At 31.4% G+C, this 124,627-nt stretch overlaps 10 protein-coding genes and 2 pseudogenes across 16 annotated transcripts; 7 read left to right on the top strand and 5 right to left on the bottom strand.

Moving 5' to 3' along the window:
• Positions 1-9,561: 9,561 nt before the first annotated feature.
• LOC126852940 (cytochrome P450 4C1-like) lies at positions 9,562-13,152 on the top strand (annotated as a pseudogene).
• Positions 13,153-14,768: 1,616 nt separating this feature from the next.
• On the top strand, positions 14,769-21,421 carry LOC126852675 (cytochrome P450 4C1-like). The gene is made up of 12 exons (XM_050597705.1): positions 14,769-14,924; positions 15,038-15,147; positions 16,220-16,310; positions 16,931-17,116; positions 17,380-17,470; positions 17,982-18,084; positions 18,297-18,396; positions 18,647-18,753; positions 19,098-19,166; positions 19,660-19,828; positions 20,069-20,248; positions 20,314-21,421. The coding sequence occupies exons 1-12, from the start codon at positions 14,771-14,773 to the stop codon at positions 20,478-20,480; spliced, it is 1,527 nt and encodes a 508-aa protein (XP_050453662.1). The 5' UTR covers positions 14,769-14,770; the 3' UTR covers positions 20,481-21,421.
• Positions 21,422-22,564: 1,143 nt separating this feature from the next.
• LOC126852674 (cytochrome P450 4C1-like) lies at positions 22,565-32,630 on the top strand. 5 transcript variants are annotated; one of them, XM_050597702.1, is made up of 13 exons: positions 22,565-22,761; positions 26,197-26,472; positions 26,763-26,872; positions 27,618-27,708; positions 28,286-28,471; positions 28,854-28,944; positions 29,509-29,611; positions 29,824-29,929; positions 30,147-30,253; positions 30,343-30,411; positions 30,618-30,786; positions 32,002-32,181; positions 32,247-32,630. In XM_050597702.1, the coding sequence occupies exons 2-13, from the start codon at positions 26,322-26,324 to the stop codon at positions 32,411-32,413; spliced, it is 1,530 nt and encodes a 509-aa protein (XP_050453659.1). In that variant the 5' UTR covers positions 22,565-22,761; positions 26,197-26,321; the 3' UTR covers positions 32,414-32,630. The 5 variants fall into 5 exon arrangements, with proteins under 5 accessions (XP_050453659.1, XP_050453657.1, XP_050453658.1 ...); XM_050597700.1 differs by having other exon boundaries at positions 22,570-22,690; XM_050597701.1 differs by having other exon boundaries at positions 22,576-22,703.
• A 1,407-nt stretch (positions 32,631-34,037) lies between these two features.
• On the top strand, positions 34,038-36,782 carry LOC126852679 (pleiotropic regulator 1). Its single transcript, XM_050597709.1, has 6 exons — positions 34,038-34,150; positions 34,827-34,933; positions 35,077-35,201; positions 35,298-35,575; positions 35,677-36,474; positions 36,596-36,782. Exons 1-6 carry the CDS (start codon positions 34,148-34,150, stop codon positions 36,653-36,655), a joined length of 1,371 nt encoding a protein of 456 aa, XP_050453666.1. The 5' UTR covers positions 34,038-34,147; the 3' UTR covers positions 36,656-36,782.
• LOC126852685 (tubulin-folding cofactor B-like) lies at positions 36,650-38,227 on the bottom strand. The gene is made up of 6 exons (XM_050597720.1): positions 37,805-38,227; positions 37,585-37,728; positions 37,406-37,493; positions 37,138-37,326; positions 36,980-37,052; positions 36,650-36,895 (listed from the first exon to the last, which is right to left on the bottom strand). Exons 1-6 carry the CDS (start codon positions 37,922-37,924, stop codon positions 36,778-36,780), a joined length of 732 nt encoding a protein of 243 aa, XP_050453677.1. The 5' UTR covers positions 37,925-38,227; the 3' UTR covers positions 36,650-36,777.
• A 718-nt stretch (positions 38,228-38,945) lies between these two features.
• On the bottom strand, positions 38,946-42,580 carry LOC126852671 (sentrin-specific protease 1-like). 2 transcript variants are annotated; one of them, XM_050597695.1, is made up of 4 exons: positions 42,386-42,580; positions 42,136-42,226; positions 41,909-42,051; positions 38,946-41,439 (listed from the first exon to the last, which is right to left on the bottom strand). In XM_050597695.1, exon 4 carries the CDS (start codon positions 41,360-41,362, stop codon positions 39,605-39,607), a length of 1,758 nt encoding a protein of 585 aa, XP_050453652.1. In that variant the 5' UTR covers positions 41,363-41,439; positions 41,909-42,051; positions 42,136-42,226; positions 42,386-42,580; the 3' UTR covers positions 38,946-39,604. The 2 variants fall into 2 exon arrangements, with proteins under 2 accessions (XP_050453652.1, XP_050453651.1); XM_050597694.1 differs by lacking the exon at positions 41,909-42,051.
• A 357-nt stretch (positions 42,581-42,937) lies between these two features.
• Positions 42,938-47,074, top strand: LOC126852683 (threonine aspartase 1-like). Its single transcript, XM_050597717.1, has 10 exons — positions 42,938-43,162; positions 43,447-43,562; positions 43,643-43,710; positions 44,186-44,457; positions 44,566-44,645; positions 44,843-44,910; positions 44,996-45,112; positions 45,279-45,462; positions 45,541-45,692; positions 46,738-47,074. Exons 2-10 carry the CDS (start codon positions 43,523-43,525, stop codon positions 46,831-46,833), a joined length of 1,077 nt encoding a protein of 358 aa, XP_050453674.1. The 5' UTR covers positions 42,938-43,162; positions 43,447-43,522; the 3' UTR covers positions 46,834-47,074.
• On the bottom strand, positions 46,967-51,174 carry LOC126852668 (exostosin-2). Its single transcript, XM_050597691.1, has 10 exons — positions 50,263-51,174; positions 49,976-50,182; positions 49,713-49,896; positions 49,500-49,639; positions 49,182-49,407; positions 48,919-49,099; positions 48,656-48,822; positions 48,414-48,557; positions 47,992-48,120; positions 46,967-47,923 (listed from the first exon to the last, which is right to left on the bottom strand). Exons 1-10 carry the CDS (start codon positions 50,787-50,789, stop codon positions 47,702-47,704), a joined length of 2,127 nt encoding a protein of 708 aa, XP_050453648.1. The 5' UTR covers positions 50,790-51,174; the 3' UTR covers positions 46,967-47,701.
• A 1,395-nt stretch (positions 51,175-52,569) lies between these two features.
• Positions 52,570-56,516, top strand: LOC126852688 (ras-related protein Rab-35). Its single transcript, XM_050597726.1, has 3 exons — positions 52,570-52,987; positions 53,712-54,136; positions 54,406-56,516. Exons 1-3 carry the CDS (start codon positions 52,936-52,938, stop codon positions 54,532-54,534), a joined length of 606 nt encoding a protein of 201 aa, XP_050453683.1. The 5' UTR covers positions 52,570-52,935; the 3' UTR covers positions 54,535-56,516.
• A 2,751-nt stretch (positions 56,517-59,267) lies between these two features.
• LOC126852676 (F-box/LRR-repeat protein 14) lies at positions 59,268-116,074 on the top strand. 2 transcript variants are annotated; one of them, XR_007687864.1, is made up of 3 exons: positions 59,268-59,607; positions 59,757-62,545; positions 114,514-116,074. XR_007687864.1 is itself a non-coding variant. In XM_050597706.1 (2 exons), exon 2 carries the CDS (start codon positions 60,896-60,898, stop codon positions 62,411-62,413), a length of 1,518 nt encoding a protein of 505 aa, XP_050453663.1. In that variant the 5' UTR covers positions 59,268-59,607; positions 59,757-60,895; the 3' UTR covers positions 62,414-63,255. The 2 variants fall into 2 exon arrangements, 1 of the variants encoding a protein (XP_050453663.1); XM_050597706.1 differs by lacking the exon at positions 114,514-116,074 and having other exon boundaries at positions 59,757-63,255.
• Positions 86,039-87,116, bottom strand: LOC126852939 (histone-lysine N-methyltransferase SETMAR-like). Its single transcript, XM_050598238.1, has 2 exons — positions 87,055-87,116; positions 86,039-86,939 (listed from the first exon to the last, which is right to left on the bottom strand). Exons 1-2 carry the CDS (start codon positions 87,114-87,116, stop codon positions 86,039-86,041), a joined length of 963 nt encoding a protein of 320 aa, XP_050454195.1.
• Positions 107,122-108,461, bottom strand: LOC126852689 (uncharacterized; annotated as a pseudogene).
• Positions 116,075-124,627: the final 8,553 nt, after the last annotated feature.

The following is a 124,627-nucleotide window of genomic DNA, read 5'->3' as shown; positions in this document are numbered from 1 at the left end:
TCTTTTTGGTAAATATGCATAAAAGATTACACTTCACCGATGCCTTCAACCTTGACATATGTTGTTAAGGACATGAGTAACTTTTTCTCATAACTAAAGGAAAGGTAAGTTAAACAATTATTTTGTACAACAGTATTATTTTGTTAAAATAACATTGTTTTAAATAGAGTTAAAGTAACAATTTTGTAGAGCAGCATTTTACAGTAATTTAAAAATAAAACACACTTTTTGCATAACTTTTTTTACATGGCGGGTCCACTTGGCATGATTTTTTTACTTTTTTTTATAAAGACAAGTTTTTAGGAATATCATTCTTTTCAGTATATTATTTTTTATAGTATATGTATATTAGTATATTTAAATAAAAAAAACTTGCTATTACACCCATCATATTTCACAAAATATATAACGCGTGTATCAAATACACATATAAAAATATGACATAAATATATATTTTGCAATTATTTTTTACATATCTATGTAAAGACTTATATTAAGACTTCTTGTTGATTTATATAATATAAACATAATATTCTTAGTTCTTTATTAATAATAATATCTAATAGTTTATCTAACATGCGTCTCACATATCTTAATGCCATGCGTATAAACATATGTATTTAAATATAAACTAAAGAAATGCAAATATATATATATATATATAAATTTATCACAATATGAAATATTTCTAAATAGTAAATTCTTTTTCTAAATAGTAAATTTTTTAATATTTCTAAATATTTCTAAATTTGATATGCTATTATATGCATTTCTTAATTACATTTCTTATCTAACCTGATCAAATCTAATTTCTGATGATACAATTCAGAAAAGAATTTTATAGGTTCTTTATAAATATTGATGTATACATGATCGTTTAATAAAACAAAGTGAATATTAATCAGCTCACTCTTATAACATATTTGAAGATCAAGATCATTGGCGAGGTGTTCGTTAAAGTAAATAATTATAAAAAATTATTGTAATTTACAAATAAGTAGTGAATGAGAGAAACAATATAAATATACTTTTTGTTATGTGAATAAAATTATATTATACTGCATCAACAACACCTTATAAAGATTTTGAAGTTGCGTAGCGCATTTATTTATTTCTTGCAATGATAATGAATCATTCTATTAACATTAAATTTTATTTTGTTAAAGAAATTTGTCCTTGTTTAGATAATTTCATTTTTAATGCATAAAAACATATATTATTGCCATATAATTACAATGAGTCATCGTTTTTTATTAACTTTGGACATTTCGTCAAAAAAATCTTGTTCTATTTTTTAATGCATAATAACATATTATTATCATAATTATAATTAATTATTGTGTCTATTATCTTAAACGTCAAAGAGATCTTTCCTTGTTCAATCAGCTCTATTTTTAGTGCATAAAAATCATCGTCATTATCAAAGAGAGATCATGATAACTAATAATAGTCTGTTTATAAAATTGTTATAACTGCTAGAAAATAATGTCAAACAAAAATTGACATTTATTTTAAACGTTAATTGTCTATTTTATTGATAATACATAAAGTGGATAGAGAGAAAGCAATAACTTATAAAGTCTAATAGACATCCGTGTCTTCATTCAAAACTTACTTTTTTAAAAAAAAGTAAAAAAAAAACGTCAAGTACACGCGCCAATTATAAAAAATTACACATATGCATTTAAAATAGTGTCATAAGGAATAATCAATAAGAAATAATACAGTTATTTTAATCGAAAACAATTGTACACAATAGCTGTTTTAATTTCTTATAAAAATATTTAAAAGTTTCGCTAACAAAATAAAAATTTATGTTACATATACATATAAAATCTATTTATTTCCAATATTTAAAAAAATATATCCAATAATTCAAAACATAAAAAACAAAATAAAAAATTATTAGCAAAATTAAAACTTAAAAATTAATACAAAAATGAAAATTTTACAAAAACTATTTACCTAAATATTTATAATTTATATTTATAATATTTAACTAGTTATTATTAAATTTACAATTATTTTTATCTTGTCACTTTCATCTTTCAACATGTGTTTTCTCGACACTATAAGTGAAAACTGTTTCATCAATTTCCAAATAAGAATAAAACTTTCTTCATTTTGCAATTGTTTAAATTGTTCATTATTCTTAATGAATTATTCTTAAATTAGTCTCTTCGACGGATCGACGCCTTCTCCTCTCCAACCCGTATGACCAGATTTGTAACGCAGCAGCAGCAGAAATGGAAAGACCATTACACACATGCGCAAACCATGTATTGCTGTTTCTTAAATCTGATCCCTCCTTCTCTCGTGTCGCCCGTAGGCAATTGTCTATGCTCTATGATGTCTAACAGGTAAAACCAACACAATTAGCTGAAAACGGCTATAAATATAGGCGCTTCAGATTTCTATCATCAGTTCGCGAAAATTGTTCACATTTGTTAGAAAAGATTTACAATTTCATTTTGACACTTAACAAACATTTGATAAGTGCTTCAATAACTGATTGTCGCATCAGGTGAATCTCTTAGGTATTTATAATTGTTTCTCAAATCTCTTGCGAGCATATCAGATGAGATATTCATATTAGAGTTTTATATTTTGAGATACAGAGGTTTAATAGTTACAATTTGATTAAAAATCAACTATGACTGTATTCAATTAAAAAATGGAACGATTACTCACGTAAAATTCGTCTTGAGATTTAAAATATTGGGTCTGTTTTTTATAGTTGAATTGGCTGCACTAGTTCAGAGTTTATCTTTTTATCTCCGCATTAGGAGAAGAAAGATAAACTCTGAACCAGTGTAACCAATTCAGCTATAAAGGACGGACTCATTGGCCGCGTTCGGCAGAGATTATTACATGTATATTATATTATTTTTATAGAAACTTTTAACAATTAAATAAACAATTAATAGACAAAGAATGTTTTTGTAACATGTGTTCCAGGATCAGTAAACCAATAAGTTAAAGAAAAACAAGTTTAATTAAACAAAATTATCAAAAATATTAAGCCAAGAAACGATATTTATTACTATAGTGTTATTATTTATTTTATTAATTAAACATTGTTATTACATACATTGGAAGAAACGGGCAACTCATTATTTTTATATCGGGCCCACTGGGCGCTCCAATTGCTGGCAATGCATTTCAATCATATGTTTCAGCAGACATATATACAATTTCTAATCTATTTACATTAATTATCAAACGATCCGTCATGTGCCCGTTCATGTGCACTTACAAACAAAAGTTAAATTCATAAACTCTTGTGCTCTGGAACTTATATCTATCAAAAGTATCTGCAAGCAGATTATATATCTTATTATACATCTTATCTATTCTCTCGACAATATTAAGGATAAAATTCTAAAAAGAGCATACTTCCGATTTCGATGAAACTTTGTGAAAAACTTCCTTTCATGTTGAAATAAAAGTTCCTAAAAGGATTTTTGGCGACTTCTATGAAAAAGTCATTTTTTAAGAGGAAATAATTATTAACTATAATAATAACTGCGATAATAATTTACTTTAGCAAATATCTCGCCGATGACCTTGACCTTCACATATGTTGTAAAGATGAGATTGCTGATTAATATTTACTTTGCTTATTTGACGGTCTTGTATAAATTTTGAAATATTTAACAAAAATAAATTGGAGTTCCAAAAAGAGCATAATTCCGATTTCGACAAAACTTTGTGAAAAGTCTTTTTGTGAAATCTCGTTTAGTGTGGAAAGTTAACCCAAGTGGAACCTCGCTTCGCATTTAAAATTATATGCGTGAAAGCAGTATGTTCCGCCTCTCTCCCCCTACAAGGGGCTCCACTATCAAAAAACTAGACACATAGGTTGAATCTCGCTTCACTCAGAAAGTTGCAAATCTATATGAAATCATTTAATTGTAAACCTCCGTTTCGCGTTTGAAGTATAAGGCGATATGGAATGGACCTCACTTCGCCCAGAAAGTTGCAAATCCATGTAAAATCATATGATTTGGTACATCTTTTTCATTAAATATCTCAAAAATTATACAAAACCGCCAAATAAAACAAAGTAAATATTAATCAGCAATCTTATCTTTACAACATATTTGAAGTTTCATTAAAATTGGAGGTAAGCCCTATTCGGAACTCCACCCAATATATAATTTACAAATCATTTATTAATTCTCTATTTTTAATGTATCTGAATCAAGATACAATAAAATAACGATAAAATTAATCCCACCAAAATTTTTGTATTGATATTTATAATATATTTTTCAGAAGAACACTGAAGCGTAGTTTGTCTGATAAATATTAACTTATTAATGGGTCTTTTAAAGGTTTTCTTCACGTATGGTTTATCTATCCGTCATTCAGATGATTTAAAGATTACAAATTTTAAATAATAAATTTAAAGGTAAGAAATTCTGTTTGTTAATGATTTGTTAACAACTTGTTAATCATCGATTACTTAACACAAAATTCCTGATTTTTTCGATGTGTTCATTATCAATTGAAATGGAAGGTCTTCCAGAACGTGGGTCATCTTCAACAGATTCTCTGCCTTTTTTGAACATTTTAAACCAATCGTAAATCCTTGCTTGTGACACAATCGTCATCATGTGACTCATCGTCAAAACAATTTCGCATCATTTCCACATTTCGGGCACATGAAAATTCGTTCCAAACACAAAATTTAATGCAAATTCTTTGCTCAATATTTGTTGTCATTTTACTAAAAATCACTAGACAAATATTTTTTCACCTATACAAACAGCGTTTATTTATGAACCGTTCAATGTAATACATGAAATTTGCCATAGATGTCAGAGACAGTCCTATCAATCTATAAACAAAAAAATTTGCCGATAAGATTAATACGGGCAGTTTAAATTAAAATTTCTCGAAACTTTTGAATACAGTAGTATATGTGTGCGTATATATATATATATATATATATATATATATATACGTATAGTGATAAATAGATATATGTATATATAGGGTGCCCCATAATTCGCGGATCACCTCTCATGTGCGTATAAAGCTGTTAAATTGGATAGGAAAGTCTTCTACCGTTTTGCGATTTTCACGACAATTAATAAGAAATTAATTAAAAAAGATAGGCCAATCCGCACTTTGCACAAGCGCACGGCGAGAAGAGACATCCTACTGTAATGTGATACTTGGCGCGCGGCGAAGCAGTGTGAGGAATGTTCTACGAAGGCTACGTTCGAGCATGTAGAACACTCCTCTCACCGCTTTTCCGCGTGCCTAGTATCGCATTACAATAGGACGTCTCTTCTCGTCACGCGCTTGTACAAGGCGCGGATTGGCCTATCTTTTTTAATTAATTTTTTATTAATTATCGTGAAAATTGCAAACAGTAGAAGACTTTCCTATCCAGTTTAACATACTTTATATAGACACAAAAGATGATCTGCGAATTATGGGACATTCTGTATATTTTGCATCCGCAGATCGAAATCGATATAAATCGAATCGCACACGACAGAACTGGCACTCGATAAATAATAACACTTATTATTTATAGCAAAAGGAACTTTAATACAACACAAAACAATATAAACTGAATAGGAGTAGAGAACAAATAATATCGCTTTAAATCGCAAATATGTTCGCGCGGATTGACATCCATCCAAGATTAAGATGGCGGCTCAAAATACAAGATGTCCGCTGTTGTTTATCAACATAACTTTCTTAGCGACGTGTTAGAGAATCTCCTAGAGATGGTACAGCAAACTGCCATAGACCCGCAGAGACAAAATATACAGGGGTGGACGTAACACTGCCCCCTTCTTCAAGTTGTCGTCCCGACAATCAAAAATAGACAAGCTTGTGGGTTGACCGTTATCCTCTTCTTCCAAAGCGTAGACTCCAGGATACCCCAATGACTTTCTGCTTTACCCTGAGCTGTCGCTGCAGGTTATATACCGAGCACCATACTTGTATAGGCCCCAATCACACACCTTCCAGGAATCCGCAAAATACTGCCGTCGAATCCTCTTCATTTTCATAAAAGAATATCGTCCAGCGTCGTCTCCAGAAAACCAAACTGGTCTCCTGCTTTACCCTGGGCTACTGCTACAGGTTATCGAGCACCAATATTCAAGTCCCAATCGGCTCCGATAAATCTTGTTACTTCAAAATTTTTCCTTTGCTTCTCGCCTGGTTTGTAGTAATATCCCATATTGTCGCTTCATAAGGGAGAAAATTTTCGGACAAGGGGGGGGGGAGGTATCTACCGTGGACCCCCGATATTCTTCTAAGAGAACTCCCCAAGCTTGCCTCAGCATTCGCTCTAAGAACCCGCCGGGAAAATCACGGCTCAAAAACCGCGGGTGAAGCAGTCTTCAAAAATAAAGTCGTAACGCGCGGATTGACATCCGTCATAAGACTAAGATGGCAGTTCGAAACACAAGATGTCCGCTGTTATTTATCAGCACAATTCCCTGAGCGTCGTGTTAGAGAATCATCTCCTAGAGACGGTACAGCAAATTGCCATAGACGACACGCAGAGACGAAATATACAGGAGCGGACGTGACTATATATATATATATATATATATATATATATATATATATATATATATATACACACACAAAGTGTTCTATTTTAAAAACGCACCTCGATAATTCTTCAACGAAGCATTTTCAGCAAAAATGTTTCAGACAAAAGTTGTATGGTTTTGAGTATAAAAAAAATGGTACAGGATTTTCCTCCTCAGTTTTGCCTGCTCTACTTGCATATGACGAGTAATGCGGTTCATGCCGGATCTAACCTTGTATATATGTATATATATATATATATATATATATATATATATATATATATTTATCACATAATATATATCCACATATCATAATATACACATAATATTTTGCCATTTATGTATGCACATATTATGGCAGATTCCTTAGAACATTTTTAGGCGAAAATCCTCATTCAAAAATGTCGAGGCTGTAATAGTTTTCAAACAGGAAGCAATTATATTTTACGAATGAGAGGGCTGAGATTTTGCGCGTTCAGGCACGACGAAATAATAAGTGAAAAAAGTGCTCTATAAATGTGATGCCTTTTTTATGATATTATGATTATCGTATAGATTTACAATAGCATTGTTATTATATGTTTTGCTCTTCTCTACGCATTTCATTAGTACATTCTTTTTACGAATAATGAATGCGAGAACTAAAAGTGCCATAAATGATTCAAGTAAAAATTTACATGTTTCAACTTCATCAAAGTGATCGATCAATATTACTATGAAGGTATCTGCTATGCGAAACAAATAAATTGTAACAGATTCAAGTTTAACATTCATTTATTTTGCATTTTGCAATATTTTAGAATATGTTTGCAATGAAATACAATCATAGAGAAATTAAAATAAATAATTAAAATAAATTAAATAAATTAAATAATTAAATAAGTATATGTAAAATCGTTTCACATGGGTTTACAACTTTTCATGCAAAGCGAGGTTTAACACAAATCTATGTATCTAATTTTAATGGTAGTGAACCCTCCTGTAGGAGGGGCGAAACACATTGTCTCCACGCGTACACTTTTCTATCGATATTTGAGATGAAAGTATTAAATAATTATCTTATTAATAATTATAACGAATATTATTTGCCTAATAGCGGTTCATTCAAATAACATTTGCTTAGGAAAATAGCATTTGCCTAAGAAAATGGCATCTCAACACATAAATAAACGGATGAAAATCATTTGACCAGGCATATAGCATTTGTCTAGTCAAAAGTTATTTTCCTAAAATAACTATTTACCTACGACAGCTATAAATATAGAAGCCTCAGATTTTTATCATTAGTTGGCGAAAATTTGTTTTATTGCCACATATCTGTTTGAAAATACTTGCAATTCAAATTGCATTTTGACACTTTACATTTTGACAAACATTTGATTAGTGCTTCAATAATTGGTCATTGCATCAGATGAATTTCTTAGATCCGTATTTATAGTTGTTTTTCAAATCTCGTTTTGACAGCATATCAGGTGAGGTATTTAGACTGGAGTTTCATATCTTGAGATACGGACGGTTGATATAAGGGGCGCAAATTAATTCGGTGCCTTTACCTACTTTAATCAATTATAATTTTGGTTTAAATTCAAATATCTTCTTGCTGTTTAGTGAGTTTTCAAGTGATAATCTTAAGTTTTAAAATGCTTTAATAGCTGACAACATAACTTCATAAAATAATCAAAGTGAATACAATGGCATCCGACTGGAGGTCGGAACGACCAAAATTATAATTGATTAAAGTAGGTAAAGGCACCGAATTTATTTTTTTATCGGTAAGACAGAAATTAGCAATCCGAAATCTTTGATACTACTTTTTACAAGTTTTATGCGTTACAACACCATCACCCAAACCAGACCAAATCATATTTGCAGCCTCGGCAGCATTTTTTTTCAGTTGAAATGCAAAAAGAATGCAGTGTCTAATATCCTGCTTGTCGAGAATCTAACAAATTCAAAACTCACTAAACAGCAAGAAGATAATTGAATTTAAACCAAGGTTATAATTGATTAAAGGTAAAGGCATCGAATTAATTTGTGCACTTAATAGTTACATTTTGATTAAAAATCAACTAAGATTGTACTATTTCAACTATTCAAGTTGAAAAACAAAACAATTATGTAAAATTTGTCTTGAGATTCAAAATACTAGATCTGTTTTTTATAGCTAAGTTGGCTGCACTAGTTCAGAGTTTATCTTTTTCATTTCACATTAAAAGAAAAAAGACAACCGTAAGAAGCGTACGCTTTTTATGATTGTATCTATCACTTAGTATTATTATATATATCACTTAGTAATATCTATCACTAGTTAAAATATGTATGTAATTTGATTGTAACAGAACATATATATGCGCACAAATTACCGTGCCGGCTTTTGATTGCCTTCTGTCTCCTTCATACGATATTTCTATTGAATCGAGATTACAAACAAAAATCAGATTGATTCTCAAGTTTCATCTATTAAATCATATCACGTTTCAAGGATTTAACTGAGTTTCTCAATAGAATCATTATAAATACAGCTCTTAATAGTCGGCAGTATTTGTATAAAATAAAAATTTTATAACATTTTATTGCAAAATCTAAAAAAAATTTAATAATATCACAATGAGTATGAACACGTTATTTTTAAACAAGTTTTCCCAATATCGCAAGTTGTTAGCCCGATTAAATTATTAAAATTTAATTACATCTATGTTATATTATTTGTATAGAAACTTTTAACAAATTAACAGATAAAACTGTTAATAATTAAATAAACAATAAAAATAAAAAAAAGTTTTTGTAACGTGTGTTCAAGGATCAGCAAAACAGAAAGAAGAACAAGCATAACTAAGCGGTCAAGAATATCACATCAAGAAATGATGTTTATCGCTATAGTGTTATTATCCATGTTTATTTTATTGTATATTATTTATTGTATATTATTATTATATATGTTATGGGCGACTCGTCAAACTTATAGCGGGACTGGGCGTTTTAATTTCTGACGATGCATTTGAATTATATGCTTCAGCAGGCAAGTATAAAATTTCTAATCTATTTAAATTAATTATCAGACAATTCGTCATTCATGCGCACATACAAGTAAAAGTTAAATTCATAAAACCTTGTGCTCTGGAACGTATATCTATCAAAAGCATCCGCAAGATTATATATCTTAACTCTGCTCTCGGCAATATTCATTTACAAATCATTTTCATAATTATTGATTCCTTAGTTTCAATGTATCTGAATTAAGATATCTTAAAATAACGATAAAATTAATCCCATCAAAATTTTTCAGAGGAACAATGAAAACTGATAAACAGCTTTTCTGATAAGTATTACCCTATTTTTAAAATATGGATTTTCTTTACATATGTTGTGTCTATCCATCATTTAGATGATCTAAAGGTAATAAAAGATATTTAATTACTTGTACAATAGATATTACAATTTAGTCAAATTTAGGAATCTTGCGATTCACAAGAATATTTTTATTTATAATAAAATGTTTCTTAAAAATATGAATAAAGAAAATATTGATATACTCGATCGAGATTAACTAGAAATTTGAGACGCGACTAATAAATTATTGGTGTATTTAAAAAATTGTTATATAATATGAATAATATAAATTAAATTTTTTCTCTTAAAATATTTTTGATAATTTTAGACGATATTAAGCAGCACCAAATCCATCGAGAAAAGTCAACTATATAGCTTGTTCCTTGGCTTTACACAGGTCTTTTCACCAGCACAGGTAATATAATGGCATTAATATACAAGCATATACATTTTACTATTCCAATTTATTTTCAGATTGTTTTCGTCACAAAAAATAAAATAAAGTAGTTAGAATATTAGACTTGAATATTATTTTTAATGATGAACTCTTATATAACTTATTTTCCTTGTAAGAAATAATAAATTTGAAAGAAATTCGCAAGTAAAATCATGTTAAGAGATGATTTCGCGGTGATATATATATTCTCCAGTGAATAAAAGTAATAAATGTTTCAAATAAAAAAGATTTGTATTTACGATTTTTAATTAAATCGGACACTATCACGTAACAAATTTTTTAATGAATTGTAGTTTATTTTTGACTGCCACTCCATAAAATTTTAATTACAAAATAATAATTAAATTCAAGTTTATATCTGCAACTCTTTCTACGGCAAAAAATTTTATGAAAAATTTTAGAAAATTATAAAAGTTTTGCGCGATATAAAAAACTTAAATTTAAAATATTAATATTATTTAAGAATTGCTCAAAAAATATGAAATTGAAAGAGAATAATCTTATATAATATTATTTGAATTTAATCGCACAATTTGTTTTATTTTTTGGTTTTGTTTTAGGCGCCAAGTGGCATACACGACGAAAGATATTAACATCTGCGTTCCATTTCAATATATTAAATCAATTTACTGATATTTTGATCAACGAGGGCGATTATATGGCAAAATCTTTAAAAGATGTCGGTGGGATAGTTGTAAAAGATTTAGTACCATTTATTAGTGAACATACGTTAAACGCCATATGCGGTAAGTTTTGTGTAAAGTTTTTATTGTCCAGATTATGTACCAGGATTCTAAATAATATTATAGATTAAGATAAAAAGATAATTTGTTCCCATATAAAGTATCGATGATGCAGAAAAGATAGATAACATCTGATCTTTTATACTTAAAGCTACTTATAAAATGTTTAGTTATATTCGACTGTCACCTCCAATCTTACACATATAATTTTATACAATAAATGCACTTGCAGAAACAGCCATGGGCATCTCTCTGCAAAATGTCAGCGAGTCTCAGCAATATCGAAATGCGGCTCACGACATAATCGAATTAATACTTTATAGGTAATTTATAGATAAAGCAAATAATTGTGTGACATATTTATAATCTTCACGATTGTGATATGTTTTCTATTTTTATATATTTTGTATCACAAATTGAACACTGAATAGTCATGTAAGGATGAACAATTGCCTTGAGACGTTGATTCGTTTAAAGCGACAATTAGAAATCAAAATTTATTGTACAACCTCCATTAAATGTTTTATTTTAAAATGAAAATTGTTTGCAATCTTTAAAATGTTAAAAATATCTTAAATGTTAGAATATTAATTATATTCTTTAATTTAATTTCTATAATATACATAATCTTGAATATATTTTTTATGTATGGTCTCTTCAATCAATGAGATTGTTTAAATATTACTATTAAATTTTATAGCGAGACTTTTATAAGACTTTTACAAAATTATATCATTATTAATTATAGTTTTATTTAATTATGATTTAGAGGATTCAGGCCCTGGTTCTATAACGATTTCTTATTCTCATTATCACCACAAGGGAGAAAACAAAAGAAAATCTTGAAAATATTGCATGGATTTACAGAAAAGGTACGTTATAAATTATATTAGTTTAAATTTTCTCATCTCTATCTTTCATATAAAATTACAATAAATCTCTTAATCATCGTACCTCAAGTTTACGTGATTTATCATAAATATTAATGATCTATTATGCTATTAATATTTATGGTATAGTATAATATGCTATTATTTAATACAAAAAATCATTTTAAAAATTTAATATTGTACTCGTGTGGTAGGTCATTGCGAAAAGAAAACTTTATCACGAACGCACCAATCATCGATATTTGAAAAACTTTGAAAATACCAAAGATATGGAGATAGATGATGTCGAAGTATTTGAAAGTACGTAAGAAATCAGAGCTAATTAAGTTTGATTACTCAATTAAATATTAAATTATACTTGTAATATTTATACTAAACACATAATTACATGTAATAATGCAACATATGTTTGTCGTAAAATTAAATGATTATTATTTTTAATAAAAAATCTGTATTTTAAACAATAACAATGTTATATAATTAAAGTGCGATATGCAAAAACAAGATTGACTCTAATGTTTTTTTTTCTTTTCTAGTTAAAAAGAAACAGCTAGCGATGTTGGATCTCTTAATAGCGCTATCTCGAGACAATTTGTTGACTGATTTGGACATCAGAGAAGAAATCGATACCTTCATGTTTGGAGTATGTATCTATATTTTTTTTTATGTTTTTACACATCATCTAAATACTTTTAAAGATATGACAATATGCTTATGCTTATAATGACGATTACAGGGTCACGATACTACAGCGGTGGCTATCACTTTTGCTTTATTATTATTAGCTGAACACACAGATGTCCAGGTACCTTGTTCTCAGTATTTTGCAATATATTATTTAAATTGCAATTTTTATTCAAATATTTCAAATTAGATATTAAGTTTTTGTTGCAATATATTTATTAATTTATTTACTTGCATATATATCTATACATATAAAAATCAGAATATTATTAAATACATTTTAATTATTATTTATGACACAGGAACGTGTGAGAGTTGAAATCGATTCTGTGATGCAAGAGAACAGAGGAAGAGTTACCATGAGATCGTTGCAAAATTTATCATATTTAGAAAGATGATTAAAGGGATCGCTACGTTTATATCCCGTCGTGTTTTTTCTATTGCGAAATGTTCAGGAAGATGTAAAATTAGGTAGTTAATCACTTTTTTGCTGTTTATATCTTTGAACATGTCACATTTTACATTATATATTATTAGAGTACATATTATTGAATGTAAAATAAATTGAATAGTTTTAACACTTTAACAATACAATATTATATTCATGTTATTTCTCAAAAGAACTCTTAAATTCGCAAATTTTTATATTTTGTAATTTTATAATGCGCTTTTCAATTTTATATGTCGTACCTGCTGGAACAATACATACATTCCCAAGTAGCAAAAATATATAAATAATACAGCATCGAGTTTATTAAAAACCGTAGAGCTTTTACAAAGACAAAAAATACAAGAATATCAATCAATTGAAAAAGAAAAAGGCGGCAAAAAATATTATACATTGTCACGACTAACAACTTAAAAAAAAAGATTCTAATCATATTTGCTAGATAATCGCCAACTTAAATTAACCTAGAAAAAAGTTAATCATTGCTCACTTCTACAATTTTCAATAATTGTTTACATACTTCCATAAGTATGCCACTATGCCAATCCTTTTACTAATTTTACGAATATTCGTCGGTCGTCTTTAAAATCGCACTTGTTGAATACTGTCCGACGTAATGCTTGTCCTTGGTTGCGCGCGACGGGCATAAGATAAATTAGCACTCTCTTTTCAACCTTTACAAAAAATACTTATGTCATTTGTATACTTGAAACTTTGATAATGTGTTGTTGCCGAACTGTGCGCATAATCTGCACAAAATTTCAGCTGGTTTAACAGGTTCGTGCATAAAAATTTAATAATTATGCGTTGCTCAATCGAAATAGTCATCTTTTATTCATTAATATTGTGCTTACTATTAAACGAACAAGTCTAGACACAAATGCGCAGTTTAAAGCATGTCTAAACACCAATAGCCCATTATAGTTACAACATCGAACGTTAAAAAATCCTGCTCCAATTCAAAAAGTCTCGTTCATATTTGATCGACCTACGTATTTACAAAAACGATCTTTTGACTGATGGAACATCATATGATTTATTCATATCGTTGCTTTGTTATTAAAATAGGTACGATGATGAAAAGATCTCGAGCAAAGATATATATAGCGATGAAAATAACATGATGGAAGATATATATATATATATAAAGAGTGAAAATTCTGCGGAAGATATGAAAGATGAGAAGATGGAAAGTATATTAAAACAAAGTGAGAATGAATTAGACTGCGTTCGAAATTCAATAATATAATTACGATCTACAAAAGTCAAAAGAAGCACAACGCAAAATCAGCATATCATAAGCCATTGCGCGCTCTCTTAAAATCGCGATTAAATGCAAGACATGCAATTCATTGAGACCTATTACCGAAAATTTATCTACTTTTATATTGTAAAAAGAGAAGTAACGAGCACATCGAGCGGCCATAACTGAATCTAACGCATTATTTTTACATAAGTTTTCTCGAATACCGCAAGTTGTTAGCTCGGTTCAATTGTTATAATCTGATTAAGTTGTATTATATTATTACGGAGACTTTTAACAATTAAATAAAGTACAAAAAAGCAATGTATATTCAAGAATCAATAAAATAATAAGGTGAAGAAAAACAAGCTTAAATAAGTGCTCAAGAATATCACGACAAGAAACGATGTTTATCACGATAGTGTTATTATTTATGTTTATTTTATTGACATATTATTATTACGTACATTATGGAAGAAACGGACGACTCATTAATCTTATACCGGGACCGCTGGGCGTTCCAATTGCTGGCAATGCATTTCAATCATATATTTCAGCAGGCAAATATAAAATGTTTAATCTATTTACAATAATTATTAAATAATCTGTCATTTATGCGGTAAAATTAATACTATCAAAATATTTGTATCAATATTTATAATATATTTTTCAGAGGAACTATGGAAACTAAAGTGTAGTGTATCTGATAAGTATTACCCTATTTTTAAAATATGGATTTTCTTCACATATGGTGTGTCTATTCGTCATCCAGATGATCTAAAGGTGATAAAAAAAAATTTAATTGTTTATAGACATTACAATTTAATTTGATTTACGAATCTTGCATTTCACAAAAATACAGGGTGTCCTAGACCACCCGTACACCTCTTTTCTTTCAAAAACTAAGCATTTTAGAAAAAAACATTTTGAACAAAAATTGTATAGTTTTGAAGGGAACATAAAATGATGTCATTGGTTTGATCTTGGATGGCATCGTTAAGGTCAAGTCAAGGACACCTTTAATTTTTTAGATAGAAACCCCCATTTTTTATTGTATATTCTTGTAGCTTATCTCGAAAGCTTTTCAAAACACTATAATAAATTATTTTTTTATTAAGAATTTTTTTGAGTTATTTTGTATCTTAATCTGACATATTTTAATATAAAATATAAAATATTTCGAAAATTATTTAGTTTTCGATAATGGTGTACAAAAAATAATTGTTTTTTAAAAAAAGTATGCAATTATTTGCAATATATATTTTATAACAATTATTTATTTTTTCTTTACACCATTTGATTCATCTTATTATTCTGTACATAAAAGTATTACAATACAATTATCAAACACTAAATAATTTTCGAGATATTTTATATTTTATACTAAAATATGTCAGATTAAGGTACAAAATAACTCAAAAAATTCTTAATTAAAAAATACTTTATTATAGTGTTTTGAAAAACTTTGGATATAAGTTATAAGAATATTCAATAAAAAATAGGGAATTCCATTTAAGAAATTAAAGGTGTCTTTGACTTGACCTTAACGATGCCATCCAAGATCAAACCAATGACACTATCTTACGTTCCCCTCAAAACCATACAATTTTTGTTCAAAACATTTTTCTCTAAAATGCTTAGTTTTTGAAAAAAAGGGTGTACGGGTGGTCTAAGACACCCTGTATATTTGCTTGTAAAAAAAGATATCTTAAAAAGATAAATAGAGAAAACATGGATATATTCGATCGAGATTAAATAATAAACGCGACTAAAATAAATTATTTGTGCATTTAAAAAATTGAGTGATATAATATAAATTAATTTTTCTCTCTTAACATATTTTCGATAATTTTAGACGATATTAAGCAGCACTAAATACACCAAGAAAAGTCAACTATATAATTTCTTTCTTCCTTGGCTCGGCACAGGTCTTTTCACTAGCACAGGTAATGTAATGCTATTAATTTAAAAGCGTACATATTTTACTATTACAATTTGTTTTTAATTTGTTTTTATCACAACAAATAAAATGTCATAGAATTAGACTTGAATATTATTTTTAACAATGAATCCTTACATAACTTATTTTCCTTGTAAAAAATAATAAATTTGAAAGAAATTCGCAAGTAAAATCATGTTAAGAGATGATTACGCTGTGATATATATATATATATATATATATATATATATATATATATTCTTCAGTAAATAAAAATAATAAATGTTTTAAATAAAAAAGATTTGTATTTATGATTTTTAATTAAATCGGACACTATCACGTAACAAATTTTTTAATAAATTATACTTTATTTTTCACTGCTCCATAAGATTTTAATTACAAAATAATAATTAAATTCAAGTTTATATCTGCAACTCTTTTTACCGCAAAAAATTTTATGAGAAAATTTAGAAAATTATAAAAGTTTTGTGCGATATAAAAAACTTAAATTTAAAATAATAATATTATTTAAGAATTGCTCAAAAATGAAATTGAAAGAGAATAATCTTATATAATATTATTTGAATTTAATCGCACAATTTGCTATATTTTTTGCGTATGTTTTAGGCGCCAAGTGGCATGCACGACGAAAAATATTAACATCTGCATTTCATTCCAATGTATTAAATCAATTTGCTAATATCTTAATCAAGGAGGGCGATTGTATGGCAAAATCTTTAAAAGATACCGGAGGGATAGTTGTAAAAGATTTAATACCATTTGTCAGTGAACACACGTTAAACGCCATATGCGGTAAGTTTTCTATAAAATTCTATAAAATTCTATAAAATTCTTAATATCCAAATCATGTATGGAGATTTCATCTAAATGATATCATACATTAATATAAGATAATAGAAGAATATAATAATTTGTTCCCATACAAGTTATCGATGCTGCAGAAAAGATAGATATCCGATTTTTTATACTAAAGCTACTTATGAAATATCTAATTATATTCGACTAATTATATCCGGTTTTACATACATTAAAACATATAATAAATGCACTTGCAGAAACAGCCATGGGCATCTCTCTGCAAAATGTCAGCGAGTCTCAGCAATATCGAAATGCGGTTCACGACATAATCGAATTAATACTTTATAGGTAATTTATAGATAAAGCAAATAATTGTGTGATATATTTATAATCCTCATGATTGTGACTTATGTTTTTTATATATATTTTGAATCACAAATTGAATACTGAATAATCATGTAAAAATGAATAATTGCCTTGAGACATTGATTCGTTTAAAGCAACAATTAGGAATCAAAATCTATTATACAAACTCCGTGAATGTTTTATTTTAAAATAAAAATTGTTTGTTATCTTTAAAATGTTAAAGATATTGTAAGATTATTAAAATATTAAGTAAAATACATTGTGCAATAAAATCTGAAGAGAAATTATTTTTTATCAAAAAAATAATGTTTTTAAAAGATTTCAAATTTTTTTTTATAACATATATAGTTTGAAATTAATTCTTTTATCTACATTATTTACTATTTATGAGATTTCTCAAAGATTATTATCAGATTTATAATAATAACTTTGATAAAATTTTTACAAAATTATATCATTGTTGAAATTATATAGTTTTATTTAATTATTTTAGAGGATTGAGACCCTGGTTCTATAACGATTTCTTATTCTCATTATCATCCCATGGGAGAAAACAAAAAAGGATCTTGAAAATATTGCATGGATTTACGGAAAAAGTATGTTATAAATTATGTTATTTTAAATCCGTTAAACTCTATTTTTTATATAAATTTACAATAAATATTGTAATCTTTATACCACAAAATTACAATTAATCATAAATATTAATAATATATTATGCTATTAATATTTATGTTATAATACAATATGTTATTATTATTTAATATAAAAAATTATTTAAAAAAATTAATATCATACTCGTGTGTAGATCATTGCTGAAAGAAAACTTTATCACGAACGCACCAATGGTCGATATTTAAAAAATCTTGAAAATGACAAAGAGACCGATGATGTCAAAGCATTTGGAAGTACGTAGAAGATCGGAGCTAATTCTTAAGTTTGATTACTCAATCGAATAATAAATTATGCCTGTAATATTTATACTAAATGCATAATTACTTGTAATAATGCAACATTTGTCTGCCGTAAAATTATATTATTATTATTTCTAAGAAAAAATCTGTATTTTAAACAAGTTATATAACACACAATGTTATATAATTAACGCGCGCCAGGCAAAAACGAGTTTAATGCGCTAATGTACTTTTTTATTTCTAGTTAAAAAAAAACGGCTAGCCATGTTGGATCTCTTAATAGCGGCATCTCGAGATCATTTTTTGACTGATTTAGACATCAAAGAAGAAGTCGATACTTTTATGTTTGGAGTATGTATTTCATAGACATAATATATCTAGACCGAGTGCTAAGGAGGAGATTGCTGGATAATGGATAAAGGATAAATTCTGTTTCGTGCGTTCTCTCTCGCTCGCATGTAGCATAGCGAAAGAGAGAGCTATGTTACATGCGAGTGAGAAAGACGCAAGGAGCACGAAACAGAGGGTATCTTTTTCTACATGACCTTTATCCTCACTCCTTAAATAAAGACAAACGTTTGCGGTCTAGATATACTATGTCTATGATGTAACTGATGTAATCTTTTTTTAAGTTTTTTTGTACACCATTTAAATACTTGTAAAGATGTATGATATGCATATGACGATGATTACAGGGTCACGATACTACAGCGATGAGTATGACATATGCTTTATTATTATTAGCTGAACACAAAGATGTCCAGGTACCTTTTTTTAGTATATTGCAATATATTATTTTAATTGCTATTGTTATTTAAATATTTTAAATTAGATATTAAGTTTTTTCTGCAATATATTTTAAATTTATTAAAAATTAATTTATTAAAAATATATTTGCATATACAGGGTGTCCCATAATTTGCGGATCACCCGTCGTGTACATATAAAGTATGTTAAAGTGAATAGGAAAGTCCTTTACCATTTTACTCCTCTCATCATTTCACCTAATATCGCATTACTGTAGGACGTCTCTTTTCGTCGCGCGCTTATATAAGGTGCGGATTGACCGATCTTTTTTAATGAATATTTCAATAATTATTAGGAAAATCATAAAATGATAAAGAATTTTTCTACTCACTTTGACATCCTTTATATGCACACGACGGTTGATCCGCGAATTATGAGACACCCTGTGTATCTATGCATATAAAAAACAAAATATTAAGAAATACACTTTAATTATTATTGATGACGCAGGAACGTGTAAGAGTTGAAGTCGATACTGTGATGCAAGAGAACGGAGAGAAACTTACCACGAGATCGTTGCAAAATTTATCATATTTAGAAAGATGTTTAAAGGAAACGCTACGTTTATATCCCGTCGTGTCTTATATATTGCGAAACATGGAAGAGGATGTAAAATTAAGTAATTAATCATTTTTTTGCTGTTTATATCTTTGAACATTTTACAATTATTTATTATTTTATCATGTTATATTTTATAATATATTATTAGAGTATATTAGAATATATATTATTAGAGTACATTAAATGTACAATAAGTTTAATTGCTTTAACACTTTAGAAATGCAATATTATATCTATGTTATTTCTCAAACAAACTCTTAATTTCACAAATTCTTATATTTTATAATACACTTTTCAGACTCATATGTTGTACCAGCTGGAACAATCTTACATCTTGATATCTTCCAAGTTCATAGGGATCCCAATTTTTGGCCAAATCCAGAAGTATTTGATCCGGATAGATTTTTGCCCGAGAATATACAAAATCGTCATCCTTATTCCTATCTACCATTCAGCGCAGGATCGAGGAATTGCATAGGTGAATTGCTCACGATTTTTCTTTCTCTTCGTGTGAATAGTTTTTGATAAGACTTCGAATTGTAGGTCAACGATTCGGTCTGCTAGAGATGAAAGCTATGATTGCTTCTTTGGTGCACAATTTTTATTTGGAGCCCATAAATTATTTAAAGGATATACAGTTGAAATACGATTTGATCATTCGTCCGTCTCATCCGGTTTATGTAAAGTTCATCCCAATCAGTCGCAAATAACCGTTTAAAACTAATCACATAAATATAAGAAATTAATGAAAACCTTTTCATTAATGAAAATTTCATCTTCAGTCCAGTAAAGAAAATTCGGTTGATATCCGCAGATAATTTTAGAACTAACACGGATATCATATCAATGTAAGAAATTAATGAAAATATTTTCATTAATGAAAATATTCATATTTTATTAATTTCTATCATTCATATAACACCCGTATTAATAGACTGAAGATGGTTCAAAGCAAGAACCGAAACATTTGGTTAATTAAAGAAGAATTTCTACAAGATTATGATTGTGCTTTATTTGTCTCTGGAAATGTAAACAAACACTTTTTCCACGCCTGCTTTACACAAATACAACGTAAACAAACTTTATTTTTCTTATTCTATAACAGAAAATGCATTAAAACTGTAAAACTTTAAAATCGCATATCTCGGAAACTATTGGTCAAAAATTCTTTTTACAATTTTCTCGTCAAAAATGCCTTCAGAAAGAACCCTTCAAATAGGGGGCCATAGTTATCGTAATCACCCTCGAAATATAGATCACCCTATATTTATGATTTAGTAAAAGTAATATATGTATTACAATGATATAAAAATATAAATGTAAGAAAAATATCACAAGGCTGTACGATGACATTAATAATTATCGATACGTAAAATTACATGAGATAGTGATATGATGAGATAAATATTTATCCTCTGATATACAGTCAAAAGCTAGTTTGATTTCATAAAAATAAGCATTTGTATTTTTATATTATTGTAATATTATCTACATGTACAAATATAAAGAGATAAAATCATCGAACGATAAATAGTTTATATTTACAATCTTTTCAAAACTCTCAAAAAATTAGCAAGTTTATGCATCATTGTACATAAAAAAGCTTTTTTTCAACAATATGTAATACTTATTTTATTTTTAATAAAAGCAATTCATCGTAAAAACTATTTGTACATATGCCATGTGTACGATAACTCCATTCTTTCTTTGTTAACCCTTAAAAAGCATTACTCATTTCGCTATGTTTTATCATATTTTATCATATTACAGTTATTTTCTTCTCAGCGATTGCAAGAGTATATGTAAATAATTATTCCGAGATATCTCGCGCACACGTCGATAAAATCACCATTTACAAAAGTCAATGACCTTGACATATGACTTTTGTAAATGGTGTGTCTGACATGTCGGTCAGTTGAGAGTACCTGAGATTTCCAAATTTCAATAACAGTTGAATCGAGTTCTTATTAGGCTTAATCAATAGCTTGAGTTTGAATTATATAAAAAAAGTATCTTTATTTTTCCTCTAAATATCTTGCAGGCACAGCTATTATATTACAAAGTTATATTAAATTTTTTTTTCTTTAAGAAACATCACTTTAGTCATTATGGATCAAAAATGTTTATCTATCGTTTCGATACAAGCTGATATCGCCTTTTCTCCATATAAATATTATCTCCGTGTTATTATTTTTATATCAAATAAAAAAAAATATATAAATATCATACTAAATAATTTACCATTTATATAAGAGTATCACAGAATAATGCAAGAAGAAAAATGATAAAGTGATTAGTGTAAAATGATCTGAAATTATTAAAGATTTTGAATCGCAAAATAATGCAAAGAAGAGAAATGATTTCTTCTAATAGATGTCATATTGAACAAAATTTAGATTATATTACTAAAACTGAGCGAATGCATGCGCTTCATGCAATGTCAATGAATACATTTATGATAAATATATTATTGGAAATGATTGTGAGGGAGCATTAAATAAATATTTGAAGATTTTGATCCTGTTTTTGATAATGGTAAGTTGGTAATTATATATACAAATATTTATGTATAATATTTATTTATAATCTATGCAAAAAAACGCACTTATCTCCACATTTTAAACAACTTTTCACTCTTGCCTTTCTCTCACGTTCTCTCTCTTTCTCATTCTTCTTTCTTCTTCTACGCAGTCTTGATCAATCTCAAGGCCTGTATTATCAATCTCGCTAGCCTTGCGATTCTGTCCAATCATAAGCACGTTCTCAGAATTTTCTCTACATCGACCTTCCCAACCTTTCCTAAAATTTTCATCATTTGGCGAGTGCCGGTCTATCGCATCAAGTGTCGCAAGTCGCTTGTCTATATAAGTCTCAGATTAATTTATGGTTCTTTTGTTGGGATCAAATGATCGATACATCGGTTTGGTTTCAAAGTCATTAATTATCACTAAAAGAAACTCAGCTGCAGTGGAACATACCTAAATTATTCGCGTGCGAAAATAGTGGTTCCTTTTTTTTTCAAAGACAAAAAACATTACGTCGTTTTCATTTAAATATTGACGATCCTTCTTATCTTTATTCTTGAGAATTTGAGGACTTGTCGACGCAATACGGGACATTTCTTTTATATATCTATCTTTTTTTCTATGTGTATTGTTAATTTGGTGAGTAAGTAGACTGTAAGATTTAACGTAATTATAAGAATAACAAACAAAATAATTAACAAATTTAAATTCTGTTTATTCTCATATATATACAGTGTGTCCGAAAATTCGCGCAACACCCTTTAATGGAAGGTAGAGGGTGTTATTCTGAACAGAAAAGTTCTGTATCATTTTTTTCTATAACGCTTAATAAAAGAATTATTATCGAGTGAAGTCTGGCCTATCATCGCTGATCTTTAGCTGGACGCACAGTCGGTGAGCCGCGCGCCTGATAGTGTGCGTGAGCACTTAGTGATTACGACGTGCGTGAAGATCGGCCATGATAGGCCAGACTTCACTCAATAATAACTCTTTTATTAAGCGTTATAGAAAAAAAATGGTACAGGCCTTTTCTGTTCAGAATAACACCCTCTATCTTTCCTTAAAGGGTGTTGCGCGAATTTTCGGACACCCTGTATATGGTAAATATGCATAAAAGGTTACACCTCACCGATAACTTTGACCTTGACATATTTGTGTCGAAGACATGACCCTGAATAACATTTCCTTACAACTTAATCGAGTGTCTCTTACAGTTTTTGGGATATTTAAATTTTTTGAGATGTTAAAGTTTCACAGTTTTTATGTATTTTCTGTTATAAAATAAGGAAAAATAAAGTTTGTTTACGTTGCATTTGCATAGATCAGATGTGGAAAAAGAGTTTATTTACATTTCCAGAGACGAAGCTCTTTGGATTTTTTTACTTTCTACGTAAAGCGAGGTTCAACGCAAACCTGTGTCTAATTTTTTGATAATGGAGTCCCCCGTAGAGGGGGGGGGGAGAAGAACCCACTGCGTCCACGCATATACTTTCCCATCCACTCAACAAGAAACGGATTTCGCTTTGCTTTGTAAAGTATATGCGTGCACACAGTGGGTTCCGCTCCCTCTACGGGGAGGCTCCAATACCGGAAGATATAATCTAACGAATTTAACCCAAACCAAATTTTAGTTTTAAATCAGAAATAGGTTTGGGTTAGGTTATATCTTTTGGAAGTAGAGCCCCCCCCCCCGTATGGGTAGGAGGGCGGAGCATACTGTCTCTAAGCATATAATTTTTAATGTGAAGTAAGATTCCATATAGGTTTATAACTTTCCACTTTATATTTACGCATTAAAAAATATATGCGTGAAAACAGTATGTTCCATATTATAGTTATATATGTGTGTGTGTGTGTGCGTGCGTGCGTGCGTGTGTGTGTATGTATATATATATATATATATATATATATATATATATATATATATATACCCGAACTTCTCCAGTTCTTTGACAGACATAATCTATATATATATATATATATATATATATATATATATATATATATATATATATATATTAGGTTGGCAACTAAGTTCCCGCCTTTTTTTAAATTTTAACATTCCGCATGTCATTAAATGTTTTTGGCATAATATTTTAAATCATTCAAAAGAGGATGTTTTGTTCTACCGGAATCTATGTTTTTGTTTTGTTCGAGTTAATTTATGTTAATTTTCAGATCATTAAAATGGAATGTCAAGTTGAGAAAAATGAGCATTTTGGATACCTCCTTCTTTTTGCTTTTAATCAAGGTTTTAAGGCCGCAAAAGCTGCTCGCGACATTTGGGCTGTGTATGGAGAGGGTGCCATAACTGAAAGAATCGCTCGTGATTGGCCAAGATTATGCCAAGTTCAAAAATGGAAATTTTGACCTCAAAGACGCACCTCGTTCTGGCCGTCCAGTTGAGTTCGATGAAGAGCAATTAAACCAACTTTTGCACGAAAATTCGCGTCAAACGACAAGGGAACTGGCATAAGGGAAAATAAACTTTTGAAAAATTTAAAAAAACGGCGGGAACTTAGTTGCCAACCCAATATATATAGAATAAATATATATATAGATTATGTCTGATAAAGAACTGAAGAAGTTCGTGTTTCGGAGGTGCAGAGTAGGACAAATTTTTCATACAAAAGAAATATGAACCGCACTTCAGTTACTTAAAAAAATGTAAATTCTATTTATTCTTATAACTACATTAAGTCTTACAATACTTATTCATCAAATTAACGAAAAGTATAAAAAAAAATAGATATATAAAAAAAATATTGTGTATTGCTATTTATCCTCAAAAATAAAGTAACAATAAGTAACGAAAACCGATTAACAAACAATTAAACAGTAATGAGTCTTTGGTTAAACAAAAGATCACAGTAATAACGTTACACAGTAATAACGAAGAACCATTGATATTCAAATGAAAACGACGCACTATTTTTTGTCCTTGAGAAAAATGGAATCATCGCACGCGAATAATTTGTGTATGTATGTTCCGATGCAGCTAATTTTTCTGATAAAAAAATAAAGAAATTTTGATATATAGGATTTCTTTATTAACAATTTACATTATGAGCAAGACACACTAAATCTATAAAAAAAAATCGATATATGTATTCATACACACAAATAATTCGATTTTATTATTTATAAAGACGATCTTTTGACTAATAAAACATCATATAATTTATTCACACTATTATTTTGTTATTAAAAGGTGAAAGAGGACAAAAGGGGGAAAGATATATAGAGTGTTCCAAAGCACTCTAGACAACGCTCCTGAATGGATAGAGCATAGTAAATTGAATAGAAAAATCCTGTACCATTTTTTTCCAATGCTTAATAAAGAAGTTATTAATGAATAAAATCTGGCTTATCAATGCCGACTTTTATCTAGACGCAGGGTCAATGAGCCATCCACCTAGTAGTGATATGCCATATATATTATATGTCATAACAGCAGAGCGCTCACGCACACTGCCAGGCGCGTGATTCACCGACGTGCGCCCAGTTAAAAGTCGACGCTAATTTTACTCAATAACAACTTTTTTATTAATCTTTATAGAAAAAAAATGGTAAAAAGTTTCCTGTTCAGTTTATTATTGTGCTCTACCGGTTCACGAGCGTTATCTAAAGTGCTTTGGGACACCCTGTATATAGCGATAAAGATAATATAATGGAAGATATAAGAAGAATGAAAGTTCTGCGGAAAATATAAAAATTGAGGAAATGAAAATGGTCCACTTGCTTTCAGGTTATAAAAAGAGAAATAACGAGCACTTTGGTGCCGTATCTGGTCTTCGAATCTGATGCGTTATTTTTACATAAGTTTCCTCAAATATTGCAATTTATTAGCTCGGTTTGATTGTTATAATTTTATTAAATGTATATTATATTATTTTTATAGAAACTTTTATCAATTAAATGAACAACAGAAACAAAATAAGGCTTTTGTATTCAAGGATCAATAAAATAATAAGCTGAAGAAGAACAAGTTTAATTAAGCAGTCAAGAATATCACTTCAAGAAACGATGTTTATCACTGTGCTATTATGTATGTTTATCTTCTTGATATATTATTACTACGTACATTATGGAAGAACAGGGCGACTCATTAATCTTATACCGGGACCACTGGGCGCTCCAATTGCTGGCAATGCATTTCAATTATATACTTCAACAAGCAAGTATAAAATTTCAAAATTATTTTTACATTAATTATCAGATGTCCGTCATCCATTCATGCACACGAAAGCAAATGTTAAATTCGTAAAACTTTGTACTCTGAAATGTATACTTATCAATCCGCAAGCAGATTACATATCTTAACTCTTCTCTCAACAATATATTCATTCGCAAATAATTACCGTAATAATTGCCTATTTTTAACGTATCTAAGAGAAGATGCAATAAAATAATGGTAAAATTAATCTCACCAAAATTTTTGTATTAATATTTATAATATATTTTTAGAGGAACAATGGAAACTAAAATGTAATTTATCTGATAAGTATTATCCTATTTTTAAAATATGGATTTTCTTCACATATGGTGTGTCTATCCGTCATCCAGATGATCTAAAGGTAATAAAAGAAATTCAATTGTTTGTAGACATTAAAATTTAATTAGATTTACAAATCTTGCATTTAAAGGCACGAACGTTCGTGCGGGTAAACTTTTTTCGATATCAAAATTTTTATTCGTGTGTACAAAACTGTGCTCCAGTCGTTCGCCATAAATCAATAAATTATTTTCAAATTATTTGCTATCACCTCCCAAGCATCGAGCTTCTTATTTCTTGGAAAATGGAAGTATTTAGCATCCCACAATAACGAAAACTTTTCATACTCGTCTATTAATTAAAGAGTCATTTTATTCGTCCCCTCCAACTTTTTTTAGCGCACGAAGATTCAGTTCCGCATATACGTTCAAATTAAGCATCGTTTTGCATATAAATTTTTTGATAAACCGATAACGATGGATCGCGTGCGTGCTCAGAAAAGAATGAAAAAATAAATAAAAAAGAAAAGACTTGATCAAGATTAAATAGAAATTTGAGACGCGACTAATAAATAAAATTAAAAGTGCATTTAAAAAATTGAGTGATATAATATAAATTAATTTATATTATAATTATTTATATTAATTTTTAATTATCTATATTTATATTAATTATTAATTATACTTATTAATTATATATTATTAATTATTATTATTAATTATTTATATTAATTATTTATATTATAATTATTAATTATATATTATAATTATTAATTTATATTATATTATTTATATTATAATTAATTTTTTCTCTTAACATGTTTTCAGACAATATTAAATAGCTCCAAGTATACCGAGAAATGTCATCTATATAACTTCTTTCGTCCTTGGCTCGGCACAGGTCTTTTTACTAGCAAAGGTAATATAAAAGCGCACATACTTTACTATTACGATTTGTTTTTATCGCAGAAATCAAATAAATTATTACAGAATTAGACTTGAATATTATTTTTAACGATAAACTTTTACATAACTTCTTTTTGTTGTAAAAAGTAATAAATTCGAAAAAAATTTACGAGTAAAGTTATGTTGAGAGATTATTTTACCATAATAGATATATTCTCCAGTAAATAGAAGTGATAAATGTTTCAAATAGAAAAAATTTGTTTTAATGATTTTCAATTAAATCGAACACCATCATGTAACAGATTTTTTAACAAATTTTAATTTGTTTTTGATTGTCAATCCAAACAGATTTAGTTACAAAATAATAATTAAATTCAAGTTTATATTTGCAACTCCTTTTACCTCAAAAATTTCATGAGAAGATTGAAAAAATTATAAAAGAAATTTTCCGCGATGTAAGAAAATTAAATTAAATTTAAGATAATAATATTATTTGAGAATTGCTCAATAAACATTAAACGAAGAGAGAAAATACTATTATATAATATTGTTTGTATTTTGAACAATTTTGCGTTATTTTTGGGTTTTAGGCGCTAAGTGGTATGCACGACGAAAGATATTAACACCTGCGTTCCATTATAATATAATGAATCAATTTGCTGATATTTTAATCAAGGAGGGCAATTCTATGACAAAATCATTAAAAGATGTCGGAGAAATAGTTGTAAAAGATTTAATACCATTTGTTAGTGAACATACGTTAAACGCTGTATGCGGTAAGTTTGCTGTAAAGTTCTTATTGTTCAGATTATATTCAAGAATTTCATTTATATCATAGATTGAGATAATTTGTTCTCATACAAATTATCGATGCTGCAAAAAGGATAAATAATATCCTAATAATTAAATATAAATTTTTAATACTCAAAGTTACTTATGAAATATTTATTAGTGAAATAATTATTTCACTGTATATCCAATCTTATATAGGGTATTCGAAAACAATTAGACTCCCCCCCCTGATCTCCAGAAGTATGCACTTTCACGGAAAATGATCCGAACAAAAGTTGTAGGGATTATGAAAGTGCGTACTTCTGAAGATCAGAGAGGGTCTAATTCTTTTCGAATACCCTGCATGTATAATACATGCACTTACAGAAACTACCATGGGCATCTCTTTGCAAAAAGAAGACGAGTCTCAGCAGTATCGAAATGCGGTTCACGACATAATCGAACTGATATTTTATAGGTAATTTTTAGATATAGTAAATAATTGTGTGATATATTTATAATCCTTATGATTGTGTTATATATTTTTTATATATATTATGAACTACAAATTGAATATTGAATAATCATGTGAAGATAAGCAATTGACTTGAAACATTTATTCATTAAAGCGGCAATTAAAAATCAAAATTGTTTGTATGGTACGTGCTCAGTTAAATGTTTTATTTCAAAGTAAAAATCAAGATTGTTTGCAACCTTTGATTGTTTGCAAAAATGTTGAAAATATCGTCAATGTTAGAATATTGAAATATTAAGTAAAATAAATTTATGCAATAAAATCTGAAGAGAAATTATCTTTAATCAAAAAATCTATATTTAAAAAGAGGAAATAATGTTTTTAGAAGATTCTAAATATCTTTTTTTCATAACATACATAGTTTTAAATTTATTTTTTTATTTATATTTTCTTTTAATCTATGAGATTTCTTAAATATTACTATCAGATTTTATAACGATTTTAATAAAACTTTTACAAAATTGCATCATTATTAAAATTATAATATTTTATTTAATTATGATTTAGAGGATTTAAACCCTGGTTCTATAACGATTTCTTATTCTCATTATCACCACAAGGGAGAAAGCAAAAGAAAATCTTGAAAATATTACATGGATTTACAGAAAAGGTACGTTATAAATTATATTAGTTTAAATTTTCTCATCTCTATCTTTCATATAAAATTACAATAAATCTCTTAATCATCGTACCTCAAGTTTACGTGATTTATCATAAATATTAATGATCTATTATGCTATTAATATTTATGTTATGGTATAATATGCTATTATTTAATACAAAAAATCATTTTAAAAATTTAATATTGTACTCGTGTGGTAGGTCATTGCGAAAAGAAAACTTTATCACGAACGCACCAATCATCGATATTTGAAAAACCTTGAAAATACCAAAGATATGGAGATAGATGATGTCGAAGTATTTGAAAGTACGTAAGAAATCAGAGCTAATTAAGTTTGATTACTCAATTAAATATTAAATTATACTTGTAATATACTTATAATAACGCAACATATGTCTACCGTAAAAATAAATTATTATTATTTCTAATAGATAATCTGTATCTTAAACAATAACAATGTTATATAATTAAAGTGCGATATGCAAAAACAAGATTGACTCTAATGTTTTTTTTTCTTTTCTAGTTAAAAAGAAACAGCTAGCGATGTTGGATCTCTTAATAGCGCTATCTCGAGACAATTTTTTGACTGATTTGGACATCAGAGAAGAAATCGATACCTTCATGGTTGGAGTATGTATCTATTTTCTTTTTTTTATGTTTTTACACATCATCTAAATACTTTTAAAGATATGACGATATGCATATGATGATGATTACAGGGTCACGATACTACAGCAATGGGTATCACTTTTGCTTTATTGTTATTAGCTGAACACAAAGATGTCCAGGTATCTTTTCCTCTTATATTGCGGTATATTATTTAAATTGCAATTTTTATTCAAATATTTCAAACTAGATATTAAGTTTTTGTTGCAATATATTTATTAATTTATTTACTTGCATATATACATATATCATCTATACATCATATACATCTATACATATAAAAAACAGAATATTATTAAATACATTTTAATTATTATTGATGACATAGGAACGTGTGAGAGTTGAAGTCGATTCTGTGATGCAAGAAAACAGAGGAAGACTTACCATGAGATCGTTGCAAACTTTATCATATTTAGAAAGATGTTTAAAGGAATCGCTACGTTTATATCCCGTCGCGCCTTTTATATTGCGAAATGTTCAGGAAGATGTAAAATTAGGTAGTTAATCATTTTTTTATTCTTTGAACATGTCACATTTTACAGTATATCAAAAGACATGATAGTATCTCGCATCAAGTCAGGGGCAGCGAGGCACTCCGAGTATCTATACACGAGTCAACTCACAATAGAGAAAATATTAGGTCCTGCGTACAATAGATATAAAATATTAGGAAAGGAAATAAAATATTAAATTTTAAGAATTTAATATTTATTTCTATTCCTAATAAAAATCTAATAGAAACAAGAAAACGAATTAATTATTCTTAATTTTAATTTTATTGTGCGTTAATACATTCCGTTCCGTTATTTGAAATAAAATTATTCCAAATTGTTTTTCTTAAAATTTAATATTTATTCCTATTTTTAATATTTTCTCTATTGTGCGCAGGATCTTAGGAATAGGAACGCGATAGTATGAAACTCGCTGCTGTCACGCCTAAAGCGTACGTCCCATGGCCTAGCCGCGCGAAACGTGTGCTCATTCGTTAATATTTTTTAATTAATATTTCAATAATTATTGCAAAAATTGCAAAATGGTAAAGGACTTTTCTGTTCAGTTTACTGTCTTCTACCCGCTCACGAGCGTTGGCACAATCTTTGCAGGGCATCCTGTATATACAGGGTGTCCGGTGTCAATCGCATCACCCGTCGTATGCAGGTAGAGCAGATAAAACAGAGGAGAAAAGTCCTGTACTATTTTTTTCTATAACGCTTAATAAGAGAGTTATTATTGAATAAAGTCTGGCCAATCATCGCCAATCTTTAGCCGGGCGCACATTAATGAGGCGCTGTGACAGCTGAGCGCTCATGCCAGGCGCGCGGCTCATTGACGTGCGTCCAGCTAAAGATCGGCGTTGAATTGCCAGACTTCACTCAATAATAACTCTTTTATTAAGCATTATCGAAAAAAATACAGTACAGGACTTTTCTGTTCAGTTTTATTTGCTCTATCAGCACACGACGGGTGATGCGATTGACGTCGGACACCCTGTATGTAATTAAAGTATGCTATGGATTACATATATATATATATATATATATATATATATATATATATATATATATATATTATTAAAGCATATACTATGGAATGTAAAGTAAGATTAATTGCTTTAACACTATAAGAAACGATATTATATTCCTGTTATTTTTCAAAAGAATTCTTAATTTCACAAATTTTTATATTTTATAATTTTATAATACGCTTTTCAGACTCATATGTTGTACCTGCTGGAACAATCTTACAACTTGATATTTTCGGAGTTCATAGAGATCCCAATTTTTGGCCAAATCCAGAAATATTCGATCCGGATAGATTTTTGCCTGAAAATATGAAGAATCATCATCCATATTCCTATCTACCGTTCAGCGCAGGACCGAGGAATTGCATAGGTAAATTGCTCACGATTGTTGTTTTTCCTCATGTCAATAGTTTTTGATAAAGCTTCGAATTATAGGTCAACGATTCGGGATGCTAATAATGAAAGTTCTGATTGCTTCTTTAGTGCATAATTTTTATTTGGAGCCCATAGATTGTTTAAAAGATATCCAGTTGAAGTTCGATATGATGATTCAGCCTTCTCAACCAGTTCATATAAAATTTATCCCAATCAGCAGCGAATAAGTGTTTAAAATTAACTACAGATATCACATGAATATAAGAAATTAATGAGAACACTTTTAATAATGAAAATGCTGCATTAATTTCTTACATTTATGTGACATCTGTGTTAGTTCTGAACGACTATTTGCGAATATCAAGTGGATATTTTTTATTAAACCGAAGATGGACTAAAGCAAGGACTGATACGTTCTTTAAATGTTAATAAAAGAAGAATATTTACAAGATTTTGTGATTGTGCTTTATTTACCGTGCTCCGATTCCCATTTGTCAAATTTCTTATTTTATTATTTTATTATGAATATGTTTTATACAATTAAATGATTTAATGTGTGATTATTGTATGTATTGTGTATATATACCTTACGTTAAATATGTTTTGTTTCTAATTAATTCTTTTATTACTTTTATGTGTCATCTTTCTCTCTCATATTTTATTAATTTTGAATTCTCTCTCTCTCTCTCTCTCTCTCTCTATTTACAATTAACATATATTTAAGATATCAAGGCAATTGCTTTTGTACTTAGATAGCAAAATATATATGCATTCTGAATTCATATTTTACTCATATTTTTTTACAAACTTAATGACAAAAATAGTCACATGTAATGTAACATTTGTTACATCAATTATATTCTATATAGAATTTGTTCATATAAAATTGCTCATAAAGTTGGTAACTAAATAAGTAACATTATTTATTTAACTTATTTATACAATCCGCAATTTAATTTTATATATAAATTTCATTTTTTACTTTAAATAGGCAGTAATTAGGATTATTTTTCTCATTTATCCGCCCAATTTCAAATAATTTATTCAATATTTTGAATCATTTATTGGAGTTATATCAAAAATTAAACTGACATAGAAGAGACCTTATATCCTCCGAAATATCCTAATGATCTGTTATTCTTTCTCCGAGATTGTATTAACTATTTTTTTTTTTACGATAAAAGTTTACCTTTGCACGGTCTTTTTGCAATTTATTGTATGGAAAATATTTAAGCGGCATATATTCAATTAAATTATAGAGATTAGTTATAAAAATGGCACCAACGAAATACTATTAAAGACCATCGCCCTAGATTTATGATCATCAAGTGGGTCCGGTGGGTCCGGAGGTAATTGAAGAATGTTGACATTATCGGCCGTTTGACTATCAAAAATAATTACTTGAATTATTTAATACGGTTATTTTAGTTTATTCAGTTATTGCTTTACTATTGAAAACATCGACAAGATATCATTCAAGACTCATAGTCTTATAGAATTTAGTATATTACTCGAAAAAAGTTTGTCACGCGCACTGTAGATAAGTAAATCTTTTCATTGTCGATAATAAAGCATTAATTTTACAATAAAATATTTATTTTGTTGTTCTTGAAGCAGTTACATAACAGATTTATATGTTTTTGATAATAATATTTGGCCTACCGCTTTTTAATGCGCTCATTAGCTCACATATTTTAATTAATAACGCAATAATTATTGCGAATTTTGCAAAATCATACAGGACTTTTCGATTCAGTTTTGCCCCATCTACCTTCACACTTCGGAATTGTCAAAAGTTTCCGGACACCCTGTATAGTTCCGCTGGCTCTAAAATGAATCCAGTTAGCGCCACTGTATCAGCTAGGAAAACGATCTATGAAAAATGGCGGCGTGGTCCCTCTCAGATTTTAGGTTTCAGGCTTTCAGAAAATAATTTATTTATTTATCTTATACTGCAAGAAATGGTAATAAGTATTTTGAATTATATTTTTTAATATTATTTTAAATTACATAAATATATGTCTGAACATTGTGTATGTAGACAAGGTAATTCAGATATACTTCAACAAACTTTGAGAGTGAGTTCTTCACATAAAAAGAAGAAAAAAATATATGAATATATGTCTGGAAATGTCTGATTTATGAGTTATAATCGAAAGATTTTAACGACAAAAACTGACAGAATATATCTTCAATAATACATGACCAATGTAATACATCTTCAGTTCAATTATTTATCTACTCACAATTTATAACATTCAAATATTCAAAGTGTTTTTCACCTGCTTTAATGCACATGGACACATTGGATCTTTTCAATGATCCTATAACAATAGCAAATGATTTCGCAGACATATACGATACGTTAGTGAAGCGTTTCTTCACTTGTAATTTCAATTGCATAAACTGGGGCTTTTAAGTGTTTCCACAGATAAATCTAATGGACTTAAATCAGGTCATGCTGAATTAATTTAATATAAATTTTCTATTATAAACCAGGCATTTTTAGATATATATTTACATTTTTTTTTTGTGTGTAGAAAACTTAATCAAAGTTTGTTGAAGTATTTCTGAGTCACCATGTATATATAATAGAGATTTGTATAAATTTCATATACGATTCATTATTTTATATTCTAGGATGTCCAAAAACATTCGGTACACACATTAGTGTTCCGTTCTTTAAAAAGAACACATGACATGTTTCTATCCAATCAAGGAACTTTACCACCAATGGATCCCATTTTGTAAGTATTTCATAGTTGTTAAATTACTCCTCAATTAAATTTCCTAATTAATCCACTCATATTGAGTATAGTTTTTCTTTTTTTCCCATTCTTTTTTTTTCTCCTAATTTCTTTTGTATATGATCATATTTATTTTTTTTCAGACAGCAATCAAAGAAAGCTATAAAAGCGAAAGACAGTTACGGTCCAGTGTTGGAACGTGTGAAGCAAAATAATATAACCAAAGTGCAGCAAGATAATAACATTGCAGATCCTCCACCACCAGGAGGTAATGTAATATAATCGAGATAAAAAATTTTTTTTTTCTTTCTTTGCTAATTTCTTTTGTATATGATTATATTTATTTTTATAAATATACTTTCAGATGAAACTTTTGAAGCTAACATGACGGCAGTTGTTCCTTACAATATAACACAAGCAAACACAGGAGTAGTTGCAACAGTAACAGGGGGAGGAGGTAACACAAGTAGCAGCGCGCTAATGGCGCCTCAGAAAAAAACGCCTTCAATGGCTAAACCCAAATGGCACGCGCCTTGGAAATTATATAGAGTTATTAGCGGTCACCTCGGATGGGTGCGATGTTGCGCTGTCGAACCTGGAAACGAATGGTTCGCCACCGGTTCAGCTGATAGAGTGATCAAAGTAGATATCCGATTTTGAAATATTTTTATCTATTGATATTTTTCTCGGAATATAGGAAATTAGCAGAGATAATAATTTACGCATAATTTTTTTGAAATTAGATATGGGATCTCTCAAGCGGAAAACTGAAAGTTTCCTTAACTGGTCACATAAGCAGCGTGCGCGGTCTTGCCTTTTCCCAAAGGCATCCTTATCTGTTTTCCTGCGGCGAGGACCGTCAAGTTAAATGCTGGGACCTTGAATATAACAAGGTAATCAGACATTATCATGGACATTTGTCGGCCGTATATTCTATGGCGTTGCATCCCACCGTGGACGTTCTCGTAACAGCGGGACGAGATTCTACGGGAAGAGTATGGGACATGCGTACGAAGGCGAATGTCCATACACTCGTCGGGCATACTAACACGGTAGCCAGTGTAATTTGCCAATCAGCTGAACCGCAAATCGTGACTGGCAGTCACGACTGCACAATTCGTTTGTGGGACTTGGCTGCTGGAAAGTCCAGAGCCACTCTAACGAATCATAAAAAGAGCGTTAGAGCCTTGAGCTTTCATCCATCCCTGTATATGTTCGCCTCGGCATCGCCAGACAATATTAAACAGTGGAAATGTCCGGAAGGAAAATTCATTCAAAACTTGTCCGGTCACAACGCCATAGTTAATTGTTTAGCTGTGAACGCCGATGGGGTTTTAGTATCCGGTGCTGACAATGGTACTATGCATCTTTGGGACTGGAGAACTGGATACAATTTTCAACGACTCCAAGCGCCTGTTCAACCTGGTTCAATGGATAGCGAAGCTGGAATATTCAGCATCACATTTGACATGTCAGGCACTCGCATGATTACAACAGAGGCTGACAAGACTATAAAATTATATAAAGAGGATGATACTGCGGTAAGTGGAGATTTTCTTTATAAATAATTATAGACTTGCAAAAAAATTTTATAATCATCCATAATGTCCATATCCACTCTTATTTCGTAACATAGCATTATCCTTTTATTTATATTTTCAGAGTGAAAAAACACATCCGATCGATTGGAGACCAGACATCATAAAGCGACGAAAATATTAAGAATCCTCATTTATGTGTTTAATTTAAAAAGGATTTCCTATTTTTTACACTACACTGCTTAATATAAATTTTATGTATTTTAAATAAATTTCAAAAATTGTAAATAGATATCCAGGGATATTTTAAAGTTCTTCGTCCAAATCGAAGTCTTCCTCGGGAAAATCTCCAACATTCACGTGCATCGGCTTGACAAATCCACCATACTTTGGTGGACATTCGAAATATCTTTTACCACCGATGCTGAAACAGTATAAAAAGCACAATGCAATAAGAAACAAAGATATTTCGGCACCGCAATAAAGAGTAGAATTGAATTATATTTACCTTCCATCATTCTTGCCAAGAGGTTCATCGTATCTAACACCGATCCACCAGCCTTCTTTAAATTCAGTTTTACCTAATAGGATAATATGACATTTAAACAGACGAAAATATATTTTTTGTAGAATAAAAACATGCGAATATTCTAAGATTCTACAGACCAACATATAAGATTATAGCCCTCCGTCTCGGTAGATTTGGGACAGATACCTCGCAGCGATCTCCGACTTTACATAAACTGGCTAAACGTTCCTCCGCCTCCTCCTCCCGTTTCTTCTCCATTTTCTTCTTCATTTCTTCCTCGTTATACTTCCCCAGCTTATTCTTCTCCAGAAACGCCTTAACAGTATCTGTGTTACACAACCCAAGGTATAGATGGAAAATTATCATTTATCAATTTAATATAGAAAATAAATGTAAGAATTTTACCTGTTTTCTTAGCGTACTCCTCTTCTGATATCTCAAACTTTTCCACACGATTTAGGTCCTCTGTAGTGCACGAGAAATTATCAATGACCTGCGATATATATATTACTCATGAGAAATGTATGAAATGGCTCTTTCGATGAGACGTAAACTTTCATGTTGCTAAATATCTGCAAGCTTACATGTATTCTCATACCATCGTCGATTGGATAAGATCCCAAGGGGCGCTGTCCCTCCTCCAATTTGCAAACAAGCTTGTCATTCTTATCGTAAACCTCGATTGTCATCGTAGCTGGATTGCCACCCGTAAGAAGTTCCAATTTACCCTGTAATTTTGCAATTTACATATGACTTTTTCTATGCACGTACATAGGGCAGATCTGCAGGAAAGAAAAGTCTCACCTTAAATTCGTCGATGGTTATACCCTTCTGAAATCGACGCTCCACGCAACAGGATTCTTGCCCGGAATTTGTGATCGATACATTCACAAAATCGGACGTAATCACGCTACACGAGCTCATTTTCGTTTACTTACGTCGACGAATGATACCGAATGATACGATTATTTTAGCATAGATTAGAATATATAGATTCCAAGTGTTTACTCGAACTCAATTCGATGATAACAAAATTATATTGAAGAATAAATGTGCGACATGATTCTATGAAATAAATTCACAGCAGTTTATATATCTCAACGTTAATTACAGGATATACATCGACAATAAATTCCAATATTTATATGATAGGCGTTCAACTCTCAAAGTGTCATGTCGTATTTGACACAATGGGTCTGTTCGTTTTAGCTGAACTGGCTGCACTAGTTCAGTTTATCTTTTTCTTTCCAATATGGAGAGAAAAAGATAAATTCTGAATTAGTGTAGTCAGTTCAGCTAAAACGAACAGACCAATAGTTATGGTGTGTGTGTATATGTATATATGTGTAGCTAATCTCTTCATGTGTTTATTAGTGTTGAATATAAGCATCCATGAAGTAAATATATATTAATATATAATATATATAAGAGAGAAATATAATATATATATATATATATATATATATATATATATATATATATGCACACCATATACACATATATTTTTATATATATTTACATAATGAACACGCCTTTAAGTTTGTTACAATGTCAATTTATACATATTTACATAAATAAAAAAAATCTAAAATATAAGTAAAAAAATAGATTCTTTTCATATATAATGATTATAAAAAAATAATTCTTAACTTCTTAATATTTTCTTATGCTTGGTATGATTAAAATAAAAAAAGCATATGTGCTCATCTTTTAAAGAGAGAAAAAAGAAGATGGAAAAAAAAGAAATGATTTATTATACAAAATATTATTAAAAAAAAAAGTAAAGAAAAAATTAAAAAGATATTACATAAATATATCTTACATTTGAAATCATAATGCAAATTATAATGTATTGTCTTAAGTAAATCATCATTAAAATTATTTATTTAAAAACAATGAATTAATATTAGTCATTGTTGTATTGATATGGTAGACAAAGTATATATTAATATAATATAATTTTATTCTATACAACTTTACTTTACGTATAAATTAATTCAGAAGCAGCTAAACAATGTACATAAGTCAAACGGAAAATGGTGTAAACATACTGTCAGACAGAAAGAGATTGCAAAATTCTGTTTTAGATCAAGAATCGTGATGTTTCATATGATTCTTGCCCTATTTTCTATTCTTAAAAAACAATGTTGCAATTTTTTCGTCCATAACAATATATATTTGCTGAAAATAATGAAACTTATGGATTACCATTCTGTCTGTACAGTGAAAAAACTTTCTCAAATCTATGTATAGTACACTATCTATGTGTATGCAAATTTGTTACAATTTATTTGAAAATTACAGAATTAATCATTATACAATGTAAACGCATCTTTTTCTTTCTCTCTTTCCGTTTCAAAATAGAAGTTTATTTAAAAAAAAAAAAATTCGATTTAAAGAAATTTCCATTTTTGTTTTCTTTAATCTGCGACAAAAGTATATTTGTGAATATAAAAAATCAATTAAGTAATTTTCACTTTCTCTCTTTTTCTTTTTATGATTAATATAATTAATTACCGATTATTTCCAGATAATTATCTATAGCATCAAATCGCTTAAGTGTTTTTACCACGCAGACGTTTCCTCTAACATTAGTCTGCTCCTTTACAAAAGTTTACCTTTCAGTATCTCATAAACCATTTTGTTCCTAAAATACGGCATATCATCCTGTGTAAATGTTATTTTCTTGTTCGCGCAGACGTACTCGGCGAACATGCAGGAGAACATTCCGCAATCACTGCCATTCATCTGTTGAGGAATATTCTTGGCAGACTGCAATATCCAGTCGCTCATATCATAGGGTAATTTCTTCTTGTCCAGACTTTCATCCTGCAGATACTGCTTTAGTGCCGCCAGACATTTTGGATTATTGCCGCCCATACTGTCATAATAAGTAATCGACTTGTCCCGGAAATCTATTATCGACATACACCAGTGAATGTCGAGGTGTACGGGCACAACAACGAGATCCTGCGCGAATATGTCTATCTTCCTGGTCCATCGTCTCAAAGATGAATGACCGCCCGAGAGCAATTTCGGATAGAAGAACGTATTCATGGCGTGTACCTTCGGATATTTATTCGAGGACGTGCCTCTGGCGATCAACAGATTCATATAGAAGTTTATCACCTCGTCGTTCAGCCAATTTAAGCCAGCCAACGTATGGATGTCCTTTCGCGTGATCCTCAGGCCGAAACCTTCCGCAAGAACCTCGTCTTGTGGACAAGGTACGAGAGCACTTCTCACTTCTCGTAACATTTCGTCGGTTAGCACCGGCAACGCCGGTTCCTCCGGTTCCTCTCTGTCATCCAGAACGGCCAGGCATAGTCTCATAGAGCGTGCCAGCTGTTCTTCCAGAGCCGCTTCACGCGCGTATCTGTTGTGCTTCGACAGGACACAGGTCATCTTTTTCAGTTCCTCGGCTTCTTTGTGCCGCTGCTCGATCCGCTCGTTGTATCTCTTGGCTACTTGCGGGATAAAATCTTGCCTCATGACTGCCTTCGCGGCCAGCTCGTCGCGTAACGAGTTAGTTGCAACGACTTTAACAGGCGGTTTCGGCGCGGGAGTAGGTCTCACTGTACTACTAACATTGGGCAAATCAATTGATATCTTGAAAGGTTGTAAATACGACGCGGTATCTTTTTTATTATAATCTAAAGTAGGAACTTTTCCTTTATCTATTCTAGTACAGCTCGACAAGTTGCCTCTTGTACATTGATGTACAGTGAGAGGAGTATTGGTGGTAACAGATCGAATCTTATCATTAGGCGATACAACAACTTCCGAGCGCTTCTCCAAATCGATCACTTCTATGGGCTTGGGCATATAAGTGTGCTCCGCACATTTATGCTTGAGTATATGTATCCTATTTGGAAGGAAATTGTGTAGCAATTCTTCGTACTGATGTCTCTCTTTCAACTGATTGGTTTTGCATAACGTAGGACATTTATGACCAGTGTCATGCATTCTGTGTTTATGATTGACATGGCTCATGGTAGATTTATGATTGTTCGATTGATGCGACATAAATGGAGAACATGTGGATTTATAGACGGAAGATGCAACTGGCACGTGACATTGATGAGATTGTGAATGATGTTTTTTGTGAGTGCCATTCAACTTGGCACACGATCTTGTCGGCGAGCATTTCTGTTCGCTCAGAAATACAACATCATCATCATCATCGCTATCATCGATATCGAAATAATCCTCCATCATACGTGCCGTATTGCAATTGGTTTTCAATCTCTTTGGCGTATGAAATCCTCCCTCAAAATTGTAATCCCCGGAAGCCTTTCGTTTCTTAGAATGCTCATCTGCCCATCCAAAGATTTTCTTCAAGAAATCAAATATCATTGTCATTGTCGAGAAAGCTATATATCCCAATGGTATTATTGTCCATTCAACACATTCACAATACTGCCTTATTCTAGCTCAACCTAAAAAAAAAATGGAGATATTACATGCATTTGAGCATCCTCAAATATTAAATACATTCTCATTCAATTGAACAATTTTATATTTATCTCAAGCTAACAATCAAAAAGTCACATTTAACGATGAGAAATATAGGATGTTTATGAAATATTTAGACAAACTTCTAAGGCCTATTCCACATATCAAAATAAAGAAAAAAAAAATTCATAGTCAAATATGAATAGTTACAAAGTTATAGTTTCTGTTAATTTTATTATTAAATAATCAAAAATAAATATTTAAATTATAATAAAAGGTTAAAATGGCTATCATTTAATTGAAGACAAGCATTGACACGGTAAAGTAAAGATTGTCGAACCATTTCAAAGGTTCGCAGATAATACCATATAGTTTCACAAGCATTAATGTATTGGCGAAGCATCTCTTCATTATCAATAGCGTTATCGGTTCAAATACAAATAAATGCCTTACATGTTCCCATAGATAGAAATCCAACGGGTTCAAGTCTGAGGAATGTGGAAGTCATATGACTGGTTCTATCTTCAAAACCACTCACATTTGATTATGAGTTTATATAAACTTTTTTCTTTTTTTTTTGACATGAAGAGTATACCCTAGAAGTTTGTCAAAGTATTTCGTATTTGAAACACCCTGTTACATAGAAAGATTCTCGTCTACATTCAAATACGGATACTTACATCATATCTGTAATTAGGCAAAAATATGCAAACACTGGTCCGTATTTTCGTTCGACTTCTGTCAAAATCGTCGAGATTGCGAGTATTTTACCTAAAAGCAATTGTCGTCACATCATCATCATCATTCGTATCGCGCGAAATTATCATCGACCAGACAGATAAATCTCGCCGAATATAATTGAAAGTATATAGGTAAAAGTATATAGGGTTACACGCGATATGCGCGGCATCCATTTCGGCCGATACTTACTCGAGCGTTGCTCCTTTAATTCGACGCGTGCGAATATGGGAACGAGCGTTGTAGCCGGTGTTCCCTCTTCTCAACCGGTTTTCCAAATAACCACAATTCGTCATCCACGACACATAATTAATTTTACAAATGTGACAAATGTCTCTCGAACATAACCAGTGACGACGAAGCTTATCGCGTTTATAACCACGTTAACACCATACATTAAGGCTGATGCGCATGAAAGAGAAAGTTTTAATCGTAATCATAAGCAAGCTGACCAATCACAATCGAATATTCTTACTACGTTTGAAAATGCCTGACTGTGATTGGTCAATTTATTTACATTCTACGGTTGCAATTAAAATTTTTGTCACGTGAAATGGCCCTTAAGCCCGTATCACACGACGCATTAAAGTTTCAGATTGAAAATTAAGGGCCAATTTCACCATCTTCGGTTAAGTTAATCGACGGTTAAAATCAGCAGGGTGGCAACAGAAAATAGATGTAAATGAAAATCAAGCATTCTTATCATTTCAGTTGCCACCCTGCCATCGGTTAATCTAACCGAAGATGGTGAAATTGGCCTAGTCCAATTCCAATCTATATTATTTAATTTTTAATGCGCAGTGTAATACGGCCTTTAGGAAGATCCAAACAGCTTTTTGAGATTTCACTTTGATCGGAATTGGAATGTTGTCTTTTTTTTTCTATCTTCGTCTTCGCTCATGTGTTTACATCAAGATACAAATGTAAGACTGAATTTGAATCTGAGAGAATCTATACGAAATTTACTATGCAAGTTCTTATAAGAATAATATAATTATAACTATATGTAACATACTATTATAATTATTATAATTATATATAATTTTTTTGGATATCTAAAAATGTTTTAGCTTTTATTGCTGCATAAACTTATAGTTGAATTTTTAATTAAATGAAGCAGAGCAAAATCTATTAAATACCAAAATTTATTATATTAAAAATGTATTTTTTTTATTGTAAAAAAATACCTGTAATAACTATTATTTATAATGACAAGTAATTTGATTGCTTTCATCATATCAGTGATATTTTAGCTGAGAATTTTGTACTCGAGTGTAAAAACAAAGCAAAAATACATATTGCTGATTAGAAGAAACAAAATCTACTTTCATGAGTAATATTAAGCAAGGATTTATTGCTGTGCATGTGGGTATGTAATTAATTCAGATATGATTTATAATTGTTTCTTATATTTACATTACTAACAATGCTGGAATTCTTTTTTGACAGGTGCTGGGCAGCATTCTGCATCCCTTAAAGAAAAATATCAAAAGTTGTGCCATGAAGCATGCAAAGTGGTAAGATTTTTAAACGACTTAATTAACTATAATATATATTTAGTTTTTTTATATATAAAATATCTCAAAATTATCTAATATCTCTTTAATAGCAGATTCTCTAGCAATTTTGGAGGTGATTTTTTTTAAATTAAAATATCCAAATATATTAATAATTTACAAATGATTAAAAAAAGGGTTTTATTTTGTGATATTAAAAGATTGATAAAGCTAGAAAGATTGAAAGCTACATTTTTCAGTTAATTTCAGTTTACTTTAAAAAAATTTTAATTTGAGACTGTTACAAAGATACATAATGGGAAAAAATTGGAAACTTAAACAAAATGATAACTTCTCTCGATATTTTTCTTTATTAAAACTGCTTCAAATTTTGATAATAAAATTTAATATTAAAAGAGTGTTCAGTGTCTTGGGATACTTTATATATAATTTTTAAATCACCCAAAAATTGTTTTTGTAATTTTGTGTTTTTAAGGGAGCTCAAAGTTTGACATCCAATGGCAATGCATTAGATGCAGTAGTGGAAACAGTAATGGTGTTAGAAGATTCACCCATGACAAATGCTGGATTTGGATCAAATCTCACTTTGAATGGAACAGTAGAATGTGATGCAAGCGTGATGGATGGCCATAGTTTGCAGTATGGTGCAATCGGTGCAGTTAGTGGAATAAAGAATCCAGTTCTATTGGCAAAGCGTTTGTGCGAACAACAATCTATTAAATTTGCATATGGCCGAATCCCACCTAGGTACACATTCAATGTTCAACACATTTTATCTTCTGAAGATTATTAATTGTATTATAATAATTATATATATATGTTTATATACTCATACATCTCCATCTCTTATATTAGCTTTTTAGTTGGAAATGGTGCACATATTTGGGCACATGAGATGGGCATACAGACATTACCACCAGAACAATTAATATCAAGTATGCATAATTTGTATAAGAAATCTTTATTAGATTTTAATAAATTTATTTCTGAGAGATTTGTAAGTTGTGTAAGTTTTGCTGTTTGTCAGTGCATCTCTTATTTATTTATTTATTTAATATGTACAATATAATATTGTACAATTTACAATTTAATTGTACAATTTAATATTACATATTTTAATATTGCATTCCAGTGAGAGCTCAAAAAATATATAAACACTATAAAAGAAAAGTGGAAGACAGTAGTGTAGAAGTTCAAAAGGTATAAAGTTATTTATACTGATTTATAAATAAAATTTATTGATTATTATTATATGAAATTATCATTAGAGATTATTATATTGCAGTGTGCTAAGAAAAGGATGGACACAGTAGGTGCAATATGTGTTGACGACGATGGGAATATTGCTGCGGCTTGCTCGAGTGGTGGTATAATTCTGAAATATCCTGGAAGAGTCGGACAGGTATAATATTAATTTATAATAGCTTGCACGGCATAATAGCTATAAGAAATTGTCCATGAAACATAACTATTATTATACCATCATCCACAGTTTTCTAAAATTCTGATACATAAATTCTTGTACATAGATTTTTATATCCATATTTTATATATTTCCTAAATATTAGGCTGGAGTATGGGGTTGTGGTGCCTGGGCTTGTAAGGATACTTCTTATTCAGTGGGCGCTAGCACATCAGGTTGCGGGGAACATCTTGTGCGCACCTCGTTAGCGCGTACAGTTGCAGAAGCTATTTCGAATACCTCTTGTCCGACTACGAGTCTCCATCGAGCGATGAACGTAGATTTTATCGGTGCATTATAGATTTAGTATAAACAATTGTGGAGCGATTAATCAAAGGAATGATAATCTTTTCATGTTTTCCCTTTAGATTCGAAATTTCTCTATGGACTCGAACAGAAACTAGGCGGTGTGATCACTATACGTTATTCGCCACAAGAAGGAGTGGGCGATTTTCTCTGGAGCCATTCTACGAATTCCATGATAATAGGTTACATGAATACATGTCGACGTACACCAGTGGTACATGTTCCATTTTTTCTTTGTGTTAAGTACAATTTACTAAAACAAAACCTTTTTAACAATATACAGAGTGTCCCAAAACTACCGGACTTTCTTTTAATCGCAATTTCTTAGAACATTTCAAGACGAAAATTCTAATAAAAAAATGTTGAGGCTATAACAGTTTTTAAACGGGAAGCAATTTCTATTTTACGAATGAGAAGGTTGAGATTTCGCGCGCTCAGACACGGCGAAATAACAAGTGAAAAAAGTGCTCTATAAATGGGATGCTTTTTATATATATGATATTATGATTAGCATATAAATTTATAATAGTATTGTGATTATATGTTTTTCCACTTCTCTACGCATTGCATTTTTTTTTTACGAATAATGGATGCGAGAACTAAAGGCATTTAAAAAATGATTCAAAAATTTGCGATGTTTCAACTTCAGCTGTCAAAGTGATCGATCAATATTACAATGAAGGTGTCTACTATGACATGTTATGAAAATGTTACAATTTGTATTTTATTAAGATTCCAAAATATTGCAAAATGCAAAATAAATAATTGTCAAATCTAATTCTATCACAATTTATTTATCTCGCATATCATGGCAAACACCTTCATGAGATGTTTTTAGTTTTCGCATTCATTATTTGTAAAGAAAATATACTATGCAATGCGTAGAGAAGCGAGAAAACATACAATTATAAATTTATACGATAATCATAATAATATAAAAAAAGTATCCCATTTATAGAGCACTATTATTTCACTGTTATTTCGCCGTGCCTGAGTGCGCGAAATCTCAGCCTTCTCATTCATAAAATATAATTGCTTCCCGTTTAAAAACTATTATAGCCTCGACATTTTTATGTTAGAATTTTCGTCTTAAAATGTTCTAAGGAATCTGCCATTAAGAGGAAGTCCGGTAGTTTTGAGACACCCTATATATTTACATATGTAGAATATTCTTATTTCTAAGCATTGCTTTTTTTCTAACATTATTATTATTAAATAAAATTAGTTGTATGTATTAAAAACCACATTTCTTTTTGTAGAGCTATATGTCGGCCTTACCATCGCACGAGGTAGGTAAGAAAGCTATTGTCGAAGGTGTCTGCTTCAAGTTAAAATCTGAAGCAAAGTCTGAGTAAAATAATGATATTATCTGTGATGTAAAAGGTTTTGTAAAAATAACTCGTAGCCTAAAATACTTTATATATGAAATTTTTATATGGATTCGCGTCAATTTGTTTCATGGGGTTCACACATAACAGTACTGCCAGATTTAATCGTTTTACAGTCACAATTTTGCGAAATACACATATATTTTCCTAAATTTTTAACTTGTAAACTTGTGCATATAAATACATGAATCCTGATAACAGTTTAAAAGTAATTTTTATTTGCATTATAAACAAATACTCCATCCACCAAGACGTAAACGATTTAATATATAATACATATGTATATAATTATAAAAGATCTTGAATGTTTGATGGGAGATATTAGGAATAAGTAAATATCTCTCAAATGGAAGATTCCTGACATTGATTTATTCCTGAGATATCACCAAGCATCCAAGATCTTTTGAGATGTATTCCACTTTTGAAATCTGTAAGATATTTCTTAAGCAGAGGAAAAATATCCTTGGATTCTTAACAGGACTCGATTCTAGGATCTCAGTTAACTGGCATTCTGCCATTGAGTCACACTGCTCCATGTCCACTGTATTCTCTACTCACTTATATATTCCTCTTGGAATTTTACAATTGTATATATATATATACATAGAATATTCAATTTCATAATCGGTTCAGATGGAGGTACCATATTACTAAAATCTTCATTTTTATCAAAACTTTCATTTTTCTTAAAAGGATAGTTAAACATATCATTGTATAGACTATTTTATCTATTATAATCTGCAACATTCTACATACTTTGATCGATAAATCTATACATTTTTCATAACTTGATTTCCCTCATTAATTTAATAAAAATTATACCTATATATCACAATTACAAACTGCCTATATCGTTGAATCGCTTTAGTTTCTCGGGAAACACGTCCTTAAAGAGTACTGGATCTGCGCGAAACTCGACTGATTCCAATGGCATAGTTCCATAAATAGAGGAGAATTTGTTTATACATTGTGTACGTTCCACCATGTGCGTCAAATCCGCGGATAACATTTCGGTGTTGGTACATTCGGGACATCGAAATTTCTTCTTTGGTGTTACCTGCACAAAGTTTTATGCAATTTTTTAGGAAAATGTCAATGTCAAGGAACCAAGAGATGTTTGCTTACCTTTATCGGAGCTTTTCCAGTAACGTTTGCTACTAGAAAATTCATCGCGATGTCCTCGCAATTCATGTGCTCGTCGACCCATTCTTTTATATCTCCAGGCATGGCTGTTGTATACAAGTAATTCCAATACTGAAAGAAATATCAGATAGTTTTGTATAATAATATAATATTTAATGCTAATAAAAATTATATAGGAATTATATAATTTACTTTGTTAAATTAATTTTTCCGTACATTCTTGATAAAAATAAGAAGGGATATCGTTTTTTTTTTTTGTTTTTTTTTTTGGCTAGGAGAAATAAAATCCAAGAATTTCTATAACAATATCTTTGCAGTCTGTAACATGTGTTAGTAAAAAATGGATAACAAAATTGGATTCATAATATTTTAAAGAGAACAACGCAGATGTTTATAATATATACCTTATGATGGAAAGCTGCTCCTGTTAAAACCATAGAGATGCTGTTTGTCCATTCGCTCTCATACTTCCAACAATTAGTACTATTATCCCACATATGTATACGAGATGGAAATCCAACAATTCTGTCTGGAAATTCTCGCCATACCTAAAAACAAGCATGATAAATTTTATTAGTACTCAAAAATTAGCTATACGATCTTATTCAAAAGATTATATAATATGAAATACTTCACATTCAAGTACCTCATAAGCAAATTCCACTTCATCAGCAGTTAACATAATAATATCATCGTCTATCGATAATACTGCTTCAGTTTCAATTTCATCATATGGGTAAAATCGATTTGACAATTTGTTTTCCTTCGTTTGAATCACTTTTAATGGCTTATTCACTTTTGGCCATCTTGTAGCTGTATGTTAAGTTATACAGAGAATGTGATAAAATGTGTAAATATAAGACATATATAAATAGATTAAAAATATGCAGTCAAGATAAAATTTCTTACAAGGCGGTGGATTTTTATGCTGATTATTCCAAATTACTAGAACTTTAGATAAACTTGGTACTTTTACAAGTTTATTAATTAACAGGAACAGTAATTCCAGTCTGTCATATGTTAATATTACAGCAGTAAAGCCGCGTGTTTTAGGAGCAGTTATTGGTAAAAAGAGAGGTGAAGGTTTACTCTGTAAAAGAAACAATTCGTTTGGCATATGAAAAATTCGACGTTTTTTTTTTTTTTTAATAATTCAATTTCATTTTATCCACCTTATAAGATGGCACATTCCAATATGTGTAATCTCGTGTCAAATGCGGAAATACGCGATCCGTGAGTACTTCTAATGTAGTTTCCGTGATCTTTTCCATTGTACTGAAATAACGATCATAGAGCCATGCATCCTGTTCTTGCATCTCCATGATGCGTTGGTGGGATATCTTTTTTAGCAGGTGTATTATTAATAAAATATCAACTTCGCGTACAAAAACAGCAGCTCTGACACACAAGATAAATAAAAATTAATTCATAAATATAACTGTATATCACACATAAAAATATTACAGATTTTAATTTATGTTATTGCTTACTTAGTCCAATCGATTACATCATGAAAAGGCATCATTAAAGAATCAGCTATAATTACAGGTATACACCCAGTTGCCATTGCATCCAGAAGTGCGCTTTGGGCAAGCCTAGCGCCGCGGATTATTAGACAAAATGTTGCCGACTGAGAAAGTATAAAAGATCTTCATCGTTTATATATCGAGAAAAAAATTGTAGTAATTATAAATATATATTACTTGCAAGACATCGGGATATTTGTATATGCCCTCTCTGACGCAACGTATTGTATTATTCATGGGATTAAAATGTAGACATGGACCTAATATCAGAATGTCCTTTGGATATGTCGTTTTTACTTCCATTAAATCTTGTTCAAAAGCAGTATTAATATTGATTTGTGAAGATATTACTAACCATGTTCTGGAATGCAAAATAATTTATATAACAAATGTATTATATACGCATGACATAAAAATCAGTATATATAGATAATAATTACCTCCCATTACTGTAATTTGTCTTGAGATTATTTATTAATGGACTATATACTGGTAAACTAATGTCAAAACCAGGCCTGTATGTCAAAGATGACATTCCAGCACCTGCAATCATTGCTCTTCCAACTGGTACATTGATGACAGTGTTATAGTCTGGCACGCTTCCAGGTACCATGTTAAAAATTAAATGATTCTCTCCTCTGTTCCAGCTACAGACACCGTAAACAAAATTCTATTAAAAGAAAGTGTAAATTATTAGAAGTTAATGAATGATTAAGATGAAACTCACAAGGGTAATGATCTTAATGCTTGAGAGACCTCTTGCAATCTTAATCTATTCTGATTGAGAGTATCGATAGAGGGAACAAAAATGCAAGCTTCATATGGATTAGGTGTATAAAATTTACTATTAATAATAGCACTCAGAATTTGATAAAACTCTCTTGTCATCTGGTTTGTTACTGGTCTACTTGCAGAGTCCAAGTATATTTTGGGTGGATAGACATATACCAGAAGTTTACTTCCCCGACTTCCGCATCGATATACATTGAAACAAGTAAAATATGTGCAGGAAGAATTGGTGGCATCGCTCATAGCCAAGTCGGCAGATAACATTTGAGTGGGTAAGGCATTTATGTCATTCAGCGTTATTGGAATATGTTCGGTATGTTTCTGCGTATTGCCAAATTTGAAAATATGATACACTGAGATCAATACAATGAACAGTGTAAATATTAACAAACATATCACAAAGATATTGTGGTAATGATACGAGATTTTATTGCTTTTATGCGAGATACGCGCTGAGAATGCCATCTTGTATGTTTTAATAAATATTGTAAAATATATATATATTAAATTATAAATATATTGTAAACATATATATATATATATATATATATATATATATATATATATTTATATTGTAAATCTCACATATATTATAAAATATTCCAATCTTCCCTGCGACATTAAACTGTAACGTCTACAAGAGATATACGCGACATTTGAAGCATTTTATCTCAAGTGTAGATATTTCAATATATACAATGTAGAAATAATTCTCATTTTGTTAAGATTTTGTCACATTCTTCCTTATTTCTCTCATAATTTATTAGTTTTAATCTTTTTTCTTTTTGTTAATCAAAGTGTCTTCAATCAGTACATTTATCCGATACAAAACCCGTTGATTATAGGTTTGTTTTTGTTCTTTGTAACTGAACTTTCTGCACCAGTGCATTTAATGACACCGATCGCCGATGGTGAGAGATTTAATTCTATAAATTTGTTTAAATTTAATTTTATAATAATAAAAAGTCACTATAACTTATTATAAATATTAAAATAATCTATTTATTATTAACATAATTAGCAAATTTTTTAAAATTAAATTATAAATACTACAATTGTACTTATAATCTGGATTTGAAAAAAACAAATGATATGGGATAAATTATATTATTAAATTTGAAGAAAATCTTGTGCCCTTGTTCATACAAACTAATTTTGTGTGTAAAAGTTTTTTATACTTTTATGTAACATAAAATTATATTTATTGTTAATAATAAATTATAACAATTATAATAATAATAATAATAATAATAATAATAATAATAATAATAATAATATTCTTTATCTTGTGGATCCAGCCTAAGTGTCAAATAAAAAAATTTTAGTCTTTAAAAGTTCTCTATTTAATAATCAATTGTGTGACATTTCTCGCTGAAAAGCTTGCTTTCAAAAAAAGTCCATTCACAGATTCAAATTTCAAATAGCCGCATCAAAAATCCATCAATCGCATAATGCAATCGATCGCAATTGAATATATTGAATTTGAGAAGCAATTAAACACCAGAGCCATTAAAAACCCGGTTTAATTATATCAAATAGAAAAATTTTAGGATCTTTAAAAATTCTCTATTTAATAATCAATTGTATATTTCTTGTTGAAAAGCTTTCTTCTAGACGTGTAAAAAATTATTTTTTTAATAGAAAAAAACAGTTAAAAAAAACATTTTTTTTTTTATTGAAAAGAAAACAAATTTTTCTTTATTATATTTCTTAAATATAATATTATTTTTTTGTTAATTTGATAAAAAAAACTACAATTTCTTATGTTTTTTAGTTTATTTTTTTCGAAAGTAATTTTAATGGATTAATGAGACTTTTCCGGCAAATTACTAATCAAACGTAATTCGGATAATTTTTTCAATTAGATGCATAGTAAAAATTTTTTTAATTAAAAATAGTGATTGTATAACTATATACCCAATTGAAATGCGAATTACATTTAAAATAATAATGGTTATAATTCAATAATTCAAATCTATCATCTAAAAAGTTAAAAATAATAAAAAATCAATTTGAGTATAATCAAAATATATTAAAAATATATTAAATATCTTTAAACAAAAAAGAAAACTGAAAAAAAAGACGAGGCTTTTTTTTCTATTTACATCTCTATCTTCTTCCAAAGGTCCGTTTATCCGTTTATTCAAATTTCAAATAACCGCACCAGAAATCCACCAATTGCATAACGCGATCGATCGCGATTGAATATCGGGCTTGAGGAACGATGAAACGCCGGGGTCGTTGAAAACGCCAACGCGAGACGAGAGATCGCGAGACGGGGAATATGGCGGCGGTGACAGGCTGGTGACAATTCGATGTGGGATGGGCGTCGCGTTGAACGAGGGAGAGCGCAGAGCCTTTTTTTCCCGTCGTGATGATAATAAATGGTGATACCGCGGCGTATAAACATGGCGATCATTTGATATCGCAGTCGTCTTCCGATCCGCGAGTCTCGCTGCTCAAGATCGTGCGGGGGTAAGGTAGGTAGGTAGGTATACACCGTTCTCGTCTCGTGGACGCCCGCCTGTGGAAAACGTCGAGAGTTTCGCATCATCGTGAGGATCTTTCTCGTCATTTTCTCCCGCGGCATCATCAAGAAGCTTGGATTAAAATGGCCCGGGAATACGATCATCTGTTCAAGCTGCTCATCATTGGAGATAGTGGTAAATATTAAATATATGCAGCATCACCGTACTGTAACGCGTGTACAGAGACGCGCAATTAAAGAAATCTCGCAGTTGCGTATTTCTCTCTCTCTCTCTCTCTCTCTCTCTCGCTCTCGGAGAGCGAGAGAGAGAAATGACGGATCGCACAGCATTTATGCGTCAAGTGTTGTGTGATACTCGTTGATAATCGCCTATCATTACCACTAGTGCCAGTTTATTAAATGATGAGTCTGATGACATGTATACATTGACTGTCCGCTGCACTGTTGGCATGGCTTAGATAGATTTCATGATGTGAAAATTGTTCTTCCTGTAGGGCACGGCTAGTGGTAGGGGATTAGGCACATTGCAATGTAAAAGGAAAGAAATCATAAGATAATAAAGTGATAAAGGGATACTATCTGCGAACTTTTTATCACTCTTATTCATTTGCCATAATCAATTATTTTTTTTATTATTGATATTAATTTATAAATATAATAAAAGATCTACATTTATATATATATATATATATTTCTTTTTATTTTAAATAATTATATAAACAATACGATATTCTATAAAAATAATTTATAAAATAATGTAGAAATATATATTTATCATGGCACTAATGTTTGTTTAAAAAAAAAGTATTTGTACATTTTTGTATATTTTTTTTGAAAATTATTTTTATAAACACTTATTTAATATATATGTAAAGAATATATTCCCTTTTGTCTTTAAGGTGTAGGTAAAAGCTCGCTACTTTTGAGATTTGCCGACAATACTTTTAACGGCAGTTATATAACTACGATAGGAGTGGACTTTAAAATACAAACTGTGGAGATAGATGGTGAGCGAGTAAAGCTGCAAATTTGGGATACCGCTGGACAAGAACGTTTCCGGACAATAACTTCAACTTACTATAGGGGAACACACGGCGTTATAGTTGTATATGATGTGACCAGCGGTGATACATTCGCGAATGTTAAACGATGGCTGCATGAAATCGAACAGAATTGTGATGTGGTTAACAGGGTACTTGTAGGAAATAAGAATGATGCACCTAATCAGAAAGTGGTGTTAACAGAGGATGCGCAAAGATTCGCCAATCAAATGGGAATACAGTTGTTTGAAACCTCCGCCAAGGACAACATTAATGTCGAGGAAGTATGTCACTCTAATTTCTTCTCTTTGTTATAATTTTAATAGGTCAAATTTTAAGCTCTATTTAATTATTGCCATTGTTATTTACAAAGTAACATACAACCAAGAGTATATTATAAACACAAGTAATTATTTGTCAAAGTTTAAAGATACTTGTAAATAAATTTGTAGATAATTCATATTTTGTTAAGAAATTTACAATAATGTGTAAGTTAAGAAATTAATAAGGTTCTCAAGTGAAAATACAAATTACAATAATGTGTTATTTGTAGATGTTCATGGCAATAACGCGGCAAGTATTGCGGACCAAAAAAGAACGCAAGGAGCGGCAAGCCATACAAACCAACGAGACAGTCAATTTGAGGAAAAGCACAAAACAGCACAGGAAAAAATGTTGTTAGCGAGCGTTGTATAAACATGCTACTCCTTATTCACAAAATATTATTTGATACGGTAATTAGGACAGAATAAAACAGAGAGCATGTGTTAATATCACTAGCAGACATGAGACGCTGGAAACCCTGATATTTTCTAACACCAACTTTTTTGTGAGTTTTGTATTCCAATTATGATACCTAAGATTGTATGCTAACTAAAAAAAAAGGCAAACTTTTGATGTTAGTAGATATTGTATTTAAATATCGAGCGGAATATCGAGCGAGCGCATAGGGCTTATTTAATGAAAACGATTGTCTATGCAACATTCCTTTTGTGCTGCGTTTAGGAACAAAGGCCTATTCATTTATAACATTTATGAAAGGGTAACTTATCACACATATATACACATGCAAATATTAAAAATTATTGTCACATAAACATGCGCGCGTTTCGTATCGCATAATCATTAAATAACGTAACTAATGAACGCTCCTTCACAAAATACATCTTTCGTTAATCTTTCCAAAGTCATTTTGGTCATTGCATAGAGTTTTGCTGCACTTTCGACCATGAGTTACCATATTTTAAATAAATTGTATTTAAAGTGAGTAGGATTAAAGTTTCTTGAACAAACGAGCAACGGATATTATTAGCTAATCCAAATAAAACGTAGGATGTTTTAGTAAAATTAAGGATCCTGTATATATATAGTTTGATGACGCTTTCAGTGCACTCTAAAAGATTCGGACATTAAGGCACAACTGAATGTATTGATTAATATACAAAAAGAGTGCATACTGTTTAAAAATTATAAAAAAAAACTTGGCCATATAAACTTCGACATATTTTCTATTGAATTCAAAAGACTGTCGTAACAAATTGAAAACCACGATTTGATTTATGAAATTTACACAGTAAGCATAATTTATAATTTTTTCTTCCGACTTTTATAATTAAATTTTTTTACACTAATATATATAATATTATATATATTATTATAATATATATTATAAATATATTACATACTATTAATATTAAAATATATATAACATATATTATAAATAATATATATGTATAATATATGTTGAAATTATAGATTTTGAGCATACAATTTGCACATATATATATATATATGACAATTACTATATTTAAAAATATTTTTTTAAAGTCTTTTTTTAAATACCTAATGAAATTATTAGATGCAATTTTCTCTGATTATTGAAAGTGATTTTCCCCAGTAAAAGATGTATATGCCCTTTATTATACTTTCAAGATATCGGAATACATAATATTTAATTGGGTGCATCAATAAAATATTAAACAGTATTACATATATATGTCACTTTTTAATTTTATATATCGTTTAATGTGTATCTATCTGCATAATAGCGGCTCTATACCAGAGAAAAGAAGTTTATATCTATGCGTCCGAATTATATATATACTTGGAGAGAGATATCGCAAAAAAGTATTTTAAATTATCCATGCATTTGCGACGAACATACACACACGCCCATATACACACACGCCCATATACACACAGTTAAATATTTATTGCAGAAGGGTAGATAGCAAGTCGATAAAATACGAATGATGATCGGTCATGTCCAGCTATGACAGAAGCTGTCTGTATTAATCTGTGATAATAGTTAAGATAATGTCGCCAGCTGCCACTGTGTAATACTGCTGCATGTACCTACTCTCTACTCCTCCCCTCCTTCCTCTCCCCATTATAATTGTAATTAATATCATTAGCCATTGTTTCTCTTTTCCTCTTTTTTTTTCTTTCCTTTAGTATCAATTACTTATCTCCCTTAGAGGCAATAAAGCGGCATCCTACAAAATGTGTACATATTATCTACTTGCCAGTTTTAGTGGCATATTATTCATGAAGTATTTCAATCGAGCATATTCATCTTGTTTACTATTGTACAGTTACGACGTTGTAATATTATTATACATACTACGATTATAAATAAATAGAAATCTACATGTATGTATTAAATGTAAGTATTGCTTTTTTCATTCCTATATCTTTATTGAGTTGGAAAATTTTTTCTCCAAATTGGATATGTTTTCTTTAAATAATCTAACTAAAATATGTGTAAAAAAACAAGAGAAAATACTACTGGTAAAATCGTTAAATAATAGCAACGGATATGCTCGAAAAAAGAGAAAGACCAAAGGGATATCTTCAAGAGAGCTTTGTATGCATGTATTGATCCCTAATGTCATATGCAAATTATTTCTAACTTATAAAAATATATATCGTATAATTTTTTTAAATGAATATATACAGGGTGTCCGGCAACTTTTGATCCGAAATGTGAAGATAGATTGGATCAAACTGAAAAGAAAAGTCCTGTACTATTTTTCTCTATAACCCTTCATAAAGAAGTTATTATTGAGTAAAGTCTGGCCAATCAGCACCGATCTTTAGCCGGACACACGTCAGTGAGCCACGCGTCTAGTAGTGGTGCGCCGCTGTAACAGCTGAACGCTCACGCACACTATCAAGCGCGCGACTCACTAACGTGCGCTTGGCTAAAGATCGACGATGATTGGCAAGACTTTACTCAATAATAACTCAATAATAAAACTCTTTTATTAAGCGTTATACAAAAAAATGATTCAGGACTTTTCTTTTCAATTTGACCCAATCTACCTTCATACTGCGAGTCAAAAGTTGCCGCACACCCAGTATATAATTTTGAAGAGGCGTTTTATTATCGATATAGAATATAATTAGACGAAAATCTTATATATGCTTTTATTCGTTAGAGGTAGACTTTATATGATAATATTCTTATTCTCGCCTTGTCTTTTATTCATCCGATTTTTTTTCAATAATTATCTTATTAATATAATTATCTTATCACAGTCGGTGAAATTATTATACACATTGTCGTGTTATTATATTTAATTGCTTGGATTGGATTATTTATATTATGCACTAGAGGAGAAAATTATCGATATATAAATTTCAACGAGATGTATATATCTATACAAATATGCATACAAAAATTTCATCTAGACACATATATGTGTTTCGGATCGATCGAAACGCTCTACTGACATCTCCAATGTGTAGCACGATTCTAAAATTTCATTAATTAGCGTGCAAATCGTTTCGCAAAATGAATCGCATTGCTTAAATATCCTATCTGTGCCAGTAAACGCGAGCAAAGATCTTTAAAGAAATCCGTACGTAATGTAATTAAAATTAATCAAATATATTACATAATTATTAAATATATTAAATATTATATATCAAATATTATACATATATAATTATTTAATATATGTCTAATTAGTACAAAAATCATATATATATACAGGGTGTCCGACGTCAATCGCATTACCTATCGTATGCAATGATTAGCCAGATTTCACTCAATAATAACTTTTTTATTAAGCGTTATAGAAAAAAAATGTAAAGGACTTTTCTTTTCGGTTTTATCTGCTCTATTTGCACACGACGAGTGACTGACGTGCGATTGACTCCGGACGTCCTCTGTGTGTATGTGAGTGTGCGTGTGCGTGCGTGTGTGTGTGTGTGTGTGTGTGTGTGTGTGTAATCTTATTGCACATCTATTTATCAAAATCTATATTGTACGAAATCCCTCTCCATTTTGTCACGGAAATTACATCGTGTCGTAAATTGCCTTATAATTAAACAAAGTTGATCTTGCATTCTTGACAAGCAAAAAATTGTTCGAGTATTCGATTATGCAAAAACAGTCACATCGCTCACAATCATTCGTTCGCACATTCTTATTAGCCTGCCTGAAAGATGTGACTCAAAGATATCATTATGCGAGTTCCCCTTCTGTATCTCAACTTGTCTCAATATATTTATCGCTCTTATCATCACCTTCTCTAAAGTCACTGATGTGCGTCTTAATAAGCGGTCAACGAGATGTTTATTTTTCCCGATATACTTATTCCTTTCGCAAGGTCTGAAAAAAAGAGAGTGTTATCATAACAGGGTATTATACGCCGGGGCATTATTTACGGAGTACGCATTGAGGATGAGAGAACCGAGTCGAGATCGAACGACGGGGACGATCGATGCACGAAATCAAAGATGTGGCGCGTAAAAAATAGGCGACGGATAAGGGGAAATTATCTCGCCGGCCCCTCATTTGAACTTTCAAAAACTCTTTCCGGCGACAAAGACCAACATTACGATACAATGTCTTGCATGCGCGCGACATGTGTTTTGTCATTTTGAGACAAAGAACGAAAAGAAAAAAAGAAAAAAAAAAAGATGGCAAAAAGGGAACACAACGAAGAGAATTCAGTATTTATTTGATATATCGTGCAACGCGAATCGGCATTCTGGAGGGGGATGGAGGACGGGGAGGGGCGAACGAGATAGTCTCTCTCACGCGCAATGTGGCCCGGTGGTGAAGGAGAAGGAGGGCAGGGGTGCGGAAGAGAAGTAAGGAGAGACAGACAGAGAGAGAAAGAGAGAAGAGAGAGAGGAGGAGGGAAGGGGTGATACACGGTATGTGCGCTGTGCGCATGGTGTCTCTCTCTCTCTCTCTCCTCTTCCCCCTCCCCCTTCTACGGGTCTCGCTCGCCCGCCCGCCGCAAACGAAAACTTAAAAATGCCGCCGCAGCGCAACCCGAATCGATATTCGCCGGTGCGGTCACGTGACGCGGCCGCGGGCCAATCGGCGGGGCTCGCTCCGCCTGTGGCCCGACGAAACCGCGGTACGACATCTACGTACGGGCGGACGGAACAACAGTCCGCGGCTAGCAGCGCACCGGTTCGTAGTTTGGTGATGCGCCGCTCTCGCGGTTATCCCGCGTACGAGTAGTAATAGTGACCCGGACGCATCGGTAAGAGGCATCGGACGACGAGGACGACGACGTTAAACGGTGACGGGGACGACGGCGAAGTTATCGCCACGACCGGGTTGGTCGGGGATATATACGGGTGAAGGAGCGAAGCGAAATCGCTCTTTGATTGTTCTTCGCGTCTACATTCTTTTCTTTTTTCGATATATACATACACGTATGTGAGTTCCGCGAGCTCTGTCTGTGCATATGTGGTGGTGCTCTATCGTCCGCCGGAAGAAGAAACGCGCGTAAGCGATCCTACGTATATATATATATATATATATATATACACACATTATATATATATATATATATATATATATATATATATATATATATATATATACACACACACACACACACATACATACACACACACCGGTATACGTCGTCGTAGTGGCCGTCGTCTCGCGTGCAAAAAGAGTCAGCCAGTCGTCGCGGCTCACGGGACAGAGCGAGAGGGTAGAGGAAGTGACTACGGTGCGCGCGACAAGGATGGAGTGCGCGGATGAGTGCAAAGAGGCGCGTTGAGGCGGGCGGGTGTGAGAGAGAGAAAGAGAGAGAGAGATATACAGTGTAAGAGAGAGAGAGAGACTCTCTCTCGGCGCGACGCGAGTGGGACTGACGAGGACGAAGAAGGAACGGAGAAGAGTTCCAGACGGTGGCTATAACGCGATATATAGGTAGTGCATTTTTTATATATACCTGTGCAAGAGAGAGAGAGTGGTGGTACTTTAATGAAAAGTAACTCTCTCGACGATAATCGAAATCGCGTGTCCGCGTTCTCCCGCGTTGTTATCTCTTCACTTTCCGACGATCTCGCGAGATAAATTTTCCTCTTCCTTCCTCCTGCCTCCCTCCCTCTTCACTCGATCACGTTGTAGATCACGCGCCCCGCGTCGCCGATCTGTGTCGATGCGGTGATATCGCGGCGACTGTCGACTGTCGCGACGATCGATAACCACGATCAATAGTGAGAAAGAGAGAGAATGTTGCGCGCGCGTGACATTCGTTGTATCGTTTAAATATATGTGTGCCTAGAGAAATTGTGCCGCGTGAAGTTCGCGCGAGATAAAGGAAAAGTCGCTTTTTTGTTACGCGACTCCGTCTACGAGTTCGACGCACATAACCTAACCTAACCTAAAAGGGACGAGGATTAGAGATTGGAGATCGGGAAGAAGTGGAGTGCGAAAAGAAGTGGGAACAGATACGAGCAAGACGAAGTAAGTTTTCAAGATAGAGGAGAATAATCATCGCGACGGGCAAGGACACGACGAGCGCTCGACGATCGCTCGCTCGTCGTCGACGATCACTGCGGCGGCGGAGTCGCCGCGCGTGAGGCCTCGGCAAGTGCCAGCGGCGGCAGCGGCGACGGGGTCGCAAGACGGTCAACACGACGACGGGGAAGACGAGGACGACGACGACGACGGTGGCGGCGGCGGGGACGGCGGTGGTGGTGGCGACGACGACGGCGTCGACGACGACGACAACGACGACGACGACGACAACGACGACGACGACGGCGACGACGGCGATATGGAGGAGAGTCAGCTGTTGATGACGGAACTTCCGATGCCGTTGACGCCGAGCGGCGGTACGACGTTGCTACATCGCCCGGGCCATTTCTATCACCTGCATCAGCCGCACCTGGCAATACCGACGCCGCAGAGCCAGGCGATCCTTCAGCACAACTCGGGTGCGGCGAGGCATTACGGCACCGACGGCAACGCCGGCTGCGGCGGCCTACGCGATCTGCCGTCCTATACGATCGGCCAGGGTGGCGGCATCTCGTCGCGACATCAGTTGCACCCGCATCAGGTGCTCCAACGCGGTAAAGTGGCGACCCACGGCCAGCCCGCCGCGAGCACTCACGTGTCCTGCCTTTATCCGGAGATCCTCGCGCTTATCTTCAGTTACCTAGACGTATGCGACAAGGGACGCGCCGCGCAGGTATGCACCGCGTGGCGCGACGCCGCTTATTATCGCTCGGTCTGGCGAGGAGTCGAGGCGCGACTGCACTTGAAGAAACAAGCGCCGGCGTTATTCGCCAGCCTGGTACGACGCGGTGTCAAGAGGGTGCAGGTACTGTCATCGCGGCGCGGCATCAGCGATGTACTCAAGGGCGTGCCGAATCTCGAGGCACTGAACCTGTCCGGTTGCTATAATATTACCGATTCTGGTCTCACAAACGCTTTCAGCCAGGAATACCCATATCTCACCGAGCTTAATCTGTCGCTCTGTAAACAAGTGTCGGACACCTCGCTCAGCAGGATAGCGCAATACTTGAAGAATCTCGAGCATCTTGAATTGGGCGGGTGTTGCAACATCACCAACACTGGTCTATTGCTGATCGCGTGGGGTCTTAAGAAGCTCAAGCGGCTGGATTTGCGAAGCTGCTGGCACATTTCCGACTTGGGTATCGCTCATTTGGCTGGGCTGAATCATGAAACCGCGGATGGCAACCTCGTCCTGGAGCATCTGAGTTTGCAGGACTGCCAACGGTTGAGCGATGACGCACTCAAGCATCTATCTGTTGGTCTCACCACCCTCAAGTCTATCAACCTGTCCTTTTGCGTGTGCATAACTGACTCTGGTGTCAAGCATCTGGCTAGAATGCAGAGTCTGCGCGAGCTCAATTTGCGCTCGTGCGACAACATCTCTGATATCGGTATGGCATATCTGGCCGAGGGCGGTAGTCGCATCACCTCGCTCGACGTGTCCTTCTGCGACAAGATCGGCGATCAAGCTCTCGTGCACATTTCTCAAGGTCTATTCAACCTCAAGACTTTATCGCTGTCCGCCTGCCAGATCAGCGACGAGGGTATCTGCAAGATTGCCAAGACCTTACACGATCTCGAGACTCTCAACATTGGTCAGTGCAGCCGACTCACTGATCGAGGCTTATACATCATCGCCGAGAGCATGAAGAACCTCAAGTATATCGATCTGTACGGTTGCACCAAGATTACCACTAGCGGCCTAGGTCGGATCATGGACCTACCGCAGCTCAGTATCTTGAATCTCGGTCTGTGGCACATGGCCACAGTGCGGTGATGGCTTTTTCCGTGGCAGAGTGCTCGGAATGAGCGCCGTCAACGTCATCGTCATCGTTACCAAGGCGACAACGACTCCTCGTGGCGACTCAAGGACAACCTCGTTTACGCGCGCACGTTTCTGCCGCAGGCGGTAAGTCTCTTGCTGTCACTCCGCACACTCCAAAGTCGTCCGAACGTCTTCGACATCTTCGGCATTATCGTCGTCGGCGGATAACGTTAGCTTGTTTCGAGACGGGAATTCCTCTTTCTCGGAGAAAGGAAAGGCAAACCGCGCTCGCTCTCAAGGGATACTATTTCCCAACAAGATGGTACGAATTCTCTCGAGGAGAGCTTCTTTTTCTCAAGAAAGCGGCCGTCTCGAGTAACATATACATATGTGAATTGACTCGACGTGATGAATGTTACCACGCCTCTTCATTCAGATGTTTCGTAAACGCGCTTCTCTCGATAATTAATCGATAGTTGCTCTTCTTTCTAGTTAATGAGTACAGCAATATGGAGTGCAATATGAAAAAGATTTTAAAAATTTTGTTGATGAAATTGTATCATCGATGCTGTTGGTTTAAGTTTGGTCATTGTCATTTATCTTGTAAAAAAAAAGAAAATGAAAATGTGTGTTTATGTAGTCCTGTGCAAGATCTTTTTTCGGATATCTTTATAGATAATGCACTGCAATTTGATAAATATTTATAGTATCAAATATATTGTGCCTGAAGAGAAAATAGACGACTATTTCAGCTTTTGGGAAAATAGACGACTATATATATGTTTAATATTTGTCTCAAATGTTTCAAATTGACATCTTTTTTTATTTTGCCTTTTTTTTCTTTTTAATCTCAAATCTATCATTTATATTCGTGTATATTGCACAAGTAGAATTAAGTAGAAAAAAATTTACAAAATTTTCTTAATGTTGCAAAATACGTTCCTGAAACATTTTTTTTTACACAGATTTTCCTTTGAGGTACAAAAAATATATACACATGTATATATTTTTATATAAATGTATATAAAAAAGTATTTCTCTTTACGAGTTACTTTATCCTACGTGTGTCGCACGTTCTCTCTTATCTAACAGTTTAATCATACGTGCGAAGGTCAATGATGCAATATAGTATTGAAAGGCTAAGATTGGAACACGTCGCATAAATCCCGCGTCAATTGCGCACAGCTTGCGATAAAAATTCGATCTGTTAAAGAAAAGTATCTTTTTCGCCCATGAAAATATTTAAAATTCTTGAATAATCAGTCTGTTTCTATCTTTGATAATGAAATAAGAACTTTACAATAGATCGAGTCGTTCTGCTTATGTCTGCATGAATCAATTGAATCTGATGAACCTGCATACTTATTTAAGTAGGATTTTATATTTTTCCTTATGGAGAGAGATGAAGTTGATTTGATCGCGTCACCGCAACGAAGAAGCGATCGTAAGACTGCTTCTTTATATGATTTGTTGTGAAACACTCAGCATGCACAGTGAATTCTCGTTTTTCTTGACTACCTTGGACGAATCTCGGGTCGTGACAATCGAGCGTAGGACGAACTCAACGAACCTACATATGTATCTCGACATATGAATATAAGCAGGGTTGCCATCTCAGAATCTCCGTTCGTCCGGAGATCGACCAAAAAAAATAAAAAATAAAAAAAGAAGAGGCAGAGAAAAAAAAGAGAGAGAGAGTGGTGGGAGGGGTGAGAGAGAGCAGAGTGATATGCCGCAGTATAACAAATTTCGTTTATTTGTGTCTATTATGAATTGCATTTTATCCTTGTTCTTATTGTACTTATTTATACTCTAAATTTTTTTTAGCATTATATTATACATTTTACATTATATATTTGCATTTTACATACTAACAAATCCTCTATTTAGAACAAAAATTTAAAATACAATATTATTAGGACTGCGACATACAAATTATTTTTACGCTTTTTAATTTTGAAACTTCTTATTATTTAATACACTCTTTAATAATTCTATTTTTTCAGAATTCGTAATGTACTTATAAAATTTTTCGCAATTCATATTATAATTCATTTTCATGTAAATTTTAGCTCCTACTAACTCCACAAGCAGTTTTGTTCGTCGTTTCACATTTATTAATGAAGAAATTTTTTTGAAGTAACTACTTTTACTAGTAGCTAATATACATTATATTATTTTCAATAACTTGTCACTCAAATTATTATTTTTATGATTTGCAAAGATTTTTCTCTATTTTTTATCCAATGTGTCATTAACATTATTTATAGAGAGTAATAGATTTTACAAAATGTATTTCATTATATAATTTATTTTCGTTAATAATTACATTAAAACAAGTTGACACATCCAAAACATTTTCATAATTAAAATTATTATTCTTTAAATTAAACAAAAAATTTTATTTTTTTATAATTATAACCTTATTCAAAATTAATTTTAAATATAATATGAAATATTTTTTTTTTTATTTCAATATTGTAGATGTCTAACATAATAATTAATTTTTCAACATAGTAAATTTTGAAAATTAAGTCATGTGGAAAAAATTCTATAAAAATATAATAAGAATATAATTTATTCATTAATCATAATTCTTTATTGCTTGGAATAACGAAAAATTATGAAATAAAGTAAAAAGTTATTTTATATTCTCTATCAAAATATATATAATTAATTAGAAAAGTTCATAAATGAGTAGGAGATGCACATATAAATATATTTGTTAATATATTTTTTTTTAAGTAGGAGAAGCATTAATAAGAAATTATTAAAATAATTAATGTATGTAAAAAAGAGTTATCGACAACTACGCAAAAATAATACAAGATATTTTCTTCCTCTTTTTTTAAGGTAGTTGTCTCGCAAATTGCAATGAACAATAAAACTTTGAAAATTTAATTATACGTTAATAAATGTGACACATTTGTACAACTTATTATTAGAAGCAATTGTCCGTCATGAACGCAAAATAATCGCTATTAAAAATTGCACTTTTTATATGTATCGCATCATAAAATCTTAAAACGTACGAAAATCTTATATTTTAAATTTTAATAAAATTTTTTAAAATATCTATTACAGCAATAATTGTGTGTTAATATTTAAACTAAACACTATATTTATATATATAATTTTTTATTTATTTATATATTTTTTTAAATTAATTTTGTGTGTGTGCGTGTTTATGTACACATATGTGCATACATGCATAGAAATAAATATACATATTAAAAAAGCATATGACTATATATGACTCTATTTTATATATATATATATATATATATATATATATATATACATATATATATATTTATATATATTTATTTAACTTATATAAAAATATTGCTAATATTCTTTTTTGCTCTCTGATTTGCCGAATATTTTTTTTTAAACAGATAATTAAAAAGTGTAATTATTTGTGCTATTTAATTTGTGCTATACAATTATTATTACATTTTTATTTTGATTATAGATATTTGCAGATTAGTTCACGAATCATGAAAGATTAGATCATACTGGTCTACATTAACTTTTTATACGGTTGTACAATAAAATTATATTTGTTTAGCATTGTTTTGTAATAAAAATTTACAGGATGAAAGAAAATAGGGAACATAGAAAAAATAGAAAATAGATATATAACATTTTTCTCTTTTCTGTCTTACTTAGCCGCATTAAAACTCGTTTTGTTTTCAGTATTTGAAATCTTGAAATGAATGAAGATTTTCTAAGCAATGTTTTTAGCGAGCCCGTCAAATTCTTGATAGACAAAATTCTGAAAGTGAGGTAATGACTCAAAAAGGCAAAAATCCGAAATTTAAGACGTGATATATTGTCTCGAAAAGTCGTAATTTCTTCCGAAACTTAAAAATTGTGACAAAATCCCAAATTTTCGATTTAAAGACATCAAATTCTTTACACATTTATTTTAGTTGTTCACATACTATTATTTGTACATACTTTGAAAAGATAATTTTCATAAAATAACACAAAGTTAATATCTATTTATAATATAAATACGGAAAAAATTTGCTTTTTGTTTGCTTTTTAGGAGCCGCAAAGTTAATAAATCAATAAGATAATAATCTTTTTCCAGAAATGTAAATCTAATTTTTTTGAATATGTTCTCTAATTTTACACTTGTAGTTCTTCCTTTATGTCCATAAACTTCTAGAATAACGTAAATCCTTGAAAAACAAATTAAAATTTATTAATATTTAGTAATAATATTTTAATAGTTACTTTCTAACATCATTAAACATAAAATTATTACAATAATTATAATATCAATTATTTAATATAAATTTAAATAATAATAATAAATATATTATATAATATATCATATAATATATACTATATAAATATATTTATATAATAATAATAATAATAATAATAATAGGTTACCTGCATTCGAAACCGCTGCAGTTTGTTTGGCAATAATATCGTAGTCCTTTTATTATTGTTATTTTTTATTGCTTTAAAATTATTACAATAATTATAATATCAATTATTTAATATAAATTTAAATAATAATAATAATAAATATATTATATAATATATCATATAATATATATTATATAAATATATTATATAATATATCATATAATATATATTATATAAATATATTTATATAATAATAATAATAATAATAATAGGTTACCTGCATTCGAAACCGCTGCAGTTTGTTTGGCAACAATATCGTAGTCCTTTTATTATTATGTTATTTTTTATTGCTTTAAAATCCTGGCATTTTAATAAATTTATATCCACGTGGAGTAATGAAAATATATTCTTTCTTTCTGCACAATCGTTTGAGCTCTTTGATACTTCGGTAAAGGGGAGATATTTTGTAAATAATTTGCTGCACAATTAATTAAAATGCAGTTGTTTGGCAGTAAAGTACCTGTAAAAATTTCGTCTACAAATTAAGTTCTTAATTTGTAAGATTGTTTTTTTAATTTCATATGTTGCAATATTTAAAACTAATTAAAATAATATATTTGAATTGTTTAACGATATAAGATTAATTTTTAATCTTATTTCTATCAAAATATGCTATACTAAATAATTGTAATATACTATCAAAAGCACAAGTATTAGTAAAGAAAATTCTTTTATCACCCAATTTTTATTGATTGTATAATAATATTATCACCATTTTTCATTATTTGAACTTTTGTTATTTTATCGTAAATAAAAATTGATTTTCCAGATTATCTATTTGCAAATATTTGCTTCTTGTTTCCTTTTCCTTATTATTCTAGTTATTGCTAATTCATGCCAATTTTCTATTTTTTGTTGTATTGTTTATATATCGTATCGTTTAATATTTTTGATACTGTAATCCCTGCAAATTGTGTCTGCCCATATTCTTCTTCCAAGGGTACAGAACTTTCATCTATTGCGTGCACAACCTTTTTGCAAATATCACATTTATGTTCATTAATAAATTTATCTTCATTTGCACAATCTGGACACGGTTTCGTTATGCTTAGTACATTAATTTTATTGTTTGATTTGATTACATTACTTATTTTGATGTTTGATTTTTCTATTTCAGTCTCTTCTGTAATGATTGTATTATTTTATTTGATTATATTAATACTTATTTTGGAATTTTTCCATTTTATCCTCTTTTGCTGAATGTGCAAGTTTAGTACGTCCATTAAAAATTTACATAGTTTTGATATAAATTTATCAACTCATCATTTCTTCGTTTTTAAGGAGAACATTTTTTATTATATTAAAGTCTGTTTCTATAGATGCACTTGCTGGAATTCGCCTATATCCAAATTTATCGCGACATATACATTGGTAAATATTTAATATCTTTTATTATTTTATCAGCAAATTTTGGCAGATAATATTCATATGATGTTCTTCAACAATATTAATCAATTTTTTCACATTTTTTTCGATTGTTTCAGCCTACTCTATCTATTTTTTTGTTTTTGTTATTATTATCTTCTTCATCATTTATATTTTTTTCCTCTTCTGCATTTTCGAATAAATTTCCTTCCATTGTTGAGGACATGAGAAATTTAATTTTTATTTTATATTCTTTGCAGATTGATAACGTGCCATCTTGTTATTCCTTCTGTTACTTCCTTTTGTTACATGCAATTATTAAAATTGATGTTAAAAGAGCTTTTGCCATCTCTTCGTTATGATATAAGATTAATTGACCCAATAAAAATAAATAAAATTGTCTGATACGAATTCGCACGTTTTTAGAAAAGATGCATATTTCAAAATGTGCAACATCAATACGGACATAACAATTTGATACGTGAAGTCAATCGTTCAATCGGATCAATTTTCGTCGGTTTATTCCTAAGAAAAATTACGAAACATTTAACAAAAATAATAATTCTTATAATCGTTACAACAGTTTCAACAAAAACGTGATACACAATCTGTGACAAATAACAGATACCATGGCATCTACGTCTACGTTTATAGCTATAAGGATGAGCTGGAAGTGGGAATATTTTACACACCTAGCAGAATGTACGATAGCAAGATGCGATATTTGCCAAGAAATTTATGAGCTTCCAAAATGTGTCGCAACCAAACATATGAAACATATAACTTATGTCAAATATATTTTATCACTAGGTATAAAACAATATTGCGAATGGGAATTAATTTCCTTCTATTTTGAAACAGCAGGGCATGATTTAACATGCAAAATTTGTAAAAAAATTTTTTTGGCAAAAAAATGTGACGATAAAATAGATGAGCACTTAAAAAATAAGCATGAAGTTGATGAAGAGATGACTTTGAAACTCAAGAAATGGATAGAACCATTGTTTAATTTTGAAAATTATTATGCAAATTATTGCGAATGCTATCTTTGCGGTAATATAATTAGGAATTATAATACTTACATTCTTATGACACATATGGTCAAAGCTCATAACACTATCGCAATACCTTCAGAGATAATACCAAAAAATAATTAAAAGGAAACAATGAAGAAGAACAGAAGATGAAAAGAGAGCTGTTTCAGAAGAAAATCACCGCTTAATCGACAGTCGCTGCTGCCGCTAGCGATCAGCGAAAGTGACGGCAATAATTCTATTGCAAACAAATTTTATTTAAGCGAAATATTACGTAATATGCACATTTATTAGTATTAAATATTATAAATATGACAATAATTTCTCTTTACAAAAATTGTAAATCTTTTCCATCGCGATTATTTGCATTGCGTTTATTATATTTGAATATTTTTGTAGGCATTAGCACAATTTTTGACTATTAAATATCCAGAGAAACTACAAGTTATCGCTGTTAAAAGAACTTTAGAAAAATCACAAATTACTTCTCGAAGACGGGATGCATCTGATCGTAACCATTTAATTAACCAAAACTGAATAGAATTTGTATTATGATTTTTTGTTAACATTTGTGCTAGTTCACCTCGATCACAATATATTACACAATGATATAAAAACATATGTTTTGAATTTGAATTATCTGAGGTTTCTGTATTTGTTTTACTATACTTCTAGTAGCATAGATATATTACAAGCTGGTTCTAAAATTGCATGCTCGATAAATATCCAATTGATAATTTCCCCAATACGTAAAAAGGGTCTAATCCGATGTTATGTATGATTCCTCCTAATTTATTGAATCACATTATATGTAAAGCTTTTACAGGATCTTCATGAACATATTTTTTTCATGATTCATGTTTTGTAATGCATAATAGCATGCAACACTATATAAATGTGGAAGTTCTAATATTGTTGGGATCCATATGTTTTACTGCCATTTTTATTTTATATGCCATAGCAGATTTTCCACGTTTATTTTCTATAACAGTTTCTATTGGCTTATGAAGAAAACATTTGCCGCAGCATCCATTACCTTCTGTAAATCTGCAAGTTATCTTTGTATTTATATCATTTTTATCTGAATTATCAATTTTGCATTTAATAGCTGAACCACAACGGCAATTTTCATTAGCATATCCTGATTGACTATCATAAAAAGTTTATAGTTCTTAAAATTAAAACATGAAAGTTTAGTGACTTCCCAAATCTTTTGACACAATACATACTGTCTGGTTGCAAAACTGTATAGTATAGTGTCTTACGGTTCTATTATGTTTATTTGTCTTTTGAAATTTCTATAAATTATCTCTATAATTATCATGAAAATCACCTTTTAATATATTTATTGTAAAAACGATTTCTGCATTTGATTGCAGTATGCACTAATATGACTCGTCATATAATGTCGTAGATTCATTAATATCTGATTTACTTTTCGAGATGTACTATTTATTTTTTATGAAATCATGACTTATATTTTGTTTATCAAAAAAAGTATTCATTAATTGGTCTTGAATGTTATATCTATTATATATAACAAATGTATAAAGAGTGTTATAGCCCGAAATTAGCTATTTATTAGCTATTATTATTATCGTCAATCTTAAATATTATTAATTTAAAGTATTTCTTAATACGCATTCCGACTATAACGAGATATCGCGAAAGGCGTATTATGTTACGAGCGCGAAACGCTGACGAATGAGCCACGCGCCGAGGCTATGCGAGCGCGAAGAAGATCGAACCACCGGAAATGGAATTTCGATCGAACCATATCTTAGCTTGCTTTTGGCCTAACCATTCGAAATGAGCGACACAACCATATGGTCATGTCGCTAAGGGATCCCCTCCAAAAAATCAATCGAAAAGCAGGTAATAAAAGAGACCACCGCGAATATGCGGCGAGCAGTCACTAACCAAGTATTATATCGGACAGGCATTATTACCGATTTACATCGGGCAGTCACTAATCTAATATATCAGATAACCATTAACATCGATTTGTATCGAGTCTTTAACAGTTATTGTGTAGTGAAATAGTGAAAACATATACCTTTGTATAAAATAACTAAAGGGAAGCTACATTTATTACAACAAACCAGCTGGACATCCTAACCATTCTTGAACTTCCTAGTTCTCAATCGGCTAACGATCCCAAAATTACCCGTGCCTTTCCAAAGGCACAACAAGAGTATTCACTGTTACATAATCATCGATTTGCTTCGTCAAAGTTGATTATATTGCATCACATTTTATTATTTTCTCATTATAAAATACGATTTGATTTTTATAATTTATTAAAAGTTCTATCACTTATCTATTTTAACAGGCCTCTCGTGAATAGACTTGATTATATAATAATCACAATATATTACTACTAAAAAACACATGTAATAGTAAATACAATAAAATATAAAATATCAATAAAATATCTATTAAAATGTTCTTACGTCGTATTATTGCCAATGATGCCAGAAATTGGCCCCGGTAGCATACGCACAGACGTATCGCGTGCATGTGCGGCGCAAAATGTAATCTTCCTTCCTTCTCATTTTCCTCTTATTTCTATTTTCTTGTAATCTTATCTCTCTCTCTTCGTCTTCTTTTCTCCTCTCTTTCTTCTCCTTTTCTGATGTCTCCGTTGTACCTGCACCTTCGCCTCGATGTCGATCTCTTCTTTTCTGTGATCTCTTGATCTGTTCTCTCTCCTGATCGACTGTTTCGATCCTTTCTTCTCTCTCTCTGATCTCGTCCTGCCGTCCCGATCTCATCTTTCGTCCTGTCACGTCTCTTTATCGATCCTCGTCTTTACTCGCTATGGCTTTTATAAGACCTTTGATCCAGATAACGCACGAAATATTTATTAACATAAAATGAAAACTTATGTTTTAGAAAATATAGTCAAAAATTGTTATTGAAAAATTTATGAAAAGTTTATGAAAATAGTCTTTATAAACTGATTGATTTTTATCACTAATTTTTATAACTAATTAATTATTAATATAAGTGATTTTTGAAATATAAATCGGTTTTTTTTTCTTCACTTGATCCATCAGGATTTCATTTCCTCTCGGCCATGTCCATTCTTCCTTCCTCTCTTCTAGATTACTCACTCCTCGTTCTCTCTCCTCCCTTTGCTCTTTCCTTTTTTTCTCTCTTTCTCACGATGCACCCTTTTACCATCAGTATTCACACCATTTTCAGTAGTGATGCGTGATTTTGAAAAAAAAATCGATCAAAAAAAAGATCGATATAATAAAAAAATTTGATACTAAAATATCAATATTTTAATACAAAAAAAAATTTCAAAATCGAAAAATCGATTATTATAAATTTTAAATATTTAAAAGAAGTCTTTCTTATTAAGCGGGAAAAACATGTACATATATTTGAATGTTAAACATTTAAAAATTAATTTCAAACGCATTTGCATATATTTCAGTTTGTTTAATTAATAATTAAGTTTAAGCTATTTTAATATAAAATATATTATATTTTGTGTATTCTAAAATTCACTGCTAGTACTGAAAATCTATAGTCACATATATTAAGTCCGTATCAAACTATGCATTGAGATTGAAATTTGACCAATCAGGACAAACAAATTTTAGTTCTTTTATTTTGATTGATCAAATTTCAATCTTCAATACATAGTATGATACGGACTTTATAGATTTTCAGTGTTGACTGTGAATTTCTGAACACAGCTTTACTCTACAGATGGTGCAGAAGTTCGATAATTCCAACAAAAAATCGGATATCGATATATCGGATCTTCGACAAATCGTACGAAAAAATCGATTATTCTACAAAAAAAAAAAATTGGATTTTTCGATATATCGGACAAAATCGCCCATCACTAATTTTCAGTATCCACTCCTCTCTTGCTCCTACTATCCGCTTTCTTTCAGCTAACCTTTCTTTTTCACACCCTTTTAGTCTATTCTGATAGACATTGAAAATTTAAATACATACGCACGATATGAAGAAAATAGAACTTGGTTTTAAAAAAGATAGAAATTTGGTTTTAAAGATAGAACTTGGTTTCCTTGAAAAATAGAGCAAGAAATATTCATTTTTAACATAATTTATTATTAACATGAATAAATATTTATGTTTTAGAAAAAAATAATCAAAAATTATTATTTAGAACTAATTGACTTTAAATATTTTTGACAAATAACGCACTGTATACGCAAATATTCACTTTTAATAAAATTCCACAACGAATCACCTTGTTGAACGTTAACTATCTTCGTCAAGCAGAACTTTATTTTGTTTTACAATCTTAACTGAAAGTAAGATTTAAGTGAACGCAAGACAGCGAAATTGTAATGTTCATTAAGGAATTCAGTGATCGATTGATTATCGAAAAATAAAATTTAGACTTACGGAATTCAAGCGGGGTACGCGCGTTAAGGGAGCCAATAGTATCGGAGATCCGGAGAAATCATATGATCCTTCGATCAAGAGACGCGAGATTCACACATGACCTTTCGGTAGTATACGTATACTATGTAAAATAGATCGAGAAGAATGCGAAAACTAAACGAAGCCATATTATTTTCCTTTATTCTCCGACAGTAAAGTATATCGCTAACCAATCATACGCAATATTTTGATTTCACATGTTAATGATATATTTCATGTATATGAAATATATCAAATTTTATATATATTATATTTTATAATATAAATTATTATTATTTATTATAAAATATATCATATTTTATAATAAATACCATATTTCACATATTAATGATTTATTTGTAGTTTGAAAAAAATATATACAACAAAATAAATGAGCCAATATATTATTATAATAATACATAGTTGCATAATAATAATATTATTACCATATTCAATGAATTAGATCTTTGCACAATAAAAAAACGAAAAAAGAAATTGAAAATAACGTTATACATGGAATTATATTAGAATATATAATTTACTATAGATATTTATATCAAAATAATTCATGTCAAAACAATACTATGCTTGAATATGCAAATTTTAAATAATTTAATTGTTTAAATACTTCTTATTTAAAAAATATTAGCTTTAATAATTTAAAGATTTTTCTCTATATTTTTTGAAATTTTATCCTTAACAGATATCGCGCGAGCTCTATACATATACTATAGATTCGTTTTGTACAAAGAATGCAATTATAAATGTAATATTATATGAAACAATTTTTTTCAATGTTTAATAATTGTATCAATAAATATTATTGATACGATTATTATATAGGTATCAATATTTATACAGGGTGTCCGATAATTCGCGGATTAATTCGCGGATTAATGAAAAGATCACATACATAAAACGGAGCACGCATTATGTGTGTATTTCTTTTGGTTGCCATAGCGAAGCATGCTCGCAAACTGCTCCTCCCATTGCTTCGCCGCGGACCGAATATCAATTGACAGTGGGAGGCATTTTCGCGCCACGAGCTTTTCGCGGCACTTCGTTGGCTGATCTTTTAAAATTAATATTTTCTTAAATATTGAGAAAATCACAAAATGGTACAGGACTTTTCTATTCAGAATAACATCCTCTACCTTCCCTTAAAGGGTAATCCGCGAATTATCGGACACCCTGTATATTTGACAGAGTTGAATAAATATATTACATATATTTTAGAGTTAAATAAAAAAAAAGATAAAAAATTAATTATGATGATCGGTAAAATTACAGCTAGATAGCGACAAAAATTATAACCATAGACACAGTATATCTAGATCGAGCGTTTGCTTTTTTTTTAAGGAGTGGAGAAAAAATGCACATAGAAAAGGATAAACTCTGTTTTGTGCCCCTTGCGTTCTTTCTCTTTCATGTAAGTAAAAACAGAGAAACGAGAAATGTGGATATTTTCTTCCTATGTCCTTTTCTATGTGCATCTTTATTCTCACTTCTCAACACTCGATCTAGATATACTATATCTATGATTATAACATATATTTTTAAAAAATAGCCGAAAATCAAAATGTGCAACAATCGCAAGAAATAAATAGCTATTGCGAGTGGAAAATAAATCGACTGCACATCAACTTCGGAATAATGTGCGATCTTAAGATGTACAAGTACATTATAAATTTATATAATTTTTTACAAAAAAAGATTTTTTTAAAAGAAATATACCAAAAAATTGACATTTGATAATATAAAATTGTGAGTAAAATAGCTAATGGAATAAAACAGAATAAATAATACAAATAAATAATAAAAATCACGTTCTTAATAAAAGATAGAAGAAAACATTCATTTTAATATAAAATTGTTGATTAATATTATATTACATTCTTAAATAATTTATATAAAAAACAAAAAATAATATTTTATATTATTTATGCTATTATAAGAAGGAAATAAAGTTATTATTTAAACCATGAATTTAGTAGGACCGTTAATAAAAAAACCTGTATATCTTTTTTTTCTATTAGCTATTAAATATCAAAATACTTTTAAAAATTTTTGATAAAATGGATGTAACGCATTTTGAAAGCACATTATATTAAATACTCTTAAAAATACATAAAAAGCACATAAATCCATCATTTTAACTTTTTGATTGTATATATAATTGTACATGTTGTCATTTTAATGAGTGGGGATGCTAACTTACGTTAAGCCAGCATTCTTACTTTCAATTGCGATTTTTCGCTACCGCTCAAGCACAAAAATCGTCAATAGAGCACATAATTAGCATATAAAGAGCATTTAATTTCTGCATATGTTATTTTGATGGAGCTCTTGGTGCTCCATATATACAAATAAAGTCTTTTATAAAAGCTTTAACTATAAAACGTCGGTGGTTTGTAGATGACATGCAACAGAATATTTAGTTAGCAAATCTTGGATGATTAAAATATACGAGTTATTTCTACTGGTGGTAGGTTATGGTCTCATAACACCCATAGATATTTTATCGAATGCAATTCCAGAGGTATCTGTTATTAACATGGGCTGTTTAATTTTTACTTTTGTTAGTTTCTTTATTTGACAGTTTCTAAAATTATTTATAAATTTCTGAATATCTTTTTTTATTGTTAGCCAATAATAATTTGATGGATTCTGTTATATTTTTTAAAATTATCTTGTGACTTCCGATTTTAGTCGCGTGTTTTTATATATAATGTTTTTTTGCTTTGATCAGGACATTTTATTAAAGATTTACAAATAGTTAAATAATTATAGATAAATCCAATAAAAATCTTTTCAAGTTTTTATACATATAGATTCAAGTATAGTATCATATAAATCGCTTTGGGCTATACTGAGATTTCATATTTAATTCCGTAATTATATCGCGCAAGAATCTTATATAACTTTAAATGTTGCTTGACTTGATTAAAGCTTTTTCATCTTGCTTTATAAGCATGTTTATAGAAAATTTGTCATTATTTGTATTAGTAATTTGAGCTCTCGTAAATATAAGATCTTCGTATTTTGAAAGCTTGTTTTCTTTATGGTAGTCTTTTGATCCTTTATCTACTGGCGAACCATTCAACTCTGTAAAAATAACATGATGATCTTTTTTGTTAATAGCGAATTTGTGAGTTTCATTTATTTTGAAAGAGTTTTCATTATGTGAAGAGTTCAGTTGGTTATTTTTCGCTATTCTAGGCAAGATGAGTACTTCAGCTCCTATAGCTTCTGCTCTTCTTTGCCTCTCAATTTTTTCTGATACTTTGATCCCATACTTAGCTGTGAACACCTTAGCTGGAAAGTTTTTTGTATTTTTCTTTGTTATTTTAAAAATTACAGCTTCTTCACAAAGGAATATACATGAATGTCATATCGTTATTAAGAGATTCTTGATTTGAAAATTTCCAATCTCTTGTAGCTCCGTTCTCTTCATAGTAAAGAGTATACTCTGTTTTAGGCTGTCTAAGAACATATTTCCAAGACCTAACGATCTTTTTGAGAATGATGGGTCAAATCCTTGGTATCTTACAGCGTACACCATCTTGGCGATGAGTTGCATATCAGATCGATCAAATATAACCGAACCTACTATGAGATTAAAGTTTCTTGTAGTTAAGCCTGATAGTTTAAGCATCTGAAGAATTTGATCTATGAATGATTGGACTCTCGACGCGTTAAATCATGCTTATCTTGCTGGTCATGCACTAGATCAATTTCCTCTAACCAGACAGGTGTATTTAATATGTCCCGTTCTGGGATCTCCTCTATTGGAGGAATTTTTCGTATATCAAGCAAACGACATTCTCATTGATCATGTAATCTACAGTATGTTGATTCTATAAAATTGAGAGGAATATTATGAGATACGCTCCTCCGCAGACATAAACAATGATGGTCATTGTGCCACAGAGTGTCTGGTAAATGAAATAATCATAATTAGAAGACATATACATATATAGATAAAAGTATAAGTGCATAATAACAGTGTGATGTATAAATGGTTTGTTCTTAAATTTTAAATCTAATTATATCTATCGAATCCAGGCCGCGGTTATAATAAAATTATCCTGCTTTCCTTCATCCTGGATCCACACGTCTTGAAGTTTTTACTAATTTTAATTTATTTACATGCATCACTCTGGATTTTCCTTTAAAATCTATTTTACGTTATTCATTGATAATTTTTCGAGAATGGTATAGGGACCAGAGTATTGATCTGAAAGTTTTCCTTTACTTGGCTTTTTCAATAAATAGACCTTATCGCTAATTTTAAAATTTTGTGTATTTAAATTTCTATCATATTTTTTACTTTTTTCTTTTGACTATATCAAATTTTGCTTAGTCAATTCCTGTGAAGATTTCAATGTATCGAATAAATTAGATAGTCTTAATAGGGTTGTTCTACAGTTTCTTCAAGAATAGGAGAGGATGGTACTCTAAAAGATATTAACTACATCCGTACGCGGCGTGTAACGCATATCCATGAATTAAAGTATCAAATATTATTGTAATTAATCTTATGATAATAAATACGCCAAAAACGCCGGCGGTCGCCGCGCCAAAGGTAATAAATCCATTCCAAATTTTTGCTAAGATATTATTATAAACTTGGTTTAACGAATCTTCGGCTAAATTTCGCAAGGATACGGTGTCTGATTGAATTTCTTGGCCTGTGAAGCCTCGAGCGATGGTATGTAATACAGCGCTTTTCTCAGTTGGAAACATAACGTGATCTCGTAAGTTATTGAGGTCTTGTTGTGTGTATATGCCGCTAGTGGATAAGGATTTGGGAGTTAAATATTTCCAGGATAATTCATTCATTTGCCCACCGTTCGTTTGGACACCGCTCGTATGCAGGCACGCACGCACACATACACACGCACGCAAGGGGGGCCTTCGGCCCCCCTCCCGCACCCGCCGGTAGGCAAGGTGAATCCCTTAACAACTTACAAAATGCTACATTGTGTGTGTCAAATAAATGGTGTCCAAACGAACGGTGGGCAAATGAACGGTGTCCAAATAAACGGTGGGCCAATGAACGGTGTCCAAGTGAACGGTGCGCGTCTTTCTGTGTCCAAACGAACGGTGTCCAAGTAAACGATGCGTATTTTTTTACGTGTCCAAAAGTTACTGTGTCCAAAATTATTGTGTCCAAATGCACTGTGTCCAATTGAACCGTGTGCAAATTCTCGTGTCCACTTGAGACGTGTCCAATTGCACCGTGTCCAATTGTACGTGTCCAAGTGTACGCCACTCCCTGAATGTGACTGGTAGTTCTGTATGGCAAGAGTTTGTTTTCCTAAGTGAATCTTCAATAGGGATACACTTTATAATGTGTATTTCTCAATTACAGCCATGTAACCAGGTGATTTCATTATTCGGTATGCGAACTCGTCAGGTCATATTGCTGCAAGTGATAGAGTGTTTTGTATCACTTGTTTCTTGAATTCGCACATTTGTTGGAAAAGACCTTGAAATTTAGTCCCTCGTAAAGAACATCGTAATTTTTGAAGCTGCAAACGGTATTTGGAATACCTTTCCAAAATGTATATCCATTGTCCGAGTCTACATGCTTTCTTCTTGAGGTCGCAGACAGTTCCAGAATGAAGTAAAATTTTTCCTGAGCTTAATTTGACGGGTACAAACACGGTTCTCAAAGATATTTTAACGGTCGCTTGGACTATTACTTCGTCCCAAGTGCCATAATAATCGGAGTATTGCTCCTTTGCGTCTATATTTATTTTACCGGCAAGGGTAACACTCCTATAATATATGTGATTGGATTTCAGACCGTCTATAATTTCGGAATTTCCTATCTTTGAAAGACCTTCTTTATGCATTTGTATGCATCTGCTACCAGAGGTTTCCTGCAGATAACTAGCGTAACCGTTCTACACTGCAGATATGCGGGAATGTATCCATGATAAATCGTTCTCATTATTTCAATTTTACATTGTAAGACTTCTGCATAACTAGGCAATTGTAGTAATTGAATATAAATATTTGTAGTTGTCGGTGTATCTATACTTAGATCGCATTCTCCGGAGCGTAGTAAAAATATAGTAGTAACGTTAAGGTATGCTCCTCCGCAGTCGTACGCAATAATAGTCGTGGTGCCAGAGAGTAGCGTTGAAATTAATGGTATCTAATGAGTAATAAAAAAAAATTGATTAGAATATATATGTATTCGTATAACGTTGTAATGTATAAGCGGTTTTTAGTGATTTATAGATATATATAAATTTTTGTTAAATAAAATTACTGGATCCAAGAATGCAAGCCGTAGTTATAACACAAATTCTTTATTGCTTTTCTTCGGATCGACGTGTTGCTAAGTTTTTGCTAACTACAATTTATTCACATGTATCACTCTGGGTCCTCTATAATCGATTTTTACGTTATTCATTGGCAAACTTCAAGGATAGTATGAGGACCAGAGTATTGATCTGTTAATTTGCCCATAGAAGATTCTTTTAATGGATAAACCTTATCTCCAACTTTAAAATTTTGTGTATTTAATTTCTTGTCTAATATAATATAGTACAATATAATATCTTTTATTCTCTTCTTTTGATTTTATTAAGTTTTGTTTTGCCAATTCTTGAGAAGATTTTAAAGTATCAAAAAGGTAGTAAGATAGTAGAGTTGTTCTGTTATTTCCTCGAGGATCGGTGTTGAGGATTCAGGATTCTTGGAAGGTGTCCGAAGACTAAAGCATAAGGAATGTAATTGGTTCCTTCGTGCACGAAGCTATTATAAGCGAACATGGCAGGTTTGATATGTTTGTCCCAGTATCGGCAGTATTATTAGTATACATTTTTAGATATTTTGTTAGTATATGATGGGATCTTTCTATGGAGCCATTTGATTGAGGATAGTAAGCAGTGGTTCTGTATTGTTTTATTTTGAAATAGGAAGCGATAGTTTTCATTAGAGAAGTGAAAAAGGTAGGAGCTTGGTCAATTAATATTGCCTTGGGAGCACCGTAGATGCAAATGAATTCTTTAATAAATGCTTCTGCAATAGATAAAGAGTTTGCCACTTGTAATGACGCTACCACTGAATATTTAGTTAAGAGGTCTTGTATGGTTAAAATATATGAATTATTGTTTCTCGTCGTGGGTAAAGGACCCATAATGTCCATGGATATTTTATCGAAAGCTGCTCCTGGTGTAATAAGCATGGGTTGTTAGTTTTAATTCTGGTTAACTTTTTTATTTGACAATTACGACAATTCTTTATGTATTCTTAAATATCCCTTTTCATAGTTGGCCAATAATAGTTTTGCCTGAGTCTATGATATGTTTTGTTATATCCACCAATTTTCATGGCGTGTTTCTCGTAAATTAAATTCGCTCTTTCTTCCGGATTTGGGATTCTTATAAGAGATTTGCAGACAGTTAACTTTAAAGGTAAATCTGAAAGGAATCCTTTTATATTTTTATGTATAAAAATCCATGGTATTGAATCGTAAAAATTGTTCTGGGATAAACTAACTGATTTTAGATTGAGTTCTAATATTACGTCGCGTAATGATCTTATGCAATTTAGTATCGTTTGCTTCAATTAGCGTCCTATCGTCTCGTCTATTGGTATGTTTATCAAAAATTTCCCATAACTTATATTAGTCACTCGCCCGCGTGTGAAAGTTAAGTCCGTATATTTAGGGAGTTTATTTTTCCTTTGATAGTCTTTAGTTCCTTTATCTACCGGTAATCCGCTCAAATCAGTGAAAATTATATGGTGATCTTTTCTTGATAACAGAGTCGCGAGTCTCAATTATTTTAAAAGAGTTATCGTCAGAAGTTGATTGGAGAGATATTCATTCAGCGTCATCTGGTTCGCTTTCGGAATTTTCATAAGTTGATATAGATTTGTTTTCTTCAGAGTCTATAATATGATCTTCTTCTAAATTCTGATTTATACCGTTATATCGTTTTTATAAAACTAACAATTGCGCTTTAATAAAATTATACATACAATTTCATTAAAACCTAGCGAAAGTAATTCTTCGAATACAATATTAAATTATATAAAATATACGTCTAAAAATTACGTCGGTAAATTATTTATTTGTGTTCGTACATCGCGCTCGATTTCTTCAAAATTACCTCTAACTGTAAGTTTTATAATTTCGCAATCTATATAAGACAAGGGAAGTTTTAATTCTATTTCGTTAATCAGGTATTTGGAGCACATGTTGATGGTATTGGTAATGGAAATTAGCCGTGCCAAATGAGCGTCCACATATCTTGCGATATCTTCCAGACCGACAAAAGTAGCTTTCTGCATCACAATGGCGACGTTGTACGTTTTTTGCTTCTTCAATGGTGGCTGCTCTTCCGTCTCGTTATTATTCGCTGGTTGTTCCGCATTTTCCTTAAAGCTCACTATCACTGCCCTTGTTCCGTAAGCGATTGTGAAGCCGATGGAAATATTGTTGATAATAATCGGACTTGGTTTGGATTTTTGATTCTCGCATAAATACTGCTCATCTGCTCCATGCTGATTTGAAATTGCTGCCAGGTGTCGGTGTCGAGACATATTTCATCTGCATAATTACCTATTAATTTTACAATCGGTACAAAGCAATTTTCGCTCGTCGCCTGCAATCTCACGTGAATCTTCTTAATAAACGATGCATTAAGCCCATACGTCATCGATAATACTAAATATCGCTGATCGTTTCTTCTATCGATGACGGTCTTGAGGTCCGATTTGTTAATATCACAAACGTGAGTAGATTTAACAAAATCGGTTAGATTTTTTCGATCACTGGATACTTTTTTCGTGGCGGCATTTTTATCACTTTTTACTGAGAACTTAGTTAAACACTGGTCACAACAACGACGAATACTTGTACCAAAGCCGAAATGAAGATTTCGTATGAACAAACTCAAATGAATAAAATTCAGCGTTTTCTCGCGTTGCTTATACAGGGTGTCCGATAATTTGCGGATTACCCTTTAAGGGAAGGTAGAGGGTGTTATTCTGCATAGAAAAGTCCTGTACTATTTTGTGATTTTCTCAATATTTAAGAAAATATTAATTTTAAAAGATCAGCCAACGAAGTGCCGCGAAAAGCTCGTGGCGCGAAAATGCCTCCCACTGTCAATTGATGATCGGTCCGCGGCGAAGCAATGGGAGGAGCAGTTTGCGAGCATGCTTCGCTATGGCAATCAAAAGAAATTATAAAGAACCGCTCCATATCCGTGTATTTTCGCGTACACCTCTTTACGTCACAGATAATGCTTTAACAATTCCGACTCTCAATATTCACACATGTAAGACGCGAGGGTGGTGTATGAACCGCGGCGTAATACGCAATATTGAGATCGGCTGTCTAATAATATCTCGATAACTACTACTTTGCGCGTGACAATAAAAAAAGAAAACGTTAAAGACGATACTAATATACGATGCTCTACGTGTCTGTCGGCGGCGGCGAATATATGAGAGAGAGTGCGAATAAGATAACTCGAATGAGCAGCGCAAGCTCGACGGCCATTAATACGCAAATCTCACAAATTTTCACAAAATAATCACAAACGCGTGGCGCGACAACTAATTCGGCTGCCGCTCATTCGAATAGATCAACCTACTCACAAACGGCAGCTAAGGGTCGACGACGCTCGTCCCACTGATTTTTCTTCCTTCACAAGGTTCGCTCGTTATCGCTAACGTAATCAGAACCTGCGTTCTCGCTGGTATCACGTCGAACAGTGCCGAGCGATCGTCCTGCGGAAGACACGCCGGCGCGATAAATCGCGAATAGGCTACCTGTGGCGCTTCTGCGTTTCACAGGACCGTCCTTCGGGCCTCACGGTACTTGTGATTCGATGTACGAGTGATTATTTCGCCCCGTAATCAAAATTGTTCTTCGGCAGAGAGGTATAGGTTCCTCGGCAGCGTCCGGGTAGCTCCAGCTTCTATTTCCTCAAATAGTTCTCGGGATTGAGCTCCCTTTTCGCCCCATTGTTGAGACTCCCTCGCTTCGTGTGGGTGGAGTTGCCATCTCTTCTCGTCGGATTCCTCCGGTCCTCCGCTCTTTCTTTCCTGCCGAATACAAATATTAAATCCGACTGCAGATGCATTTCTGTGCTGTAAATTTTTCATATAAAGCGACATGGCGGTCCCTGCTCTTCTCTCGGCTCGGACGATCGCTTTCAGCTACTTCTTTTCCTGTGCTCCTTCTTCCGCCGGATGGGACCTCGCCGTCTTCCCTACCGAACTATTCCGCGGGCTCATAATAGAGCTTACGTGCTCGTAAGACAACACACAAGGAACGAAAAACATAGAAAGAACAGATCCGCTGATCTGCGATCGGGTCGCTCTCTCCCTAATTCGGGAGGACGCAGGCCCGAAAAACTGCCAGCGATCGGGCCCTTCGGCCCTTGTGACGGACGTCTCAAAAACGCCACGTCACTATATATATATATATATATATATTCGTATTTTTAATACTTTATCCATGACCTTAAAAATGACTGATCCTAAAGCTTTTACTGCGTTTTTAGTTATACCCTTAAGATCTAAGGTGTCTTTTATGTCAATGGGAGTACCATTTAACATTTTTATCTTTATTAGATTTACAGAGAATCCGGAATCTACCATAAGGTAACAATGACCTTTAAAATTTTTACACGTTATTACAACTCTTGGTTGATATTTATTTTAAAATTTGCTCCTTTATTGTGAAATTCGCTCCGATTTCGGCATTAGATATTTGTTGATCTTCGGATGAATTTAAGTTTTGATCCTCACAAGAAATTACAGGCGAGTCAATTTCTTTTACGCTAAAGAATTCGTCAATTCTATTATTTTTTTTTAAATCATTCAAGTCTCTGTTGCGATCAATTGGGAGTGCGCTTCTACTGTGCTATTTGGGTCGTCTCTTGGGTTGCATCTGCCGCGGGGCGGCCTTCTGTGTTTCCCGAACCTTGCATCGCATTTCGGTAGGCAAGTTTCCTACGTGCAGCGATTTCGTGTCTCGGGGTCTTATAACAGCGATAAACAATTGGAAAATTTGGTCCTGGTTGACCCGGGATTAGAATGTTTGATCCAAGGTTTTGAAGCGGGAGCATTAGCGTTGCTATTATTCTCTAAAATTGATATAGGCTGTTCGGCCTCTTCGCGCTTTACTGTGTATGAGTCTAACCTCATTGAAGGATTTGGTTTTGGGAAATGTCAGCGGTCGCGCTGTTTTTCTACCTCTAAATTATTGGTAATTTTTGCGGTTCATTCAATGGCATCATCTAAAGTAACCGGTTGGCGATATTCCATTCGGGTGATTACATCCGACGGTAGGCCGTTAATAAAGACTTCTAGGACTTTCTTTTCTACTTCATTATAAAATCCGCGAACATAACATCTCCCTTGACGTCGTTGACCGTCCAATATGGCTGTTCGCAAGTCTTTAATTCTTCCGGCAAATTTCAAAATTGTTTCATTCGATAATTTATATGCGTTTGCTAACTCGGCTTTATAATGAGCGACTGATTTATGTAGCGCAAAAATTGTTTTTAATTTATCGAGAAGATCTACGACCCGCGTATACGTAGTTCCTTCTATTACTTGATACGCGTCTCCCTCGATTTTATTTATAATAAATTGTACAAGTTGAGATTTTTGTATAAAAGGTACTAAATTACGTTTACATGCACAAGCGAATTGAAATACTGATATTTTATAGCCGTCATGATGCGGAATGTTTGCAAAATCTTTAATTTTAAAGCAGGCACAGTCATTGGCTGTGCTTCGGATGGAGGAGGAGCATTATTAATATCATCCGCATTCGTCATGGCCAGGTGGCTCATTTGCGCGTTGTTCATTAACATAAATTTCTTGTTCTAGATAATTAAATTGATCGGGTAAGTGTTGTAGTTTATTTAAATCAAATTGAATATTATTCAAGATTTGGTATAATGATTGTATATCTATCGACTTCACACGTTTAATCTTTTCGCGTTCCTTAACGGGTTTTGATTTTTTCTCTGTCTCCGCGTCAAGATTTACCGATCCGTGCGATCTAGTGATCCATGATTTTAATTATTAAGGGAAATAATATAAAATACTATAATTGAGGTAGTCGAAATCAAGCAAATGAAAAATTAATATGAGAATATTCTGGAATAATATAGCGGTCTATAAGTTGAAATAATACAATAATATATATATATATATATATATATATATATATATATATATATATATATACATATATTAGGTTGTCCCATAAGTTTCTTCCCTTTTTTTGATGCGAAATGAATACACGATATTTGTTGTTTGAGGTTGATTTATTGTGTTATATATGAACCGTTCTGTTCTATAACCTTCTTCCATCTCTCAGGAAGCCTCATTATGCCCTCTTTCCAAAATTGTTGAGGCTTACTTGCAAAATATTCATCTGTGTGCGTTTTATTTCGCTTATGGATTTGAAAGATTTACCACGGAGAGAATTTTTTAAGGAGAGGAACAAGTAATAATCGGAAGGAGCAAGGTCTGGGGAGTACGGAGGATGAGGTAGAACGTCCCAATCGAACTGTAATAATTTTTGTCTCACGACCATTGCAACATGCGGTCTTGCGTTGTCGTGATGGAAAACGACTCCTCGTCGGTTCACTAGTTCTGGCCGTTTCTCTGCTATGGCGGCTTTCAGTTGATCAAGTTGATTACAATATTTGTCAGCATTGATCGTTTCACCTTGAGGAAGGAGCTCGTAGTACACTACACCTTTCCAGTCCCACCAAATGGATAAAAGAACCTTCTTCGGATGAAGTCCAGGCTTCGCAACAGTTGAAGGTCTATTTTCCTTGGACCAAGTGCATTTTCGAGACACATTTTGATACAAAATCCAAGTCTCGTCTCCAGTGACAAGACTCTTTAAGAAAGGATTTCTTTCATGTCGCTGAAGAAGCAAATCGCACGTAGAGACGCGGTTCATAAGGCCGGTCTCCGTCAATAGGTGTGGAACCCAAACTTCATACCGATTTGCATATCCCATTTTGATCAAATGCTTATGTACCGTTGTCTTGGGAATGTTAGTGTCATCCACTATCTCGCGCACACTATATCGCGGATTTTCAGCGAGCACAGTCTTGATAAGGTCCGCATCCGTCGTTACTGGACGGCCGCTGCGGTCTTCATCTTGCAAATCGAAATTGCCGGCTCTAAATTTCTTAAACCAATTGCGGACGGTCCTAATGGTCGTAGTACCACTCCCGTAAACGGTGCAAATCTCGTCTGCAGTGTCCTTTGCACTATTGCCTTTTTTAAACAATGAAGCATAACATGCCGTAAATGCTTCTTTTGGTTCTCCATATTGAACAGGGCAGAAAAAATTTTAAAAGAGACTTTGTCACAAACGAAACGTACTTTGAAAGAGCTCTGGGACGACTGAAACCGATGCCATAAACGGCTAAGAGATAAGCCTGCATGTTTATATAAACATAGCCAGTCAGACTCATTCATAGCGTGGCGCGGAAGAAACTTATGGGACACCCTAATATATATATATATATGTATCAAATAGAACGGTATAATGTTATAATAATTGAATAATTATTAATTAGATTTTACGTAGAACTTGATAAAGTCTTTTATTACGGCCCTTATTATAATTTTATAGAATATCAGATTTTTATAATTAAAATTCAGAAAAATTAAAATTAATACTAATTTAAATTAAATTTTAGAATATCGGGAATAAGGTCAGTTAATCTCCTTTTTGAGTCGATTAAAATGAAAGTAGTCTCGCTTCTCTACAATGAAGCTTTTAGAACAAGATGGCGGATTTTTTATTTTTGAATTTGCTCTAGCTAGTGTATTTATGCTCCGATCGAATTGTAATTTAGAAGTAATGATATATAGCCTTCCCTGCGTTGAATGGATATACTTTTAATCCTTCAGGGTTATTAACAAAAAACATAATGGCGGAAAATTTGACTTCTCCGATTCGCCTAAAATTTTGTGTGGACCTTATTTTGGGTATTTAAAAATTATCTAGGGTACTTTTGACTAAAAAATCTCAAGTATATGAAAAAACAAAATGGCGGTCAAAAATCTTATTTTGGTCTGAAACGCCTGGCGCCAAAGTTTCGTTAAGTTTGAAGATAGTGAGGTATTTTTATAAATACCTGGGAATTAATAATAGTATAATAGTCATAATATGACTTAAAATATAATATAGGATTATAGGATATCTATATTTTTTCTGTAACAAAAATCTACCGGGTTTTCAAATTGTGTGGCCATTTTTTGATGTAGCCACTTTTAAACTAGGCATATTTGAAAAGATTATGGAATCGTGAAGAGGACAGTTGTATTAGGGGAACCGGAAAGTAATATCGTTTTTTTTTACATTAAATTCAAACAAATAAATTTTTAACAAGTTTTTATTTTTAATCAATGATGTAATCACCCTCGTTATCAACAACCTTTTGCTATCTAGTGTGCAAATTTTCAATGCCGGATCGATAAAAATCAATTGGTTTTTAGCAAAATATCTGGAGATGGCATTTTGGATATCATCCAAATTTTCAAATTTTTTGTCACATAGAAAGTGTTGTAGCGATCGGAATAAATGAAAATTCGATGGTGCAATGTCGAGCGAGTATGGTGGGTGAGGCAGTACTTCCCATTCCAATTCATTAATTTTTTCCAGGGTTCGTCTTGCGCAGTACGGTCTTGCATTACGATGTTGCAAAATAACGCCTTTTCTGTTGACAATCGCTAGACACTTTTCAATTAAAAATTGATTTACTCGATCCAATTGTTCACAGTAAAGGTCTGCATTCACAGTTTGTCCAGATTTCAGCACTTAAAAATGTAAGATTCCGCGAATACTCCATCAAACACACAAAAGCGCCTTTTTGGAATGTAAATCTGACTTAGCAGTACTTCGTGGCGATTCATTCGGAGAGAACTACTGCCTTTTGCGTTTTGGATTATCATAGAGGACCCATTTTTCATCTCCAGTGATCAAGTGATCAAAAAACACTTCTGTATTGTGCCGTTGAAGCAATAAGTTGCATGTAGTGGATCGGTTAGCTTTGTTTTCTTCAGACAGATTATGCGGGACCCAAACATCTGCTCTGCTTACTTTACCAATCTGCTGCAAATGTTCTTGGATGGTCGACCAAGGTTAGTTAAGAGTGTTTGACAGTTCCTCGATTGTCTGACACGGATTTGCTTTCACTTCCGCTCTTAATACGTCATTGTCTAAAGTTGTTGGTCTTCCTGATCGATACGAGTCGGAAAGATCAAAATTACCGAATCTGAACTTAGAAAATCACCTTTGGCATTTACGAACATCTAATGCACTTGGACAAACATAGCAAATGTTTTTGGTAGCAACTGTTACTACTACCCTTGTGAAACTCAAAAAGCATACAATGTCGGATATGTACCTCTTCTGGTATTTGGCTGGCCATTTCACCCAAAATTACAAAAAAAAATTTAAGATTTAATTATTTACAAGTAAACAAGTCACTTTAACCTCAAAATTTCTTTGGCATGACTTTGAAGTACACAATGAGCTGATAAATGATAAACAAATATTGACATGCGCAGAAACGATTACTTTCCGGTCCCCCTAATATATACATTAAGGATTTTGATGTATGATGATTTGACGTAGTTTGATGATATTATTTCTTAAATGTAAATTGACATCATAATTTAACGCGATCACTAAATGTCCAAACTTTTTTTATATTTTAAACCTATAAACAAGAGGTTGAATTATTTCTTTGTCTTTTTTTTTTGTATTATTAAAATTTGTACATTTTTATATTTAGATGGTATAAACTTTTGTAGGCTCGCGGGACAATGTCCGTTCGAAGAGTCTAATATTAACATACTGTTGATTGATAGCTAATGCATTCTTAAATGATCGTATCAACTGATCCAATCTCTCTAAAAAAAAAAATTAAAAGAGGAATTGAAGCGACAATAATAGGAACAACTTCATAGCGCGACATTAAAAATTTCTTACATGTTAAATGCGATTTAACTTAATCATGAGAGAATGAAACGTAGTTCGTTATACTTCGTTGTGTAGCGGAAAATAATGATGTCAAGATTGCACGTGATACTTCTGGGCTATTCAGGGATTGTAATCATCTTTGCTCGTTTGCTCAGCGTGAATTGTTCAAGCACCAAAATGTTACATTGCTAAGATTAAATCCCAATTTGCTAGGTATCCTAATTACATTTCAAATAAATTGCACTAGCGCAAATAAGATGACAAAAATTTTGAAAAATATTTTTTGAAAGAATATATTCCATCTTACTTTACGAATGTTGTGAATTTTATATTACACCATAATATATTATACCAAAATAACACAATCACACATTATATATATTCTTATATTTTCCACATATTCATTTTAAATAAAATATCAATCAGCAGCAAGTATGGCTGCTGCATTTATGAAACTTTGCACCAAGCATCCTTTATTAATAAGAGAAATATTTCTTTCCGATTTTGATGAGCTTTGAATGTTATAATTGATGGGAATGTACGATGCTGACAGGTAATACAATTACAATTTTTTTATTTTAATACATTTTATTTTAACTACTCATCGTACTATTTTTATTATAATATATTTAATATAATATAATATATTAATTTAATATAATATATTAAATATAAAAAATATGTGTATACATGTGTATACATGTGTATACATTTGTTGATATGTATTGCATTTGTTGATATTTTATTCAAATAATTTTTATTAACATATATTTATTTTATTAACATATATTTATTTAATTATTAACATATATATATTTATTATAATTCAACTTATATAAATTTATTTAACATTGACGTCGATTGATAAAAAGAACTTTGTATTTATTTATTATCTAACATCTGATATGAGGTTGATAAATTCATAATAGTTTCGTTTTTTAAACAGTAAGTGTAATATCTATCAAATTTTTGAAATATAAATAGTTAAATGAAAATATTTGTACAAAATAAATGTACAAATATATATATATATATATATATATATATATATATATATATATATATACAGGGTGTCCGATAATTCGCGGATTACCCTTTAAGGGAAGGTAGAGGATGTTATTCTGAATAGAAAAGTCCTGTACCATTTTGTGATTTTCTCAATATTTAAGAAAATATTAATTTTAAAAGATCAGCCAACAAAGTGCCGCGAAAAGCTCGTGGCGCAAAAATGCCTCCCACTGTCAATTGATACTCGGTCCGCGGCGAAGCAATGGGAGGAGCAGTTTGCGAGCATGCTTCGCTATGGCAACCGAAAAAAATACACACATAATGAAAAGATCACATACATAAAACGGAGCATGCATTATGTGTGTATTTCTTTTGGTTGCCATAGCGAAGCATGCTCGCAAACTGCTCCTCCCATTGCTTCGCCGCGGACCGAGTATCAATTGACAATGGGAGGCATTTTCGCGCCACGAGCTTTTCGCGGCACTTCGTTGGCTGATCTTTTAAAATTAATATTTTCTTAAATATTGAGAAAATCACAAAATGGTACAGGACTTTTCTATTCAGAATAACATCCTCTACCTTCCCTTAAAAGGTAATCCGCGAATTATCGGACACCCTGTATATATATTGTACGTATCTTCGTTCCAGTATTAAACTCATGCTTTTTCTTGTAGCTTTAAAATCCCTGTTTATTATTAGCTAAAATCCAAATAATAATAGGATTTCTTTTCTTAATGATGTTAGAGGGTTTTGATTTGCCATTTTTTTGGGACTATCTGTATGAATGCGAAAGCTGCAAAGGATTTTTATCGATTTCTTGCGAGTGACTAGGATTGAGCCTTGTACCCAGCGTCTTTACTCCGAACTTTTGGAAGATTTCTCTTTGCGAAAAACGCTTCATTTTTTATATGCGCGGATTAAAACTTTCTCAAAATTCGGAGACAGATTTTGTAAATCGGCGTAAGTTATGTTTTATTCTCGCACGTGTAGTCGGCGATAATTGGGCGCCATCATTCGAAGCGCCGAAGCGTGATGTGCATCTCTCGTGCTCTCATGATAAAGCGCGTGTGCATTACCCTATGTCACATAAATGGCGCACCGCGTAATTTACGAATATTATTCTTAGTGTAATTCCGAATAAGCACCGTCATCTAATAATGCCAGAATATTAGATTGTTATCCACTGATTTATCAATATTTTATACTGTAGAAAATTATATTTTTGCTTTACAACATTTCACGCGTGCACAGATTGCACTATTTAATAAATGGTCATTCAAAAAACATATCTCTGCTTAGTAAGCGCTCACTCAATGGTTGAGATCAATGGTGTCTTCTAAACGCACCTATAATAAACCATTGCCAAAACTACAATAAAACGAAGATTTATTTCATTATCATTGTCATTATTTTTTTATCTTTAGTTTTCGAAGAAAATTTTCTCTTTGACTTCTAATTTCAATATTCAATAATTAATACAATAAATTGCTTTTAAGGATTAAAAAAATTCTAATAACATACTTAACAATAAACTTTTTTAATATGTATTATAGTGATATTATGATAAAATTTGAATTAAAATAATCTTTTTTGCAACTATTATCATAAATTAAAAAATCGGAGTTTTATTTAGCATGAAAAAACTACAAGTTTTTGTATAATATACTTGAGTTTTGTATTATATACTTATCGTTCTCAAACAGAAAGTTATTTTTCTATTAAATTGTTTAATTATCGAGGACTATAAGTATACAAAAGAGAAAATGTCTGAAGAATTCGTTGCTCTTAAAAATTATATATGTTTAATATTGACTTACTCTGCGATAAGCGGCTCGGATCTGTTGCTATAGTAGAGTCTCTGTTGATTCCCACGCTAATTTATTTGAAACGACGCGAAAGATACTTCGGGTCTTTGTAGTTTCGTATGTGGAGATCGAGCGTTCGTTCTTAAGAAGCAGGAGAAACAGGAGAAGGAGGAGGAGGAGGAGGAGGAGGAGAATCAAACCGTACAGCATGCGTACTGCGCGCTCACCTCTTTCTCTTTCTCTTGTTCCATTCGTGAAACCTGAATATTCCGCCCGAGGAGTAGCGTGGAAGTTGCTGCTTCTGCCATGTAAAAAAATAGGAGCGCGCCGAAAGTTTCTTCCTTCCCTCCTATTTTTTTCATCTTTTTTCTCATCATCATCGACGGTGCATATTTTATTGTTGTGGGCGATATCTTCTCAATATCTCCCAATTGCATTGCAGTTGTTCGTATCAATATACAATGATGCAATTTTTTTAAACAAATGACATATTGATTAATATTGACAGAGAAACTGTGCGACAAGGAGTATTTTTATGTATCCTCCTCTCGTTTTAATCCATATATATATATATATATATATATATATATATATATATATATATATTTTACTAAGAGAAGAAAAAAGGATATACAAGTTGACACTTGTTGCACAATTTTTTGTCAACTAGTTAGCTTCATTCTGAGAATTAAATACTTGGGCTAGGTATACGTCATTGATTATTCCACATACATTATATTTTAGAATTATATTTTATTTCTCGAACGATTTCCATATAATATATAAAAATATTCAGAGTTCACCAAACTGTGAAATTAAATTCTCATTTTCATCCTATTTGGAATACAAAATTGCAATTGTTTTAGTAAAAAGTAATTTTATCAATAATTAAAAATCAAACATGTTTAACAAATTTTAATTCTAAAGTAAATTTTTACAAAAAATGTTTAAAATAACCACCCGATACATAAGTGTGCACATCGTAATAGATTATTGCATTGATAATCATTTCTGGTGTTATTCTGGGTTGTAACGATTGCTTCAATAATTTTTTCTTCTAATTCCTCGCGATTATTAATCTGTCGCTTATAAATATGTTTTTTTATATGACTTCATAAAAAGTAGGAGCGTCAGATTAGATGACCGTGCTGGCCATCATATAAGATCACTCTGTCCTATCCATCTTTCTGGAATTTTTTCGTTAAAAAACTAGCGCACATATCTTGCATTATGTGGTAATGCGTTTTGCTGGTAAGCAAGCCGTTGTCCTTTTCTATATACATTATATTTAATAAAATAAAATATCTTCCAACAGTTTTGGTAAATTATTATCCAAAAAGTTGTTCTAAATGTTGCTATTAAGTCTTGTAGACATTTCAAACGGTCCAATCTATAATTTAATGTTGAAGATATTACATCATCAGTTACATAAGCTATAAATTTTTGTTATATATTCAATAATACATTTTATTATTATATTTTATATTTTGTGATTTGATATTTATTTTTGTAGCATGAAATAATTTAAAAATTTTTGCTTGATATTATTGAATCAGGCACCGAATTGAATGGAAAATTAGAAGAAATTGCTACCGCAAGGAGGGCTACAAAGAGAGCAGATGTAAATGAATTTATCTGAGCTGAGCAGATTTTACCAAAAATATTCAATATTCAATATTCAATATTATTTCGATTACAGATGAGATATATATTATCGTCTATAATTTGTGTAAATCTGAATTTTTTCTCAATCAGAAGACACCGCCTCCTTGACGATTACGGTCACAGGAATATATGTCGTAATTATTTACAATGGGTCTAAATTGTTCATTTAATCTAGTCTCGCAAAAGGTAGCGGTGATAACAGTTAAGATATTACTAATATTCTCAGCAGTGAATAAATTGCTGTTGTCACGAATTGTGCGGATCACGTTTTTGCTAGAAAAGGATAATATTGAATTTGAATTCACATATGCCGAGCTACTTTTCTGTTCCAATAAATTTTCGGCACTTGTATCGCACAGTAATCGCGACAGTTGTGAGAATTTTTGAGCGGGCCTGTATCGGAATGTACAGGCATCCCCGGTATTTAGAAGCAGTGGGATCGAAGGGCCGACAGCGGCGGCGAACGGCGTCTGCCCGCGAGCCGGGCCTCGAAAACCTGAATTTCAACTACCTACCTACCTACCTACCTATCTACCTATGTAGACCCGATGGCCTCCGGAACCGCCAAAAACGCGGCATGTGAAATGATCCGCCCTTCGATGATATTAGAGCGATTGCGATATTACAAAAAATATTCGGTTGGATGAAATTTGCGGTTGTTCTTGCACAAACAAATAATCTAATTAATCGAACAATGACATAGAGAGCAGATAAATTTCGTCAATACAATTGCATTAATTATAGTAATCATCGAGTCGACTATTTATTGCATTAATAATGTAATCTTGTTGATTAACTGAATATTAATCTGAATGTATTTTATTCGCTCAAGCGACAATTTTTGTTCGCAATTAGTAAGCGACAGTGTGAAAAACATTAAAATCCTTGGATTCGATAATGTACATTTAACAAAACATTCACAATGTGTCGATTTTTATGAAACGCACACTACTTAAATATAGTTTTGTTTTCAAAATTATCTTTATAATATCATTACGTTAATTTTTATGATACAATATTCCAAAATTTTTGAATATTTGATATGCACTGCCATATATGACTACCCTCAAATAAAAACAACAAACTAAATACAATGTTATGTTATAATGTTACTAATTATTATGTCTAACAAAGTCACGTGCGCCAGAGAGGTTCAAATCGATCTTAAATGAAATTTATATTCGCTTTTATAACTCATCAATGAAAATTTATATCATATAGTAGAAGAATTATTTAAAATTCTCTTGGTTACATATTTTTCTTGAACGCATATTTTGCAATATGTTTTTCTGATTCTTTCTCTTAGATCTTGATACATCCTTCTTCTATCATATGTTTTTATAAAGATCGTTCTTGTGATTATTCATTATATTTCCATTATTCTTTTGCGAATTCAGTTGCTTATTATTAAATTTTTGTTTCTCATCTTATTCCTTTTATCATAATACTTTATATTACAAGATATGATACTTTTACTTTTTATTCAAAGTGATATATGACATCATAAAATAATTTTTTTCGAACTTTGAATTTTATTCGTCATTATTTTTACCAGTGATTTATTATTAACATTTCAAATGTAATGAAATGTTTTGACTTTAATGTGTCTTTAGCTGCTGTTAAACTGTTTCACTCGAATTTTGAAAAATCTGGATTTTGTGACAATATTTTGATTATTATTTGTATTGATTGATTGAATAAATTTTCTTTAATACAATCTGTTCATTTATGTGCTCATTCATTTGTTATTAATAATTGTTTCCTATAATTTACGCAAGATAATAAATTTCTTGCATTAAAAGCAGTTCAAATGAAATGCCTAGTTATATGGTATCTAAAAATTGTTCTGATTGATTTAATTTTATATAATCTTTGCATAAATGTATTCTTGAATACATGCTCTTTCATCGTAAAGTATCATTTTTTTTAATCATGAGTTAAATATAGATCTTATATATCTGGATATGCCTTGTGACTAAAATTAGGGAACCGAGTTGAGAGAGAAATATCTTCTGTTCTATTTCAATGAGATTATTGCACAAGCACGGGCACAATGGCGGATGCAGCGCTTTAGCATAGCAGTAAAGCATATAAAAAATTAATTGAAAAAATTGAGTGACAATTGCTTTAATTAAAAAAATTTAGAATTAATATTGTAATTGTATAGAATTGAAAAATAATTAGAAAAATAATTTTTGTATTGTTAATTTTTATTTTAATTTTTTAAAATGAGAAACAAATTGCCCATATATAATTTTATACAGGGTGTCTAAGATACATATCATTAAGTTCTATTTCTCACAACTGCTTATGATTTTCTTTATTGTTTCTTCTTTCTCGTCTGGCCCAGTTATAATGGATTGATGAAAATTGATATAGAAATCTTATAAATCTATCTTGTTTTCATATGCCAACTGCCCTTCCTTTTGATCTTTGAACTGTAAAAAATATAAAAATGATGGTTAAAATAATAAATATAAAAAATTATAAAAGATAAAAATAACGGATAAAATACAGATAAAAAGTTTTTTTACAAATTATTTTATCATATGATTATAATATTAAAATATTACCTCTGATTTCTTGCAATTTGCTTTAAATATATATATAAATACTTTTTACCAAAGAAAATAATGTATACTTTCAGTGTATTTTACGTATTTATAGCTCCAATAACTGTTTCGCTAAACTTAATACTAAAATATATTTCTATTGAACATATATGCGTTAATGACAAAATAATTAATTTAATCATTAGAATGAAGAAGCGATAAGTCGTATCATAGGAGGATCAAATGACAATATTACTGGTATTAATATAGTATTTTTGAAAAGACGCAATTTTTTCAGACATATAAGGAAATTATGAAAATACTAATAATCGATATTATAAATTCATCGCGTTTGATATGAATTCTGTACATAATGTGAATGTCTATTGCGTATGATAAACGGATTTTAATTAAGCTACTAAACATTCAGTTAAATATCTATTTGACATATTAATTGAAGATATTTCTGCCATGCATTTTCTTTTATGCCCGAATCACAGTATTCTTGATTTTTAGTGTAAAGAAATGAGCAAGATCACTCGAGAATTTTTCCACTTTTTTGACAAATTTTTGGATTGGCATCTTTTTGGAAGAAATAACATATTATTATAATATATTAAGTTATATGTAACAATTTATAATCTTACATCAAATAAAATATAAAATAAATAAATATACATACTGAGAGCTCGACTCACTTCTTCCTAAGCTTTTCATGTTATATTTATTCCCTTTACTTTTACGTCTAATCTTTGCCATAAATATAGCATTTCTTGCACTTCTAATATTAATATGTTTTCAAACATTTGCGAGTTGAATTTTAAAGAATTATTATCGGACTGAAAATTTTATATATAAATATATTTATTTAAAATAATTATTGTTAAACAAGTATTGTGTGTCAATCAAGGATTTATCTAACCTGATTCTATATTAAAATGATTAATAATTATTTATACTTACAATATTTTCTGTTTTAAGTTCTAATTCGAAATCTTTGTATTTATAATTTTCATAATCGTCTTGTTCCATTGCTAATATATCACCACAATTTCATTTATTATTATTTCACCTGAATCGATCGTCGCGTGCAACGAATCTTCAAACTTGGCCAACTTTTGTTGTGACGTCGTTGTGACTCCATAATGCAACGGATATGACGTTCGGAAAAGCTGTACGCTCATTGGATCGCGTGTCGCGCGTCGCGCTGGTCTGCAAGAACCATTAAACGTGGAACTTTGTCTCTAGTTAGCAGTATTGTTCATCACAAAGATTTATAATTTTTGCTGTTTTAATTGAAAATAACATAAAGTTAATATTGAAAAACATGTTAATTTCGACTTTTTTTGTCAAATATATATTTTTTTCATATATTTGGTATACTTTTTATTCAAATTGAACTGTATTATTAAATGGACACGACATTTCTATGTTTGAAGGGGCATCATCCAAAAAGTCCTAGATCAACTGACATTGTTGGCAAAACCTCTTTATCTGTCATATGATATGTCTTCTTATCTGTCATTTTATCGTAACTTCTTTTTTTTAAAATAATGTTTCATAAATTAATATAATTATCATTTTTGATAAATTGAATGTAAATTATATTAAACAATGCAGATGGTATCCACAAAAATTTGATAACACAATATGTAGGTTGTTCATGCAAACGGAAATCCGTTGTTCCTTTTGCAATATTTCAACATTATTGCTGAGATCTTCTGTTTCGTGTGAAAAAAATTGTTGAATATATTCTACAAATTCATTTTCTTCTTGAGCTGCTATTACATTATCACACTTTTGAAAGACACTTTAATTTCAAAATGCCGACACTATGACACTGTCAAAATTAATTGGCTCGTTTCGATGTTCTTTATAACCAAAAGTTCGTCGGTTTAATTTTGGGACAATATATATATATATATATATATATATATATATATATATATATATATAAAATGTCAAAAGGGATTAATTATATTGATGTATTACAGGAGATTCTTTACTTGTTAATTCTTGATTCTCATGCTCTGCGGCACTTGGTTTTTTTTTTAATCAAATTGTTCGTGCGCCGTCATAAACATAGAAGTACTGTAGGAAGTGACAAAACAAATGAGCGATTCATCCAACCGACCTCGTATTCACAAACTGGACTTATAAATGGAACAAAATTATTCTCACCGTTTCTCGCGATTTTACCCCTCGAGAAGCTTGCGTACGTTTTACAACGGATCGCTATGTGTCCGTTTAAAAACGTGCCGCATGACACACAAGGGTGGTGTATCCACTTGTATACGGAGCAACATGATGGAGGCAGGGAAGAGGTCGGGGGAGGGAAAGCAAGGGGGAACACGCACGAACATTGCATACATTCCCGATGGCAGGTGGGGGAATTCGGACTGTGAGTAGCACCGACGAAAAGCGAGACCAGTCGAAGTCCGTCGGTGAAAGACAGAGAAAGAAAACGATAGACAAAGAGAGAAGGAAAGAGGGGGGGGGGAGAAAGGGAGATAGAACTTCTGTAGTCGTTGGCATCGGATGGTGAGAGAGAGAATACCATAGGGGCCGAGAAAAGAAAAGAGAGAAACAGGCAGAGGACCTTCGCGTGAGTCTCTTTTCTTCTCTCGCTACTCTAGGTTAGGTGCTATTGTAATCGATTGGAGATGCGGGACTTTCCTTGATCCTTCTCTATCTTCCTCTTTTTTCTCTCATTTCTCTCTCTCTCTCTCTCTCACATTCTTTTTTCTTCGACCCTTGCCTGCTATACTCGTTACTCATTGTCTGGCAACCCCCTTGCGCCGAGTACGAAGGCATGTGCATCGACACACCATTGCGTGCACATGATCTACACTACATGGGCACGCATACACGCACGCCCGCGTGCACAAATGCACATACAATAGATGGATAGACGGAGCATTGGGCGCGAGGTATAGTTCGGTTTGCTCGCCGCGGGGTTAAAAGCGAGAGACACCTTGTGCTTGCGACGTTTCTTTGAGCGGGCCCACCCGTCCGATCTATCGCAAAGAGCAAGATATCATTCATGCTTTTTTTTCTCTTGCTTACGAAATTGTCGTGTTCTCCGTTTTTTGGCGCGAATCTTGTTAAATGATTATCTTTAACGTAGATTAAAGATGCTGTACTTTCTTTTAATAAGTTCTTTGGGTAGTCAACAGAAGTTTTTTAAGATACTTGTATAAATTTGAAATAAAATTGGTGTTATAATTGTTAAGAGGATAATCGAAAAAATGGTAAAATAAATATGTTAAAAGAATTAAGAGATCTGTCTCAACTAATCCAAGAGATCAAAATTGAAAAAAACATCTAATGATTATAACAGAAAAGTTTTTGTACTCCTTATATAAAAAAATATTCATTATGTTATATATACATATATATGTATAATACTATAAAACAGAGATGGGAAATAGTTGCAACTTTTAGCCCGATTTTTTTAACTAATACCCACTGCCCGCTTCTTGCCGCTCGCATGTAGTAACGAGTCGCCATGGCCGCGGTGCCTCTTACACTTAACATTTACCGTTGGTCTATCAAAATGTGAAGGGGCTTCCGTATACCATATGTACACGAGATACAGATACAGATTACCCTTTTAACTGCCGCATGGCTATTTCCATCTATTATAGCACTTTCAATATAATAGATAATTGTGCAGGTCCAGATGATTTTCGTACAGTACACAATTAAATTTAAAATGAAACATTGCTTTTTTCGTATATTTTAAAAGGACATGATAAAACGATGAACTTTCTGTCCACACACGCGTCAACGATGAAGATTGCACGGCACGAAAATCAGTCTGAAGTCGTCCAAAAACTAAATTAGGTTCATTAGATGATGTAATTAATATTTTTTTTTGTTTTTTCCTATGCTGCCAATGTTCTTTTTAGTAATGTAATCAATTTTTGTCGAAAAATTCTGAATTGCCTTTAAAACTTTTCTTAGATCTGTCGATCTAAAATATTCAATTCAATTATTTCTTTTGTCAAATATCATTTTTTTAGGTTAATAAATTTATATATATTATTTAAGAATAGTTTATATATAATTACCTCTGAACTCCTGTGTAGAAGTTACTTGAAAAAAATGATTGTTGCTGTTATCATTAAATCAGGGACACTGTCTAAAACATTTGAATCAACTTCATTCTTATTTTTTATGGTCCTTCTAGAAACTTTGTTGATTGTCTTTTAACTTAATATATTTTTATTTTGTTGTTTTAAATTAGACAAATATTTCTTTAATTATTGTACGTCTCTCTACATCATAAAACATTATCTATTAAAAGGAAATTATAAAACTGGTGTAAAAGTTTTTTTTTTAAATTCCTAGAATATTTACAATCTGTCACAAAATGACAATAAGTAAATCGTATATATAATCAAAGTTATTATGCCGGTTCTTTTCCATTGGAGAATATCTTCCAATCTACAATCTCATGTCAACCTTTTAGTACAGATTGGTTATAGTTACTGGGCCTCTTAGTCTCTGTTCCATTATGATTTATTTATTTGAATCTTTTTTGGAAATCCAATGGTTTAAAACTTCTTTAATCTTCTTTTATCAGAGCTTTGCTTGAGCAAACTACTCGCTAGTTGATTAGGATGATTGCTTAGTCCATTGATGTAGTTTACCATAGTTATTTATTTCCGCTTTTACGGTTAATATGTGTAGGTCTCTCCTTATAATTTCGTTTGCCACGGACCATGGTGCGTCCACTATTGTCTGGAGTATTTTTGACTGAAATCTCTCTAATATTTCAATATTAGAACAGACGATTGAACCCCAAAGTTGTATGTCATAGGTCTATTGGTTTAATCATAGATTTATAGAGTAGTACCTTATTGTTTAGCAAGAGCTTTGATTTATGGTTCAGTAGCCAGTACACTTTATTGAGCTTGTATCAATTGTCCCAATTGTTTTCTTTTGTTCCAGACATGCGTTTTCCATATCAAACTGCTGTCCAGATGCATACTTAAATATTTGGCTGTTTTAAATTGTGATATTTGCTTGTTGTTTATTTTTACTAGGGATTCTTTTTGAGTGTAAACGTTACATGTACTGATTTCTGTTCATTAACTTTAATTCTCCAAATTCTGAGCCATGCTTGTATTTGGTTTATGCTTTCTTGGAGATTTCTTGATGCTATTTTTGGTGTGTAAGGCCACAATGGTTGTGTCGTCGGCATACGTTGTCGTTTGTTGCATTATTGAAAAATCCAAGGGGTGTAAAAGATATAGAACTGGATCCAGTGGCACTTCCCTGTGGTACTTCAGCTCTGATGGGCATTAGTTCCGAGTAATCTTCCTGACTAGGAAGGTTTAACTAGGAAATATCGGTTATATATGATTTCAATATTTGATAAAATTTATGTGGAAGATATTTTTTTATTTTGTATAGTAAACCTGAGTGCTACATTTTATCGAACACTTGTGTTACGTTTAAGAATACTGCTGAACAGTATCGTTTCTTTTCAAGATTATTGTTAATTTTTCTTACAATTCTATGAACTTGCTCTATTGTCGAGTGTTGCTCATGAAATCCAAAGTGATGATCTGAGATAGTTTTATCTTTTTTTTAATTCTGGTTTGATCCTTTTTAATAGAAGCTTCTCAAAGACTTTTGATATTACGGGCAGTAAACTTATTGGTCTATATGATGTTACTTCTTCTAGATTCTTTCCTGGTTTTAATAGTAATATTATTTGCGCTATTTTCCATTGTGCTGGGTAGTAGTTAAGTCTTAACACAGCATTATAAATAATAATAATTAATCTCAATGCTTTGTCTAGTAGTTCTTTTAATATCTTGCCTGTTATAAGATCATTACCATCGAGCTTTTTTTGCATTGAGGTCTTTTTGTGTTATGTTATACACTTTTTAAAGCTAATTTTCTTGATATTTCTATTTGTAAGGATGCTTCCAGACAGCGATGAATTTTGTCCTCTTCGTTTACCGTGACTTCTTGTAGGAATGGCGTGAAAACTTTTGCAAGATGTTCTGCAAATAGTTCGGTTTTGTCCTTACTGCTTCTTGCCTATTTACCATTAGGTGACTGTATTGGTGGTACCGGTTGCTGTGGATTTTTTATTTTCTTTATAGCTTTTCAGTAATCCGTTGCTTCTGTTGCTGTAAGGCTTTTCAAGTAGTCTTCAATACTTTTATTTTTTTTCATTATGTATTAATTGTTTTAGTTGTGAGGGAGTCCAGGCCAAAATTTTGTTTGTTGAGCTAGCCACGAGCTGTTATTTTCGCCAAAAGTCTATACATTCAGTTCTGATCTATTCGCTTCGAAGCACTACCGAAAACTGACGGTGTAAAAATAATAAAATAAATTTAACACCTTAGTGGAAACTAATGAAAAGTTATAATATTCCTCTATAATAATTGACCAAGCTCTTGATTTCTCTTTCAATGTGAAGGAATTTGTACCTTTTGATTCAATTATATATTTGTATTTTTTTAGGAGTTTAAAGATTATTTGCTTTTTCAACTCGGAACGGTTTTTTGCTTGAACATTGTCTTTTTAAAAGAAATATTTTTTAAAAATAAAATTTAAAAAATATAAATGCACAGTATTTTTACAATGAAATAGACAAAGATAAAGTTTTTCTCGTAAATAAATTTACAGCAACTATATCATATGATAGTAATTATTAAATATTACATCTCAATATTATACTTTTTCTCAATTTTTGATTTAGCTAATAATTTACCTTTTTTTAGAATCTAAGCAATGCATTTTTCGATTACGTTACAAAATGTCCTCTCTGAGGAAAATTTTACAGCGTTTTGGAATCTGGCTCTAACGAATATACATGTTTCTGCATTACATATCTATATATTTGTAGATATTAAATCTCATTGGACTCATTGGTTTATTTTTAGGGATTTTTCTAAGTCGAACTTTTCCAAGTCGGGTGCTTAAGAACGAACTTTATTAAATTTATTACTTATGATTTGATTCGCTATTATTCGCGTCCATACGTTTATTGCGATATTGAAACGTACACTGCCGATTGGTTTGCGGATTTTCTTTTGCCTATAATAAAAAATTGCGACTATTAAACACATCGTTCGGTGTAAAAGTGACTTTGTCTGTTCATAGAATGCGATCGGAGAAAAAATTTCTCTGTAACACGACACTGAGCAAGAAATTCTATGTGTTTTCGACAATTAATTTTTTTTTAACAACGCGAAAATATTTTTAAAAAATACTAAAAATACCTTCACAAAAATAGATGCGCTGTTCTAAATCTCTCGCCAAAAGTTGTTGCATTCGTTGATAATAATACAGATGCAATCTGTTCTGCCAGGATATGGTTATAGCAGTTATTAAAGTAGTCTTAAATTTCAACTGGATTGTTTAAGATTCATTTGTCCATATAGGACATTTTCAAGATAGGTTTGGACGCTAAGCCGATTTTGGCGAACACTATTTCAAGACAGATTTTAAACAACATCTATGAATTCCGCTCTAGAATTCGCATTTGATGACAAGACAATGGAACACAGTGAGTAGAGAGATAGTAGAGGATGATCTCTGTCAAAAAATACATGCCAGCGTTCAAAGCCCCGCCTTGCCGATAAAAAATTGCGAATGAATACAATACTAGTAATATCATATAACGCATAAATAAGACAAATTTTCAACAAGGATAATGATGCGTTGTTCAAACGGGAACATTTGTCTGTTTTTATGTATTTTATTTTTGAAAAGAAACATTCACATAAATATAGTGGATCCAAACATGGAAAATAATTTAAAGATCTAAATTTTTAACTATAAAAATTTGATATATTTGATATTCTTAAAAATTCCCTTTTTCTGACCACGTTTTTAGCGAAAGATTATTTTGTTAATCACAAAATTTTGCCTGGTATTCTAAGTTTTGTTCTTCAATTTAAGAGGATTTTTTCGATTTTCTATTTTCCATTAAAAATTTTTATAATTTTTTTAATGAAATTATATATTTCAGCGCCAAATAAAAATTTCTAATTTTTTTCATCTATATAAATGTATGGTTTAACATATAATTATAATTTTTGAGTTAGCAAAGGTTTCTTGTCATCTACACAATTTAGTGTAAGGCTATTTTATTATTTTATCACTTTGTTATGAATTCAATTTGATCAAATATTAATAGTTTATTTATATGAAATATTAATATTATCCATAGTTAAACATGATATACCATGTGATAAGATTCTTAGATTCTGCGGACAGACAAAGTCTAAAATAAATAAAACCTATTTTAATATTTCCATATTATATAAACTGCTGCTATACATGTAAAATATTTTGAAATTTCGATAATTACAATTAAATTATTTTTTATTAAATGTTGTTTTACTGTTGTTTTATTATTGTTGTAATTATATAGATGGTTTCAGAGCTCTACCAATTTATATCTTTGATTTAACCTATAACTTGAAGTTGATTTTTTTGTAACATAAATTAATTTAAATCAATGATTAATTAAAATCTTTTTTTTTGTTTCTTAATTGAGCTATGTTCGTTCAACTTCGTGCGAAGAAATGTAACTTCAAAAGATCATCTTGTCTTCTTTAGATTAAGTGGTTCGTATTCATTCAGTTGAAATTTATATATGTATAAGTAAAACTTAAGTAAATGCTTAAGTTTGCGTTTTGATGCATAGACGAAACTACGTTTGAATTTAAGTTGACACGAATAAAATCTACTTGATAAAGTCGAACTTATTGAAGTCTTGACTTCAACGAGTTTTTGACGATTCATAATCGCAACTTATTTATAATAAGTACCATCTTAAGCATGAATATAATAGTTTTAATTGACTTTTACGGACTTATTAAGAGCATTAAGCATTAAGATCACAAATAAGTTTTATTTCGTCAACGTTGAATATGACTTAAAGATTGCATTGAAAAAAAATATTATCAAGAATTATCGAAAATATATTTATTATACAACTAAATTATCAATTAATTAACAATAATAAAGGTTTATATAATTTACTATTATTTAATATTTACTATATATTTCAGTTTTTGATAAATCAGATGAAAATTGTGTTGGCGTTAAGTATATTCGGTGCAACGAGCGCAATATTTGAATTAATTTCAGGAATTTTTTCTGCCGGACCATCTCCTGTAAATAATCTTGCTTGACATTTTTTTGTGACATGTAAATTTTTAGTAATTGCGGCCAATACATTAATAAATACATTCATTTTTAATTACAACATTGTTTTTGTTGTCTTGTCCCAGGTTTAACATTTCCAGTGTCTCACCATAAATCATATAACATATCAAAAGCTGCTTGAGTAGTGAACACAGTGAACATGTTGAACACGTACTAAATAAAATAATTGTTTATAACACATTTTTTAAAATTATTAAGATATTTATTCATATAAAAATAATTAAAATTTATTTTGTCAAATGATGGCGTTTTCTTTCAGGTTACAATACAATTATGACCATAAAATTTAACATAACGGTGTAATTTTATTTTTATATATTATTTTATACCTATATGATATCATAATAATTAATTTTACTTTAATTTTACTGCGATATTTCTAAAAGTCCCTCATCGCATAACAAATTAGAAAATATAGTATATTATCTAACATTAATCTACGTCTGACTTTATTTTATACTCTTAAATCCATGTTTTTTGTTTGTAACTTGGTTAATCCAAATGTTTTAATTTGTATTTGCCTTTTGTTTGCCATTAATATTTATGGACACTTTTGGATAAACGAAGTAATATACTGTTATTAGTGAAATTAATAAATTCAGAAAAAATTTTACAATTCACATAACCATTCTTATTCATATATTAGATTTTAGGCACAATGATAATAATCTACAATTTCCAATTTTTTTACGATATATCCCTCTATATAATATATTATATTTTTTCCTATTATTTTTAAATTTGCTGGTCATGTAAGATCTATCGGTATCTGATTTTCTGAATTATTGAATCATTATCAAATTCTAAACAATTGTAAGATTTACTATGAATTTTGATATCATTGGCATAAAAATTTGCTTTATGCTTATAAATTATAATGCATTTGAATTATTGTTATGATCATATATCAGCTTTTTATTTTTACAAATAATATTCTGTATCTAAATGGTCTTGTGAAAATTTATAAGTTAAAAAATATTAATATTGTTGCGTCTGCGCGACGACTTCGAGAATAATCGAATCGCACATGACACAATCGACACACACGCTTCGCGTCGTAAAAATACTGATTATAAGAAACGACGAGAACTTTAATCCAACACAAAATACAGAACACAACGCGTAACTGATAATATCGTTCGTAAAGAAAAGCGGGATCAACAGCAGAAACGTCCGCACGGAATCAAATCCGTCGCGAGATTCAGATGGCGGCTCGAAACACACGATGATCGGTGTTGTTATCAATAAATATTGACCGGGCACACGTTAAACAAATAGTTTTCCATAGAAACCTACTCGTTTAACGGCTGGGTTATTGTGTTGGACTTGATGTTCATCCATCAAGTTCAAACCACCTTAATAACATAGGCTGTTTAAACTTGTGCAAGAATCTGGTCTAGGTTTGGATCAGTAGGTCGGGATTCTCTAATCTCTCAAGAATATTTGCGCGTGCGTGATATCGAATGATCGTTTCCTTGTATTCAAATGTGGCATCAGTGTTTTGATGGGTGATGATCCCCCATGAAGCACAACATTTAAGTTTGACAAGATCAGTCACAGTTGTGGAGTTATATGAGGCCATCAAGTACTGATACAATGCCCTAAGAGTGGTTTTAGTTCCTGTTTGGTGTAGAACATCATCAGTTCTTACTGCAATGGCCAATAATATGGCTAGTGGTGCTTCTAGACTCTTTGGCATGACTGATGGAACCATGGGTGAAAATAAAGCTCGTGGAAGCTTCTCATTGGGGAAGAGTTGTGTGGGGTCAACTATAGATCTGCCAAAATCCTTATGGAATAGGTCAACTATGATTGTGGGGAAAGATGCTGCAATTCTAGGAATTCTAGTCGAATCCAAGGCCAGGTTGTCTTTTTGCTGTATTGATGTTATACTTTGTCTTCATGATATTCATTATTGTTTTCATTGTCTCTGAGCTTTTGCGCATGATTTTGTCAAACGCTGCACCTATGGAAATGAACATAAGACACAAAAATTGCATGTCAGAGTGGAATTTCTCATTACTGGTGAATCTAAGTTTCAACAACTTAGGCTCAACGACTCTTCAACTTTTACAGCCAAGTTACCGAGCGATATGCCATGTTGGACCCAATTAGCACACTTCAATGTCGACTCCAGGGTTTCGACGAATATTCTTACTCTACCTTGGACTCCTGTCCAAGTTACCGACCGATACGCCATCTTGGACCCAATCGACTTTCAGCACATATTAATGTCGACTCCAGGGTTCCGACGAGAATCTTCCTGCTCTACCTTAGACTCCTGCCCAAGTTACCGAGCGAAATGTCATCTTGGACTCAATCGATCAATGGTTCTCCCGGTTTTGCGTTCTGAAATCCTTCGTACTCTGCCTCTTGAACTCCGAAAATCTCTCTTCTTTAACGCTGTTGTCGAAATCTTCAGACAAGAGAGGGGTATCTACTATGGACCCAACATTCTCAAAGAGGACTCCTTAAGCCCCTGCCTCGGCATTCGCCCTAAGATCTGACGGGAAAACCACAGCTCAAAAATCGCGGGTGAAGCAGTCGTCAAAAAAAAGATGTTCAAATCCTCTCATTTCAAAATTTCCACGAATTTTTGAACAGCTTCCGCTGAATACAATAAACAGAAAACTAAATAATACACTTATCAAAACAAATATCATAATAATTACACACATTTAATAATTAATGTTTAAATGTTATTAAAACTATTTTCTTGTAAAACTTTAACTGTTATAGCTCTCTGAATAGCCATTTTCAAGGAAGTACGGAAAAAAAAAATTAGCTGCCGTAGCTAAAAACTGCGTGTAGTAACTACATTTCAGTCGTAATATATGGACAGCAAACATCTTAGTTGTGATATCTATTTATTAAGTGCAACAACGAACATGTTAGCTGTGATACTTATTTATTAGAAGCAACAGCAAACCAGTTTACAAATTTCTTTTGCAAACCATGATTAGCTATGGTAGCGAAAATTTTTTTTTCCTTGAGTGATTCCCTCTAACTGTAAAGTTCTTCTTATGAAGTTATTTGATAAGGCCGTAACGAATTGTGCGCAAGCAATCTTATCACGCACTTGATGAGAGCATTCCGGATGCTAATTTTGACGCTCAATATCAGAGCCCAAAGTTGCCTCATCCTCTCCCGATTTTTGTTTTCTATTCGTAAATTGAGAATAGTAAAATTGAGAATAACATTCCTCTCCAAAACGTAATTCTAATTTAGATTTCAACTTCGCATAATTCAAACTCTCAATATCATTAATGCATTCTAAAATTGCCCGCGTTTTTCCTCTCAAACAAGAAATTAATGCTACACTCTTTGTCGCGTTACTCCACTGATTAGCTCGCGCGATTAATTCAAATTGGGAAAAGAATTCTCTTAGAGGAACACTTCCATCAAAAATATTCGGCTTTAATTTATAATCTAATTCTTTATTAATTGAATCTCGCGATTCTTGCGCTCCGATTTCCTCACGCACCTCCGCCTCCTGATAGCTACCCGCTCTAAAACTATTTCTATTACTTTCATTATTAAAACGACTTAGCTGAATGTCAGCATCCATTTGGCGCATTCTTTCCTCCATTCCACGAAGCATCTCATTCCGTTGTTGAATATGCGCTTCAAATTCAACTCGCTCTTGTAAACGCTCTTCTCGCAGCTGTCGGATCTCCCGCAACACAGATTGAAGCATGATCGCTTCTAATGTCAGTCCTGTTGCCGTAGCTTCCGGAGAAGCTCGAAGCGGAGTCTCAGCTCGGAATCTTTTGCGCGTCACGATTCCAGATGGAAATTCTTGTCGTTGCTCTGATGCCATAACTCGTTTTTGCATTTCTTCAAATTGTGTCGTTGTCCAATTCTATCCCGGACGAGTCCTCAAAATGTTGCGTCCGCGCGACGACTTCGAGAATAATCGAATCGCGCAATCGACACAATCGGCACACACGTTCCGCGTCGTAAATAATAACACTGATTATAAGAAACGAAGGGAACTTTAATCCAACACAAAATACAGAACACAAGGCGTAACTGATAATATCGTTCGTAAAGAAAAGCGGGATTAACAGCGGAAACGCCCGCACGAAATCAAATCCGCAGCGAGACTCAGATGGCGACTTGAAACACACGATGATCGCTGTTGTTATCAATAAATCCCCCGGCAACGCGCTTAGAGACGATTTCTCGGAGACGGCATAATCCAGGGATGCAACAATATAAAATATAAATTTATAAGTTAAAAGATATTCAATATTAATAAAGAAATTAAAGTTACGGAATATCTAGAACTTGAGTGCGATATTATTGAATATGTTTGTGAAGTTTGAAACAAACAGAGTCTTTTTAACGGTTCTTTTATTTGTAGTTAAATATCTGACTCATATATGTGTAATTGATTAAATCTTGTCAAGGTAGGGCATGGCGATAAGAATACCGGACATTGAGAAAACTAGACAAGTGCCGACTAATTGATCTCTGTGATTTCGTTTATATCATGGTTAAAGATATTTAATATGGTCTATCATTGAAAATATCTTCTGCTATTTTTAGATTGATTTTACTACAGATCCTAACTCACATATAAAATTTTTCTTTCTGTACATTAATTTTCTGTCATCTAAAGTTTCTATATTAAACAAATAATTCAGTTTTTTAGAGATTATTTGTTTTAAGTGAGCCAAACAATTTTGTAAAAGGTTTAAAGCCTTTACCAAACGGACTTCTACTATTTAATAAATCAATCAATCAATTATCTCAATAAATTTGGTTGTAGCATCACAGTTTTGAAATTCTTCCAGCGTTTTTAAAAAATTTAATTGCATTTACTACAGAGGCTTAAAGTGCGGAGGCAGCATATCAAACTTTCATTTTATTTTGCTTTTAATTGATGCATTTTGAAATTAACTTATTTTTTAATTTTAATGTTAATTAAACTGAATATTATGTAATATATTTTCATTTAATTTTATCATGCAGTGCAAAAAACTTTATTCGGTTAAAGCATTTTGATCCAATTATAATAATAAAAAGATCAGTTCCAAATTTTCTTTCTGACTTATTTTTGATATCCTATATTATTGATATACTATCAACGATTGAATTTTCGAAAGATACTGATACAAAAGTTATAAAGTTCATTGAATATTATTGATGGAATGATTACAAAATACTCTTTTTATTTAAAAGAAATTTTTTTTATTATTAATGTGAAAAACATTTAAGGTTATTCAAGATCACCAAAGTGTGTGTCTACTTGTCCTACAATTTTGATTATGGATATTTCCTCCTATCTCTAATCGTTTTTCTTCGAAAAAAGATACGGTAAATTTTATATCAAACGCTATATATGGGCTATATGTAGGTTAGGTACAGTAAAGATCTGAACGAATTAATGTACTCTGACTTATAAAAAATAATATATTCGATCAAAGAAAACAATCAATATATATATCTCATAGCAAGGTTGTCGAAAAATTTTTTGATCCCGTTTGAACACGTATGAACTTCGAACGTGCATGAATCTAAAACAAAATGCTATCTAATTCTGCTTCTCTCAGCGGCGATGAAGGAGACACCAAACACACTAGTAACTGATCAATCACATATTCCTTATTATATATGTAACATTTGAAATCCACATCAAAGTATGAAGCGCAGAGAGCTCTTACAATTAGCTATAACAGCAACATCCTTTCCAGTTTGTGATCGATATCATATCGTATGCATTTTGCTTCGAAAAGTTTTTGTCATTTTGACTATGACTTGTGAAATCTATTTTAACAATTTTCAACTTTAGTACTTCAACTTGCAAGCGCAAACACGAATTAAAGGAAAATTAAAAAGGCACTATGAGTCAAGCGACAAATGTTAATACGAAAAATATCTTCACAATTTTATTAATATTATTTAAATTATATAAAAATCAAACAATTAATTAATTTAAAAATTTAAGAATTTAATAAATTTGGTTGATTAAATTTTTTTTGAAGTTCTAATCTAAAAAAAAAATTATTATTATTATTAGCGAGATGTCCATTAATGTAAATAATTACTAAAAATAAATCATTAAAATTAATAATTATATAGCTATGTAATTACATAAATATGTTTATTTGAATAATCTACTTGTTTATTCTAAATAATATTTTCATTTTTATTTTTGAATATATTTTTTTGAACATAAAATATGTTTTATATTGTTATAATTTATAAAATTTATAATATTAAGATTTTTACGTTTTTTATTGCAATAATATTTTTATAATCAGCATTTATATAAGATACCAAGTGCAAGAGAAACTTTTGTGGTTGCATTAGATCATTAATGGCAACCCGTTCTTTGAAAAGAGATAAAAGTAATCTCTCTCGTCAACAAAGATAATAAATTGCATTGTGTAGCTCTAAATAATATTGAATAAAACTGTGACGCGCAATATATGCTTCTCTCTCTCCAATTAAGTTAGCTTCGACCTTTATAATTTTTACAATTCTTTTCTATGGATTTAAAATAAATTAAATTAAATTTCTAAATATAATTTAATAAATTTAAAAATATATTGTTCTAACATGTTCGTGCATATCACCAAATCAATGTTATGAATGTATCTCTAAACATTTACTTTTATTGTATTTCATGACACAAAATCTAAAGGAAGATTCGTACAAATCATCTATTGTGTGTGTCCATTTAGATTAATCTAATAGTTAGGAAATTTTTAATTGAAGATTTTTTTGTATTAATGCGTTATAAGCAGAATGACCTTCTCATATTTTTAATGTTTTTCTATTAAAACATGTCCATCTATTTAAAAATATTTAACAGATATGTGAGCAAGATGTCGGATAAAAGATCTGCACATTTTTATCTAATTTTGTTGCATCGATAAAAAAAAAAGAACCAATGATAATACATCATTCATATTTCCAGATATTTACATTCTGCTGTTACTGATTAACTTGTCAACTTTTCGGGTCTCCTTCACGGTCCAATAAAGTATTTCTTTTTTTTTCAATCAACACGTTTATGATTCTTAAAAGAGGCTTCATCGATACATTGTTAAAAAATGATATATTGTTTTTCAACCGGTCCTAAATTTACGTATGCATATTCAGCGAACGAAATGTCACCGTCAGAAACGAAAATAATCGTAACGATATGTATTACGAATTGTACATGAATAAAGATGAGGAAGGATGAAAGGAAGAGGCGCGGAAAGTATAGAGCGAAAACGAAGAAAGACAAATGGAAAACCCATTCTAGCAGCTTAAGCTATTTTCGTTGTTCGTTGTTATAAGCTTTTATATTTAAAAAACGCACACAAAAACGAATTTCTCCGGACGGAAGTGTTACCTTTAGCGCGCCGAATTCGTGATACGATTGCGTGTTTCCAAGAGAGACGTATGAGAAAAGGGGAGGGGGAAGCAGTGAGGACTGTATGTGATAGCTGCGTACTAATTAATTACAGCTGCGTAGATTATCGATCCAAGCGTGTACGCCTGACATCGCGTGCTGATCCGGCAGTTTTTGTTGATACAGTTACGTTTGTACGTGTTTTTTTTTTCCTCATTGATTCATGCATCGATGCTGCTTCTGCCGGAGCGATTAAACTAGAAATCGACGATAGTTTAACGAGATATTATTATACCATCATTTAAGACAAAGAGGGCGTGCGTAATCCCGGAATTCATGGATATATAGAGATTGTTCGTTTGTATAATATAAAACGTGAGTTTTTCCTTATCGGTAATATCACATTAATCGTTGTTCCACTCGATATTTTAATAGTCAAACCTGAAATTAAGATTCCGTTAAAAAAAATTTGCTTTGTATTTTATATAACGAATAATCTCTTGTATAATTCAGGAAAATTATTGTCATCTGAACGCAGAAAATACTTTCTGTCAATTTTGGGAGACGCTTTATTTTCACAAATAACATTCGCCATTTTTTTATTGATACAAACGAATCATCAATTTTGTTATCCTTGTTAGCAGGAGCGGATCTTCATCGTGAAAGGATTTAATGGATTTTCAATCTCTGTATTTATTTTAAATTCGTCACTCTTCGCGAAAATTTCAATTCCATTAATGACTAAAAGTGAAATAAAAAATAGTAACAATACTTTTTTACTTTTCAGAGACATTTTGATCATTTCTCATGTGTGTGATCAGAATTTTTATAAAATAAATTTATTTTTAATTATTTAATATTTATGGTCGAACTCTCTGAGTGATTCGCAAATAAAAAATTATTATATAATAAATTAATATTAATATTAATTATTAGTTGTGTTTAATTTTGTTTTATTATTGTTACAGTTATTATTATAGTAGCATTATATATTATGTTATTGTTTATTTATAAAAGTTAATTGATGCAGCATGTATAAGAAATTTATTTATTTTTTTTTAATCATGCATGATCGTTCAGAAAAATATTTCGAATTTATGAGCTTAAAAGCAAAACTTATAAGTTGTGATCAAGTAATTAGCGAATTTCAAGATGTCTCGGAAAAAAGTCTCACCCTTTCGCTTGCTAGACTTAAAAGTATTATTTTCTTATCTTATTGCATTGTTACGCACAGTGTATCAAAGTGGTTAACTCTGTTGACAGATCCGCCCCTGCTCAACAACAGCAGCAGCAGCAGCAGCAACCTCGATGTAACGCTAACATCCGCCGTTTGCGAATAGCGCTGAATACTTTCGCTGGCGAATAGTTTAATTGACAGGATGCCAAATGTTAGTTCTAAGTAGTCTCGTAGCGAATTACTCGTCTTAACGAATCCTCTTGCGCGGACTTATCGCATTACGGGGCATTGAAGTAACGCATCTTCATCTGTCAAGGGTGGAGAACAGGAAGAGAGAGAGAGAGAGAGAGAGAGAGAGAGAGAGACAGAAAGAGAGAGAGAGAGAGAGAGAGAGAGAGAGAGAGAGAGAGAAAAGGAAGGGAAGGATGGCGATCACGATCACGAGATTTTTATGGCCTTTTAAATTCGTTACGAAAGAGCTGGAACAAAAATTTGTACTTTGCCCGCTGTCACAGTTTTTGGAAAAATAATCCTACTAATAATCGAGATTTTTTTGGAATTTTGTTTGCTGGAAAAATTATACAATAAGTGTATATGTATATATAATTATATTTTTCAAATTATTTTTATCATATGTATATATATATATATGTATGTATGTATGTATGTATGTATGTATGTATGTAATATGCAAATCAGCACAAATATATTTTAATCGAACATTATAGTAACAAATAAAGAAATTGACGCGATACGAAAATATATTTCAAACACAGCTCCTTAATTATGTTTTGGAATATTAACTCCCTTGATATTAGAAGGGTGGAAAAATTCGATCGAGGCGAACATTTGTCGAACGCGAATTTCTTTTGAGCTGATTCGAAAAAATTCTCGCTTACACACAGTTAATCTTGAAAAGTCGATGACGAAATATAACATCGAAATAGGCACTTATATATAATTCGTTTCTCGCTTGAAATTTTTATTTCGTGAAAAAAGGGTTATTTTTATCATCGAGCAGAGCATTATCATCGACCAATCAAAGCGCGACTTATGCTGTACGGACGAGCTTTACCCTACATATGGCGATCACGTGGAATAGTCGTGCTAAATGTCCTGTACTACATCGTAATACGCAAGTATAGGTTATGTCAAACAGATCTTGTATCGCGGCATTTTCTTTTACGTGTGCATACAATTTCTCAAAGATTCTTTAATGTCGATTATATGAATTTTGCGCGAATTTATTTGCATCATAATAATTTCCCACTTGATGTTAAGGGTGTAAAATTCTTTTCATATTTGTGTCGATATTGTTACGAAAGCATGAGTGAAATTTTGAAAATATTAAGTTGCGAAATATCATAGAGACGGACAGGTCGAAGTTTTCATACACAGGACTTACACAAATTATTGCTTGAAAGTGCTATCTGTAACTTTTATAAACGTTCATACGAGTTATCGCAGTAAATGTATCTCAAACGATTGCGTGAAAAAATATTTATTCCTCGTGTTTTTCCTCTAACGTTTTTTATCTATATTTGCTCTTGCTGTACACATGCGCGTGCGTGCAGACACACACATATACTTGAATTATTAAAATAAAAAACTTCATTTTTTTGTGTTTTATCCAAGGTAGTCGCTATATAATTGAACTTTATTATGATAAATATATATATATATATATATATATATATATATATATATATATCTTTAAAATTTAAATTAATTTAAAAAATCGTGCAGTACAAAAAAGGCACCTTTTTCTATAATTTGATTTAAAAAGTTGTCAGATTGAATATTTATTAATTATTTCGAATACTATACACTTGTCAGTTTAATGTTTAATAATTTTCTCTCGTTACATCATATGTTTTTAATTTTGCATAATTATAAATAAACGCATAATCAATTAAGCATATAATTTTCAATCTTCCGGCGTTATACGTACCTCAAAAAAAAAAAAAATTAATTAAAAAGTAATTGTGAGCAACAATTTTATATAATTAAAAATCAATTTAATTATTGATTGATAATTGAACAAATTAATATATTCAAAAATAATAATTTAATTAATAGTTGGGACAACATAACTACAAATTAAACTACTAAGTTGAACGCTTTACGTGTTTCGAATATTAATTGAATGAATAGTTGAAAGTATATGCACATTATTATTTAATAATTTAATTAACAACTGATAAATTACATCTTCAATTAACAGTAATGAATAATAAATGCAAATAAATTTTTACTCACGCGCAATTTTTACTTCAGTTCTAAACATATTTTAATTATTGAAAGAGAACATATTGGTCATTGGAATTTCAAATAAGCTATTCGGTAGCGTTTCGACGACTAACAATAAGTCGTGTCAATCGCACGATCTCTTTTTATACAATGTGAATCATTAGAAATTACCTTCTAAGATATTTTCATAAATATTGATTTAGATAAAAAGATTTGAAACAAAAGTTAAATTATTTTAAAAAGGCTTATTTGGTTGTTTTAATTTTTTTTAAATGCAAGCGTCAAAAAATTTTGAAGGTCATCTCTTTTTTCAGAGGTCATTTCAAGATCATTCCACGGTTAAGGTTTGTCATAGGTCATTTGATTCGTCTTCTTATCCTCTACAATTATATGATTAAAAATACGGCTTTCCATTAAAAAAAAAAACGAGATCTTCAGAATTTTTTGACGCTTGCATCGAAAGAAAAAACTAAGACTATCAAAATGTAACTCTTTCGAAATAATTTAACTTTCATCTTAAACTGTTTTTGTAAAATCAATATTTATGAAGGTATTTTAGAAGGCAATTTTTAGTGATTCACCCTATATATTTGACGCTATCGGAACGCTTGATCACTTTTGATTTATTCACCTATCCACAGAGTAACTTTGATTTATGATATTGTGCGAATATATAAAATGACGATCGGTATTCGAAACGAAGCGTTTGATTAGTCGACGTATCGAAATAATTGAAAATCGCGATAATTATGAGCGGGCAAAGTGATTTTTTATTTTTATTTCTCTCTCTCTCTCTCTCCCTTTTTTTCCATTGCCTTTCGATTATTTTGTCCGACAAAGTTGTAAGTATAGCTTATATTATATATAGGATATATAGACAGTGGAAAATACCTCGAGTGTTTGAACGTAGCATTGTAAGTAGCTTACATACGATGGACGCTGCGATGAAAATACCTCCAACATTTCGACGACTAATGTGCTTGCGGTCATACGCTTTAAGATTCAACGTTAATGTCCTCTTCCCTCGAATTCGCGAGGGATACATCGACGTCGTCTCGATCTTTCTCTTTTTTCTCTTGTTTCTCTCATTATTTTAATTTTCAGGCCATAGATATCTCTCTGAGAGAAAAAAAATAGCAGGTGTCGCGATAGTTGTTACCAGTATCGTGTTGAGAGAATCTTTATCTTGTAATCTCTTATTTTTATAATGCACAGATTGCGTATCTGTCATTGCTTTTCAATATGATGATGAAACATTTAAAAAAATTTTCACACAATATATTACTGTACAGTAATATGATTAAAAAAAATTATTTCGAATTTAAAATATGATATTAATATTTGCTCTTCGAGACGAAATAACACATTGAATAATTTAAATAAGAGAAAAGCAAGACACACACACAATCTCTCTCTCTCTCTTTCTCTCTCTTTCTTTATAAAGTTTCTGCGTCTATTGATAAAAAGAGAAAGGTGTGTAATCTCACGCTTGTGTCAAAAAACGATCCGTCATGTTTCTTCGCAAAAATTAAAAAAGAAAATAATTATTACATTCTTTCTTATTACATCGGAAATTGAATGCAGTGAGATTATACCGTTCCCAAAATCTCTGCCGCGAACAATCGCTGATGATAATAATAAAATCGTGATCGACACGAATCATGTATACGCGCGTCTCTTTGATCTTGAATCCTCCCCTCCCCTCTCTTTTTGTCTTTACTTTTAAAAGAACGTTCGCGCTTTAATCGGTTCGAACCCGGAAAGAACTCTTGCGTCGCGAACGAATTTCCGACCCTCGTTCGCGACGTGTTCTCCTCTACTCTATATCACCAAGCGAATCGTATCGTGGTGCGACACTCGGTGCGAAAGAGGAAACGCGATCGATACCGAAAGAGAGAGAGAGAGAGAGAGAGAGAGAGAGAGAGAGAGAGAGAGAGAGAGAGAGAGAGAGAGGAAGAGAAAGAGCGAGCGATTTCGTACCTTGAGCGAAACTCGCGACGTACCATTACATGAGCGAGGCTTAGAAAAGCCCTTAACCCGAAGTATCCGAATAATTTTGAAAAAGGTGGGGAAGAGGAGAGGATCTCGAGAAACTTTGCGAACCTCTCTGTAAATAATCAACATAGTTATGCATGGTATAATAACAATTACGCGACACTGAGAATTAATATTTATTCATCAGATTGATTATAATTTATTGTTTAAGGAAAAATTTTTTTATATGTTCTTATTATATCTGTTTTTATTATATTTATTTATGATACCGTTATTATAATCCTAAATCCTGATGAATTTTTTTAGCAATTTTATATCTTAGGAAATTATGTCGGAAATTTTCCGCAAGCTCTCCAGATTATTTTGCAAAATTAAGACAAAATGGACATTTCGGGTTAAGGTAACGATATTTGAAAATATTAAGTAGACTACAGCACGTGTATATATATATATATATATATATATATATATATATATATATATATATACATATACATATACATACATGTATAGACAATATGTATGTGCGTATGCGAGAGAACACGAGCGGAATTCGGCCTGCTGATCACTCCGTCCGCGATAGATGACACTGTAATTATATGCATTTGTAAATACTCAATTGACGAAGTACGTTAGGCAAAACACGACACGTACGCATCGCGTAATTGTAAATATTAAACATGAAGAAGATATTTGTTAAATATAGAATATGTTACGTTTTTCAAGAAACCATATGGCATTCCATTTATTTCCACCCATTATATATGCATTCCTATAAAAGGAATTCCTACAAGTTTCCATCAAGAAATTTTTCTCGATCCTTTCAAAGGATAACAGTTGCTTTGGACAATGATTTTGTTATATAGGATAATCCAAACTTGCTGTTGTTGTAAGATAATTTTCTAAAAATTCAGACACATTTGTCTATATTTTGTCTAAATTTTCTTATCTGAGTGTCTGAAAGATATTTTATACAATTTATCTTAATCATTAGAATCGTTTTTCTAAAAGTTCAGAAGAGTACGTCCGAAAATTCAGACTGCGTGTCTGCAAAAAAGCTGCAAACACATTTTCTTTGAAGAGTCAGTCAATTTTTTTTACAGTGTATTTAGGTTAGGTTAGGTATTTACCTAACCTAACCTAAATACACTGTAAAAAAATTGAAAAAAAAAAATCTCAATGATCGAATTAAGACTTGTGAAAAAAAAAATGAAACTTTTGTCGAGAAAAGGTGGATTTCAGGATCGATAAATTCGACCAAACAACTGGCACAGTTCTGGAACATTCTATATAACAAAGTTCAAGTGTCTTATTACTTTTTGTATTCTCGGCTAAGAATAGTAACATGGAAAAGAACAAGAAAGAAGCAAGGAAAATAAGATACACGCAAGGTAAGTACAAATTATCTTCTATCATCACATTTTTATATTCACCATATTTGTAATTATTATTATATAAATTATATATACGCTACGCATATATCGATTGTTTTGTCGTATACATATATCGTTTACGTATATATATTTATTCGGGCAACATACACAGTTGGAAAATTTGGTTTTTTTTTTGGTAAAAAAAGTTTTGTTAAAAGGATTAAAATTTTTATGTTTAATATTTAACAAATTTGTGTGTTAATTTAACGTAATGCTGTTGTGATAATTGAACTCAAATGTTAAATTATTAAAACAAAAAAATGTAAAAATAGCTCAATGAATTTTTAATTCTACACAATAGATATGTTTCGTAGTATTAGTAACAGGATTCATCTGTTAAATTTACAAAAAAAAATATTGATTTTATTCTAATAGGAGTAAGAGCGACTATAGACCGCCAATATATTTTTTTTTAAGTTAATTTTATCATTAAAAATATGTTGATTTTTTACAAAAAATTTATTTTAAATTATGAAGCTTAAACTATGAAGCTGCATTTATTTTGTATTAAAATATTAACATACTATTAGCATCACTATTTAATATATCCATATTATATTAAATTAACACAAAAATTTGTATAGACCCGTTTGGAGCATGCAATATAAAAATTTGTGTTAAATTTAACACAAATTTTCCAACGTATATAGATAGACAGCGACTGGTCAAGTCGAGTATTTATTATTGCTTAATCAATCGGCGCATTAAACGTGCTTTATCGTGCGCGTTGTGATAAAAAACGCGCGATAAAAAGGCGGCTCTGTTGCGACAATTAACGGACGCGTCTCGCGTGCAATTAGCCGACGAGTACCGAACGAATGTTTCTTTTTCAGTGGACGATTAATATATAATATTTTAAACAGGTACACACACACACACACATACGAGCGCAAGTGCGACGCGTGTCCCGACGATCGAACACGCGCGTGTTTTACGATATACGCCATTAACGTAATTACGGTGCAGGCTCTCGCACGCCACAAGTCGATCGCTTCTTGTTGCGAGGCGGCCACCCACGTTCGTACAATGTACACGCGTGGTGCGAACTAACACATCGAATAAAATGTATTTCATTCGAAATTAGCGCGGCCTGATTTTACCGAGCGCCAAGTCCACCCATATAGGCGGAAAATTAATTTGCGCCTTCACATAAACACGATCTATAAATGGAAGCGCGATATTGATGGCTTTTTTCATATATATATATATATATATATATATATATATATATATATATATTTTACGTTATATAATTATTAGAAAGTACGCGTATATCTGGCAGCCGAACGGCTGTCGGTCCTTGGCGCAAGGAAGCAAATCAAGAGGATTTTTTTCAGCGGAATTCTTTAGAAAAATTGAACACTACAATTGGCATTTTTTTTTTATAAATATAAATTTTTTTTTAAGAAATTTAATTTTACATCCGTATATCTTTTTTAGCGATCGAAGAATAATGAGTAATTAATTATTAGGGCTAATGATTTGCTCCAAAGGCTTCGACATTCGAAGCTTTGTAGTTTCGAAGATTCGAAGCTTTGACATTAAAATCTTCGGTCATTGACGTTTCGAAGCTTCGAACCTTCGAGTTTTCGATACTTCAACCTTCGAAGCTTCGAAAAGTCAAAATTATACAATTATTAATTTAACATAATAGTAATAGAACCGATTACTATCGAGATATAAAACATTTATAAAATTATATGATAAAATCCATATAATATTTCTAATGTTGCAATATTAATGTTATATAATGTTATATAATTACATATTTTCTGAGCATATTAATTAATTACTTTTATTTACAATATTTTTAGCCTTCTCTGAATAAATTCGACATTTGCACGAATATATTCTTGGAAGATTCTAAATTAACTTCAAAGCTTCGAAACTTCGATACTTCAATCTTTGAAGCTTCGAAGAATCAAAATTATACAATTATTAATTTAATATAATAGTAATAGTACCGCGATTACTCTCAAGATACATAATTATAAAATTATATGATAAAATTCATATAAAATTTTTAATGTTGCAATAATTATTGTTGAATAATTACATTTTTTGTTGAATAATTACAATTTTTTTAGCATATATATTAATTAATTCTTTTTGTTTACAATATTTTTAGCATGCCCTGAATGAATTCGCCATTCGCATGAATATATTCTTCGAAGATTCGAAGTTAACTTTGAAGCTTGGAATCTTTGGAGTTCTCGAAAATAATATCCTTATTATTGATTTATGTTTCGAATTATATCTCGAAAGCGTCATCAGCTTGCAGTATACATATCATTAAAAGTATATTCACACAGTTTTGTTTAGATAATATTATTTAAGAAATATCGCCTTCGGATACACATAAATCACTATTTCTTGATATTAAAAATAAATTGCAGAAGCAGTATTTAAAAAAAATTTGAAACAAAATATTTAAAAAAAAATTGAAACAAAGTAGTCTTTATGAAAGGAACATATACAGGGTGGCTGTCAATAATTACCCCATCCGTAAAATGCAGATAGAGGGGATTAAACCAAGCAGAAAAGTCTTTTACCACTTTTGGTAATTATTCAGAATCACGGATCTACCTGGGCTGTAAATTTTGTTGATAACTTTTTATACTTAGAGGATAATGTAAATAACAATTTTTAATTGGGGAAGGTCCAAAAAAAAAAAAAAATTATTAACAAAGTAAGTTTAACGAGTGGAACGCAATTCTCTGGTACTATGTACATGACAAATTTTAGTTTTAAATCAGAAATAGATTTGGGTTAGGTTATATCTTCCGGAAGTGAGTCTTGGCCCCCCGTAGGAAGAGCGGAACCCACTGTGTCCAAGCATATACTTTCTCATCCACAGAACAATTGTGAGATGGACCTCGCTTTATTTTGTAAAATATATGCATAGACACAGGGGGTTCCGCCCCCTTCCTCCCGGAGAGGGCTCCACTTTCGAAAGATATAACCTAACCAAATTTTAGTTTTAAATAAAAAATACCTAATTACTCCCATTCTTTTTTTATCCCCTTTTTCTAAATTTTTTCTAAAATTTCCACTTTTTTGGTCTATAACTTTTCTTTTTTGGGCCTCCCCCAACTAAAAATAGTTATTTATATTTCCTTCTAAACATAAAAAGTCCGTAAAAAAATTTGCAACCCATTTACAGATGGAACCGTGATTCTGAATAATTATCCCATTTTTTTGTATTATGCTTAATAAAAGAATTATTATTGAGTAAAGTCTGACAAATTATCGCCGATCTTTAGCCTGGCGCACGTCAGTGAGCTGCGCTGTGACAGCTGAACGCTCCGCACCATCAGGCGCGCGGCTCATCGACATACGCCCGACTAAAGATCAGCAATAATTGGCCAAACTTTACTCAATAATAATTCTTTTATTAAGCGTTGTACAAAAAAATGGTAAAGGACTTTCCTGCTTCATATAATCCGCTCTATCTGCACATTATGGGTAGGGCGATTATTATCAGACACCCTGTACATATGAAATCTGTTTCTACACAGTTGAAAAATTTGTGTTAAATTTAACATATATCGCATGTCCCGAATGGGGACATCTCTACACAAATTTTTGTGTTAACATAATATGGATATGTTAAGTTATAACACTAATATTATATTAATATTTCAAGACAAAATAAATGCAAGTTTCATAGTAATTTGAAATAAATTTTATGTAAAATCAATATACTTTTAATGAAAAAAATTAACTTAGAAAAAAAGTTATTAACGGTTTGTAGTCACTCTCATTTTTATTATAGAATAAATTATTAACATTAACACTTTTTTCTGCAAATTTTAACAGATAAATTTTGTCACTAATAATACGAAACATATTTATTGTGTAAAAATAAAAATATGTGCATATTATGTTATTTTTACATTTTTTAAAATTATTTTAATAATTTACCATTTGAGTTCAATTAATACAACAGCAATATATTAAATTAACACATAAATGTGTTAAATATTTAACACAAAAAATTCAACCATCATATTTTTTAATAAGAAAACATAAATTTTCCAATGGTGTAGCATATTTCTGGCAAAAAAAATTCTTCCTCGTCTCTTAATATACTTTTTATTTTTTAATTATTAGGCTTGCATGCAAAGGAGAATTTTCTGTATATTATCGGAACGGAGTCTTCAATTATCGAGATAAATGCATTAAAATGAAATGCGCGCATGCGCGAAACATCAAGGATCGCGATGGGGTTTTCATTATCATGAGATATTAGTTCGCGTCATTTGTTATGCGCTCGCCCTTTGCCATCCTGCGGAGTCTCCTATAAATGGCGCTGCTCGCTATACGTTCGATCGATCGCCAAACAAACATTATAAAATGACACGCGACGCGAGAGAGCGATATTCGCGCGATGGCGACGACCGACCGGCCACGCGAATGCGGATGACATATTCGCATGGAAATGCACAGCGCCCGCATTAATTTATTCTACGTTGCCGCTGTACACGTGTCGTTAAACGAATATTCATTACGATCTCTTTTC

Source organism: Cataglyphis hispanica, chromosome 11 (genome assembly GCF_021464435.1).
Source record: "Cataglyphis hispanica isolate Lineage 1 chromosome 11, ULB_Chis1_1.0, whole genome shotgun sequence".
Taxonomy (NCBI): Eukaryota; Metazoa; Arthropoda; class Insecta; order Hymenoptera; family Formicidae; genus Cataglyphis; species Cataglyphis hispanica.
Note: the sequence above shows the minus strand (reverse complement) of the source record. Positions and strands in the feature narration are given on the sequence as shown.

Excerpts from the sequence above, each read along its gene's own strand:
- LOC126852675 (XM_050597705.1), top strand. The coding sequence starts at position 14,771 with ATGTTTATCACGATAGTGTTATTATTTATGTTTATTTTATTGACATAT. Across the intron at positions 19,829-20,068 it reads GGAAGAGGATGTAAAATTAA|ACTCATATGTTGTACCAGCT; the intron begins GTAATTAATCAT and ends TACACTTTTCAG. Across the intron at positions 20,249-20,313 it reads AGGATCGAGGAATTGCATAG|GTCAACGATTCGGTCTGCTA; the intron begins GTGAATTGCTCA and ends TTCGAATTGTAG.
- LOC126852674 (XM_050597702.1), top strand. The coding sequence starts at position 26,322 with ATGTTTATCACTGTGCTATTATGTATGTTTATCTTCTTGATATATTAT. Across the intron at positions 30,254-30,342 it reads TCGATACCTTCATGGTTGGA|GGTCACGATACTACAGCAAT; the intron begins GTATGTATCTAT and ends TGATGATTACAG. Across the intron at positions 30,412-30,617 it reads CTGAACACAAAGATGTCCAG|GAACGTGTGAGAGTTGAAGT; the intron begins GTATCTTTTCCT and ends TTGATGACATAG.
- LOC126852679 (XM_050597709.1), top strand. Across the intron at positions 34,934-35,076 it reads CCACCAATGGATCCCATTTT|ACAGCAATCAAAGAAAGCTA; the intron begins GTAAGTATTTCA and ends ATTTTTTTTCAG. Across the intron at positions 35,576-35,676 it reads CAGCTGATAGAGTGATCAAA|ATATGGGATCTCTCAAGCGG; the intron begins GTAGATATCCGA and ends TTTTGAAATTAG.
- LOC126852685 (XM_050597720.1), bottom strand. The coding sequence starts at position 37,924 with ATGAGCTCGTGTAGCGTGATTACGTCCGATTTTGTGAATGTATCGATC. Across the intron at positions 37,729-37,804 it reads TAACCATCGACGAATTTAAG|GGTAAATTGGAACTTCTTAC; the intron begins GTGAGACTTTTC and ends GCAAAATTACAG. Across the intron at positions 37,053-37,137 it reads GGCTATAATCTTATATGTTG|GTAAAACTGAATTTAAAGAA; the intron begins GTCTGTAGAATC and ends TTATCCTATTAG.
- LOC126852671 (XM_050597695.1), bottom strand. The coding sequence starts at position 41,362 with ATGACAATGATATTTGATTTCTTGAAGAAAATCTTTGGATGGGCAGAT.
- LOC126852683 (XM_050597717.1), top strand. The coding sequence starts at position 43,523 with ATGAGTAATATTAAGCAAGGATTTATTGCTGTGCATGTGG. Across the intron at positions 43,563-43,642 it reads ATTTATTGCTGTGCATGTGG|GTGCTGGGCAGCATTCTGCA; the intron begins GTATGTAATTAA and ends CTTTTTTGACAG. Across the intron at positions 44,646-44,842 it reads ACCAGAACAATTAATATCAA|TGAGAGCTCAAAAAATATAT; the intron begins GTATGCATAATT and ends ATTGCATTCCAG.
- LOC126852668 (XM_050597691.1), bottom strand. The coding sequence starts at position 50,789 with ATGGCATTCTCAGCGCGTATCTCGCATAAAAGCAATAAAATCTCGTAT. Across the intron at positions 49,897-49,975 it reads ACAAATTACAGTAATGGGAG|AACATGGTTAGTAATATCTT; the intron begins GTAATTATTATC and ends TTTGCATTCCAG. Across the intron at positions 49,640-49,712 it reads AATATCCCGATGTCTTGCAA|TCGGCAACATTTTGTCTAAT; the intron begins GTAATATATATT and ends ATACTTTCTCAG.
- LOC126852688 (XM_050597726.1), top strand. The coding sequence starts at position 52,936 with ATGGCCCGGGAATACGATCATCTGTTCAAGCTGCTCATCATTGGAGAT. Across the intron at positions 52,988-53,711 it reads GCTCATCATTGGAGATAGTG|GTGTAGGTAAAAGCTCGCTA; the intron begins GTAAATATTAAA and ends TTTGTCTTTAAG. Across the intron at positions 54,137-54,405 it reads ACAACATTAATGTCGAGGAA|ATGTTCATGGCAATAACGCG; the intron begins GTATGTCACTCT and ends TGTTATTTGTAG.
- LOC126852676 (XM_050597706.1), top strand. The coding sequence starts at position 60,896 with ATGGAGGAGAGTCAGCTGTTGATGACGGAACTTCCGATGCCGTTGACG.
- LOC126852939 (XM_050598238.1), bottom strand. The coding sequence starts at position 87,116 with ATGCAGGCTTATCTCTTAGCCGTTTATGGCATCGGTTTCAGTCGTCCC. Across the intron at positions 86,940-87,054 it reads CGTCCCAGAGCTCTTTCAAA|TGCAAAGGACACTGCAGACG; the intron begins GTACGTTTCGTT and ends AAAAGGCAATAG.